The sequence below is a fragment of the Leptodactylus fuscus genome, chromosome 7 (assembly GCF_031893055.1).
Source record: "Leptodactylus fuscus isolate aLepFus1 chromosome 7, aLepFus1.hap2, whole genome shotgun sequence".
Classification (NCBI taxonomy): Eukaryota; Metazoa; Chordata; class Amphibia; order Anura; family Leptodactylidae; genus Leptodactylus; species Leptodactylus fuscus.
Window position 1 is genome coordinate 79522136 of NC_134271.1, and position 120968 is coordinate 79643103.

Below are 120968 nucleotides of genomic sequence, written 5' to 3' on the forward strand. Positions count from 1 at the left end.
GCCAAGTCTTGAACCAGGTTACAGATAACATCACACAGGGAGTAGAGCCAATCACAGTATAGGATGAAGGTACCACACAAGACAAATGTTCGGAGATTATAAAAACACATTAGTGGGGACTTTATCAATCCCCTACACCAGTTTTCTGGTGTGAGCTAGTATAGATTTCTACGTCAGTTTTTAACTGGTGTAGATCTCCATGCAAGCACATGATGTGCAACTGACTTAAGAGGCTGTGGCCTCTTCATAAATCACTTGTTCCCTTGTGCTAGTCAGGGCCTTTATTCAGACTAGTATATGTGTATATATAAATTACATATATGAATCGCAGTCATGGTAATTTTCCAGTCATCATCAATTGGAGTACAATTGAAATGTTTTTGAACAAACTGCCTATGATAACAGTATATTTTAATAAAAAACAAAACAAAACAAAAAAAACCCACAAATTAATTATTATGCACAGCAGAGTTTTCAACCTTTTTATTTTTATAAAAAACAAAAAAAATGGTCATTTGTGAAATTATAAGCATTAGCAGGTTATTACAAACTGAAATCAGTTTTCAAGTCAAAACTTTATTCTAGGTGATGTTACATTTGCACATAAGACCCCTCAAAAGGAGCTTCTGAACTCTCTTGACCATTGAATTTGTCAGGTTTTGGATGGCTTCCGCTTCAATTGTTTTGCATGAGGACTGAACACCCTCCCAGAGCTGTTGCTTAGACCATAAGTTTGAGCCCTTTTATGCCCATAGCACCCAGAGATGCAGATGTGTTATTTGCAGCATGAGACATTGGTGCATTATCATGCATGAAAATGATCTTGCTGCGGAATGCACGGTTCTTCTTCTTGAACCATGGCAGGAAGTGCTGTTTGAGAAACTCCACATACATTATGGAGTTCATCTTTACCCCTTCAGGGATCCTAAAGGGGCCGACAATCTCTCTCCCCATGATTCCAGCTCAAAACATTACTCCACCTCCTCCTTGTTGACGCCGTAGCCGTATTTGCATGGGGTGTCCATCAACCAGCCATCCTCCACTCCATCCATCTGGACCATCGAGCGTTGCACGGCACTCATCTGTGAACAAAACCGTTTCAGTCTTCATGTATTGTTTGGCCCACTGGAGCTGTTTCTGCTTGTGTGCAGTGGATAGAGGAGGTCGACAGGATGGCTTACGAAACAGCTACAAACCTCTGAAGGACCCTGCATCTTGTTGTTTGGGGGACGGAGGCACCAGCAGCTTCAAAAACATGTCTGCTGCTATAACAAGGCATTTTTGCAGTTGCTCTTTTAACCTGACGTAATTGTCTGTTGGAAAGAGTCCTCAATTTTCCCTTATCAGCACGCACAGGTGTGTGCTGTGAATCAGCTACATACTTCTTGATTGTGCGATGATCACGATGAAGTCTCTTGGCAATGTTGATTGTAGTCACTCCTTGACCTAAATACTCCACAATTTGTTGCTTCTCAGCAGCCGACACATCCTTTTTCTTTCCCATTTTGGCAGAAAATGTAGGCTGCTTAATAATGTGGGACAGCCTTCTTAAGTAGTCTTGCCTTTAATTGGACACACCTGCCAAACTAATTAGCACAGGCGTCTGCAATTGCTTTCAGTGATATAGAATATCTGCATAATCTATATTTACTTAAAGAAGAAAATCTATTCCATGCATGGAATGTCAGAAAGCGGGCACATTCCCTTTTCTTTGCAGTGCTGACTGCAATCCCTGCATTAGGAATGACCTCCATGGCTCCTCTCCTAAGCCTAACATGAGGAATGATCAACTGGGTCACTTACTTTATTATCTTTATGGACACAATGATCTAAATAGCTCCACCCACAATCCTAACATGAGGCATGATGTGGATGGCCTGCCCACAATGTTAAAATAAGGAATGACTTGTTTAGGTCCACTGATGTCCTAGTATGAAAAATGATCTCCTTCACCAAAAATTTCAATATGCCAATGATACGAATAAACAGAATAGTCTGCACAAGCTTCTTGCACAGCCTTATGAGGAATGATCTGCAATAGCTTCACTTGCAATTCTAAAATGAGGAATTATGGTCTGGTTCCACCCACAATTCTAACCTTAGGAGTCATCTGATTGGTTCTGCTCACAATTTATATGAGGAATAAGTTTCCTTTATCAGAAAGACAAATACGTAGTTTCAAAAAGGCAGTTTCTGTCCCTCCCCAGTAAAGTAGCTGCTTTTGCTATAACTGTCCTGAACAGCAAGTTTTCTGCAGATATAAGCAGACCCTACTGCCTATGGCTTTTCCTAATGTAACATTCAGGGTCTGATTCCTGGCTGCATAAGAGAATGTGCAAGTCTCTGGGCTTAGAGGCCGCTGTTAACTGCACAAACATCACAAGAGACACAGCTCCAGAAAACTGTTTATTACAATCTCCCAGGACTACCCCATACAGAAACAAACAGGGTTAATGTGTGCCAGACGACAATCACACACACCATCCCTCAGATCTGAAACCATAAAGCTGCAGCTTCATGAAGAGAAAATGGAGGGAGGGTAGGCAACCCCGATGAAGAAAGATGATCAAAATGTCTCCAGAAACAAGTGCACAAAGACCAGGCTCCTCTTTACACCAACTGATATGTTCCTTACCAGACCCACCACCCCCAGCTGTAGATTTGCCTTTTAGAAAAGAAATCCTGTGCTGCTCTTGGGGGTTTGCTTTCCAAAATCCTGAGAATGCTCACTATGTATAGCCAGGATAGTGAAGGGTTAAAGCCGTTAGGTACAATTACCGGTGCAGCATCCTGCAGCTGTAATTAGACCTCATCAGGCAGCGGAAAGCAGAGAGCTCTGGTCCATCCTAATCTGCTTCTTTCTTCCCATCCTGCCCTTATCCCCATGGCAACTGCATCCACTGGCCACAGTCAGTCAGGCAGGAGGCTGCACGCTAACCCCCATCCCCCTACTGCAAGATCTCCATCAAAAGGGTTAATCAGAAAGAGAAGACTGGGGAAACCTCAGTGCGCTGCCCTCAAACACTGGCCTGCTGCCTTGTGGAGCTCATTCCTATAACCAATTACGATCTATAAACCTGTATAACATCTCCTCCCTTATAAAGCTGGGATAATAAGGAGGGCAGAGTGAACATCTTTCCCCATCACAACATCTACTCCAGGGTCCAGAGAGTCTGGTGAGGTTACTATCATCACATAAATGTGAAACTCCTTAAACATTCCATATAATCTCACACTGCTGCAATCGGGTGGAAAGGCACAGATAACATCATGAACTTAATCTACTGTACATGGGTCAAAGTCATCAGCGGCTGTGAGGGGTTAAAACACAGATTCCTAGACCTGACCCTGACTACAGTGGATTAAAATGCAATTCAGGGAAGACGACAACAGCTGGGAACACATGTCAGGAGAGTACGTGTATGCATCCACGAGATGACAAACGTAGAACACTGAGCCATCTGTGAGAAACAGGTTCTCATTAATGGCCCCTTCACGCAAGCTTTACTACATACTGCAATACATCTTCACCTTTATCATCTGCTCTGTGCTTCCAATGTGGCCATCATCACATGACTACTCGGACTACAGTCCTCAGTGTTCACTCAGCTGGAGTCTGCCTTGACACTGACAGCAAGAGGCAATTTTCAGTGGTAGCAGGGTTAAAAGTCCCAGGAGTCCATCCAGCGTAGTCCTGCCATGGGGCTGTCACTTTCATCTGCGAGAGATCCCACCATGCCATAGGCCAGAGGATGGAAGAGGTAAAAGCTGCAACAGGACAACAAGTTTTAACAACAAGTGAAGGTGGCTGCTTATCACTATTAGAAGCCACCCGAGCCACATGCAAGTTGTGAGCCAAACTGAGATTTTTACATTAACCCCTTCCCACCACAGGTAGTTTTCGATTTTTGTTTTTAACTTCCAAATCCCTTAACTCTTATTTTACCGTTCACAGAGCCATATGAGGGCTTAATGTTTGTGAACAAATTGTGCTTTATAATGGTACCATTTAATATTCTCTAGGATGTACTGGGAAACTGTAAAAAAACAATTCTGAATGAAATTGAGAAAAACAGTGTTTGGGCAAACTTTTTTTTTTTTTTTACGGTGTTCACTGTGCAGCCAAAATGACATGTCACCTGTATTCTATTGATTGGTTCAATTCTGGAGATGCCAAATTTATACCAAAAAATCCAAAACTTTGAAAAAGACAAAAATATTATATATCTATTTGTTACAAGGTATAACCATACCTTTTTTTATATTTCCGTGCACAGGGATAAATAGGGTGTTTTTTTTATGGCTAGATGTATTTTTTAGTTTTACTATTTTGGGGAATGTCTATTGCTTTGATTGATTTCCAAAACCATGACGGTTTTGGAAATTGTGTGGCGCTCATTCCTATAACCAAATCCAGTTTATGAACCTGTGTAAACTTGCGTATCCGCTGCACGGATTTTTCTGCATGGTGTGGTTGGGATTTGCTAGAATCTCATCCGCCTTGCAGTTACTGTAAAACACAGTGTTTCCACCACAAAGAGAAGTCTTGTAGTCTTTAATGATACCATTTTGTGGACTATATGATGTTTTGAAAGCAATTCAGTTATTCTGAATTTCGTCCTGCTGGGATGCATTGGATAAATATTTTGAGTTTGTTTATTTTTATATGTAATCCATAGAAAGAGGGGTGGATTTAAAGTATATTTCTGTAAAAAAAAAAATATTTTTATTTTACTTTTATTTTCTGACCCAAACAGGACTTGAACCCTAGATGGTCTGATGAATGATACTGAACTAATACTACATTGATTGCTGGATATTGTAAAATGTATTCGTTCAATAGGCTGACAGTTATGTGTTAACCACATTTCCAAGACTGATCGAGACTCGGATAAGTAAAGCTCTGCTTCATTTTCTGACTGCGGGCTCCCTGCGGTGGAATGCTGTTGTGGAACAATGGAATCCTATCGTGGCTTTCTGCAGCAGGAGTCTTCCGGCATCTGCAGAATGATCGAGCAGGATGCTTATTTTTACAGCGTCCTGCTGCGATCTCTGCTTTCGAATGAAAACACTGAGGCAGGATATGGGAGGAATCTGCTGCTGATTTGGGGGTGTAAGTGTGAACACCCCCTTACACTTATCTGCTCTCTTTATAACAGGCCCATTACACAAATAAGTCCTTATACCCATTTCACTCACAAAAGTAACCAACTTATGCAGAAACTGGTTTTTTTTATTAGCTTTCATTTGTGTATATACCGTATAATTGATCTTTTATCTTATCTATTGATCTAATAAATATATTATTGCATTATTCAGATATGTGTGTTTTGTTACCTATTTTGTGTATATTGATTGTATTGGCACACACTACAACTTTATTTAAGCATTTGGAGCCCCTTGTATATATAGTATTGTGCAGAAACTGAAACATTATATGGAAATAACCTTCTTGTGCCTCAACCCTGCCTAACTTCTTGATTTTCTTGTACCTTCATCTAGCTGGGCCTCCCCTTCCCCTATGTAACTGAATCATCTATAAAAGTGGTATTTCTGTCCCTGGTCCCAGTCAGCAGGACACAGTACCTGTACAGAAGAACCCCTGTCAGCATACTCATCCCAGCAGTGTACACAGCTTGCTGATGTGACAGGCAAAGGACTACAGTGAACAGCTGGAGAAAAGACGATATTGTCACCGCTGTATGGAGGAAAAAAAAAGACAGACAATCATCCCTGCCCCTGCCAACTGCTTGCAGAGAATGTTTGGGCAACATCCACCACATACAGGCAGACACAGCAAAACCGTATAAACACCACAACTGCTCTCAAGTCGCAAAGTCAAGGCATGTTAGGAGTTCACAGCAGCTTGGAGACCCCTTCTCCAACTTTGTCACATTTTGTAAGTCAGCAACATGCTGAGTGTGCCCAGCCCATGTGAGAACCTTCAAGTTTCATGGAAACAAAATTCACTAATTCACAATTTTTCTATCTTTTCTCCCTTTTATTTTACTGTTTTGCTTGTTCTGTCACCTTTGGCTTTTTTTTTTCTTTTAATGCAAGTACTAAACCCTTGGTATTAAATCATTCAACTTAATGGTAATCCGCTCATGCTCTATCAACCAATTCCCTTTTTAGAGTGTGTTTGTGTCTCACGTGTACATTTGGTTTTTTTTTATGTAGATTGTGAGCCCCATATAGGGATCACAATGGACTTTTTTTTATTTTTTTAACTTATGAGTATGTCTTTTGTAGAATGGGAGGAAATCCACGCAAACACAGGGAGAACATACTAACTCCTTGCAAATGTTTTTCCTGGCAGGATTCGAACCCAGGATTCCAGCGCTGCAAGGCTGCAGTGCTAACCACTGAGCCACCGTGTTGCCCCATTCACGTGTACATTTGTGTGTGGGGCTTCCTATAAAACCCATTAAGTTCAGTAGATGTGGCAGCGTGTATCTGGGGTGCATGAACTTTGTTAGGATGTGATTTACCTGTTCCCTGCACAACAACTGAACATCTCCCATTTCTCTCCTCAGTGACTACCCTAAAAATTCAAGGCTTTTAAAAGGTATTGTCAAAAGTATATTACATGGTTGCTTTCTTTCACAAACTGTGCCAGTCTTGTCTACATACTGTGTCTGGTATTGCATACAAGGATACACAGTAAAATTCACAAGTCACTTGAATTTCAATGGAGAGAGGTACCAGCATCTGGACACCAATAAATAATAAAAATATTACTGATTCTATCAAAGTTAATAAACTAATGTTGAGGGAAACACCCCAAGTCAGTCCATGCTTATACTCCCACTAGTCAAGCAGCTCCTTTACCCTCTTGCTCTATGAACACATCAGGTAGGAATTTTTGAAGTGTGCCATTAAAATGTCACATAATGAGCCGCCTTATGGCCAGTACTCACCAGTCAGCATGCTGGAGAAGAGCATGGCTGGGAAGTAGTGATGATAATACAACACTCTACCCATAAAGAAGAAAGGCACATAGTGGAGCAGCCACCCTGACATTAGCAGTCCTCCATTCTGCAGGATAAGGGTGAAGATTTCTGCAAGACAAATTCCACTCAAGTGACAAACATCATTGCAGGCAGAGTCCCTGCAGATCATATGTACGGATCAGGGAAGAGCAAACTGGGAACATTTACTAACTCCAAGCACAAGAATAAGGATTTACCTGTCATCTCAGTGGATAGTGTAAAGCCTCGCTGTAAGGACACAGCTGCACACAGTGCCAATACAACATAAAGGACGAGACCGCCCAGATTCAGCCACCAAATGACCTGGAACAGAGAATAATAAAGTGAGAAGATCCTTTAGAGTCTCTCCTTCAGGACACTAGAATGGAAGACTTACTGGATTTCCTAAGAGATATATCCGGACATCAGTGGCATTAACTCCAGAGAAACGAAGACCCTGTTAAGAGGAAGATAAGTCAACGACAATACACAGCCCAAATATGGGGTGATCACACCTGCAAGTAGTGCGGCATTTTACCTGGTAATTGATTGGCCAATGCCAGGGCTTGGATGTGACCTCATGCTCTTTGGGCTTCAGGCCGCTGTTTGCCTAAATAAGCAAAACAATTAGTTATGACTTTGGAGCTTCTTAACTCCCTGCACTCCTTCCAAAAATAGGGCTTCTTACCCGCAGCATGACAATGTGGGACTCTGCCAAGGCCTCCAGGAAAGATGGTTTAAGGATGGAAACCGAGATTTTTGGGACTACAATAGAAAAAGTACAGTTAAAAAAGAGAGAGTCTGCTAATGACACAGAGATGACTGACAACCTGAGGAGACCTTAAGCAATGACATAAAAAAAAAGGTGCTCATACAAACTTACGCCTACTATTCTCATGGTCCTCCACGTTCCACAGCGTGTTGGGGTTCTCACGTAGATATGGACTGCAGGTCACCTCACCTTGTTCCCAGCCCCTATTGGGAAAAAAAATGAAGGGTAAGTTATTTAACTGGCCCCTACACTTTAGAATCATCTAAACTGTTCATGGGGATCCGTCTAAGGCAGCATTCACACTGAGTAACGCTGGCGTTTTTTGTGCTTATTTGGGCACGTAGCGCCGTGTAAACGCGGCGTTCACGCGGCGCTACGTGCCCAAATAAGCACAAAAAACGCCAGCGTTACTCAGTGTGAATGCTGCCTAAAAGTTTTCGGTTTCAACCAACAACTAGCAAAATAGAGAGTGTAGCTCTGAAGTACAGTACAGGGTGAAACTTGAAACCAGTACAAAACGGTAATGTATGTACACAGTGAATAAATCAGCCTGTAACTCAGGATCAGTACAGGATATATATAAGATGTATGGACAGGGGCGCCGTTTCTCTCACAATCTCCTTCTGAGGATTGATCCCTGTCCTCCATCACCCTGGGATTGGCACTTGTAAGATACGGCTGGACTTCAGGTGATGCACATAGCATTAACATGGTGTCGATTTTCTCCTCCTCATTGCAGGTAAAGGAGCAAAACTCCACCAGCATAGACTCCATAGCTTAGAGGGACTGCTCCATGCTGGCCCATTCTTGAGCCCCACATGTGCACACGGACTCTCTGCATGCCAGCTCCTGTGCTGCAGGGGCCCAGACACCGCTTCTCACGGAGCTCAGTGACATGTTGGGAGCCTTGCCCACCAGACCTGACCAGGTGGCCTTTCTAGAAGAACACCATGCCCAGAACTTGTCTGACATTAAAACCACTGTGGCCTCTATTTCTGCCGCGATCATCCAGCTTCACCACCACACAGGAGATATGGATAGTAGTGTGGTACACATATCTGACACGGTCTCCTCGCTTTCCACCATCTTGCATGACTTGATGCTACACCTGAATCACCTCAAAAATTGAGGTAGGCGGAATAATATCAAGGGGAGGGGCATTCCTGAATCCATTCCCGCTAACCATAGCTATTTTCAATCGTGTATTGGATAGGGTGCATCGGGTGTCTGGGATGAGATCCGCTGATAGAAGCCATTCTATTGAAGTCCTGTGCAGAGTGGACTTTTTCAAGAGAAGGAAGTTATCTTACAAAAGTCTGGGAGACGGGTCCTGTGGACTTTGAAAACGCTCCTTTCCATGGTCCATGGTGAAGATTCTCCTGGACAGAGCAAGAGAGGCCAGGGCCACATACTGGTGGGGTCACCAATTTCACACAGTCCTCCGCAGTTCTGGCTCGGAGTTTGTCATTTGCTCTCCTGATGACGTAGCTGAGGAATTCCGGTTTCTGGGTACCTCTTCAACTGCTATAACCAACTGGCTCTTGCCACTGCTTCTGCCCAGACCATCCCAGTCATCTGACACAGAAGCTCCACCTGCATCGCCTCACCTGTCTTGTACTCCGTTGTCCAAGGGTCCCAGCGTGACGCTCTCTCTCTTCCACTCATCAGGCATTCAGTTGCTGTTCAGGGTGGTCATGAGTACTGGCACTGACCTGTCCCCTACCCATTTGCACTTTGGCCCACACCATCCCATTCATAGTGCTGCCTCTATTGACTCATTCTGTGCCTCTGAATCCTGGTTTGGGCCTGGTTAGTCTTGGGGAATTTATAATCTTTCAAGTTTGCTTCCTGGGTATCCTTCCCCTGAGCTTCTTAACAGTTCTTCAAACCACTATCTTCCCTCCTTCTCTACTTCCCCTACCCTACCATGGCTCTCAGCCAATTAGAATGGAGTCAGAGCAGATGTCAGTCGAGCTGTGGAAAAATACAGGAGTCGGAGTTGGTGGTTTGACCCACCGCCTCCACAATCCAGGTAGCTGGCAGAGATTTAAGGTATTATTTATGTCAAAAAAAGGAAGGCACTGCCCCCAGCCCACTTTTTGGAAAGTGGTGATGGTAGCTCAAAATTGTCTATTGCAACAATTTTAGTTGCAAACCCCTGGTTTGCTGTTTTTTTTAAGCAATAAAGTAATTAGTTAAGTAATAAATCTGACTCAGCGACTGCACCAAAAAATAGTGACCAGCTCTAGCCTATAACAAAGGAAGGATCAGTGATGTAATGTAACTACACATCACTCCACCAGAAGAATAGAGAGTACAGCTCTAGTATATCTATTTGCAAAGAGCTTGTTGGCGCCATATAAATAAAAATGTACTATTATTATGCCACACAATAACCAAGGATCAGTACAGAAAAAGGGCTGTAAAGTGTCTCTGCTGTTCAGAGCTGGGCCACACTTACTTCACAAAATATCACATGCACATGACCGTGTGCAGTCAGTGTACTAGCTGAGTTTTTCATGGCTAGCACACTGACCCATTCACTTCTATGGCCTCATACACACAGCCGTGTATTTCATGGTCCGGTGTATGGTGCAGTGAGCAAAATTTAGGACAGGTCTATTCCTGTCCATTTTGTGGACCGCACTCACTGGTCTCAATGAATAGCGCCACTGAAGCAGGGGTGGCACACAGATGATATCCGTGTGCCGTCTTTGCCATTCAATCACATGTAGCCTTACTCCATAAAATGGGTTTTAGGGCGGACTCCAAATGTTAGATGAACTGAAGAGGTGGCAGACCTTACTCACTTTATGTGGAGCTGCCCGAGAATGCAGGACTTTTGGAGGGCAATAACCTGCTTCAATGAAAATATTTAGCAATATTTATCGCTGTGGAACCAATTTTATTTGTATTGGGTTATGTGACCATACTTTCTGCTCTTAGGAGTCAGCAGATGGTGATTCAGTGACTTTAATATCATGCCGTAAGCTGGTGGCCTCCTACTGAAAAGATCCTAATTCTCCCAGATTGACTGACTTTAAAAGCCAAGTAAATACGATCTTGACACTGGAGAAGAATGTGTATCAAAAAAGAGGGACCATTAAGAAATTTGAAGATCTCTGTGACCCAGGCTTGATACTCCGAGGCTTGCTCTTAGAATGTTACTGGTAGATAGGGCCCTTTTTCTGTTGGCACCATTTCAAAGTGGTGGGCCGGCATAGATGCTGGCTCTCCTTCCCAGGATTATAAACTGATGTGATATCTGTGGGACGCTGCACAGTCAGTTGCTTTTACCTTTATTGTGTATGCTGAGGGGGAGAGCGAGGGCTTCTCTGGGGCCCCAATGTGAATCTAGAATATAGATGTCTGATTTCTTGAAAGTGGTGGCGTTGTAGACCTCTGAAGACAACCTCTGGACTGTCTGTCATATTTTGTTTTGTAAATTTTTCTTTTAATTTTGAAAATCTCAACAAAGACAACTTGATTATATATTTATTATATATAAAACACAAAACAAAAAGGACCAGTCTAAGAGGCAGTTCACACTAACGTTACTAATGTCCGTTGCTATCATCCTATGATGGAAGACAGCAATGGACATTAGTAATGGTAGTGTGAACTCCCTGAAGGGTAAACAAATAAAACAATCTCACGCGGCACCATATCTCACCACTTAGGAAGGGTCTTCCCAGATGAGCCAAGAATGCAGCCTGTTGACAGGTGAAGCAAACGGATCTGACTACGCAGAACTTTCACTTTATTTTTGCTGCCTATGACCTCAATCCTCCATAAGTCATTGTTGTCACCTGTCCCATTCTGTGAACAAGAAAAGTATGATACTAGAGAGCAGAGACAGGGTTGAGCAATAAAAAAAGCATTTCTTTCACCCTTACCGTGCCATATGCAGTCACCTGCAGATGTTTTTTGGTAAGCGGCGCCTCCCGCTGATGGCTATGGAGGTTACGGCCAGTTCTGACAAGATACAGAAATAACATATGAGAATTTGCAGAATTTACAAAGGTCTGTATGAAATTACAATCATACAGAAATAAGGACCGCACCAACTATTACACTTAATCAGCGGTTGCAGAAAGCTGTGGCCAGACCCATCTGTACAACAAAACGTAACTGACACAGCCAATAACAAAGCTCCTTACTCACAGCCAATGGAAGGGGGAGAGGCTATTACTAATAAGAAGGTATATTTAAAGATCCTGCTTGACACCTGTCATATACTTCAATGCCTACCCCGCTTAAAAGCCAAGTGGAATCTGAAAATATGTGCATGCTCCACACTAACAGCCCTGTCAGCAGAAATAGCAGGACCACCACTGTTTACTCTCATTCTAGTGATCAATGCTTTTATAAATAGCGTGGTATACTTCTACCTGCCCTGCAACTTCCTCAACAAACACTTCTATTTTTCTATTTTATGACCAGAAAGACACAAGACTGAATCTATCGCCTGCCTAGAAGTCCATGCCATATTTACACTGTGCCTACCCCTAAATAAGTTTTAGGGCTAGTTCACACGGTGGCAAGTTGGCAGCGGATTTTGATGCGGAATCCGCCTCAAAATCTGCTGCTCCCATTGACTTCAATGGGAGCCGCTCGCTTATTTTTTCCGCTAGCTTTTAGCGGAAAAAAGAAGCAAGCTGCCCTATCTTGCCACGAGTTCAGCAGCTGAATCAGCCATGGCGTGAAGCTGTAGCCCATTCATTTGGGCCTAATCCATCCATGCGTGAACAGGACAAGGCCCGGGTTTCCTCATTATAAAATTAGTAACCTTCATTTACATGCAACCATCATTTATGTGCGCAGTCTTATGCCACTTTGAATTTCCAATGTTTGAGATTAAATGAAATAAACAAGATAAGGGGTACAGAGAGGGCATCTCAGGGAACCAAATATAACAAGAATAAACTTCACAGGAATTTATTTCACTTCAGGGAAGGACCTCGCGGCTTTACAAGCTGCAAAAACACAGTGCGGCTGTTTTTAAAACAGAGTAGCCTGGGTAACAACTTTAATTCAAGTGTCCATGAAGAGAGTAAAATGAGCCAGGAGGCATCACTCTGGGAAAAACCCGCGAGACCCAGTCTCCAGTATGGAGGGGTCCAGCTCTTCAAAGACACTGGAATATTTTGACATAAGCCATAAAACCAAGGAGCCAACTGTAAAGCTCAAGCAGGGAAAGATCAGATGATGGTCTAATTTTTCCATTTCTAGAGGTCAGTGACTGACAGGAAACAAGGCAGAATCCCTGGAGACAGGGCGGTGAAATAGATTTTACAAGACTGTTCCTGGGTGCTGTTTATGTGAAGAGCTAACGGTGGCCTGACCCCCCTTCCTTCCTGTATAAACATGACATGTAAACACAGCAGTTCTCTATAATCCCACAAGGATGGTGTCCCAGGCAGTAAACACGGACACCCCCCCACCCACAGCTGCACGTCAGAGACGTAGCACAGGATCACCAGAATTATTCAGTTACTACACTCTCTTGGGCTATTAACTCTTGAATAAGCTAAGATGGTAATAAAGCAGCCTCTGGAAAAGACATACACAGGAAGTATATGGGGAATTCTCTATATTGTATGCCTCATGTACATTATTGAGTGAAAGAAAAAAAAATAAGTCTTCAAAGTATCTGTAACGTCCCATTCACTATGGTCACTTCTAGACATCAAGGTTCTGACCACAAAGCGGTACAACCCACCAGATACACAAATGAACTAGAGATAAACAGATAAATCATTCTGTATATTATAATCCCTGGTTCTGTGGGTACAAGACTTCATAGTATACACTGCAAAGACTTAACACTCATGTGTCTGGTGTAAGGACAATATGGGAGAAGGTGACAATCCCGCAGTACTGTGTCACTGAGTAGGCAATAGAACTGCCTGATAACCTGCTAAAACTCTCACTAGATCCCTGGTCAGTTGTCCTTTGTACTGCTTAGCGTGTGATTCCTGTTGGGATAGCCATTATACTAAAGACAGGAAATGACCAATTGTCTATGAGCCAGGACAATTTTAGACATTGAGATATTAACCTTTTCACTACTTCAACTGAATTACACTGTAATGTTTGGTTAGACTCACGCTTTATGCTCTAGTCGAATGAGATCTCCGTGATGCACATACTCCAGAGGGGCTTCGGAGTCTGAAAAAAAAAAGAAAAAAGAAAGGACAGACTAGTCAGAATAAAAGAAGTAAGGCTTTATCTACACAAGAGCAACAGGTGAAAACAGAGGACAATCTGAACATGATAAGTGATGCCACCTCTTGTTTCCAAATGCTTATCCCTTCATCACTAAAAGGAAACAAAACATCTGACATCACAAAAAGTCAACAGGTTATGATATTCTGCTCAACTCTGGAGACTGTCATCAGGAAAATACCAATGGAATGGAGCTGTTAATGGATAGGTTTCTTTACACTTAATGTAAAAACAACAACAAAAAAAACACAACCCATCCCTATTACCGTACTCCGTGTCGTGCTTCTTCACAATCCATAGGTTATTGTGATCTTTGTGGGAATATGTGGTCACCTAGTGTAATGAGAAGACATGATCAGCAGAGTGAGGATGGGGGTGGCAGGCTTAGGGCGGGTTCAAACCAGCGCCCGATCTCCATTTTGAGGTTTCAGTCTTCTGCAGACAGGAGACGGAAACCCTGCAGTCAGTGTCTGCCGGTAAGCGTCTTCTGGTCTCCGCGGTGAAACTGTTTTTTCTTTTTTTAATCGGACACAAAGTCCTGCATGCCCGACTTTGTGTCCGGTTAAAAAAAAAACGTTTCGCCATGGAGAGCAGAAGACGCTCACGGGTGGACACTTTGCAAACCCATTCAAATGAATGGGTTTGAAAACTGCCTGTCGTTTTCCGTCTCCTGTCCAGTTTCTCGGCAGGAAACGGAAACCTGCAAAATGGAGATCGGGCGCTGGTGTGAACCCGCCCTTAGTGGACTCCAAAACCCACCTGCTGCTGCCGAGCCCCCACTCCTTCTGGGTACAGGTGCCAGTGTGAGTGCAGGTATCCAGCTGCTGTGCGCACATTCTTCAGAGTAATGACTGAGCCATATGCCAGGTCTAGTGGAGAAAGATCACGCTTTATATCACAGCACACACATTTTCCACCACCACAATCCCAGCAATATCCATCTTGCACTAAATGGATTTGAAGACTTACTTTCTGGCATGGAGGCATTGTGAAGGTTGTTCCCGATCAGACGAGACTGAAACGCTGAACTGAAGAAACCATCACCTGGTCCACTATAGGGAAAGATAGACAAATGACAAGGGGTCTGTCAATACAATGTTACACTTCTGACCACAATGACTTTAGCATGGGCATTTTGCAGTACCTAAGCATGTTTCCTGTGTATGTTACTGGAAACTACACCATGAAAAACCACAATGGAGAAGGATGGAAGAGTCCACTGAAATGTACCCTACCCATGGGTAGAAGCAATTTCAGGTTACTAAATAAATATTTTCTGTCTGGTGTTGGTGCATAAATAAAGAGAAAAGAATTGTAAGAAAAGGGACCAAGAGCAGCTGCAGCACACTGGAAGAAGCGGTGTGGTGGGTTGTTATGGTAACTGCTACAGTTCTCTGTTGAATGTGTAGAATAGAAATCTAGCTATACATTAACTATCCTCTATATTTGTAGTGTGCTGCCCTCTACTGGAACAATGAGCATTTACACCCAAAATACACATCCTCAAACCTTACCTTTTATTAAGAACAGTGAAATGCACAAAAAATATTAGAGCATAGAGCGTGAGGGGCAGCAGGATGAGGCAGAGGATCCGGGCAGCCAAGTGACGAAGAATAGCATTCTGTAACGGAAAAGCTACAGGACATAAATATGAAACTTGCTGCAATGCTACACAACAGGATCAGGCATGAAGTATCATGGATAAAGATAGATCTAACAAAAAACCCAGCCAAACTCTAAGAATATCATTATTACACATGTAATCTGTTACTACCTGGAAGTTACCGACACCACCATCATTCCCAAAAGAAAACATGAGGTCAATCATTAAGCTCACCAATGACAGACTGAGATCTCCCAGCAACTTCCAAAGGTCCCGAGCAGTGTTCACACCAACCAAAATTATCACAAAAAGGCCTACAAACTTCACTCCCATCGCTCCAGCCAAGTTCACTCCAGTCAGAGCCAGCCATAACCACCAGGGGGTGCTGAAAGCCCTGGAGAAAGATATATGGGGCTAAGGGAAAGGAATCGGGTGATGACCAGACTTCTATCTCACCACTAACCTGCTGGAATACGACTGGAACATGACCATGCTCAAAACTGCTCCCAAAATGAAAAACATCAGGATGGGATCTAGCAGGATGTACTGTGACAGGGTGATGCAGCCTGTGTCTGGAGGTAGCATATTAATGTTAGATGTTATCACAGGTCACAAAAACAAAGCACAGGCTAATTAAAGAAAGAAAATGCTTTGGCACAAACCAAATAAAATTCCAGTTCTTTAACGGAAATATCTACAAAACAGGATACAAATTTTGGGGGAAAAGAAGGGTGCGTCTTATAGTCTGAAGGTGGCGCCTGGCATCCGCTGTAATAGAGAGGCGGAAGCCGGCAAGTGATAGACGCCATTACAGGTGCCGGGGCCTGAGACATCGCTACGATCCTCTGCCCTGCATGAAGCCAGCAGCGGGAGGAGTGATGCTATTCCGCTCCTCCGTGCCCCCGCCACTGGCTTCATGCAGGGCAGAGGAGCGCAGCGATGTCTCAGGCCCCGGCGTCTATCCCTCCCCGGCATCCGCCTCTCTAGTACAGCGGATGCCGGGTCAGTATCCGTGGCCCCTTCTCCCCCGGGGCCGGCTATATTAGTATTGCGGCTGGGTCTATGACCAGCCGTAATACTAATAGACAGAATGTCCCATAGACGGCAATACAGTTGTATTGCCGTCTATGGGACTTGCGATCAAGTGACCGCAGGTTCAAGCCCCCGGGGGGGAATAAAATAGTAAAAAAAAAAAAAAAAAGCTTTAAAAATATGAAATAAATAAAAGTTCTAAATCACCTCCTGTTTTTTTTTTTTCAATACAAGGTGATCTAAGCAATAGATATCCCCCAAAATGGTATAACTAAAAATTACAGCTGGCCCCGCAAAAAAAACGCTCTATGCATCCCCGTACAGCTGCAGGGTCACCTGTCAATGTGGCCTTGCAGCTGTTGCAAAACTACAACTCCCATATATTAAATATTTTACCAGTTTTTGCTTCAAAATATTTTTCCCCTATTTTCCTCCTCTAAAACCTAGGTGCGTCTTATAGTCCAGTGCGTTTTATAGTCCGAAAAATACGGTAATTAATTTATTTGGATAGTGCCATAGCATCTTCCTTTTTGCATTACATGTCTGAGCCAATGTTTGCCCCAAGAACTCTAAAATAAAGGATTCCAACCTAATGCACATAGAGTGGCCACTGAATAATAACGGATTATTTAAAAAAAAAAAAAAAAAAAGAGAGAGAGAGAGAGAAAAATAGAATTTTTAAAATTATTACACATACAAAGATGGAGATGCGGAAATCTCTTACCCAGAAGAATCAGCAGAGAAGCTAGTAGAGCCACTGCAACAGACCTCGACAGCTGGAGGACAATGAGGAATATGAACGGGGGGAGCAAGGCACCAAGAAAGGCACAGAACTGCGGAGAAGACATGTGTAAGAGGCCATATGAAATAAAGCGAGCCCTAGTCAGCCCCTTACCTCAATAATTACAGATTGGCTCACCCCTCTCATGCCCACATATGAGTGGCTGCCGTAGCTCTGCCCAGGCTTCAGAAAGGGGAATGACCCATTATAACCAGTTAAATGACCAGCAAAACCAATCAACATCTAAAGAGCCAAAAGAGAGAACAGAGGGCTGAGGTTAGTCAGTGACAGCAGTTATTACAGAGACAGTAATTATTTATATAACATAGAAGGTGGTGGTGTACAGCAATAGTTACAGTAAAACAGGGATGGAAGTTCTATATTAAAGGGGATGGTAAGTGACAGCAATGATATAATAGATGGTGTGGTGCACAATGTTAGCAGCTTCCCTCACTCTCTTCTTGTGTTACATTTAGCCACTGTAACTATGTGACATCTTCTTACCTTCCCTAAAGGGGGATGCACATCAAAGAAAAAAGTTCTGTTTATGTAATAACTCCCCATCTTTCCAAAGTGAGTCTCATCCCAACTGTAAGAGAAGAAAAATAGATTAGTATACAGATCCCCTGACAGAGGAGAGGAAAGGTTATTATTTTCCTTCTTTTTCAGTTCTGGTAGCTTTTGGCCCTCAGCTCACATACCCCTTTAGGCCTAGCTCACACGGGGATTTCCCGTGTCATATTCTGTCATGGCTGCCGCGACAGGATGCCGATGCAGTGCACAGCATCCCGTCGCGGCTCTCTGCTCCGGAATAGGTTCAAATGAATGGGCCTAGTCCGGAGGGTGCTGTCGCGAGGCGGACACCGCGGCTGAAAAAAGGGCATGTCGATTCTTTTTTCTGTGAGCAGCAACATGCCGCTCACAGAAAAAGAGCGCTAGCGGTCTACATAGATCTCCATTGTGAGGGGGCGGATTATGGCACTGAATCCACGTCAGTGCCATAATCCGCCCCCTCTTGCCCCATGTGAACGAGCCATTACCCAGCAGCATAAAACGTACCCTGGTGCCTGCTGCAAGAACAGAGGTGTCATGTGTTAATTTACATTTAAAGGGCCAGTGCCTTGTCTCTTGTAAAATAAAGCATTATTGTGTAATGAAAAGTCAGGCAAGTTTCCAATAAATTTCAGTTTCAATTTAGTCAATAGGAACATTTTGGGTTTTGTGAGGTGACAGGCAGAGTGCTGGAGTCCTGGTATATCTCCCCCAGATTTCTAATTTATGTATGGCCCAGGGCGGGTCTTGAACAGACCTCAGCCCAGGTGTAGGTAATGGACTCGTTACTGGGCCTATAAAAGGCTGTAGAGCCTGAATTTCAGGAAAGATCCTGGGAGCAAGAGGAGGTGTCTGAGTCTGTCCTGAAATACTGAGCGGGGAGGAACTCCTCCCTCCCTCTGCTCACAGTGCTCGTCTATAGACGAGTATTATCAGGAGGGAGGGGGCGTTCCTCCCCGCTCACACTGTACAGCGCAACAGGCACTGCTGTGGAGAAGGACGTTCCTGACTGACTGTCAGAAACACCCTTCTGACTGTAAAGCGCTACGGTACCAGGACCCGGGGCACAAATCGGGAAAGCCAACAAGCCAGGATATAGAACTGCCTGTGCCCAATCTGATGAAAGGTCCTCTTTAAAGGGGTTGTCCAGGCAAAACTTTTAAAGTTAAAATCTGCTGGGGCAGAGAAGAAAAATAAAAACTCTCCTGTCTCCGTTGCTCCGGTGTCGTCCCGCGTCTCTCGGTTTGTCTGCTCTCCTGGATCTCTTCCGGCGTTGTGCTGAAGCCACAGATTGGCCTCAGCCGTCACATAACCAATGAGACGAATCAGTGACCTCAGTAGGCTTCAGGAAATAGACTAGAAATGTCACAGGTAGTAACACTCAGGCCCTTGGCTGATTGCCCCCAGTGGTCACGGGCCTGAACAACCCCTCATTAGATTTTCTCTAATCAGCTTACGCTAGGTTCACACCTGCGTTCAGCACTCCGTTCTGTGCTTTCCGTCTTCTACATGCAAGAAGACGGAAAGCACAGACCGGGTCCGGCCGTGAGCGGCAGTGAGCGTTTTATGCTCTCCGCCGCGAAACCGCTTTTTTTTAATCCGGACACAGAGTACTGCATGTCCAGATTTAAAAACCCGGTTTCACGGCGGAGAGCATAAAATGCTCACCGCCGCTCCCGGTCGGACAGCTTTCTCACCCATTCAAATGAATGGGTGAGAAAGACTCCTGCAGGTTTCCGTCTCCTGCTCTGTTTTATGCAGGAAACGGAAACCTGCATTACGGAGAGCAGAACGCAGATGTGAACGAGCCCTTAGCTGTGACAGTCTTTTGTCTTGATAAGTTGCCAATGAATATAACCATGAATTCAGAAATATTCACGGAAATCATGGTCGGAAAACCTCTTTAGCAGATTTTGGCTCATAGCTGTGCAATTTGTACAATCAAATAATTTCTGTTCTGCATTTTTTCACTTGTTTCCTTCATTGCTTCTTACTGAAGTACCGATGTACAGGCTCTAATAACACAAGGAGGCTGAGGCTGGAGGGGGGTGAATCACTTCAAACAGTTATATCTTGAACATTATAAAATGTATAACAGTAATTTCAACTTTCATAAGATAACAAGATTGCAGTTCTCCCTACATTATTTCCATAGACATCATCGGTTGAAAATGCAGTCAGGCAGAGGTCACATTTTTTTTTCCAGAAGAGTAAATGCGCCTCTTATTTTTGAGAAGTATTTTTAGCCACAGAGGTGTATTACATTTACAGATATGGAAATAAATCATATGTAGGCATAACAATGCCAAGAGATCGCTATTTAAGCAGGGAAATTTTTACTAGAACAGTCTTTCATGTATAAGTAGAGAATTTAGGGTTTTGTTTTTATGGTATCTACTGTGCAGTAAAAATAACATATTCCTTACTTTCTTTGGGTCAAAATAATCATGGTGATACCAAATTCATACATTTTTTGCTATTATTCAATACCTTTACAAAAATTTGCTGTATGGCTTAACTATTGTTATAGTTTGGGCATTTTTGGACACAGAGATGGCTAATTGTTTTGTTGTTTATTTTTATTTACGACAGACTCCAATTTTGCGGTCGATGGCCCGGTTCACATCTGCATTCGCTATTCTGTGTGGGGAGTCCGCTTGGGGGCCCCCTGAACGGAAACCTATATGCAATAAAAAGCGGTTAGCTAAGAAACCACACAGAACCCATAGACTATAATGGGGTCCATGTGGTTTCTGCTCGGTGTCCTCACTTGTCTCTCCGCATATCCGTATGATTTCTTAGCTAACCACTTTTTAATGCATATAGGTTTCTGTTCTAAGGGTCCCTAAGTGGACTCCCCGAACTGAATACCGAATGCAGATGTGAACTGGGCCACAGACTGCAAAATTGGAGTAATGTTGTAAATAAAAATAACAGTATACCAGTATGCGGAATACCAAAAGAAGATGTGAACTGGGCCTATGGGAGAATCACTGAATAAGGCTCCAGGCTCTCATAGATCCTGGACGGCTCCTGTAATCTCACCATGTGGGTGTCAGACCAGTAACAGTGTAGGAGATGGGAAGGGGGGGGGGGGGGTAGGTATTGGGGGGCCTTAAATGTACTGAATGTCTACAATCAGGGAGAACTCTGATCACGGGCATTAATGCTAGGTCTCCACTGTGTAAAATAAAGACTTGGTGTTTGTCACCCGCTCTGTTTCCAATTTGCTAAAAATTCAAATGGCAGGGGAAAGTATGTGTTTAATATACAAGAGACGTTTTTCAAGGCGTAAAAATGCCTTTACAGGCGTTATTGTGACCTCTGCAGTCGCGATAGGGAGCAGATACAGCTGCATATAAATGTAGGCAAATCTGCATTTATATGTCAATCCTGACTGTTTTTTCTGGAAATAACACAGGTCGAACATGCAATGGGAATCCCATCTGTAGACAGATGACATTGGGTATTTAGTGTAGAAGTGTATCAGCTAACTTAGTCAGGTATTCATGAGCCCAACCAGAGATCTTTATGCATCTCTGGCTGGGACTGGAAGGGTTAGTTGGATGAGGAGCTGCCGTGTCTAGAACGACAGATGAGGTCTGAAACTATTAAATATTGCTTGATGTGGATCAACTGATTACCCTGGGACCTGAGAGAAGGCTAGAAAGAGCACAGGAACAGAGCTTTAAAAAGAGAAAATCTACCTAGCGTAGAGCACAGTGACAACAGTAAAATCCTGTGAGTGTCCATGTGTCTGGAAAGTTCTGCAAGTGTATGAGCCTATATGATGGAGTGACAGCAGATCACAAACTGCAAGCGTCCCATACTGTGAATGTACCCTGAGTGAGAAGTAGGTCTACAGTAAAAGTGGCCTGAGAAGCTAAGTTCTGAATTGTCTCTTTGAACGGGGATTCTGTTCCCCTCTCTACATGAAAAATGAGGATAGAAAAGCGCAAGCAGCGTCTCTCTCTCCATATTTTTTTGCCCTTTTTTAGCAGAAACCAGGCAGACCCCATTATAGTCCACGGGGTCCATGGATTTCCTAAGATAACCGCTTTTTTAAACCCGAACGCTGGTGTGAACCTTGATGTGCTGCCTATGCCACGCTTTCATGACATTGCTGGTACGTTTACAGGAAGCTAGGTATGTATGCCTAAACCACATACATTTCTGCCTCTAAGAATGTAATCGGAGGTTATTGATTATTGATCTGAGGTTATTTATGGCGGTACAAGTTAGCTTCTTATCATATGAGATCATCTTACACCTTCTCACTGTACATAGGATGGTAGAGACATAGTGGCAGAAGGAGATTTAGGGTAGGTTCACCGGGCAGATTCTGCAATTGGACCCACCATGGAAATGTTCCTGCCAGCAAGAGAAAGATTTCCTACGCCTATTCACTTTAACAAGAAGCCAGACAACAAGCAGGACACTTCTTTTTTTTCTGCTGAGGGAATGGAAGATGAAGTGTCTGCCTTCCATTGAAATTAATAGGAAGCAGAATGTCTGAGCCACAAATATCTATCATGTGAACTTGCCCTTATTATGAAATCCATAGTGACTAGAAAATAACCTGCAGATAAGTTGAATGACAAACAACCACACTACTGCATACGGGCCTGTATACGGGCAATGTGAAGAGTCACGAGGTTTATCACACCTCCTCCGCTCACATCTTCTATTTCTCTGAGGCGCAGGCTACGATTACAATAGCTCACTCACCAAACATGAGGCGGCTCGGCCAGGCGGTACATACGGCTCATGAAGGAAAACACGGTCATCGCTGCTAGCACGGCCCCGGCCTCCTTCATACTGCAGGAGGTCCCAGCCTGCCTCTCCACCTGCTTCAACACCGGCCTTTCGTGCCTTGGGCCCCTCCGCCGTCTTAGCTGGGAGCCAGGCTGAGAGAGGCCTAAAGCGGATCTAGGCATCTCCGCCGTCACTATGGAAACCAGACACTAGAGGAGAAACTGTTCTAGGAAACTGAGTAATCTTTGCATGAGCTCCACCAACATGGCTGCCGCCAAGCGATATAAGGGCGGAACCTAATTGAACCTCTAGTGAAAGACAAGATGGCTGCTGTGGGGAAGGTAGGGCGAACATGTGATGCTCTCTGTCTGATTGGTTAGTTGAGAGACACACGTGACAAAGCAGAGGAAGGGTTAATGGTTCTAGGGATGTGGCCATAGACGGTCACGGCAGGATGGGGTTTGCAGTTCTCAGGCAGAGGTGCTGTGGTTGCGGGTGTCGTACAGTATGTCTGCAGCAATAGATGTAACAGAGGAGAGTGAACCCATGAGGGGAGTATTAGTACATTCTCATCTTCATGGACATATTAGATTTCCACAAATGTAGGTCATCATAAACACATAGCTAACAGAGTCTCCATCCACCTAAAAGTACTTTCTATCCCCAGTGCCAGCATGGTGCCCCAATACCCACCAGGCTGCCAGCAGTGCTTGGGGTCTATCTAGAAGTGGAGGTCAGGCAGCACTGGGGTAGTGAATCCTAGAAGGGTGCATGTTCTAATGGGGCTGACAACCAACCCACTTAAGTCAGCAAAGACAGAAAGATGACCCGCACTCCAATAAAGGTTATGCAACTAAATAGTTTAATCATGCTCTGAGTACGTTTCGGGTTAGACACCCTTCATCAGGTTCTAGAAATATACAAAGATCAAAAAAAGATCAATAGGTTCAATTGTAAACATATAAACAGCAGTATAAGATTATATTTAGCAATCAAAAATCCATATAGAAATATAAATGCATATTGTAGTATCACATATTGTCACAGTCCCCCAGTAGGAATATGATAATGCACAAATTATTGATAAACGCATACCAAGTGAAAAAAAATGTTGGAAATTAGCGGATGACAATCCGTATTGGTTATACGGATGGATTGTTGGTTCAGGCCCGGTTTCTTTGTAGCTTGTATTGCTGCGGGTCTTAGAAGAGCTGTTGGAATATGGGTATTGTAGGTAGGTATGTACTTCTACAAATACCTGCACAGTGCAGGGCGTAGAGTTCTGCAGCTCATTGCATTGCTGGATAGTGATAGTGGTGCTGCAGATTATTACACAACTGAAAGAGACCTTGTCCTCCAGATAAATGCACAGCTGGGGAAGGGTTTATTATAGTCATACTTGTCAACTTTTGAGCAAGATCATCTAGAGAAATTGCAAAAATGGGATCAAAAGCTTACCATCTACCCTACCAATTTACAGTCCTATGAAAAAGTTTGGGCACCCCTATTAATCTTAATCATTTTTAGTTCTAAATATTTTGGTGTTTGCAACAGCCATTTCAGTTTGATATATCTAATAACTGATGGACACAGTAATATTTCAGGATTGAAATGAGGTTTATTGTACTAACAGAAAATGCGCAATATGCATTAAACCAAAATTTGACCGGTGCAAAAATATGGGCACCTCAACAGAAAAGTGACATTAATATTTAGTAGATCCTCCTTTTGCAAAGATAACAGCCTCTAGTCGCTTCCTGTAGCTTTTAATCAGTTCCTGGATCCTGGATGAAGGTATTTTGGACCATTTCTTTCTACAAAACAATTCAAGTTCAGTTAAGTTTGATGGTCGCCGAACATGGACAGCCCGCTCTCAAATGATCTGAAAACAAAGATTGTTCAACATAGTAGTTCAGGGGAAGGATACAAAACGTTGTCTCAGAGATTTAACCTGTCAGTTTCCACTGTGAGGAACATAGTAAGGAAATGGAAGACCACAGGGACAGTTCTTGTTAAGCCCAGAAGTGGCAGGCCAAGAAAAATATCAGAAAGGCAGAGAAGAAGAATGGTGAGAACAGTCAAGGACAATCCACAGACCACCTCCAAAGAGCTGCAGCATCATCTTGCTGCAGATGGTGTCACTGTGCATCGGTCAACTATACAGCACACTTTGCACAAATAGAAGCTGTATGGGAGAGTGATGAGAAAGAAGCCGTTTCTGCACGTACGCCACAGATAGAGTTGCCTGAGGTATGAAAAAGCACATTTGGACAAGGCAGCTTCATTTTGGAAACAAAAATTGAGTTGTTTGGTTATAAAAAAATGCATGGCGTCCAAAAAGAAACAGCATTCCAAGAAAAACACATGCTACCCACTGTAAAATTTGGTGGAGGTTCCATCATGCTTTGGGGCTGTGTGGCCAATGCCGGCATCGGGAATCTTGTTAAAGTTGAGAGTCGCATGGATTCCACTCAGTATCAGCAGATTCTTGAGAATAATGTTCAAGAATCAGTGACGAAGTTGAAGTTACGCCGGGGATGGATATTTCAGCAAGACAATGATCCAAAACACCGCTCCAAATCCTCAGGCATTCATGCAGAGGAACAATTACAATGTTCTGGAATGGCCATCCCAGTCCCCAGACCTGAATATCATTGAACATCTGTGGGATGATTTGAAGCGGGCTGTCCATGCTCGGCGACCATCTAACTTAACTGAACTTGAATTGTTTGTCCAAAATACCTTTATCCAGGATCCAGGAACTGATTAAAAGCTACAGGAAGCGACTAGAGGCTGTTATCTTTGCAAAAGGAGGATCTACTAAATATTAATGTCACTTTTCTGTTGAGGTGCCCATACTTTTGCACCGGTCAAATTTTGGTTTAATGCATATTGCACATTTTCTGTTAGTACAATAAACCTCATTTCAATCCTGAAATATTACTGTGTCCATCAGTTATTAGATATATCAAACTGAAATGGCTGTTGCAAATACCAAAATATTTAGAACTAAAAATGATTAAGATTAATAGGGGTGCCCAAACTTTTTCATAGGACTGTATATAGGGCATATCACCACCCTGCAGTGTTTGAATCACAAATAATACGTTTGTCACACCCAAAATGAATACAATCCACACATCATACCCTGATTTATTAACCATCCAAAATAATAATAATAATACATTTTATTTATATAGCGCCAACATATTCCGCAGCGCTGTACAATTTATAGGGTTCAGATACAGACATACATAACAAAGAACGTCATTTCACACAATGGGACTGAGGGCCCTGCTCAAAAGAGCTTACAATCTATGAGGTAGAGAGGGTGACACAAGAGGTAGCAGGGGCGGCATTGCTTATACAGTGTTCAGACAATTTTGTGCATTAGGAATTGTGATAGGCTTGTCTGAAAAGATGCGTCTTTAGTTTGCGTTTGAAACTGTAGAAGTTGGGAGTTAATCTGATTGTCCGGGGTAGAGCATTCCAGAGAAGTGGTGCAGCTCGGGAGAAGTCTTGTATACGAGCATGGGAGGTTCTGATAATAGAGGATGTAAGTGTTAGGTCATTGAGTGAGCGGAGAGCACGGGTTGGGCGGTAGACAGAGATGAGGGAAGAAATGTAGGGAGGTGCGGCATTATGGAGAGCCTTGTGGATGAGAGTAATAACTTTATATTTTATTCTATAATGAATAGGCAGCCAATGTAGCGACTGGCACAGACCGGAGGCATCGCTGTAGCGTCTAGCCTGATAGATGAGCCTGGCCGCTGCATTCAGAATAGATTGTAGAGGAGAGAGTTTAGTGAGGGGAAGACCGATTAGTAAGGAATTACAGTAGTCAAGGCGAGAATGAATCAGAGAGACAATAAGTGTCTTTAGTGTATCTCTGGTAAGGAAAGGGCGTATTCTGGAGATGTTTTTGAGGTGGAGGTGACATGAACGTGCGAGTGATTCAATATGAGGGGTGAAGGAAAGGTCTGCGTCAAATATGACCCCAAGGCAGCGGGCATGCTGCCTAGGAGTTATAGTAAGGCCTGAGACTGCAATGGATATATCAGGGACAGATCTGTTAGATGGTGGAAACAGTAGTAGTTCAGTCTTAGAGAGATTTAGTTTCAGATAGAGCGAGGACATGATATTAGAGACAGCAGAGAGACAGTCACTGGTGTTCTGAATGAGTGCAGGGGTGATGTCACGGGAAGATGTGTATAATTGGGTGTCATCAGCATAAAGATGGTACCTGAAGCCAAATCTGGCGATGGTTTGTCCAATGGGGGCTGTGTAGAGAGAAAAGAGCAGGGGGCCGAGGACCGAGCCCTGAGGAACCCCAACAGCAAGGGAAAGAGGGGAGGAAACAGAGCCCGCAAATGATACACTGAAAGTGCGGCCTGAGAGATAAGAGGAGAACCAGGAGAGCGCAGTGTCATTGAGGCCAACTGAGCGGAGCATAGTGAGGAGAAGTTGATGGTCAACAGTGTCAAAAGCTGCAGAGAGGTCCAGAAGAATAAGAAGAGAGAAGTCACCATTGGATTTAGCCTTTAGTAGATCATTAGAGACTTTTGTGAGAGCTGTTTCAGTAGAGTGCAGAGCGCGGAAACCAGATTGTAAGGGGTCAAGCAGAGAGTTAGCAGAGAGATAACGGATTAACCGAGAATAAACCAGGCGTTCCAAAAGTTTAGAGATGAAGGGGAGGTTAGAGACGGGTCGATAGTTAGCAGCACAGGATGGGTCCATAAAAACTGTCTTGCCCATTGCAACCAAACAAAGCACAGCTTACATGTTGTATTCTGCTCCTGAAAAATGAAAGCTGCATTGTGATTGGTTTCTATGGGCTACTAAGACTGTATTATTGTTAGGCAGTTTAATAAATCTGCCACATAGACTCCTGTCCAAGGCTTCATGCACCCGACTGTAATTGTATGTGGCTCTTTGGAAAATGGAAAGGACAGCGCAGTTTTTCATGGACCGTATTATTAGACTAGATGGCTCTGCATCATATTTTGCGGCTTTGTCCTTTGCCCCCACCCCCACATCCAGATGTGTGTGGGCTATAGAAATGAATGGTCATGTATATTTTCCACAATTATGTACAGATTAAAAAATAACTGCAAGTTACAGTTGTGTGTCTGAACCCTAACCCTCTGTTATTACAGGACCCCAAACCAGACCTTCTCTTTTTACAGACCCCAGACCACACCTCAAGCCTCCCCTTCATATGCTCTGCTCTCTCCATTAATGGCCCTACATTGGTTCCATCTACCTCTAATTACTGGTACTTAGGTAATAGGGTGTGTATACAAGTGCAACAGTATTAGGTAAGGGAAAAACTGTTGTTAAGAAAGAGTGCTTTCATATTTTGTCAATAAAAAAATGAAAAAGAAATATAAATCAAATCAATATTTGGTGTAACCACGTTTTGCAATCAAAACAGCATCAATTGTTCTAAGTACAGTTACATACAGTTTTTGAAGGTACTCTGCACCAGCTTGGCATAAGTTGTACCAAACATTTTGGAAATCTAACCACAGATGTTTTGTGCATGTAACCGTGCCCTAAACTTTCAATCTCTTGATGTAATCCCACAGACTCGATGATGATCAGGCGATTGTGGGAGCCGTATCATCACGCCCCCTTTACTGTACCCAACATGGTATACTGCCACTTTCCTGGCCCTGTCAGTGTGGTCTTAGTCCGGTACCTACAGGATTATTCCAGTAAATAACGGTCATTTCTCACTTATTCATCCTGACTCATGCCAACGACAGCTTCGGCTGCAGCCTGTTGCTGCGTATTTTGTCCCAACACTAAACAACGTCAGAATGCAATGCAGCCCCAAACTTGTAAGGAACCTCCACCATGCTTCAGTGTTGCCTGAAGACATTCATTAATGTACTGCTTTTTAGCACTTTGACGAACACAGTGTCATTAGAGCCAAATATTTCACATTTTGACGGCTTTTCTGCACCCCAGTTCCTATATATTTGTACATAGTTGTAATAGGACATGTTTCCACAAAATTAGTGTCTTATTGATATGACGGGGTTAATGTCATGCTGATCAGTCTGTATGTATTTATTGCTGTCCATCTATAGGATCATTTCTTTTACTGATCAATCTGTATTTCTGTATACTCTTCTGTTACTGATCAGTTGCTAAAAATTTCTTCAAATTCCTGTACCATGAATGGTCATGTTATGAATTGACCACTCGTACACATCCAGGAAACTCCTCCCCCCTTTTCAAAAACCCAAAAAACTCAGTGACCCATTGTCTTAGTTAACTTCGGCTGGGACCATGAAATAGGTGCCCTGCACCTGTGAAAGTTATCAAACTATACGTATATATCCGTGCATGATATATAAAGGGGCTCCCCATCCAGTGAACTACTGCATCATTTGTAAGCACAGCTATTATCTCTTTTCATTCATTAAACACTTATTATTTTATTATATTTTGATTATAGTCATTCTTTGACCATCTTGGTGTTAATCTGTTTTAAAAAAATAACAACAAAAAAAAAAAAACCAGTTTACCTACAATAGTTGAGTTACTTGGCCTTGTTTCCACATCAAAGTTATGGCTTTTTGGTCACGATAATTCCATGACGACCAATTCTGGCTAGATGTTTCTGAATAATAGATGGGCGTACCTGGGTCCTACTGGGTTCTGCCAGTACTAAGCTGATGTCATTGCTGGACACCTTCTGATTTTGAAGGAAAATAAGCATGATATGACTTTTGTCTGCTGCACTGATTCCTTGGCTGACCACTGAGTCTACAGTCCTCAGTGTTGTCAGTTTTTTTGGTGCTTTTGGCAGTTTTTACCATCAGGGAGGGGTCTCATTGGTTCCAGGTTTATTTTGGACAACAACCCTACACATACAGCCAACGTCACTAAAAACGATCTTGAGCTCAAAAAGATCAAGTTCTGGAAGTGATGATGCCGTCCTCACATAGACCTTATCTTGAGTTAATGGAGTCAGAAGAAATAGAAGGATTTGAGCATGTCTACATCCACAGAAGATATTAGGTTAGTTCAAGATGTTTGGAACAACATCCTTGCCCAGTTCCTTCAAAACCTGTGTAGAAGTGTTCCTAGAATTGATAATGTATTGTAGAAGGTCACACCAAATGTTGATTTAGATTTCTCTTCTGTTCAGTCACTTTCCAAAAGCATTCTTAATTTGCAGCACTTTTCCCCCATACCTGCTTAAAACATTTGCACATTACTGTAGCTCCTGAAATCCCAGTGATATAAAAGAAGATGTGATTCTAGTTGGTTCTTTAGCCCGTCCAACTGTGTGAGGTGCCTGGGAAATTTGCTAGCTTATACAGGAGTTTGGTAAATTTCTCCCTTTTCAGGAAGTCTTTTTAGCATTTTGAGAGTTAACATGTTAGGCTAGCTCTACGGAGTGGACAACCGAAGATTGCTGAGTGTGATACATTCAGTCATTTTAGCGAATTGATTACCATAGTGTCTGCTATGGGGCTACAAATTCTGGTCGAGCAATGTCAGATCTTTTTGTGACTAGATGTCATGGTCGCTGCACCTTAGGGATTGCAATGCAACTCCATTCATTAACACAAGTGAAGCAGTGGCAAGATGACCAGGCGAACATTTGGAGTCACAGTCAAAATCAAGGTGTAGCCATAGCCAGGGGCATAACTACCGGGGTAGCATTGGTAGCAGCTAACAGGGGGCCCGGCGGTAGCCGCTACTGATGCAGATTTTTTTTCTATAGGCCGTTACCTGCTGGAGTAACTTCAGCAGGTAATGGGCCCTATTTACTGCAGCATTGGATGCCGCGGGGTGCTACCTGAAGATGGATGCGGCAGTACGTGGCATTTTGCAGAGGAGCTGCTTCCTCCACAGTCCATCTTTTAACAGTAGTGAAGCCAGCAATTGCTGGCTTCACTACTGTACCCAAGCAGGGGCCTCCTGCTTTCCGAGCCCTGCCTAGCGGCACTTGCATGATGACAGCAGGCAGGAGAAACTTCTATCTCCTGCCCGCTGTCCCCAAGCCCTGATACCTTCTGCTGGTGTCTATACTTATGGTCTACAGGACCTTTGATGAGTGTCATGATATCATCAAAGGTCCTTTAGCCCACTAAGATGTGATCAGTCTTAAGTGGGCGGAGGTATTCTGGATTGTACAGGTCAGTGTACAATGGGGGGAATGGGTTGCAGGCTGTCTGTGAGCAAGAGGGGGAATGTTGGGTTCAGACTGAGCAAGAGGAGGGAATGAGGGGTGCAGATTATGAGCAAGAGGAGGGAATGGGGGTGCAGATTGAGCAATAGGAGGGAATGGGGGGTGCAAACTAAGCAAGAGAGGTACATGGATGTGCAGGCTGTGTGAGAAAGAGGGCGGAATGGGGGGTGCAGACTATGTGAGCAAGAGGAGGGAATGGGGGTGCAGGCTGTGGGTGAGCAAGTGTGGTGGAATGGGGGTTTCTCCCATCCACATCACCCTCTTGCTCGCACACAGCCTGCATCCCCATTTCCCCCCTTGCTCACACACACTCTGCACCTCCATCCCCCCCTCTCGCTTGCACCCCCCCCCCTCTTGCTCATACACACCCTGAACCCAATGTTACCCTCTTGTTCACATACAGCCTGCATGCCCACATACCCCTCTTGGGAGGGGAAGGGGGGCCATGTTAAATGTTTGCCATGGGACCCGCCATTCCTAGTTACGCCACTGGCCATAGTCTTAGGATACTAGTAGGTAAGGTGAGAGGTTAGAATAGTGCATGTGCAGACCATTCCACAGTTGGGGTTGATAGTGGTTTTGCACAAAGATGAAGGATAGTGTACTGCAGGTCATTGCACAGCTTTGTTCATTTGACTTTGCGCAGCTGCTTCTTGCTTGTACTTTGGAACATGCTGGCTGCCTACTAATGTGTCCCATATGGGATAAAACTACTAGGGGAGGATCCTTCCCTGTGTTCAGATTGGTCGGAGCAAAGTATCTCCCTCTTATGTGCAGTGATGGCAGTTGTAGAGAAGGTGAGGTACTGAGTTTGCACAGTATATTGGGGGGCAGAGAAACAGTAGGAATTTGTGCATTTGTGACCTACTCTTCTTTTCCCGCAGCCTCTCCTATTCAGTTATTTCCGCAGTTCGTGCTCATGGCGGGTCAGAATTGGTGAGTATACTGCACTCTGTTTCTGAATCGAGCCAAAGGAGCCACATTTCGTAGCATGTCTGATGTCTGTGTTTGTGCCTGAACAGCGCTTGCTCTGAAGGGTATACAGTATGACCAACACACAATCAGTCTAATCCAGGATGGCGGGCAGCAGGTGAGCAACACAGATCATATAAACATTGTACTGGGATTTTGGGGATCTGTGAGAGTAAGGTAATCTCAGAGGGAGGGTATTGGGGGGCAATCTTCTGTATGCTGCCACTATGCCCACTGTCCTTTGCTCACAGCTGACAGATGAATACAGGCGTGTGAATCCCATGCAGCAAGTCCCAGCGCTGAGGATTGATGGGGTCACCCTAAGTCAGTCGGTGAGTGTTTCACCTGCATACAATAGTGCCCATAAAGGCAAGTACCATTCATTTACATCTGCTACTACCCTAGGCTCCATTACTGACCATAGGAGTGCAAGTGCAGTTATAGCCAAGATACTGAAGGGGGAAATGATGAGAGGAGTCTTCAGGGGTCCTCATACTAGTCCTACTGTTTCCCTAGCTCATTCCTCCCACTGCACTCCACCAGTCTGATATTCAGTAGAGTTTGTATATATTTTGGTTTTTGTACAACATATGACTGCATCCTTATGCAGAGACTCCTCCAAAATAATTTTAAAAAACCCCAAAACCTCAATTCTATACCGTCACTACAGCTGCATCATGGGTTGTTACCCATCAGAAATTTCTATACATTTTGTACGTGACATTTCTAGGTGTGAATGAGTTAGGGATGTAGTGAAAGTTGCTGGATGATGCAACCATGTAAAGAGTTTAGAGTAGTATGACTCCTAGCATGTAATATCTCATTATAATATGTGTAGAGTAGTCACCACTTCTGTTTTCTGCAGCTTGCCATTATTGAATACTTAGAGGAGACACGACCTGACCCCCCATTGCTGCCACGAGACCCCATCAAAAGAGCACAGTGCCGGATGATCAGCGACCACATTGCCTCTGGCATTCAGCCTGTGCAGGTAAGTATCAATCCTGGATACAGTGCAGCGTGTGCACAGTTCCCCTACATTACATATGACATTCATGTCCTTCCAGAATCTGGCAGTGCTGCAGCGAGTGGGAGATGAAAAGCTAGAGTGGGCACAGCACTTCATCACAAAAGGATTCCAAGGTGAGACATGGGACTGTAAGGTGGAGACTGTAACAGCAAATACTGGTGTGTAGTATGATTGGTGGGGGAGCAGAAGATCCAAATCTGTTCATGACATCAGAGGATAGGATTCGTACTCCACCATATATGTTCCAGGTCCCTTATAATGTCATTACTGGAAGAATGCTCCTCAACCAATAGCATGTGGAGCTGCAGAACACTAAGGGCACATTCACACAACCAAGATTCAGCCAATTACAGTACGGGACTGTTGGGAGGCAGAGACTCCTAGCAGTGTAGTTATCTATGCTGCTATGATTCCTATCCCAGCATATGGTGAAAGCGATTAAATCCAGCCAACACATGGACTGAGTTTCACAGTCTGTGAAATGTGCATAATGTTCACATGATGGAATTTTTCCTAGCTGAATTTTTCTGCTTAACCAAATTCCGTATCTGCCAGGCAAAATTTTCCGCCTTCCATTCACTTCAATGGGAATTATCAGGTAGACTCAATCATGGCGCAGTTTTTTGTTATTTTAAAGCTATTAGAAAAAAATAAGCTAGCGGTTCAGTGAGTATCACTACAGCCTTGCAGCACTGGAGTCCTAGATTCAAATCCTGCCAAGGACAATATCTGTAAGGAGTTTGTATGTTCTTCCAGTATTTGCGTGAGTTTCCTCTGAGTACTCCAGTTTTCACCCACATTCCAAAGATATACTGATAGGTAATGCAGATTGTGAGCCCTATATGGGACAGTGACTGACACTGTAAAGCGCTGTGGAATATGCTGGCGCTATTCAAGTAAGCAAAATAAATAAGCTAGAGGAAAAAAAAAAAAATCATCCTTTGCCTTCCATTGTAATCAATGGAGACTGGTTTTAGGCAGAATTCAATTTAAGCTCAAATTCAGTGCCAAATTCCACTGCATGAACTTAGCCTAACGTTCTTCACCCCGAGACTAGTATCAGAATGTATTACTGCATGCATAAAACCTGGACCTCCCTAACCCTTCTACTGGGCAGATGGGGACCTTAAGGTGGCCCTGGAAAACATTTTTTAAAAGTAGCCACATTTTATAGGTGGGCTTAGTGCAAAGTAGGTAGGGCCAGCACAAGTAGCTCTTCATATATGGCAGTCCTCTGTAAAGTAACTCTGCACAGGACTGCTTTACATGGAGGGAGAGGCAGCAGACACTAGTTACTAGTGATGAGCGAGTAGTATTCGATCGAATACCTCGCCGGCATAGGAATACGTGTAGTCGGCCGAACACCAAGGGGTTAAACGCATTGAATATTCGAAGCGTTTAACCCTTGGTGTTCTGCCGATTACACGCATTCCTATGCCGGCGAGGTATTCGATCGAATACTACTCGCTCAACACTATTAGTTATCATGCCAGGCTGATACTGTAGCTTACACAGAACTGCTGCCTCTCCCTCCCTGTAAGGGTGAATTCACACTACGTAAACACGAGCTTATTCTGAACGTAAAACACGTTCAGAATCAGCGGCGTATAAAGCAGTTCCCATTCATTTCTATGGGAGCCGGCGTACGAGCGCTCCCCCTAGAAATGAATGGGCTGCTTTTTTCACTACGAGCACTCTCATTGAAGTGAATGGGATGTGCTCGCGTGTACGGCTAGCTCTGGCGTTTACGTAGTGTGAATTCACCCAAAAGCAAACATTTCTGCTACATAGGGCTATTACACACATTTCAGAAATCCTGTGTAATTTATTTACAGGCAGTGTGGACAGCTGGCAAATAGGTGTCGGTGCAGCAGCAACTACCATCACAGTCCACTTCTCAACGGCTGTCAGGATTTAGACAAAAGAAAAATAAGTTCTCTGGTGTCTGCTTCCACAGACCATTCGGTCGCACTCCATAATTCGACCCTTAAAATCTATACACCCCATATGACCACTAAGGTCAATCAGCAATCTCAATGGTCGCTGGAGAGTGACTGGTGACAAGTGGGTGACATCACTGGACTCTCTCCAACAACTCACCAATTGGCTGACCGAATGGGCTGTGGTTTCAGCCACTAGAAAGCTTGGGTCTGGCAAGTATTTTATTTTGTTCCCCTTAATGTTACTTCTCTTTAAGAATAATGTCCCAGATTGGCCCTCATACAGTATAATGTCCCTTCACATGGCATAATTTCCCATAGTGGCTTCCACACAATATGTCTCACAGTAGCCCCTGCACACAGTATAAAGTCTTATAGCAGACCCTCCACACAATAGAATATCTCATAGTAGCCCCACCACACACTATAATGCCCTGTGGTGTCTCCTACTCACAGTAAAATGTTACATTGTGGCCCCTCTGATCCTGACATTTTTGGGGATATACTACCAACAAATCATTATTATACTCTGGGGTCACTTCAGACCCTAGAGTATAATGATCGGTTATTAAACATAATAAAAAGTGTTACTGACCTTTCCTGGCTCAGACCAGAGTCTTCTGGCATGTTCCCGACTTGGAGACGTCATCAATGACGTTAGAGCTAACATCATGATGTGGCCTGTGATTGGGTCTCAGACATCATTCATAACACCTCTAAGATCAGAAGACCTGCATCAGAGCCCAGAAAAGGTGAGGAACACTGTTTATTAGGTTTGTCACCTACCCTGAGCCTCAGCATAAAACTATATACTCTGGGGTTAGAAGAAACCCTTGAGTATAATGGCAGTTTCAGTTACGACCTGTGCAGTCCAAACTAAACCGCTGGGCGAACCTCACACGATGAATCTTGCAAGATTCATTCAAAACACTCTCAGTGCCTCTGCTCTGAAGGTATAGAGCGAGAGAGTTCTCTGCAGCAATAGTCAGGGCAAGGGCTGGGCCTTGGGGCAAGGTAGCTTGCCAGCCCAGCGGCTCATATCCCAGTCGGCCCACTGGGAATTTTCCCGGTGATCTACATGGCCAATCTGCTCTTGGACGGATATCAACGTAGGACTGCAGGGTATTTAGATGATCAGCTTCTTTTTTTTTTTTTTTCTTTTTTCCTCCACTTTCTATATGTATTTTGATGTCTCTGGGTTTGTGAAAAACAGATGACAGCTGGATTTTTTAAAATTTTTGTTCAACTAACCTATAGACTTTCATTTATGTAATGCATAAGAGAAAAAATAAGGTCCACAAAAAGAAAAAAAAACGCACGCAAGTCAGAATAAACACACTGATATTAATTGGTACATATGCTATTCGGAAACTGCAGACACCACATGTACGTGATTTTGATTGAATAAGGCCTTATACGGTGCTTGTTTACTTGAATTCTGTTCACTAAATTGTTTAAGTGCAAGGTAAAGACACATTATGGGAGACACTAAACATTATCTGCCAGAATTCTGTCAAAAACTGCGCCAGAACTAAAGCAGATATAAACGAAAGGATTACATGCCTATATTAATATAGAAGTTTGACCAGCAGAGGCAGCAACACTCTAGATCAAAAGGTGTGTAGCCACGCAATGTACCGTAAATGGAATACTGATGGCACTGCAGGAGATAAGGCAGCCATTTGTAAGCCAAGCCCAATAGTGAGTAGTAGTAGAGCAAGTAGAACAAACAACAATTTGCAACCTTTCTGTGTTTTGAGCTTACTCTGGGTTTGGCTTACAAATACGGATGCAAAATAAACACGGATGTGTGAATGAGGCATTAACAAATATGCAAATTTGTATCATTATTCCTAGCCATACTCCCTTTCTAGAAAGAAAAGACTTAACTGGTTCTTATTTAAAGGCTTTTAAGACACTTTTTGATCCAGAAGATGAACAGCTGCAAGTAACTGTTTTTCTTTTTCTTATAGCCCTGGAGCTGTTACTAAAGGATGGGGCCGGACGATACTGCGTGGGTGATGAGGTACAATAAAGTTTAGTGGGAGAGGGGTGAAACTGTGTGAGGTATAGAGGATTCGCCTACTACTTCAAGTCAGAGCTCCCTTAAGACCCCACTTATTGGCTTCTATCCTTGTTCACAGGTAACAATGGCTGATCTCTGTCTAGTTCCTCAAGTAGCCAACGCTGACAGGTGAGACTATGGATGTTCTTTCCAGAACTCTGTTTTATCAGAAATTCTGGAGGTACGACAACCATGACAGAAGGAAGTTTCCTCAGGCTTTTTACATTACAGCGCTTGAAGACGTTTCAGTCATTCTATTAGTGTTTAAGTCCTATGACGCATGAAAGCAACAGACTACAATAACAATAGTATGAAAATAAGTGAGCAGAGTAGCAGCTCAGGCAGGACGGCTACCCTCAAAACAATGCACAGAAAATAATACAAACACATTAGAAAAATCTGGTTTTAATTTGTAGAAAACAATATAGGTAATAAATTGTCTTTGTGCAGGAATATAAGCGCCTATTCCTTAAATTATAGATGTCAGGAACCCTCTTGTGCACCCTACATTATATGTAAACATGCCCCTTTCCCCACAAACCGCATTGCATTTTTTTTTTCTTTTTTAGGTTTAAGGTGGATATGACCCCATACCCCACAATCTGCAGGATTAACAAGGCATTGCTGCAGCTGGAGGCGTTTCAGGTCAGTCACCCCTCACGTCAGCCAGATACCCCACCAGAGCTTCGAGCATAATCTGCTGAAGCAGTTGAAGACAACAGTAGGAACCTCGTATGATGACAGAGGGGGACATCAGCTTTCATGAAGAAAACCATTATAAAATACTTATATTGTGAGTGTCCAGCATTTGATCACACAATAAATCACAATTCCTCACTTGGACGCATGGTGTGTAATCAATAATTCTACAGTACCTCTGGCAAAGTATGTCACACATTTAAGTCCAGTTGAAATGTGGGGTTGTCACTATAGAAAGTACCTAATCCATCAGATCCCCCAATAATCAGGACCCTGCACGTGCTCCGTCCTTTGCGCTTCTCCTTGTCAGAATCTGTCAAGGAGGAGGAAGTTAAGTTGAGCAACGTGTGGCCAGCACGGGGCCGCTGTATGTCTCCCCCAAACTTGATGGGGTTCCAGGATAAAGTTTCTGTCAAAGAGAAAAGTCAAACATAAAAAATCAGTAACTCTTGACACTGAATGCGTAAATAAGATCAGAAGCATTGCTGACTTAGCTTGGCTACAGTATGATGTTGGACTGCGAGAACTGTACTGATGATAAGGAATGCTTCCTCTGTCCAACTACACTCATAACAAGACTATGTTTAGATAGCAGGGAATCGCCTGTCATTAGACTACCAGCAGTGATCACAATTCACAGCAATTATCACTCTCTTAACTTTTATTTGTAGCAGCATTTAGAAGTTTCTAACAACTCTTTCACATACCACCCCAAATCTATGATGATCAGTCATGCATACCATATTATGGCAGTGTGACAGTGGATACAATGAAGGTAGATAGTCAATTCAGTAGTACAGTCAACAACATGGATTAGTGTAAAATGGTAGAATATATGTAATTAATTAAAGCATTACAAACACGCTCACTTAATGAATTATGTATAGCTCAGGCCTGACATCTTCCTCCCAAAGTGGGAGTTCCTCAGAGGTTAAGTGAATTATATCAACAAGCACTGCAAGTGATTATGAGACAAGAGCCAAAATATCACATGTCATACAGCTACACTATCCAAGTTGTTGACTGTACTACTGAATTAATTATCTACCTTCAATTGCATCCACTGTCAGGTTGCCATCATTTGTTTTTTTTGCTGTACTATATATTATAAAATTTTATATAGTTGGTAACAATAAATGTTATAATTTAGAGCAATCATTTCTGTGAATACATTTAAACATCAGACACATGGGTGTAACTTAAGACGTCTGTATAATGGCTTCAGCACCTTGGGCTCTCACAGTTACAGCAAGCCTTAAGGCTCATAATCATGAGGTCCTAGGGTGATCTAAGGGTCAAAGAAACTACCGGTCTCGGTAATACCTATCAAGGAAATTTGCTGCGGAGTATCCTCCATGTATAAGAAAATACCTTAAGGATGGAGTATGGTATGAAGTCCTGGCTCTTACCAAGATTAAAGATGAAAGCATCTGTCAAGGAGCCATTTGCAGAATAACCTCCGTGGATGAAAAGTTTGTGCTCAGACACCTGCATGGCTGCATGAAAGCTAACAGAGCACAGAGACACAAAATCATTATATGAAGGTGTGTGTAAGAGAATGTGATGGGGCAGGAGGGCAAGTGATGAAGTGCTCAGTATGAGGCCCAGACTCACCAGCGTGGGGAGGGTCTCTCAGACAAGGACGGAAAGGACACTGCTGTATATTCCATGTAACCTGCAGAGCAGTGCATTGTGGGTACTCTGATATCATGTTACACACATAAATGTGTCAGACTACAGATAGAACCTCACCCAAGTCTAGGATGTGAACATCATTCAGATAAACTAGAGATGGAGAACGGCGCCCTCCAAACAGGACAAGCCGGTTACCGTGGAGAGTGGCAGTGTGACTGCAAGAGAGAAGAGACAATATGAGGAGGCATGCCAGTCAGTTGCCCTAAAACTAATCACACCCCAAACACCAAGAGACTCTTTATCATCCCCAAAATCCATCACACCCTAAAGAAGACCCCTCTGCCCATTAATCAACCCAAAACATTAGGAGACCCCCTCTTTCACTTTATAACCCATAAATACGGTGCCCATTTTCTAATATTGATGGCCTATCCTTAGGATAGGTTTCCAATATCAGATCTGTGAGAAGACAGCCCAAATCACCCCCTTCCCCCCAGAGTATCTGTTGGGGGACAATGTGGCTCCTTGTATTGTTTACATGGTGCATGTAACTCTGTTGATGATTTGTAGCAGCAGATTATTGTACTGCAGCGCTGTCCCATTGAATTCTATGGGGCAGTGTTACAACACCAAAATCTGCCGCTACAAATTGTACAGGGAGTGAACAGTGCAGCTCACAACATGCAAACAATTACAGGAGCCAAAATGTCCCAAAGGCAACAGATTTGCAATAATCATGACTGTCAGACCCTCATTTATTGAATATTGAAGATCTCAATCCCAGTGTTTCCTCCACCTGCTGGAGATGCCTTTCTGATACAGGATCATTGTTTCACATATTTTTTAGTTGCCCTCTATTCTGTCCCTTTTGGATGGAAGTTAAGTCCATGACTGATATGCTCTTCCTCCAGGGTGTTGCCCTGGACCCTTTATCTCCTTAACCTTCCCCCAAGAACCCCGGAATAAAAAGTCCTCTACATAGGAGGGGTACTCAGCTTTCTGCGGGCCCACTCTGGTGGCTTGTTAGGATGTAAGGAGTCTGGAGTTTCTCATGGCTACACTGAACAATATGGTCGGAAACTTCCGGTCCCTCTGGACCCCATGGCACGCATACTGTGGTCTCCAAGGTCTCTGATCTCTTTCTACCCCACTTTCTCCCTTCCCCCCTCATTTGTCTTTAGATTATATACCTATTGCCAACTTTGCTGTATTGTATTGTGACTTCTATTCTTATTACTCCTTTATTTTTATTGTTGTAAACTTTAATTTGTAGTGCTTCATATAGGAGACCTCTCAGCAGAAGATGTGAAATGTTAAGCAATGGGTCAGGGGAGGGCTGTAGAGTCATTATTATTATGACACTTAGCATCTAACTTCCTCAGGTTGTTTCTTTTCCTACTGTCTGGAGTCTTGATATTGCTATGACTCAAGGTCACAGGAACAAGACTGTGGACCTACTTAGTGATCGCAGTATATCTTGGTTTCATCACCACATATAGATGTATGCAGAGTTGAGCAGGAGTGCAGGGTTGGAAGCTAAGCTACCCCTATACTTGCTGCATGGTGACACCCTAGGTCCGTGATGGTGAACCTATGGCACGGGTGCCAGAGGTGGCACTCTGAGCCTGCCTTGTGGGCACCCATCCGTGAAACAGATTATACTGTGTGTGGGCCACTGTGGAGCAAATTGTACTATGTGGGGGCCACTTTTAGGTAGATTATACTGTGTGTGTGTGTGTGTGTGTGTGTGTGTGTGTGGGCCACTGTGGAACAGATTGTACAGTGTAAGAGCCATTGTGAAGCACATTGTACTGTATGGGGGCCACTGTGAAGCAGATTGTATTGTGTGGGGTTCACTGTGGAGCAGATTGGACTGTGTGGTAGCCCTTCACCATTTATATCACACAATATCTGTTTTTGTAGCAGACAAGTGATATTATTACAGGTCATGACAACATTACGTGGTCACTATAAAACAAGTCTGTGCAATGTAAATAATGAACATTAATTGTTCAAAAGTACCAAATGCGGGGGACACACGGTGGCTCAGTGGTTAGCACTGTAGCCTTGCAGCGCTGGAGTCCTGGTGTTCAAATCCCACCAAGGGCAAAAAAACATCTGCAAGGAGTTTGTATGTTCTCCCTGTGTTTGCATGGATTTCTACCCCATATTCCAAAGACATGCTGATAGGGAGAAAAAAAACAAAAAAAAAAACATTGTGAGCTGTATGTGGGGCTCACAATCTATAACAAAAAAAAAAAAAGAATTTTTAAAAAAGTACCAAATGCAGTACATAGTTGTTTGCAATATTGAAAGCTCGGTAAGGCCCTATTCACACAACCGTATTTTGTGGGTCCTTAATTGTCCACAATTGTGGATCTGCACAGTATTAATTTAATGTTAAATTGCCGTGTTGGCACTTTGTGATAAATTAGTGGGTTTTGGGTTGCAGTTTGGGCATTCGGTCTCTAAAAGGTTCGCCATCACTGCCCTAGGTGGTTGCCAACCTCTGCTTACCTGCAACCTAGGCCTGTATTCTTACCCATATCTAGGTAGTGGCCTTTCCCCCTCCACGATGGGCTGATACCAGATCTTGTACTCTGGATTGAAGATATAAAGGGCATTGGTGCAGACTCCAACATCAGCTCCCCCTTGTGGACACAAACCTCCGAAGACATAGAGCTCCCGTTGGTACATGGTAGCAGTGTGATAGGATAATGTTGGCACTTTTCCCACTGCCTGCAGCAAAAGGTACCAGTCACAATGAGTTGTTACCATGTGACCTCTCATATACCACAATACTTACAGTGACCAGTGTCCACTTCCACTCCAGCGTATCCAACACATAGATATTGCTGAACCAGTGCTTCCCCTGCATCCCTCCATACACAAACACTTTCTTGGTCTCAGGGTCAAAGGTTGCAGTGTGCCCCCGGGAACACTGGGGGGCAGAGCCAGAGCACAAACTATCCACCTGGAACCAGAAGTCACTGTCTGAGAGGGACCAAAAAGAAAGCAGTCAGGGTGCTAAGGGTAAAAGAGGACCCAAGGTATAACCCTGCTTATGTCATCCAACAAAGGGATAACCAGCCCTTCGTCACTCCATCACAAAGCATTTCACCTCTCTCTCTGTCACACATTCACTCTGTCACATGTCACTAACCCCTATCATACAGTAATACCCTCTTACAGCATGTCACCCATCACACACGTCACCAGAGTCACAACCTCTTTATCGCTACCATCGCACATTTGCTGTTCCCCCATTTCAGATAAATGGATAAAACAGGCACCATGTGATCTACCAGGTCTGTCGGGAGTAGTGACAACACAGAGACCTTGTACCTAGTTCCAACTTCCACAGCGAATCGGGACTTGACTTCTCATTGGGGCCTTCTCCACCAATCAAAATGGCAGTTTCTGGATCGCAGAGACAGGTGCTGTGGCCCCAGCGAGCTGACGGACACACTAAAGGTAGGGAGAAATTGTACGGGCAAAATATATAAGAAAAACAAATAAAAATTGTAGAATGGCAGTAAATTCTAATGAGCAGTCAGTAAGCTGTCACCAGCATCAACATCTACAAGACCCAGGCAGCAACTACATAGTTACAAGAACTGGTGATGCAAAGCACTCTCCACCTTAGAGTGGTCATGGTTACTGTTGCAGGAGTGGGGCCCATTGATGCCTTTACTTACTCCTAATAGCCTTTACTTACCTGCTGTCCCCAGAGTCCCATCTTCAGTGCCTTTGCTGCCAAAACGGAGTCTTTTGGGGATCCTGGGCACAATATTTGACCTCCTGTAGAAATCTTGCTCACCCGACCCTCCATCCTTGTTGATGAGAGGCAGACTAATGGCCACTTTCTTTAGTGGTGGGGAATCTTTCAGTAAGGCACAAGTCGCCAGCTGCGTGACTTCAGCACTATAACCCTTGTCCTACAGGAGAAAGCATTAACGCTAACAAGTTTGTATTTCACCTACAGTATGTACTACTGCAATACAGTCTCTACATGTCCCACATGACATACAATCTACTGGTCCGAGATACCCACCTCCACTGAGACTTCTAGCAGTCTCACCTGGGCAATCGTGCTTTCCGATAACAGTGGGCTACTGGGTGGTCCTATGCTGAGCCTCTTCCTAGCAGGGGTACTGCTGCTGAAGCCAGAACCTTTATTGACCTGCAAAAATTAAACAAAGCAGAGGTGACAGACAAGGAGGATGACTAGCAGGCACTAGTCAATTTTATTGCTTGTTGTTTTACCTTTCCAGATACAGTCAGGCAAAGTTTGGCTGGCATTCCTTGTGCTGTTAATCTGACACACTCCATTACGATGTCCAAATGCCACTCACCATCCCAGACCAGGGACCTGCATGGACAGAGTGCAGGTCATGAACCCAAAAGGAGTTGTGAACCCTACACCATCCTCTACTCATCACAACCTCTTATTTTAGATGAAGTCCACCATTACCTGAACTCAGCAGACAGGGTACCTATATGTTGTGGCTGTGCTGAGCCTGTAACCAGCTGAGCCATGACACATGACTCCCGGGAATACGAATTCCAGTCCCCCAGACTGAACAGTAAGAGATGCTTAGGAAGTGGAAGTGGCAACGGTAGCTGAAAACTCATCCGACCACCTTTACTGTAAAGACAGGACAGGAGAAGTTGTACTGGGCACAGTTTATACATACAGGACAAAAAGTTACTTGTGGTGCCCTACTTACAGAATAGAAGCAGAGACCAAGCCTACAGAAAGAGAGGTCAAACTGTGTAATGTCCACACATACAAAATAACAGCAGTTTTGAAATGCACCCAGCTTAAAGGGTGACAAGAGAAATGCTACAGTGCTGTATCCATATACAGTTTTAGCAGAGTTAACCCGAATGTCTGCTGTCAAAGATTATATCATCTTATACAAACATGATGTACTGTTAAAAAAAAAAAAAGAAGTCCAATTTAGAACCGAAATGTCCGTTTGGACACATTTGTCTACCACTACTGCTATACTAACTATTTTTGTGAGAAACTATTGGATATATGTTGAATAAACTTTACTCTTTTTTTCCCAAATTCCAGCTGAATCCATCCTCCATTCATTTCAATGGGAGTCAGATGCAGATTTTTCCTCTAGCAGATTTTTTTCAGCTAGCTGAAAAATAAGCATAGTACTCAATCTTCAAGCAGATTGCACCTGATAACATCTACTGAAGTGAATGGGAGGCAGAAAATACAGCCTGATAGGTGCAGCATTAGATGTGGATTTTGGCGCAGAATTTGGACAAGCGAGAAAATCAGCTTCAAATTCCTGAATCCACCTCAGAATCCACACCCTCACAATAGAAGTCTATGTAGACCACTAGCTTTCTTTTTTCTGTAAGCGGTATGTTACGGCTCACAGAAATAAAGAAACAAGCTGCCCTTACTTCAGGCAGATTCCACGGCTGAGTCAGCCCCGGCGTCCGCCTCACGACAGCACCCTCCAGACTAGGCCCATTCATTGAAGCCTACTCAGGAGCGGGAAGCCGCGACAGTCGTATTTTGGTCCAATTCTGATATGGCTCCCGGCATTAGAATCAGGACCAAAATACACCATTCCATGCCCCCGTGTGAACTAGCCCTTAATCTCGCTAACCAGTATCAATACAAAATGACAATGGACAAATCAATACAAAATGACAATGGACATGTGAGGTTGGTGCTATTCACTGACAGCACCCCACCTTGCTCATTTGGGGGTAGTGTGATGTTGTTGGAAAAAGCAGTTTTTCTCTAATTTCAATAATTTCTCTAATAGTGGGCATTAGCACCGGGTCCCTGATGTATAGAACAGCGGAGACCTGGCATCTGCCGTAATTTTATGGTGAATGGCAGGAAGTCATAAATGCTGTTTGAAAATCATTTCCACTTCGGCCATGCTCTTTCCCGGACACAAATTAGAAGTGGCAAAAGCTGCATAACATCTGAAGGTAAAAAAAAAGACTCAAGTGCATAACAGCACAAAACAGAAAAAAAGTGCAACAGAAGCCAAATAAAGGAGTGAATGAGTACGTATGGCATCCATGAAAAATGCAGATGCCATACATACCGTATGTTATATGGGGACATGTGAATAAGGCCTTACTGGCACAGTAAAAATTTAGCTGAAATGCATAGTAGCAAGTGCTATTTTTTACTGCAATTGACAACCTCAAGCAGTTTTTAGGCTGCGTTAGGGGGCGTTCACAATACCATTGGTGACAGTCAGTAGTGTCTGCTGCTAGTATCAGTTACAAGATTTTAGCAATGGGCACTATCAGAACCGTCAAAACCCCATCGATTCCAATGGTATTTTATCTGTTATCTGTTAGTGACCATTTACAAAAATCCGTCTCATGTCCGTTATCTTTCGTGGGCACAAAAATCTGGTATTCAGTACCTTTGTGTGTGCGAAAAATAATGGTTTTATGACGGATGTTCATTATTTATTTTTTTTACAATGTTTATGGGTAACAGACAATACCGGACAGGCATCTGTTATAGTGTCCGTTCTTACTGTCCATTTTAATTATTTTTTTTCTGCGCATGCTCAGAAAGCAGAAATAAAAAAAAAGCAAAAAATGGACAGTATAAAAACGGACACTAACTGATGCTAATGGGTCCATTAAATGGATCAGGTAAAACAACTGACACATTTTAACTTCAGAAAGTGTCCGTTAATGTCTGTTATGATAGGTGTCAGTTTTGTTAGTTTTTTTTTTTTTTCTTAAACAGACACTATCAGGACAGACATCCAATGGAAGTGCGAACCCGACCTTACATGGTGCTTTTCACTGAAGAACTGCATGCAGTTAGAGATGAGCGAACAGTGTTCTATCGAACACATGTTCGATCGGATATCAGGGTGTTCGCCATGTTCGAATCGAATCGAACACCACGTGGTAAAGTGCGCCAAAATTCGATTCCCCTCCCACCTTCCCTGGCGCCTTTTTTGCACCAATAACAGCGCAGGGGAGGTGGGACAGGAACTACGACACTGGGGGCATTGAAAAAAATTGGAAAAAGTCATTGGCTGCCGAAATCAGGTGACCTCCATTTTAGACGAATAGTGGATTTCAAATCCGGGTCATATGAGAATGTGAACTTTGTGACTATGAGACAGGGATAGCTGTACAGGCAGGGATAGCTAGGGATAACCTTTATTTAGGGGGGAATGTTATTAAAAATAACTTTTTGGGGCTCTATCGGGTGTGTAATTGTGATTTTTGTGAGATAAACTTTTTCCCATAGGGATGCATTGGCCAGCGCTGATTGGCCGAATTCCGTACTCTGGCCAATCAGTGCTGGCCAATGCATTCTATTAGCTTGATGAAGCAGAGTGTGCACAAGGGTTCAAGCGCACCCTCGGCTCTGATGTAGCAGAGCCGAGGCTGCACAAGGGTTCAAGCGCACCCTCGGCTCTGATGTAGGAGAGCCGAGGGTGCACTTGAACCCTTGTGCACCCTCAGCTCTGCTACATCAGAGCCGAGGGTGCGCTTGAACCCTTGTGCACACTCTGCTTCATCAAGCTAATAGAATGCATTGGCCAGCGCTGATTGGCCAATGTATTCTATTAGCCTGATGAAGTAGAGCTGAATGTGTGTGCTAAGCACACACATTCAGCTCTACTTCATCGGGCTAATAGAATGCATTGGCCAGCGCTGATTGGCCAGAGTACGGAACTCGACCAATCAGCGCTGGCTCTGCTGGAGGAGGCGGAGTCTAAGATCGCTCCACACCAGTCTCCATTCAGGTCCGACCTTAGACTCCGCCTCCTCCGGCAGAGCCAGCGCTGATTGGCCGAAGGCTGGCCAATGCATTCCTATGCGAATGCAGAGACTTAGCAGTGCTGAGTCAGTTTTGCTCAACTACACATCTGATGCACACTCGGCACTGCTACATCAGATGTAGCAATCTGATGTAGCAGAGCCGAGGGTGCACTAGAACCCCTGTGCAAACTCAGTTCACGCTAATAGAATGCATTGGCCAGCGCTGATTGGCCAATGCATTCTATTAGCCCGATGAAGTAGAGCTGAATGTGTGTGCTAAGCACACACATTCAGCACTGCTTCATCAAGCCAATACAATGCATTAGCCAGTGCTGATTGGCCAGAGTACGGAATTCGGCCAATCAGCGCTGGCTCTGCTGGAGGAGGCGGAGTCTAAGGTCGCTCCACACCAGTCTCCATTCAGGTCCGACCTTAGACTCCGCCTCCTCCGGCAGAGCCAGCGCTGATTGGCCGAAGGCTGGCCAATGCATTCCTATGCGAATGCATACTTAGCAGTGCTGAGTCAGTTTTGCTCAACTACACATCTGATGCACACTCGGCACTGCTACATCAGATGTAGCAATCTGATGTAGCAGAGCCGAGGGTGCACTAGAACCCCTGTGCAAACTCAGTTCACGCTAATAGAATGCATTGGCCAGCGCTGATTGGCCAATGCATTCTATTAGCCCGATGAAGTAGAGCTGAATGTGTGTGCTAAGCACACACATTCAGCACTGCTTCATCAAGCCAATACAATGCATTAGCCAGTGCTGATTGGCCAGAGTACGGAATTCGGCCAATCAGCGCTGGCTCTGCTGGAGGAGGCGGAGTCTAAGGTCGGACCTGAATGGAGACTGGTGTGGAGCGATCTTAGACTCCGCCTCCTCCAGCAGAGCCAGCGCTGATTGGTCGAGTTCCGTACTCTGGCCAATCAGCGCTGGCCAATGCATTCTATTAGCCCGATGAAGTAGAGCTGAATGTGTGTGCTTAGCACACACATTCAGCTCTACTTCATCAGGCTAATAGAATACATTGGCCAATCAGCGCTGGCCAATGCATTCTATTAGCTTGATGAAGCAGAGTGTGCACAAGGGTTCAAGCGCACCCTCGGCTCTGATGTAGCAGAGCTGAGGGTGCACAAGGGTTCAAGTGCACCCTCGGCTCTCCTACATCAGAGCCGAGGGTGCGCTTGAACCCTTGTGCACACTCTGCTTCATCAAGCTAATAGAATGCATTGGCCAGCACTGATTGGCCAGAGTACGGAATTCGGCCAATCAGCGCTGGCCAATGCATTCTATTAGCCCGATGAAGTAGAGCTGAATGTGTGTGCTAAGCACACACATTCAGCACTGCTTCATCACGCCAATACAATGCATTAGCCAGTGCTGATTGGCCAGAGTACGGAATTCGGCCAATCAGCGCTGGCTCTGCTGGAGGAGGCGGAGTCTAAGATCGCTCCACACCAGTCTCCATTCAGGTCCGACCTTAGACTCCGCCTCCTCCAGCAGAGCCAGCGCTGATTGGTCGAGTTCCGTACTCTGGCCAATCAGCGCTGGCCAATGCATTCTATTAGCCCGATGAAGTAGAGCTGAATGTGTGTGCTTAGCACACACATTCAGCTCTACTTCATCGGGCTAATAGAATGCATTGGCCAGCGCTGATTGGCCGAATTCCGTACTCTGGCCAATCAGCACTGGCTAATGCATTGTATTGGCTTGATGAAGCAGTGCTGAATGTGTGTGCTTAGCACACACATTCAGCTCTACTTCATCGGGCTAATAGAATGCATTGGCCAATCAGCACTGGCCAATGCATTCTATTAGCGTGAACTGAGTTTGCACAGGGGTTCTAGTGCACCCTCGGCTCTGCTACATCAGATTGCTACATCTGATGTAGCAGTGCCGAGTGTGCATCAGATGTGTAGTTGAGCAAAACTGACTCAGCACTGCTAAGTCTGCATTCGCATAGGAATGCATTGGCCAGCCTTCGGCCAATCAGCGCTGGCTCTGCCGGAGGAGGCGGAGTCTAAGGTCGGACCTGAATGGAGACTGGTGTGGAGCGACCTTAGACTCCGCCTCCTCCAGCAGAGCCAGCGCTGATTGGCCGAATTCCGTACTCTGGCCAATCAGCACTGGCTAATGCATTGTATTGGCTTGATGAAGCAGTGCTGAATGTGTGTGCTTAGCACACACATTCAGCTCTACTTCATCGGGCTAATAGAATGCATTGGCCAGCGCTGATTGGCCGAATTCCGTACTCTGGCCAATCAGCACTGGCTAATGCATTGTATTGGCTTGATGAAGCAGTGCTGAATGTGTGTGCTTAGCACACACATTCAGCTCTACTTCATCGGGCTAATAGAATGCATTGGCCAATCAGCGCTGGCCAATGCATTCTATTAGCGTGAACTGAGTTTGCACAGGGGTTCTAGTGCACCCTCGGCTCTGCTACATCAGATTGCTACATCTGATGTAGCAGTGCCGAGTGTGCATCAGATGTGTAGTTGAGCAAAACTGACTCAGCACTGCTAAGTCTGCATTCGCATAGGAATGCATTGGCCAGCCTTCGGCCAATCAGCGCTGGCTCTGCCGGAGGAGGCGGAGTCTAAGGTCGGACCTGAATGGAGACGGGTGTGGAGCGACCTTAGACTCCGCCTCCTCCAGCAGAGCCAGCGCTGATTGGCCGAATTCCGTACTCTGGCCAATCAGCACTGGCTAATGCATTGTATTGGCTTGATGAAGCAGTGCTGAATGTGTGTGCTTAGCACACACATTCAGCTCTACTTCATCGGGCTAATAGAATGCATTGGCCAGCGCTGATTGGCCGAATTCCGTACTCTGGCCAATCAGCACTGGCTAATGCATTGTATTGGCTTGATGAAGCAGTGCTGAATGTGTGTGCTTAGCACACACATTCAGCTCTACTTCATCGGGCTAATAGAATGCATTGGCCAATCAGCGCTGGCCAATGCATTCTATTAGCGTGAACTGAGTTTGCACAGGGGTTCTAGTGCACCCTCGGCTCTGCTACATCAGATTGCTACATCTGATGTAGCAGTGCCGAGTGTGCATCAGATGTGTAGTTGAGCAAAACTGACTCAGCACTGCTAAGTCTGCATTCGCATAGGAATGCATTGGCCAGCCTTCGGCCAATCAGCGCTGGCTCTGCCGGAGGAGGCGGAGTCTAAGGTCGGACCTGAATGGAGACTGGTGTGGAGCGACCTTAGACTCCGCCTCCTCCAGCAGAGCCAGCGCTGATTGGCCGAATTCCGTACTCTGGCCAATCAGCACTGGCTAATGCATTGTATTGGCTTGATGAAGCAGTGCTGAATGTGTGTGCTTAGCACACACATTCAGCTCTACTTCATCGGGCTAATAGAATGCATTGGCCAGCGCTGATTGGCCGAATTCCGTACTCTGGCCAATCAGCACTGGCTAATGCATTGTATTGGCTTGATGAAGCAGTGCTGAATGTGTGTGCTTAGCACACACATTCAGCTCTACTTCATCGGGCTAATAGAATGCATTGGCCAATCAGCGCTGGCCAATGCATTCTATTAGCGTGAACTGAGTTTGCACAGGGGTTCTAGTGCACCCTCGGCTCTGCTACATCAGATTGCTACATCTGATGTAGCAGTGCCGAGTGTGCATCAGATGTGTAGTTGAGCAAAACTGACTCAGCACTGCTAAGTCTGCATTCGCATAGGAATGCATTGGCCAGCCTTCGGCCAATCAGCGCTGGCTCTGCCGGAGGAGGCGGAGTCTAAGGTCGGACCTGAATGGAGACTGGTGTGGAGCGACCTTAGACTCCGCCTCCTCCAGCAGAGCCAGCGCTGATTGGCCGAATTCCGTACTCTGGCCAATCAGCACTGGCTAATGCATTGTATTGGCTTGATGAAGCAGTGCTGAATGTGTGTGCTTAGCACACACATTCAGCTCTACTTCATCGGGCTAATAGAATGCATTGGCCAGCGCTGATTGGCCGAATTCCGTACTCTGGCCAATCAGCACTGGCTAATGCATTGTATTGGCTTGATGAAGCAGTGCTGAATGTGTGTGCTTAGCACACACATTCAGCTCTACTTCATCGGGCTAATAGAATGCATTGGCCAATCAGCGCTGGCCAATGCATTCTATTAGCGTGAACTGAGTTTGCACAGGGGTTCTAGTGCACCCTCGGCTCTGCTACATCAGATTGCTACATCTGATGTAGCAGTGCCGAGTGTGCATCAGATGTGTAGTTGAGCAAAACTGACTCAGCACTGCTAAGTCTGCATTCGCATAGGAATGCATTGGCCAGCCTTCGGCCAATCAGCGCTGGCTCTGCCGGAGGAGGCGGAGTCTAAGGTCGGACCTGAATGGAGACTGGTGTGGAGCTATCTTAGACTCCGCCTCCTCCAGCAGAGCCAGCGCTGATTGGTCGAGTTCCGTACTCTGGCCAATCAGCACTGGCCAATGCATTTCTATGGGGAAAAGTTAGCTTGCGAAAATCGCAAACTGACAGGGATTTCCATGAAATAAAGTGACTTTTATGCCCCCAGACATGCTTCCCCTGCTGTCCCAGTGTCATTCCAGGGTGTTGGTATCATTTCCTGGGGTGTCATAGTGGACTTGGTGACCCTCCAGACACGAATTTGGGTTTCCCCCTTAACGAGTTTATGTTCCCCATAGACTATAATGGGGTTCGAAACCCATTCGAACACTCGAACAGTGAGCGGCTGTTCGAATCGAATTTCGAACCTCGAACATTTTAGTGTTCGCTCATCTCTACATGCAGTTTTTAATTGCAATAATGAGTAGCTCTTGTTACTATGTATCTCACCTGTAAACTAATGACCAGTAATTACTATGTATCTCACCTGTAAGCTAATGGCCAGTACATCAGAGGTTGTCAGTTATCATGCCAGTGAAAGGCAGAATAATCCCTCGTTCACATCTGCGCTTGGTAATCCAGGGAAGTCCGTATGGGGATCCCCCGAACGGACTACCAAACACACTGGCAAGTGGTGTACAGTGAAAGCACATGGACCCCATAGACTATAATGGGGTCCGTGTGCTCTCCGCATGGAACATGTGGACAGAAAAGTAGATTTCTGCTTGAAGAAGGACCACGGGATTCCGCAGGTACCCATTTTTTAAGCAAGTTAGCTTTCCGTTTTTCAGGCCTCTAAGCGGACCCAAAGAACAGAAAGCAAACGCTAGTATAAACCTAATGTAATTACCATATACAAGCTGAAAAAAAGAAAAAAAAAAACAGCACAGAAACCGGCCTGTAATGTGGATAATAAATCAGCAACATGTCACTTTATGCCGCTGATCCCATACATGTCAATGGGGCCCCACAACTCCACTTACATGCATAGGAAGATTTGCACAGGGATTTCCAGCAATACAGAAGAAATACCTCTCCCCAGCAATACATGGCCTGTCAGGTCTAACACCACTGTCTGCCACACTACGGCCCTTCCTCCTGAGGGAATCCCTCTCACACCTGATAAACTGTCTTGGCGCCTCCAGCACAGACCACAGCGCATAGAACTCCACCCGACCCATGGCGACCCTACAGTCAATCCTGTCACCCGCTCCAGAGACCTCCGACATCTGCGAGGACGGTCTGGGCGGTAACAAACAAATGAATAAGATTGAGTAAGCGGGGGCGGAGTAAGGGAAGGATCGCCATGAGTGACGGCTAGGTAAGATGGCGGCTCCCGGCACCCCCTTGTGTCTCAAGACTATCTCTGCCAGAGGTGGACGTTTCACCTCCGCACTCTTTGCAGAACTTAAATATGGTCGCACACTGTAGTTGTCCTAGGAATGGAGAAACTTTATTCTCAGTGAATGACCGCGGAGCTCAATGAACAGGCCGCAGTCTCGGAGATGTCACCTCAGCTTTAGTGGATGGCAGGCTGCGGTCTAGTGAGTAGTGAATAGATAGGCCGCGTATGTACATTAAAGGGATTCTACCATTAAAACCTTTTTTTTGAGGATAAGACGTCGGAATAGCCTTTAGAAAGGTTATTTGTGTTTTACTTTTAGACGTGGTTTCCGCTGCGCCGTTCCTTAGAAATACCGGTTTTTACCAGTATGCAAATGAGTTCTCTCGCCGCGATGGGGGCGGGCCCACCGCTGCCAGAGAAGTGTCTCCAAGCACTGCCTCCTTCTTCGTCCGCAGCGTCATCTTCAGTGTCTTCTTCCGTCGCAGGCTCGTAATGTCTAGGCCTTGGGCAGAGTAGGCTGCGCAGGCGCACAGGTCACGGGATAATGGCCGCTTGCACAGTATTGTTAGCGGCCATTTTCCTGTGCGCCTGCGCGCTCTGCTCTGCTAGAAGTTACGAGCCTGCGACGGAAGAAGACACTGAAGATGACGCTGCGGACGAAGAAGGAGGCGGTGCTTGGAGACACTTCTCTGGCAGCGGTGGGTGGGAACGCCCCCATCGCTGTTTGAGTGCTGGGGCCCGCCCCCATTGCTGCGGTAGAACTCATTTGCATACCAGTAAAAACCGGTATTTCTAAGGAACGGCGCAGCGGAGACCACGTCTAACGGTAAGAGACGAATAGCCTTTCTAATGGCTATTCCGACGTCTTATCCACAAAAAAAAGGTTTTAATGGTAGAATCCCTTTAAGGACCCCCTTTACAGGTTCCCATACAGTAAGGACCACCATAAGAGCCCCTTTTATAGGTCCCCACATTACCCCCAAAGATTGCCTTTAGGCTGTTAGCTATTGGATTACTCCAGCACTGATGGCCAATATTCACTTAGGGTATGTTCACACAGAGGTTTTTTTTTTCAGGAGAATTTTGAAGCAGAATCCACCTCAAAAATACCTCCTATTCAAGGAGCCACACGGTGGCTCAGTGGTTAGCACTGCAGCGCTGGAGTCTTGGTGTTCAAAGCCCACCAAGGACAAAAAAAAAATGCAAGGAGTTTGTATGTTCTCCCCGTGTTTGCATGGATTTCCATCCCATATTCCAAAGACATACTGATAGGAAAAAATGTACTACATTTAAAAAAAAAAAATACCTCCCATTCATTTCACTGGGGATCAGTAGCAGATTTTTTTTTTTTTCCTCTAGATGTTTTATTCAGCTAGAGATAAAAAAGAAGCATCATGACCTACCTTCAGGTAAAAATACAACACTTTTTTAACATTATTATTGAGCCAGATTTTGTAAAACACAAATTTTCTTAAGCTGATTTCCCATGTCTGTCCCCAAATCAGTGTACTGGAGAAAAAAAGTGTCAAAAAACTGCTTCCAAATTCCTAAGGCTGAAGCCCCACATTGCGGAAACGCAGCATTTAAGTTCTCATTCCTTTTGTAGCCGTTCTTGGCTTTGGCTCAAAAAAACGCAACAAAATGCTGCGTTTCCGCAATGTGGGGCCTCAGCGTAAGGGTGAGTTCACACTACGTAAACGGCAGCTTATTCTGAACGTAAAACACGTTCAGAATCAACGGCGTATCAAGCAGTTCTATTCATTTCTATGGGAGCCGGCATACGAGCGCTCCCCATAGAAATGAATGGGCTGCTTTTTTCACTACGAGCAGTCCCATTGAAGTGAATGGAAAGTGCCGGCGTGTACGGCTAGCTCTGCTCATGCCGAGCCGTACACGCGGGCACTTTCCATTCACTTCAATGGGACTGCTCGTAGTGAAAAAAGCAGCCCATTCATTTTTATGGGGAGCGCTCGTATGCCGGCTCCCATAGAAATGAATGGAACTGCTTTATATGCCGCTGATTCTGAACGTGTTATACGTTCAGAATAAGCTGACGTTTACGTAGTGTGAATGAGCCCTAAAGCAGATTTTTTTTCTGCTTGCCAAAAACCTCAGTGTGAACATACAGCGTCACAACATCAAAAACAGACGCTGTGTATTATGCGGTATATGTCTAGTGAGTGGTTAGGCTGCATTCTCCTGTCTAGTGAAGGGCTCGTCCTCAGTGATGGCATCTCTGTTGTCTAGTAAATGGATAGATGGCATTCTCAATAGTGCCACCAGTGCTCTCTACTGAATGGAGAGGCTTCATTTTGAGTAGAGTCTTCATTGTTGTACATGGATAGGTGGAGTTGTCACCGCTAATGTCTAGTGAACAAATAAGGCTAGGTTCGTACTTGTGCTGGTCTCTTTGTTATTCGGGTCCTCCAGGGGACCTGAACAATGGAGAGCCAGACTGCTACAACAGCAGTTACCTGCAGACTCCATAGACTATAATGGAGTCTGCTGGGTGTCCATCAGATTTCCACTGTTTTATACTGAAACCAGTGGAGAACAAAGTCCTCCGTGCAGGATTTTTCACTCCACTGATTTACTGCAGCAGAGTCTCCAATGGAGACTCCGACGTAGATGTGAACATAGCCTAAGTTGCATTTTCTGTTATGTTGCTCCTCACCTCTAGTGTGAATAGGATCCATTATTAGTGATGCCAGCGCTGCAGTGTAGTAAGTGCCTAGGATGTATTCTCAGTGATCGCATGGTTGCATATTAGTGAATGGATAGGCTTCATTCTTATGCTGTGTTCACACATCAGTATGCCATCCGTCCCTTTGAATTCAGTTTGACACTTCAAAACGGATGGATACACGTACTGATTGTATACTGACACCTTTTTATGATGATAGCAAAAGTTCTCCTCCTAGAGGACAGATAAGAGGATTAAAAGTAGCAATTGTAAACAGAGTAGAGATAAGGAGGACACAGGGACATTTATTATATCTCCTTATCTCTACTCTGTTTATAATTGCTACTTTTAATCCCCTTATCTGTCCTCTAGGGGACGAGAGCGTTTGCTATCAGTATAAAAAGGTGTCAGTATACAATCAGTATGTGCATCAGTCCGTTTTGAACTGTCAAACTGAATTCAAACGGACGGATGGCATACTGATGTGTGAACATACCCTTAGTTACATCACTGCTAAACTCTTATGAATGGATAGATTGCGTTTTCTATGATGTCTCTAGTAAAAGGATTGATGGTGATGTCATTGCTAATCTGTAATTAATAAATAGTTTATATCCTCTCTAATGTCAACCCTAATCTATGGTGAACAAATGGGGTGTATTCTCTGCAAAGACAGCTCTGTTGTCTAGTGAACGCAGCATACGCCATGGTGTCACCGCTGCTGTCTAGTGATAGAAATAACTACCTTCTCAGTGATCTTAGTGCTGCTATCTACTGAATGGATAGGCTGCATGCTCAGTAATGGCCATTCACGGGTCTAATAAGTAAACTCTCTGATGATATTAAATTTATTTTTAGGATTTTATTTTTAAGTTGACGCATTTACACCAATAATGGAATGAACAGAATATAAAGAACATTGAGCATTAACTAAAAAGAAAATACAAGATGATCTGAAAACGTACAATAGAACAATCAAAACATATCTATCTTATTGATTAGATTATTGTTCTCTGTTATCCGCCATAAATTGTTCCTCTCTCCTTCACCTGACAAGTTTATCTCCTGTTAGGCTGGGTTTACACCAGTGTTGGCTTTCTGTTTAGGAATTCCGTTCCTCTCGCCGTATGAAATATGCAAGCAGCACTTTCCTCTCTGCATTTTTGTCCTCTTCAGGCAGAAACCATACAGACCCCATTATAATCTATGAGGCCAGTGAATATCCTAAGGCAACCACTTTTTTATGCGGATTAGATTTCGGTTCGGGGGGTCCTCAAGCGGGCTCCTGAACGGAAACCCGGACGCTGATGTAAACCTAGCCTTAGGGTTTGTCACATAACTGGGGGTCATTATATGACAGCATTGCTTATATGTATATCAGTCATGAGCTGATAGCTAGAACTCCTCCCACAATATGCACTCATTGACAAAAAAATAACGAGGATTCGATTGAAACTTTATAAGTGTGAATGCAATGATGATACATGTAAGTGATTACAATATTAGAGCAAAAGGTTAAGTTTATTGGGGAAAACTGTACAACTCAAAGGAGACTTTAGTATTCTGTTGGGCCACCTCTAGTCTGGATAAAAGATAAGACACCATGGGACATGGATGCATACATTTCCATACAGTATCTTTTGGCACATATGACCACAGATGTTACAGCTGGGCCTGTAGATCCTGTGCTCTGGTAGACTGCTGGAGCTGGCATCCCAGCTGGTCCCATAAGTGCTCAAATGGTGATAAAACTGGCAACCAGGAAGGCCAAGGAAATGTTACAATCTGGCGGAGACATTCCTGGGAGACCCCCATCACAACAGCACTTGCTCCACAGCAAATGCAGGGTTGAAGTGCTGATCATGAGGCCCCCGCACTCAAACCTCAACATTGTTGGACCCCAAAAAGAACCTGTATTTATTGCTAAGTCCAATACAATTCCAGTCTGTAACAGTCCAGGTTTCTCGTTCAAGACACCTCTGCAAACAAAAGGCAACAGTGGCTGACTGTCAATGACAGGACACCTCTTTTGTGCTGTGACACCAAATTTGATTATGCTAAATAGCTGGAAATGGTCAGAGACAGGGGTATGTAATCAGATCGAAACTTAAAGGAGTATTCCCATCTACATAATTATTTTTAAATTTGTAGATAATTAAGTTAAACATTTTTGCAAATATAAGTAATTAAAAATTCTGCAGAGTTTTAAAGATTTTCTCTAACTTTCTCAGCGGTGACAGTCTGTTATCTTGATCGGTTGCAATGGATACGACCAGCAATGCAGAAACTTTCTAAGGTCAGAAAATCAGCCATGATTTCCTTATTGTGGCCGGGATATCTTCTGATACATGTAGTGTCTCTGTCTGATAATACAGCTACAATAAGAAAGTCATAGCTGGGTTCCTGACAAGTCCCAGACCATAGAAAGTTTCTGCATTAGTGGTCGAATCCATGGCAACCGATCAAGATAAAAGACTGTCACCACTAAGAAAGTTAGAGAAAATCTTTAAAACTCTGCAGAATTTTTAATTACTTATATTTGCAAAAATGTTTAACTTTTAATTATCTACAAATATAGATATGATCATGTACATGGGAATACCCCTTTAACTAGATAGTGCTTAAAACAGTGACAGCTGCTCGTGCTTGCCAATGAATTAAACAATCCTTCTTACTGATGGGTTGTCTGGGTCTCCTGGAGCCTGTGTACCATCATGTAACCATTACTCTCAGCAGCTCCTAACAGCTAAGTCAGAACAGCTTAGATGACAGGCAGTTCATTGGAGAAAAAAATAACATAAATCAAGGGATGCATTCCCTCAGAAAATCTGTCAAATGGGGCAGAATGTCTTTGAGTGCATCATAGAGTCATGTCGAACAGCCAGCGACCTCTCAACAAGAGATACACTACCCAAAAGCAGCCTACAAAAACCTTTTATATGGCAGCAGGCACAGGACTTTTTACACTTTACTATGGCAAGACCCAGTGTCTAATCGGACCACACCTGTAATTAATTCCTTATCTGCATGCAGAGTTTTGTATCAATCAAATATTTCTATCTGTGTGCATTATATTATATATATATTTTTATGTCAGTGAGTGTATATTATGAGCTATGTCCTTCCGGACAACAGAGAGCAATAAAAGGCGCTTAACATATCAGACACCACGTTTTCTGACACATGGCACCTAACTGGCTCCAGTGTTTATTACACACCTGACTGATATTCTTACCATATAGAAATATAAAACTATTGTAGAATCTGTACAGAAAATTCATAGTTAATCTTGAAATAGTTGAAATCTGCCTGCCTCATTCGTCCTGCTGTGCTGTGAGCATCACAATCACCAGATGCATGCCTCCTCATTGGCAAGGACACGGTGTTTGCTGTTCTAGATGGGTTGTGGATAGAAGCAAGGTCATAGAAGCTGTACCATCGAACAGAGCTGCCATTTTGAGTGCATGTGGAGGATATGCTGTCCCCTATTCCCTGCTGCAAGAGCCTCAGCTGCTGTAATATACATGAAAGTACAGAGTTTTATTCCGCAAGAGTGAGTAGGAATTGTCCAGTTTTAGCAGATAAACCCCTTCCCCTGGATATTCATGGCTTCCTGCCTGGACCTCCCGGTGGCTGTCTCTGCGGTAAACCTGCATGATTTCACCATATCGACTGCGGAGACGGTAAACCGAGCCCCGTTCTACATCTCCCTCACGGCTGTGCCCTGAAAAATACAATTTTAAAGCCAATCAGGAGAATAAAATACCAGCAGAAGGAAGAAAGTGTGGTGGTCATATATGTGAAAATGTCAAATACACCCCCCCCCCCCCCCTGCACGTAAAGAAGCCACAGCAAAACGCACTGATGCCAGACTCACATAGTTTAAGATGACCACGGCTGAAATTCTCTAACATGTATATCATGTTTTTAGTAGACAATGGTTTGCCATTGAGAAGAATTCTTTGTGCAAAATTTTGAAACAAATGCCATTTTGGTCAACTTTTATCTTATTTGTATGAGCTGGTTATGTTAACAACCACTGACCACGACAAATGAATAAATGGAGGCACAGAGGTGCTTTGTCTGTTTCCACTGCTGATACAATGTGAACAATCTGCCACTACTAGAGTAGCATCTCCAAATACACCTGGTATTGGGCACAGCAACACTTCCAGATACAATTGGTGTTGGAAAGAGTAGCACCTCCAGATATGACTAAGGGGTAAAGCATATCCAGAAACGCGTCAGCCAGATCTTTATTATGGGTTTTTAATACACCTTTGTGTGTCTTCACTGTCACGTTTGTTTGATTTCTATTGTACTTACCCATTTTACATGGAAGATTAAAAGTTAAATTTTAAAGGACATCTCAGGAGTACGGACTGGAATATATTTTTGTTCAATTCGTGCTATCGTCTACCCTAAGAGTCCGGGATTTTCTAGCCGTGCACCCTGAAGATTGGACCATACAACATTTATATGGTGAGCTACTCCTTTACTTCTATTTTTGACTTTAGCACCTCCAGATATACCTGGTAGAAGGCAGAGGAGCAAATCCAGATACACCTGTTTTCTTTAGAGCAGAACCTCTAGATACTTCTGGTATCAAGTAGAGCAGAACTCCCAGATACACCTGGTATCTGGCAAAGAGAAACCAGAAGATACACTTGAGAAAGGGTAGCATCTCTTGACATGCCTGGTATTGGGAAGAGTCAGGGGCGTAACTACCGGGGCAGCAGCGGTAGTGACTGCCACATGGCCCAGGACATCAGGAAGGGCCCTGCAACAGCCGCTACTGCTGCGTCTTTTTTTTTTTTTTTTTTTTTTTAAATAGGCTGTTACTGGACGGTAACAGGCCCTATTTACTTACCAATCCTGGCAGGGACCGGGATCGGTGAGTGATGCCGCGGGCCCCATAAGCACTAATATTATACTCGGGGGGTCTTTTCAGACCCCCGAGTATAATGATCGGAGGCTCAGGAGAGGTAAGGGAGCATAAAAAACAGTGTTACTTACCTCTCCTGGCTCCGGAACGCTTCAGGCCTACTTCAGTGACGTCCCTGACTTCATATGACCGGGGCCTGTATCCTTGTGCATCACGACGCAGGCCCCTGGGTCACATGACATCCACAATGGAGGTTAATACTGGGTGAAGGGGCTACTATGGGGCATAATACTGTGTGCAGGGGCCACTAGGGGATATAATAGTGCATGTAGGAATGTGGGGGTCGGGGTCTTTAGTGTCAGTCGGGAGGGGGGACCCCATGTAAAAAGTTCACCACGGGGCCCCACCATTCCAAATTACGCCACTGGGTAGAGTAGCTAAATTAGGAGAGCCCCCAGACAACTTTGCCCCATGCCAGTACAGTAGTTACTGTGAAGATTGGGTGACAGATACATCAAAACAGAGAGGAGAAGGAGATGTGAAGAAAATGAACAGGGATAGGACATGTGGCAGAGAAGTTTCAGAACACTCACAGGGGCTCTCTGTGTCTTCCTCCTCCTCGTCATCGCTAGACTCGCTTACTTGAAGAGTCACAGCTGTGCTGGTGACTGGGGTCCAGTCAAAATATATCCCAAAGCCAATGTCATAGTCATCTGTGGCAAACTCCCAACAAAGTCGCTTTCCATCTGGATGTGTTGGTACACGGACAGTTACTACCTCGCCTCTTCGTATAGTCAAAAGACCATGTTTCTCATTCGCCATTCGATGCTTGAACTCACGCAAGTTGGCACTGGTCCATGTGGTGGCTGGTCTCAGTTGAGGTGGAGGCCCTGGAGAAGACAGAAGAGAAGCTGTTTTATCAGCACCGCCTTCTGGCAACAGTTATATTCCTCCCCCGTCAGCCCATTCACCTTTCCCTTCTCTTTCATTTGGGTCTTCCAAACTGGTTTCCGCTTTCACAATATCTACGGTGCCATTGTGCTCTGACTGGATCATGAGGATATCATGAGGTGGAGGATCTGTTGTCCCAAGGGAAAGTAGAGCTTCGAGTTCCTGCAACACAATAAACACCATAGAAAATTGGTAAACTAAGTATAAGGGTATGTTCACATGGCAGAACTTGTAGAAGCTAAAAATTCTGTTTCAGGATTCAGAAGCAGGATTTTCCCGCTTGACCAAATCTGTTGTAAAATATACAAATTCCACACTGGCAAGGCGGTATGTTTCTGATTCACATTCGTTCAAAGGGAATTTTCAGGCAGAATCCACTTGTAGATGGAGCATGGCACTTATTTTTTCTGCTAGATAAAAAAAAAACCTGCTAGAGCCACACACCCAACAAGCATAGCTCTGCCCTCCACTATGCTAGAGATTAAACATAGTGGAGATTAAACATGTACATAATGTTCTCTTCATCTCAGACTAAGTTCACATCTGCATTGGAATCTCCATATAGACCAGGGGTAGGGAACGTACGGCTCTCCAGCTGTTGCGAAACTACAACTCCCAGCATGCATACTGGCTCTGCTGTTCTGGGAACTCCCATGGAAGTGAATGGAGCATGCTGGGAGTTGTAGTTTCACAGCAGCTGGAGAGCCAAAGGTTCCCTACCCCTGATATAGAGACTCTTGCAGAGTACGCCCAAAATTTCCAGAATGCTGCAAGTCAGACTTTGTCATCTGGTGGTTTCAGTTTAAAAGAATGGACATCGGAGGCATCCCATTATAGTAAAAGGGATCCATCGGGCTCCATATGTGACTGCTGTTGTAGCCGTCCACCTATCCGATGTTCTGTCCTCCTATCCTCCGAAAGGATAGGCCGAAGCTAGAGTTATGTGTTATCCCTATGTCCATTTTTGGACATTATTCCACGGCAGATATAAAAGCCCAACTTAGGGCCCCTTCACACGGTGTAAGCACGCCGCTCATTTAGACCTGTACACGCAAGCACTTCAAAACACATCCCATTCACTTCAATGGAAGCGCGCGTAAAGCCGGCTTTACGCATGCTCCCATTGAAGTGAATGGGATGTGTTTTGAAGCGCTCGCGTGTATGGGTCTAAATGAGCGGTGCGCTTACGCCATGTGAAGGGGCCCTTATAGTATACATCTGCAATATGAAGATTCTGCATCTTACTATTTCACCATTAGCAACAGCAGAGTGAGTGACTTCAATATCAGTTTATTATGCTTCTTCTATAGACTCCTATACTGCGTCCCAGAGATGCCACAAGCAGTAAAGATGGAAACATAGATGTGTTTATGTCATACCACCTAACTAACGCACAATTACTCACCTTGTCCAGGGCACTTTTTGTGGGTTCAGCAGGTGGCTTGCTCAGGGTAGTTGATGTATCCACTGTGTTGCTTGCATTGGTTTTGGTGGCATTAGTGGAAGCCTTGCCTGCACTGTTTTCGGCTGCATCATTGTCTTCAATAGTTCTGGTGGCATCAGTGACCACACTGCTTGCATTGGTTTTGGTAGCATCATTGCCTGTGGTGGTTTTGGTGGCAGACGTGCTTGCAGTGTATTTTATGGCAACATCACAGTCTGGTTCTGCTTGGTTACTTTTGGTTGGCTTTGCATTTAAAGATTCATCCCCCATCCCCAGGCATTGTGGTGGATTTGTGTTATTAATATTTAGGTCACATGATGACCTGAAAGAAACAGAGAGATTAACCTCTTCACTTCAGTCCTGCAGTGTGTATTAGGGGAAGGGTACTTACCTGTCTCCAGTGGTAGATTCAAGGTGATCAGATTGCTGCTGAGTAACTGCTAAGGCCCTGGGTTCAGTCTGACACTCATTCTTAGTTGTGGTGGTATCACCTACAATAAGAAAACATAACAATGGTGGTTGAATATTTTGTCCTCTGTCTGTTGAAGACCCCCCAGGCTGTGATCCCTTTTATCTCACCTATTAACCACTAATACAGCAGCTAGATGTAAAATACACACTGCAGCCCCACCCCTTGCCAATCCCTACACCAGGATGTAATCTCAGACATCGCACAACCTTCCTCATTTCCAGCTTCTTTCTTTGCTAATGTGGCTCCAGCTCTGCTTGCGTGCTGCCGCTATTTCCTGTCACTACCTTCCTCTTCATATATTACCAATCTGCAACCCACATGTATAAAATAGGACACTTAGTGAGTTTGTAGCACAATGTGAGCGCAGTCATGCAATGCACAATATTCAACTACAGCTGTGGAAAATGTCTGAGAGTGTCAGCCTGCTGGGGCTATGCTGCACATGATGCAAGCCTTGCACACAGCACTTGGGTCCTATAAATAAGGAGCTTTGTTGTGTGGGAGGGGACAATACTCAGCTGCCACCTGCACATGGTGTGCCCAGGGGAGGATGAGAGTTATACTCCCCCCTCCCCAGGGGATGATTACCTGCGCTCAGGTAGAGCGGAGTGTTATTTCTAACACACTGGCAAATGACTGGTTAGGTGGTACATGTTACCTTACATCATGGGTAGGGCTACATAGAAGGCCCAAGTTGGAGGGACCACGATTTCGGTCTATACAGTAACATGAACCCTCATAGCAATGGGCAAGGACTGAGCTGGGCTAGAGTCTGCACCAAGGAGACAACCGGGATTTGAATAACTTTGAATAACAGGTGGAAAACAGAGCAACAAAAGCACAGAAGTGGGGGAGGGCAGTAACCTGATAGCACCCCATTACCACAAGTGTCCCCACATAGTCTAGACCTGCCCTAACCATTACACACTGCTAAATATAACCCCAGCTACTATAGGTGCACCCTCTAGACTCTATGGGGTACTTCCTTTACCCCCCACTCACAGCTACTATGGGGAGTAGGCTCTCCCAGAGAGGGGCGGGATGTTGGGGGATACAGGGGTGTAATAGGGAGAAGCTCACCTAGCAGGGTCTCTGCTCCCTCTTCCTGGGTGCCCTCGGTCTCCGTGCATGTCTCTCTTCCTGTGGTTCCGCTGTCAGCACCGCCGGACCCGGAGAGCTCCCCGGACACATCTGCAGCATCCTGCGCCAGAGCCATCAGCCGCTTCCTCTAATTCGGATGCGATCGGGGATCTCCGGAGAGGGGCGTGTCAGCCAACTACAGGGAAACCCAGGCAGCCAATCACAAGCCTGATCGTGTGTAGGCGGTACCTAAACGGAAATAGCCGGAGATACCCGATCTGAATCTAGTCCTAGAGTTCCTGCCTACGGGTCTCCCCGGATGCTCTAGGTTGTCACGGAGATGAAACGACGCGGAAGTTGTGGTTGCTAGGTGCGTTTCAAGTTCACGGGGAGATGGACCCGCAGGTCCCAACATGTTTACGGTGGAGCTGCCGGGATGTCGGAGGCTGGATCCGGAGAAAGGGATTCCCCCAATATGAGGTAACCAGAGCTGTGCTAATGGGGACTGTGTCACGACAGAACGGGGAACACGGGGTGCTGAGTGTAGCCTAAGCCCAGTAGCCTACCTCCGGCTTCGGGGGCTCCTGCATTATGAGGCCTATGCTTGCTTCATGTTTCCTCCACTAAGCCTCATAATGTCAGTTACCAGGGGCATAACTACCGAGATAGCAGCGGTAGCGGCTGCCACTGGGCCCAGGACATTAGGGGGCCCGGCAGAAGCCGCTACCGCTGCAGTTTTGTGGGTTTTTTTTAATAGTCTATTACCTGCCGGAGTAACTCCAGCAGGTAACAGGCCCTATTTACTTACCAATTCTAGCTCCTGCTGTGCACGGCCGCTGGCGCTTCTTCTGCAGAGGTTGTGAGCAGGAGCCGAGATCGAACCACACAAACATTATCATTATACTGTTACTTACCTCTCCTACGCTCCGGAAGGCTTCAGGCCCACTTGGTAACATCACAGACTTGGAGACGTCGGAGGTCGTGACGTGAGCTCAAGTGACGCCACTGCCCACATCACTGAGCATAATAATCCCATAACACGTTTTATTAACCTGGCCTAAAACTGACACTCCTGACAAACAGTTCACACTACCGGGCGGTAATTATTGCTGTATGTCGTGTTACAGGCATGCTTCACCGAAAACGGCATCAACGGACGGAAACTGATCCATGTGACGTGCTCCACCCTCCCTCAGATCGGAGTCACCGACTTTGAGCATATGAAAGTGAGTCCCGTACCTCAGAAGGGGGCAATTGAGCTTTCAGTGTATACACAGTTCAGTAAGGGCAGATGGTATTACAGGGCATGCACAAGTCAGTTGCGGGGGGCACAGCTGTCATTTCTTATAACTCTTTGCTTTGCAGGCCATTACCCAGCTGGTGAGGGATGTGCTGGAAGTGACTGAGCCATCCTGGAACCGCAGTATCTCTCTGCCTCACAGAGACAACATGGGACTATTCCTGGAGCAGAAATCTCAGACTGGACACAACTACGACCTGCTCACCTACAACCAGTTCATCAAGGAGCAAGGACTATAACCAAGAAGCGCCTACCCCAGGTCACCAACTGCAGCTCTTAGGGGTCCTCCTGTTGTTTCATATCTTATAATAAATGGATGCCCTTTCCCAGAGCATTCATCTTCAGAATGTGTGGTCACATGAGATATTCACCTCTCAGTTATGTTGTAGAATTCCTCTTCTCCATCGTGTAACTTGAAGCTCATGCACCCAAATCTAAAATCTTAGTGAGCTTGCAAATGAAACATCACAGCAGCATAGGACCTCATTGCAGGGGAGAGTGGAGAAGGAAGGGGTGCATAGAGAGTGAGAGTAGGCAGATGCATCATGGGAAACGTTGTTTGTCCACAGATTCACTGTATGTAAACAACAAGTATACAAGGAACAGCAAGTAAAATAAAGCTAAGACTGGACAAAGAGTCAGTGAGCATTTACCACTACTGTGGATGCATTTGCAGATTTTTGGAAGTTGTCTAACCCCTTTAAGGGAGCCTTCACGCAGAGTTTATGTCTGAACGTAAACTCGTTCAGAGTGAGAGGTGTAAAAAGCAGATCCCATTGACTTGAATGGGTGCCAGCATACGCGCACTCCCCATTGAAATCAATGGGAGGCTTTTTTTACCTATTGCTTTCAATGTGATACGCGTGTCAGTTTTTTGTTTTTTTTTAAAAAAGACACCTATCATAACGGACACAAATGGACAGTAATTGATGGCTATCAGTTATTGTCTGTTATATGTCTGATGCAAATAGACTTCAATGTTAAAAAAAAAACAGAAGCCATTGAAGAACAAGGAACCCGTTGAAGTCAAAGGGAGGCTTTTTTTTTCAGCGCTGAAATTCCACACCAAATTCCTCACCATTTTCCTCCGTGTGAATGGACCCTTAGAGAACCATCAGACTCCATGTTCATGATCTGCAGGTTTTTGAATTTGTTTATTTGAATAATTAATTGAAAGGGGCGTGTTCAGAATAACAGCAGTGCGGAGGTCAATGAGTGAGGTCAATCATTCTGTGAAGAAACAGATGCGAATCAGGTGGCCCTTATTTAAGGGTGAAACCAGCACATGTTGTACATGCATTTCTCCTTGAAAGCCTGAGTAATATGGGTGTTGGAGACAATGTTCAGAAGAACAGCGTACTTTGATTAAAAAGTGGGTAAAACATACAAAGAAGTGCAGGCAATGATCTTGATTCCTGTCTGTGGCCATTTTGGTTCCTGCCTGTTACTTATTTGAACTCCTGCACCTGATCCTCAGTGCCTTAGTATTGTGTTGAAGCCAACTTCTACCAGTCCTTGAGCCGGAATTAATTGTTCTTAATCGGTTCCAAACTACCACTGCATTGCAAGTCCCAGCTACTACCTGTTGCACTACAGACCCCAGCCATTGGTCTCCAGAACCCGGGAAGAAAGGCTTGGCAGATAGGTTCTTTAGCTAAAATGATCGCTAATACTTTAACCCCTTCCCGACATGCGCCGTAATAGTACGGCGCATGTCGGGTCTGTAACTATGGCGACCGCCCGGGAAGGGGTTAAAATGGAAAGCAAAACCAGACAAACGTGTAAGAAAAAGGAAGACTGCCATTTGAATGGATCGTAGACTAGCCAGAATGGCGAAGACTCAGCTAATGATCAGCTCCAGGATGATCAAAGACAATCTCAAGTTACGTGTGAGTACTGTGACAGAAGGCGTCTGTGTGATGCTAGTCTATTAGCAAGAAGTTCCTGCAAAGTCTGTGTTTAAAAAAAAATATATATATATATATATAGATATATATATATTATATATGTATTATACTGCGTAGCAGGCACTGTGTAGCATATTACACTGCGTGGGGGCTCCTTCACTCTTTACACACCATTTGTTTTAGAACAGCCATGCACTATTATTATAGGCTGTAATAACATCACATGGTCATTATAAAACAGTCGTGATTGAATTGGATGGTGAGTGCACGGACGTCATCGCACAAAGTTTCTGGGAGCAGAATAGAAGATACACACATCCTGTATGCAAGAAAATGTCTCTGGAGCTACAACCAGGTAAGTGATCTGCTGCTGCTGTAGGATACAAAGGTCCTCAATGACTGGGCCTGCTCATTAACCAAGTGATCCACAGCACAGTCAATGGGAAGCCCTGGTCTAGAGGATATTTTAATTGGAAAGAGTCCAGAAAAGGAAGTATAGTATTCCATTTAGTGACCTGTATGTCTATTTTAGGATTCTCTAGATTTCTCTTCCTCTAATGAGAATCTCTCCTTCAGTAGCAGGTGTTCTTTGGGAAACATCACTTGGGGAATATATTTATTTCTTTTCAGCTGTAAAACCTGCAAATATGTAAGACTTTGATCTTCTATGTCCTCCATCTTCCAGTAAGTCTAAAGAGAAAACGGGATTTTTAGACTCACTGTAAAATGTTTTTCTCTTTGTATTCATTGGCGAACACAGCACCATATGTATAGACCTGGCCACATGGACAGGTGCCAGCCAGTCCTTCAGCTGATATCAAACCAAATCAACCTAGAGATGGAAGCCTTGGAAACTGCCAGGCCCTTATGAGGGCCCTCAGTGAGAATGAACAAGGAGTCTGAACGACAGAAAGGGGTCAGTGAAAGACAGATAGACCTGAATCGCCCAGACAACATACAGGCAGTGAAGCGAACGCTCGTGTGTGCTTGGAATCCAGGCAGAAAGATGGCAAGACAATGTCTTCGTTAATTTGAAAAGAAGAAACCACCTTAAGTTTAAAAAAAAACAACAAACAGTAGAGAACAAGAAACAGAGGCTTTTGGAAAACGGCAGCTAGGTTGGAGACCGTGCAGATGACAGTAATGGCCACCAGCAGACAACCATTCAGGACAGAGTGAGAAGAGAGAACACATGCAAAGGCTATAAAAGGGGAGCCTGAAGCACCTCAAGGATGGTAGTGAGGATCACAGTTTCACTCCCTGTAGGAAGATCTTTACCTGAGGTCAAAAGGCCAGGGTCTTCTGGAAAAGAATGGAAAGAGCAGAAACCTGTCCCTTAATAAAAGAAAGACCAAATGCTTGGTCCAGACCAGACTGGAGAAAAGCCAGAATCCTGGGAAGAGAAAAGGAGAGTGAATGAAAATCATTAATACCACTTGATGTAGGACTTCCTTGTGTGATGATAGATCTTAGCTGACTGGGATTTCTGGGCCTTGAACATGGTCTGGATAACAGGTTCCGAAAACCTGTAATGCCTCAGAACCTCGTCTTCAACAGCCACATCGTTAAACACAGCTGAAGGCAAGGTGTCATTGAACAGCAGACCTTGAAACAGAAGGTTGAATTGCTGAGGAAGAGCCCAAGGAGCGTTCACCAGCAGGAACATGAGATCAGTGTACCATGCCCAGCAGGGCCAATCCAGAGCCACCAGGATGGTTGGAACCCTTGCTGTCATGAGTTTCTTGAGAACGAGGATAAAGAGGAAGAAACAGGTATAGAAGGTGTAAGTCCGACCAGGGAATTTTGACGCCGTCAGCAGTGATGGTAAGAGGGTCCTGGGGCGGGGGAAGCTTGTCATTCGCCTCTGGGAGGCGAAGAGTTCAATGTTGGGCATGCCCCATCGGGAGCATAACTGTAGAAAGATCTTCAGATGAAGTGGCCACTCGCTTGAGTTGAGCTTTTCTCGGCTTAGGTAGTCTGCCACCCAATTGTCCACATCTGGAATGCCAACAGAGCAGGAATATGATGAATGGAACAGGAGGCTTCTTCCAGGGCCGCACAACTCCTGGTGCAACCCTCATGGTTCATGTAGGTGACTGCAGTAGAGTTGTCAGCCTGGACTCTGAACACCCTTGGAGGAGAGAGATCCAATGAAACAGGGCTAAAAATATGGCCATCAGATAGAGTAGGTTGATCTGGAGGTAAGTCTCTGCTTTGGACCAAAGGCCCTGGACAGTCAAATCACCTAAAACCGCTATCCAGCTGGAAAGGCTGCTGCTGGTGGAGATCATCTGCCAACAGAGGGGATGGAAGGACTTTCCTGTGAGATTCCCAGAAAGGAGAGCAACCAAACAAGATCTTGGGGGACCTGGGAATGCAGGACAATATTGAGGGTGAGACTGGACGGAGATTTGTCCAGCAAGTCAGATTTGACAATTTGTCAGATTTGACAATTGCAGAAAGCGCAATTGGAACTGAGCAAAAGAGACAGCGTCGAAGGTCAAGACCATTGTGCCCAGGACTCGCATGCAGAACACACCAGATCAGAGATCCAGGATCTTACCTGGTGAGAATATTACCCTGATAAGTGTCAAGAATCATGCCCATTAAATCCATGCACTGAGAAGGCATGAGGCAGGATTATTCCTTGTTGATAAGCCAGCCGAACTGGCAAAGAACATCCAAGTTAATCTGCAGGCTGGTCAGATTGTCCATCTTGGAGGAGGTTTTCTTCAGGTTATCCAATAAAGCAATCACGGCAACTCCTCTGGAATGGAGGATGGTCTTGAGGAACGCTGTCACCGTGGCAAATACTCAGGGGGGCAGGGGCCAGCCCAAAGGGAAGAGTGGTAAACTGAAAATGACACAAACCCACAGCAAAACGAAGAAGTGATGGCATAGCGCAATGGGACTCCATGTGGAACCTGCAGACATGGACGAACCTGTTGAGTCCCTCCAGGTCCAGAATTAGGTGAAGCGAGTCGTTCTTCTTGGGAACAGTGAACAGATTAGAATAAAAATCCTGGAAACACTCTGAAACTTGAAGCGGTACAAGGATAATGACACCCTGCTGCTGAAGCACGGAGAATTGAGTTCGAAGGCAAACTGGTCAGAAAAAAATCTTCTGTTTAGAAGAGAGGAAAATTCAACAGAGTAGCCTTTTAACATGACCATTCAACTTTCAATGTTGATGCTGGCAAGCCAGTTCTTCTGGAAGGAGAGTAGCTGTCCCCCTACCCGAAGAGCCCCAGGTGGGGGAGGACCTTTATGCAGAGGAGGGCTTTGAAGAGGAAGGCCTGGAGAACTTGGTACAGGACTGCCAGGCAGCTCTGCGCTTGAAAGAGGGCTTTTTGGACCGAGACTCCAGGAAGTCTGCCACCTGGAGTGAGAAGCAAAGGCACGAAAAAAGTGAAAATGTTGAGAACAGCTGGAGGAGGGAGGCTAACGCTTAGGAGAGCTCTTTCACCCTGTAGCTTCAAAGATGAGCTTTTCTAGGCCTTTGCCAAAAAGCCAGGCCTGTTCATCCTGAGAGAAGGGAAGAACCACAACCGACTTCTTAGAAGCATTGTACAGGTAGTTGGAAGAGTTCATAATTTGAGAGATGAGCAGCTGGTTTGCCTGGATGGGAGCTTCTTTGAAGAGATTCCTCTGCACCTGTTTGGCCTAGGAAATGCAGGCCTTGCTGACCAAAGAAGCTGCAAAGGAAGGCCACTGAGAGGAACAACTGCTACAAATGCCACCTTGGCAAGAGAATCTATCCTCTTGTCTAAGGGGGTCGCTGAGTGAGGCGGTATCTGCTAAATAGTAACCTTTAGGGTTCACCGCAGTAGGCTCTGACCATATGGAGACACACTGGTCTGGAAAAGACGCCCCGTGGTTGGGCAAGACCAAAGGTGGGCGGTGACTGTGGTGGAAGGAGAAGAGTATCTTTGATCACATGGATGAGCTCCTGTGACAGGATAAACTCTCTTTAGCTGTGATCATGTGACCTGGGTTCTCAACAGTCCATCCAAGGCAAGGAGTCAATGGCTTGGTTTACTGTCTTTCAATTGTCCTGCTTGCAAAATACCAGCAGCTCTTCACGATATAATTAGCATCTGGGCTGGTGATTTACCAGCCAGATACCAGCCCTCTCCAGTTTTCCCTTAATCATTCTACACAGTTCACTCATGATTTTCAGTCTTATTTTATTACAGATACAACAGACAGAGCTGCACATGTTTACAGTGGTTCTTCTTGATTTGCCTTTCAGTTCTTCCAACGAATTTGCTAGAATTAAAAATAAGCCATGCATAAGAATACAAACTTCTCTGTTTTTAATATTTTACTACTTTTGCAGAAGAAACCTATGTAAAAAAACAAACAAACAAAAATGCAGGCTATGCAGTAGTTTTCATAACAATGACAATCCATTACAATGATTTGTAACTGCCTGTGCCCCAAACCATGAAAAGTCCTCTTTAATAAGCTAGATTGAACTCTTACATTGCCATCACAACTGGGTTTTGTGCCCATATACATGGACCAGGACCTGCAATAGCTACAGGTGCTTATGTTTCATATTTTAATAGCTATTTAGTTTTGTGTATTTAATAAATCTTAAGCTTTTCATTTTCAAACCTTATGGAGGAATGCTGACCCAAGTGCTTAAGATGTCAGGTCACAAGTTTTGGGTTCATTATGGTTTGTGTGTGTGTGTGTGTGTGTGTGTGTGATTAAAGTTTTTGATAAACTACAAAGAAAGTTTAATATACCTAGTCAGGAGATATTTTGACATATACAGATTATTCACACGTTTGGCAGTACACTGGATATTTTTAAACTTCTGCAATAAAAGAAAATGGAAATCTGTTTTGTATGTGACATATTTTTGAAGAAAAGAGTAGCAGGGGCAACATTTAATAAACAATTAAAATGGCCTCTGTAGATGTAAATTTTACAGTGGGATGTTCTATATAGAAACATGAAATATTATAGATATGATCTCTCACATTTACACAGTTGATGATTATCTATAGACTGCGCTACACCCCCAATAAACGTAAAGGACCTTTCACCACCTCCAACAGGTCCAGTTATATGCAGGGATTAAAAGTTGCTGCTCCACTGATTCTGGAACAGTTGGTTTATTTTTTGTTCTAGCCCCCAACCGTTCCTGAGTAATCAATGCTGTTAGTTTTGGTGTCTGATATTCTGTTTAACTCTGTATTGTCAGGAGGGCAGTGTCAGGCAGGAGTAGGCAAGTGGGCATGATTCTAAGCCTTGACACTGGCTGCTTCTGATAGGATCCAGAAATATACGCTGTTCTAATTAAAATAGCCTTGGGCAGATGGGAGGAGTGCCAGCCCAACATAAAGGAAGACACATCCTCAACATGCAAAATGCAGAAGACAAAGAGTCAGAAAACACAAACCCTTCTATTACATGCAAGTCTTCTATATTGCCTTAAAAAAGTCAGTATAGTGCTGACAAGAAACATATTAGGCCCGGTGTCTAGTCCTAACAATATACTAATGTACCAAGGACAAGAAGAGGATTCGCCAGGAATCGTCAAGGACTGCGCTTCCACAAGGTAGTATGGTCAGTGGAAATTCTTTATATGAGTCACAACACATCGCACGTTTCGGGGTTTAGACTCCTTTGTCAAGCGTTAATGGACTAGCGCTTACATGGGCATGAGAGCTATTGTTAGGCCTCCTCCAAGTGCCAGGGCAACCATCAGCACCCCACAATAATATCATGGCATAGAACTGAGGTTAGCACTGACCATGGATTCTAAGGGGCTGCACTACAATCTCTTTTATTGCAATAGGGTGTCAGCTATAATATAGAGCTGGTGCCAATGGGGGCTTTCAACTCCTGAACCTGCACCATCTGTGCGCCGTATGGTAATGAGTTAAAAAAGATGTGGAGACAGAGCAACGACATAGAGAATATTATGGGTTGTAGATCAAGGAACCATACAATAGATATGTGCAAGAAATTGAAGCATTTGAAATTGCAAATTATTAAGTCAAACCTCTACTTCTTGTTATAGCATTGGGAGCCATAACTCCACATATTACATTGAATGACCACTCCCTACACTGCCCATTTTATCTGAAGTACTCTGTCACAAACATCTGCTGTTATTGTACCTTGAATTCCCATAAACCTCATGTCTCCTTATAGCGTTGGGGTTACCACTGGAGATGCACTTTAAAAGTATTGAATCATTGAGCTCTACGCTCTGCTACCTTTATGGTAGAGGGGGAGCTTTTTACCTTAAACCTTCAATTCTAGCATGTAGATGCTCTATCTTTGCTTACCATGTTACTGAGAATGCTGTCTATTTTCTCTTCCTCTGTGGACCCCCGATCTACTTTACATCGATAAACCATCAGTTGTTGCCGGTCCTTCAGGTCTTTGTATGTCTGTTAGGTAAACACAGGAGATGGGGGTGGGGTCACATAACTAATGTATAGTCTTCTCAACTGCTTCTGAATAACAACCACTAACCAGTGACTCACTTTACTGTGCACATATGGGTTGAACCCCAGTATTGCAAACAACCTGAGTGGTAAATTAAAAAAGCGTTCCAGGTTTATGATATTGATGACCTCTCCTTAAGTCAGATTGTGGGTGACCCAAGTATCAACCTTTGACAAACTACAATTTTAGGCATTCCTGGTATCAGCAGGATTATCCTTCACTCACATCTATCACAACATCATGACACTTGTATTTAGTAGCCAGGGATATTCTTGTCTCAGCATCCTCCACCAGCCGTATATAATCCTGTAGGATCTGGACAGAAAGAAAGGTTATAAATATAGAGAACTATAGCAATAACACATTTCTTTCCTGCCGCAGGTAGGACCGCACTCACCTGTGCAGGGGCCCCATTCTTATGCAGAATCTCTACCACACGGTGAAAGCCAACAGGAGCTTTTTTCTTGGTATAACCCAGCCAGTTCTAAGGAGATACAGAAGGGCATGTCACAATCTCTGTATTGGTGCCAGTGACTCCCTGACTAATGATTTCTTTCCCTTCCCCAAAGGATGGAAAGACTAAGTCTTAGTTTAGCTTTATACAGGTTGAGGTTATCAGGTCATATTAAACAGAAAACATCTGTACAGTCTGCAGCTTTAGTGTCTTTAGACCTTTTAGTCAGATAGTATACTGAAGTACATTTACAAACATTTCATAAGGTTTTAAACTTTTACAGACAAATCCATCAAGTTTACGCAAAGACTCAATATTTACACTGTTGATCCTAATTTTTAAAGGTCTCGACAATAAGCCCTGGCATACTGAATATCAGATTCTGGGTCAAAGCCTGACTGACAGCAAACCATACTAGCCTCACCATAGCTCAGAGTTTTAACCTAACTTTTGTTATTTCTTTTGTCTATCCATTTACGTCTTAGGATTAATCACAGTTTCCCAATGGGATACAGATCGGGAGAGTTTCCTGGCCATGGACCCTAAATTTCAATGTTTTGTTCACCAAGTCACTTTCATCACAGTTTATCATTTCTTATCAACAATCCCGAAGCCAGTTCTCCCCATGAAAAAGATCAAGGACAAATTGACATAATACAAGAGATGGCAAAGATCTGCCTGTAAAAAAACACTGTGTGAACCCTTAGAATTGTACTTCAGTATATCATAGAAAGCTCTGAATTAAAGATCTAAGAACACTGAAGCACCAAACTTTGTGAAAACCAACATTTGTGTCAGTCCCAAAACTTTTGGCCATAAATGTATACAAACTTCCCCTTTCCCATGCTGCTATATTCTCAGTGTATAGGTATATTATACAGGCGCATATACCAGTTATATCATACATGCAGGAAATAGACACTGAACCAAACCTTGGTGGTAAACAGAGCATCCACATCCATCCACAACCGTAGCTTTGCTCGTGCTGCCAGCGCTGTCAGGATGTACAGTTTATCTGGGATCTGTTAGGGACACATCAGCACATTATCTACATGTGACACTGGAAGCGTACAGTATGAGCACACAAAATGATTCAGGCTGTTCACTCACCTTAAATGTTTTACGCAGGTTGGCTGGACTACTGAACATACCCTGGAGAGACCGAGAACAAGAGACAATAAACAAAAAACAATGAGAAACATACTCCTAGGCACTGCTAAAAAGCACTGCATGGGTATTACTTACCTCCGCTTCAGGATAGTGGTAGATACAGCAGTAGTACAGGGTGGTGACCAGTGGCATAAAGAGCAAAGAGGCTTTCCGAGGGTGTTTACGGAAAATTTCTTGACCAGAGGCCTCCAGGTGCTTGTCATTCGCCTGTAGATACAGAGGACCAACCAGGATAAAGCTGAGGCCACCCCAATATAAGGACAAGGGAGCCACAATGCAACAGGGATTGCTCCAGCTGTCATACCCAGGAACCATATCACTATATGACAGCAACCCTTCATATAACTTGCAAACTCAGTAAAACTGAAAAAGAGTGTTCATGGGGGAAGTTGAGGGAGTGGAAGAAGTTCTTAGCCACTGATGGTTCAAAAACTATCTTAGATTTCTCTTATATACATAAGGGACCAATACACACCTCAATAATGATCTGTCTCTCCAGCAGCGTATAGTGGTCTTGTACATGGGTAGCATCTTCTGACGAGAAAGGGAGGCTGGCAGGAGAAGAGGGCACAAGTCAAAGTAGGGAAGATCTAACATTATTCATTGAACTACTTGTCTGAGAAATATGAGGGATCTGAACCTATAATAGTGGGGTGTAGCTTTGCTCACTGACCTGAGGCATTTACTCTTCAGAAAGTCTCTGCGCTCCTCGGCCCCTGGGATGTCCAGATGCTCCCTGTATTTACATAGCTGTAGGAACAGACTGTATTATTAGGGTTCATGCAGCCTAAAGGATGATGGCCCAGGCCAATATGAATACTTACAGCTAGCTCCTCTGTCCACTCCAGGTACCTGCAAGATTACAACAAGAGTCAAATATAAAAAAAAAATTTTTGAGGAGTCTTCAGTAGTTGATACCTTTTTTAATGACTAACTAAAAATGATGACATATTGCGAGCTTTCGGGACTACTAAAAAGGTCCTAGCCTGATGAAGGAACCTTTTTAGTAGTTCCGAAAGCTCGCAATATGTCATCATTTTCAGTTGTCCGTTAAAAAAGGTATCAACTACTGAAGATTCCTCAAAAAGAAAATTATATTTCATATCCACTGGCTAACATGGTACAAAGATATTTTTCCTTAAACAAGAGTCAAGTGATGAATAGATGAGCTAATGATGAGAGCTCGCTTTAAAATTCCCATTCACCTCAAACTCTCATCCATCAGAACCCATCTTTACTGTGCCCCATTCTCTCTGCTGTATCACCTGAAAAGCTCCAGCAGTAGCTGCTGCTCTGAAGTCTCCTTCAGGTAATGAATAAAATGTCTCAAGGCAACTTGTCTTATCTTCAGCTCTCGAAACAGAATGTCTGTGAGAAAGACCGAGAAGAAACCAATAAATAAAGCTGCACGGTTAGGGTCACTATGTTTTCTTTCATCTGAGACAAATGCAAAGCAGCTCTATGTTCAATTCACACAAAAGAAAACAGTAGACTGGCACTACATTACTACATTTCTGTCTCATAGGGAAGATAGACTGGCACTATTCCTGTTTTAGGGAAGGACAATAGAATACCATTACGCTCACAATGCAACAGAGTAGTCAGTCTTGCACTATGTTTCACAGACAGGACAGTAGAATGGCACTATATTTGATTTTAATAGAAATGACCAGAAGCTGCCACTATGTTCATAACTTGCAGGGAGGACAGTAGACTGGCACTGTGCTTATGTCTCACAAGGAGAACTACAAATTTACACCATGCTCATGTTTTACAGGAAGGATCAAAGACTGGAACTTATGCTTATGTCTCAGAGGATGGACCATAGAATAGCACTATTCTCATAACTAACAGATAGGACAGTAGACTGGCAGGATGCTTGTGTATCACAGGGAAGATTGCAGATGGGCAAGAATTAGGGCATCAGTGGCAGATGCTAGCCTAGGCAGTGGTCATGGGAACACTAACCAGATCGTAACGTCCTCTTCAGGAAGATCAAAACCTGAAATCAGACGAAAAAGATTTAGTGACGGCCTCAATCTAGGGAAAAGAACAACAAGGTATACAGTAGAAATTAGATGAATAATTATAAGACTGGGTAGGAGTCTTCTTATTGGAGACTTATACTCCGGGTTAGAAGGTTCTACTCTAAACTGGGACAATTCTTTGCTCCACATTCCTGTAATACGACTACAAACATTCCTATATACACTTGCAAGAAATAGTAAATGATCGCTTTGGAATTACCTGGATTTCTGCATTGCCTATTAATAAAGTGCAGTCTGATTGTTATCTACAAATCGAAAATGATAGCAAAGAAAATCTAATAATACACCAACAGTAGTACCGTTAATGTGTTTCACTGAGAATACTGAGAATACTCAGAATACTGTAATAACTTGAAGACCCCAGTTAACGCTGTCACCTACCCCAAACAGCTGACAATAATATTTGCAAAACATTGTTAAGGAATTTTGGACTTGTGCTGTTGCTTCACCCATCGTATTCTCTTTTTCAATATAAAACAGCGTTACTTCATACAGTTGTAAGAGTTTTGACAAGTGGTTGCAGGTACAAGAAATAAGGGTTTTCTTTGCTCAGGGTACAGTAGTTTAGAAAAGCTTAACTTCTTTTTATAAATAGCATCAGCACAGTATACAAAGTGACAAATTTACCCAGTGTTCCAATACTGCGGATATTCTCTGGATGAGAGGTGGAGAATTTATAGGTTATATGGATTCAGGGATTTGCCTTGTACGTATCGCTAGATATTTGATGCGGGATATATCAGTCTGTACTGGTAATGGGAGGTCATGAATATTTTGTAATTGGGCTCTGCTATCCCTTTGTATACTTCATCATTGTATAAAATTCAAGTCAGCTATTCCAGTGGTAGACTGACAATAGGGGCAACAGTGGGTATCCCTGTCTGCTCCCTTGGCGAACCTTAGCGGGATATAACCTGGCCTTATGTTCCGTATAACGGCCATCCACAATGGTTCTGAAAGCTCTGAAGAAATACCCACGCCTAGTCAGCTCCACCAGAAATTGTCAAATGCTTTTTCAGTGTCTATAGTAACTACAGATGGTCAGGCATGGTTTCCTGGTTGCAGCTTTATCTCATCCAGCACAGCTAGGACTTTGCATATGTTATTTGTGGTGCCAACAGACATGAGATGATGCTATTAAATTTGGCAGGATTCCTGCCTGTTTTTCCACCTTCAATTTGAACAAGATTTTAATGTCCACTATAAAGGGTGGAGAGACAGGTACTGACTGACTTGTTTCCATAACGTCTTGCAAAATTTAGATTTCATTCCATCAGGGCATTCCAGATTTTACCGTTTTGATTACATCAGAGATGTCTTCCAAAGTGACCAACATGTATGGAGAATTCAATTGATTCTGGCACAAAGTGGGTAAAATTACTTTGTCTAAATAATCTTAAGCTTTTTATGGACAACTGAAGATTCCACATAAAGCCCATAGTAGAAAGCGTAAAAGATTATTTATTTTACTTGGGAGTGATGTGACTAAGCCTTCTGATGTTTGCAGTTTGAGAATAGAGGACACCCTGCACATACCATTCTCTAACCTTGCCATAAAACACCCTGCTTTGTTCCAATATCAAAAGTACATGTCAGGTTTTGCTGTCCGCTTGAAAAATCGGACATCTTTGTGTACGGACAGTTAAAGAAACCCACGGACAGTAAAAGAACGCACCCGATGTCCATTTAAAATCAATGCAAAATGTAACGGACACAGCTAGTGTCCGATGCTAATGTCCACGCAAGATTTTGCACGGACATTAGCATTGGACACTAGCTGTCAGACACCGATGGTAGTGTGAACGCTCCCTGACAGAATGAATGACAACAAACCGAAATCTAGAAAACCGTGAGGAATTGATACAGAAAGTATATTGGAAAATTGTATATCTTTTTATTGTACATTTGTTTGTCAATATTGGTCTGAAAGTGGCCAACCCCTTTAATATCATAAGGTAATACTGATTTTCTTTAAAAAAACAAACAAAAACTGTGTGCATATATCTGAAAAAGTCCTGCGATAATTCATCACCATCCACAAAGTAAATGCCAATGATTATGAGCCAAGTGTTATAAAGTTCCATTGGTTGGGTCCTGGCTTTAAAAGCCTGGAGTATAGTTGTTTTATCGGTGAAGTCCAGGTATCTATTACTTGATTTGGTCGAGGGCACTCTCACTTTGAGGATATCACAGGCCATTGCTTCCTCTCTATGGTTGTGGGGGAAACCCACTCTTTGAGATCTCTCCGCCTTACAAGGCCCCGTTCCTACGGAGTAACGCGCCGCTCATTTAGACACGTAAACACGTGTCAGAGCGAGGCGATTCAAAATAGATCCCATTGATTTCAATGGGTGCCGGCTTACGCGCACTACCCATTGAACTCAATGGGAGGCTTTATAACCCATTGATTTCAATGAGTAGCGGGCGTAAGCCGGCACCCATTGTAGTCAATGGGATCTGTTTTGAAGCGTCGCGCTCTGACACGTCTTTACGTGTCTAAATGAGCGGTGCGTTACTCTGTGAGAACGGGGCCTAAGAGTTCTGGAGTCCCAATGCCACACAAGGTGCCTAGATCAGAAGTGGTGACTGACTCAGGTACATTTGAGATCTGCAAATTGTTTCTATGAGACCAATTTTCAAGGTCTTCAAGAAGGTCTCAAAAGATCTTATTGTCTTGGGCTAAGTCACTTGCCTGAGCATGAGTTATCTCGACTTCCATTTCTAAAAGTTAATATTCTTGCTTCCATCTCTGAAATATTCTTAATGGCATGATACCGCATGCTGCAGGTTTTGCAAGATTTTAGCCACAGTACCTGTCAGTGCTTCTCTTCTACCAGGGGCTATGTGCTTCACCAGTCACAGCAAGCTTTACATAGTTGAGTTTGGATGCTGGAAACTCATAATACATCTCTGAGGCCTCGGATTCTAAGGGAAATTGAGATGCTGGAGTTGTGAGATAGATGCGAACTCACTTTCTGTTTGGCTGTGACTATGGCTATTACCATCCTTTAGAAAGGTAGAGATGTCTGATTTTGTTGCCGTAAGTGTTTTTTTAAAAACAGTTGGAGCAAAGCCCTGAAGCTGCATGAATAAACCTCTTTCCTGCATTGATAGTTCTAGTACCTGAAGTCATCACCCAACAGTTCAGCTACCCTTACACTGTCCAATAAAATCATACCTTAGCATTCGTTGCTCCATCAATGATTTCAATGTGTCCAGGCTGGGACAAACCAAAACAATCCTAAACATAGCATTATGCATTTATGCTAAAAAGGTCCAAGTCTGTCTCATCAGTCCATAGACCATTTTCCCAGAAGCACCGTGGAACAGCTGGTTTTGGTCTAACTTGAGACAAGCCACATCATTTATTTTTCAGGACAGCAGAAGTTTCATTTGTGCATAATGAAATGTTCGGAACAAAAATAAAACCACTGCACACATGTACACATATGAATAGATGTCAAAGATGGGAAGATGTCATCAATCCTAGATATGTATAGGTAAAGTCAACAAGAGTGAGGAGAAGGGTCACCTCACTTACCGCTGTGATGACATTGCCATCATGAAGTCGTACTGCTTCATCCAGCAACAGCAGCTTGTCCTTTAGAGAACGAAACCTCTCCATAGAGCACATCTGTGGGAACACAGACTGGTGTTAGACATTACACTGCAGGAGAGAGAGTGAGAGAAATGGCTTAGTCTGTCCATTGCTGGGTGCTCAGCCCCTACCTTGCCTCTCTGCATCCTCCGCACAGACTCCTCAATGCTCCAGTCTCCACTGTAATCCTGAAATATAACCGCAGACACAGAGTGTGATCACATAATGCAGGTGACAACAATCACTCACCATCATCAGTCATGAGGAGGGAGGGGGGTCAGCTAAACCCTATAGATTTTACATTGTGAGTGGCACCTACATGGTATGGTGTAACATCTATGTACGATGTACAACATCTTGCTACTGCACCCCATGACAAGGACCAAGGTAACCCCTTCTTTCGTCAATACCTGGTACTCAGACTTGGGTTTACGTAGCTCTGGAGCAATGTATTTAACATCTGTATGTAAAAAAGCTGAAAAGATAAAAAAAAAGGTCAGAAGAGCGCAAAAGAGCCATACACTCAGTGGCAACACATCTAAGGCTGAACATACCATCAGAGAGTGATTGGAAACTGTCAGGCCTGGACCTTCCTGTAGAGAGAAGAGTGCAATTAGATATGCCACTGAATACGGCTCGAATACACAGCAGGACTGCCACAGACCACTAACCTCTGAATAGGCTACTGAAGGATGCGGGTCTAGGGAAGGAGTAAGAGGAGCTTGACGTTTCAGGCCGTGACTTATCTGTAACAAAATTTCTGGACTCAGAGCCCCGGGAACTGGACGTCTCCTGGATTGACCAGGATATACCTTAAAGGAGAAACACAGTAGGTCACATAGCAGACACTATGCATTACCATTGGCATGACTTATCAGAGTATGCTACATTGTCCAAGTGGACTGGGCTTGATCATGCAATATCATGTGATCAGCCAAGTGTGAATGTTACAGCGTCAGTATTAGGGCCCTTTCACACTTAATACTTTTCTGTCCATGTGCTTTCAGTGGAAAAAAAAACATAAGGAAGTACATTGATCCAATATGGTGAATGAGACATTTACACACCCACTGTTGACTGAGAGACACTAAAAAAAAAATCATGGCATGCACTGTCTCTTTTCTATACTTGCCTCGGCCATTCAAGTCTATGGGGCCTCCGAAAGAAAAATAAAACAGACAACACATATATATCATCTGTGTGCTGTCTGTTTTCATAGGAAACATTGCTAGGTGATGCTGAGAAATAAGACAGCATACTTTTTGGGGGCATGTTTTTGCAGATCGATGACACATGGGAATACACTAGGTTGTACAAGGTTCATTGATTTCTATTCTGCAAACTGCATAGTTAATATGAAACCAGCCTAACTTATAACTCACTTCCCACAGGTTCTCCGCTCCAGGTAAACTTTTCCCACTCCTCATCATCTTCCTCCACAAAGGCCTTTAGGCTGTTCACCGCTCGCTTAGATTCCTTCAGCTACAATTGAGAAGATGATAAATAGAGAGAATGATCCGTAAATCGCTTAAGAAAAATCAAAAACATACCCCAGAATGTGAACTTGCACAGTATTTAGTATTTATTAGTAGGTAGTACAAACAATCATGCAGCAGTAAGGGAGCGTTCACACTACCGACGGTGTCCGACATGTAGTGTCCGCTCCTAGTGTCCGCTCAAAATCTGTCACAGACACTAGGAGCGGACACTAGATGTGTCCGTGACACCTGTCATTCACTTTAATGGGCATCGGGTGCGTTCTTTTGCACTCCGTGCCCGTCCTTCACTGTCCGCTTGTAAAGATGTCCGACTTCTCAAGCGGACAGAAGAACCCTGTTTTTCTGTCCGCTTGAGAAGTCGGACATCTTCTCTTGCGGACAGGAAAGGACGGGCACGGAGTGCAAAAGAACGCACCCGATGCCCATTAAAGTGAATGACAGGTGTCACGGACACATCTAGTGTCCGCTCCTAATGTCCGTGACAGATTTTGAGTGGACACTAGGAGCGGACACTACATGTCGGACACCGACGTTAGTGTGAACGCCCCCTAAGGCACAAATATGATCTTTTTCAGACACTACTCACTCTTGAATGTTTCAATCAAAACCTTTATAAGTTGGCGTACATATTGGCATATTTTACTGAGGATGTGCCAATGCCGGCATGACTGTTTGTGAATTTGCACTTAGTATTTATTAGAAAGTAGTACGAGGAAAGATACTGTGGAGGGTACTATGGATTTTTCTTGAGTATGAGGAGGAGAGAATAAGATGTGTTGACTTAAAACGTAACTCCAGTTATGAACAACTTTTTATAACTAAATAATGCAAGAGACTATAGGAAACTTTGTAATATATCTTATTAAAGAGACAAGTTTTCTTTCTCACTTTTTAGGCAGGTACTTTCTTCATATTAGCCTATGTGAAATAGAAAAGACACATAAATAATTGCTGCGGTTACACTTTTTTTTAACATTGCTAGGTTGTAGATGAGAGGCTATTAGTACACAGAATAAGGCAATAAATCAATTAACCAGCCGGTAGGGGAATCCTACTCAACACTTTCCAGTTCCATAGAATTATATGTATGATGCTGAATACAGAGATGAATCTAATGTAAACAAGCAGTCAGATTGACGATGACGGGCAGGAGAACAGCTTAATAAGTGAAATAGAACACAGATCTCTTGAATAGGATATATTACAAAGTTTCTCATATGTTCATAATTATATATTCATAGATGAAAAGTGGTTTGTAACAGAAGGGACGCTTTAAGAGAGAAGAAGACTGAGGTGGACATTAGGGATTACTGGAAGGGATACTGACCCACAATAAGTATAGGAGGCAGTGACTGACTGGTGTATGGGGCGAAGTCAATACAGGAACAGAGTGACTGAACAATGGAGGGTATGCTGGCACAGTGGCACTGACCATTTACCTGAGACAGACCATCTTCATCCTCATCTTCAAACGTGAAAGCCTTGCACTTGGAGGCGTGCCAGTAGTCCTCCTCATCTGCTTTCAGCCTGGACATCAGGGCTGTGGTGTGAACTTACTGACAGAAAAGGGCTTCTAACCCCCGAGGACCAACAGCGCCACCCAACAAGCGGAGTTAGACAAGGTTACATCAAGGCGCCACTATACAGGCAGCTCCTGCTGAGATAGGACACATTCATACATTACATGATATATTGGAGCAGAAGAGTATGAGGTAAAGAAGAACTCATACCTGTCACCAGGATGCGCACAACACTGACAACGCAGAGCAGGCTGGGATCTGTAGTTCACACAGTGTCACAGATTGCAAGCAATAAACTACAGCTCCCGGCATCCCCAGCGATCACTTCCCTCTTTGCTGACAGTCCAGAAAGTAAGACTGCTGTCAAGGACATGGATGGCAGAAATTGTCATAGTAACACTCCTACCCGATTGTCTCCAATAAAATGGCGGTGACAGCATAGAGAGCGCGCTGACGTAGGGGGCGGGGCCAGGCCGTGCCGGCTTCCAGGCTGTTCTAGTAACTTCCACACGAGATATAAGTGACGGGAGCTGGCGGTTATACAGTATATACTGGGGATACAGTGAGCAGAGAGGCAGCATGGCCAAATGGGGAGAAGGAGATCCGCGTTGGATTGTGGAGCAGAGGGCCGATGCCACTAATGTGAACAACTGGCACTGGTGAGAGGCGCATTGTATTACATGCGGGCCATAGGGAGAATATTTTATTACACTATAATATATTATATATATATTAGAATACAGGGAATATAGTAAGGGTATTATGTGAGACTACAGGTCATCTTACTATTGTGTGTCTGGCCATGTTCACATTATTATATCAAATTGTACTGTACTGTAATACCTTTTAGCACACTGCACCAGGCCCCGGTGAGACTACATTGTGTCATATTACAGTACAATGTACCTGGCACTGGTGAGACTACATTGTATTATATTACAGTACAATATACCTGGCACTGGTGAGACTACATTGTGTTATATTACAGTACAATATACCTGGCACTGGTGAGACTACATTGTGTTATATTACAGTACAATGTACCTGGCACTGGTGAGACTACATTGTGTTATATTACAGTACAATGTACCTGGCCCTGGTGAGACTACATTGTGTTATATTACAGTACAATGTACCTGGCCCTGGTGAGACTACATTGTGTTATATTACAGTACAATGTACCTGGCACTGGTGAGACTACATTGTGTTATATTACAGTACAATATACCTGGCACTGGTGAGACTACATTGTTATATTACAGTACAATGTACCTGGCACTGGTGAGACTACATTGTGTTATATTACAGTACAATATACCTGGCACTGGTGAGACTACATTGTGTTATATTACAGTACAATGTACCTGGCCCTGGTGAGACTACATTGTGTTATATTACAGTACAATATACCTGGCACTGGTGAGACTACATTGTGTTATATTACAGTACAATATACCTGGCACTGGTGAGACTACATTGTGTTATATTACAGTACAATGTACCTGGCCCTGGTGAGACTACATTGTGTTATATTACAGTACAATATACCTGGCACTGGTGAGACTACATTGTGTTATATTACAGTACAATATACCTGGCACTGGTGAGACTACATTGTATTATATTACAGTACAATATACCTGGCACTGGTGAGACTACATTGTATTATATTACAGTACAATATACCTGGCACTGGTGAGACTACATTGTATTATATTACAGTACAATATACCTGGCACTGGTGAGACTACATTGTGTTATATTACAGTACAATGTACCTGGCCCTGGTGAGACTACATTGTGTTATATTACAGTACAATATACCTGGCACTGGTGAGACTACATTGTGTTATATTACAGTACAATATACCTGGCACTGGTGAGACTACATTGTATTATATTACAGTACAATATACCTGGCACTGGTGAGACTACATTGTGTTATATTACAGTACAATGTACCTGGCACTGGTGAGCCATTCATGTAATTACATGACTTATGTGATACAATGTATTGTAAATATGTAGACTAATATTATATTAGAGAACCTATACATAATGCTAAATGTACCTCATTACATAGTCACCATATCCCTGATAAAGATTTTCTTTTTCTTTAAATCTCTCCAACTGTTATGTAAATTAGCTCTTGTATTGTCAAGTGGGTGGTAACCTTTGGTTTCTCTCACAGAAAATAAAAGATTGCTACCCACTTGGCGAAAAAGAGCTAATATACATATAGCCTATGGGGGGGTGGAGTCTTATCTTTTGGCTATATGGATTAAATAACATTCAGGGGCACATCTGCTATGAAATGTGTATCAATTAGTATTTTGCACTTTGTGACATGGTTGTCTGACACCTTGACACTTTTGACAAGATACTTAGAATAGTATAGAAATAACCTAAGTATTTGCCTTACCTATCCCTCACCAATCTCTGTAGTCTGACTGTCGGTGGATGAAGTTTTGATCCAGTAATGTAAGGGGGTGTTCAAACTACCGTCGGTGTCCGCTGCTAATGTCCGTTCAAAATCTTGCACGGACATTAACAGCAGACACTAGCTGTGTCCGTGACATTTTGCATTCATTTAAATGGAGATCGGGTGCGTTCTTTTACAGTCCGTGTCTGTCCTTAACTGTCCGTTCCCAAAGATGTCCGACTTTTCAAGCGAACAGAAAAAAACCTACATGTCGGGTTTTGCCGTCCGCTTGAAAAGTCGGACATCTTTGGTAACGGACAGTTAAGGACAGACACGGACTGTAAAAGAACGCACCCGATCTCCATTTAAATGAATGCAAAATGTCACGGACACAGCTAGTGTCTGTTGCTAATGTCCGTGCAAGATTTTGAACGGACATTAGCAGCGGACACTAGCTGTCGGACACTGACGGTAGTGTGAACGCCCCTAAGCTCTGCATCAAATGTTGCTGTTGGAGGCTAAGATACAGCGATCATTGAGGTGACTATTAGTCTAGGCTCAAATCTGAGCTTGAGAGTGCAGTGGAGATTCCACCACAGAAACGATTAAAAGTTGGTGCATAGAAATGTCCTGCACTGAGGGCCCTTCTCTCCATCAGTTCTGGTATAAAAATTATGGCCTCCTTCCAGACCCCATTATAGTCTATGGTGTTCGCAGGTAACACCTTCTCTCCGTCGTTCAAGTGTGCTAGGCGCAGATATACCTGACACTGGTGAGAGGCTTATTACAGTACATTTTAAAGGGGTTGTCTCTTGGATAAAATGGAATTCATATACTAATCTATCCCCCCCCCTGCTTTCTTTCTAAATTACATAATTTAATAAAATGGATAGGATAAGATAATCCTTTAATAGTCCCACAATGGGGAAATTTCAGTGATACAGTTTCATAGATGGTACAGTAGTATATAACAAGAGAGAAAAACACATACAAGCTCATGGCAGATAGAGAAATCCTAGGAATCAGAGCAACTAAAAAGAAAGAAACACAGACACACTGCAGGATCATTTAGTTCTCTGTGTGAAGTGATGTTAATAATACAGCCTGACCGTGGTTGGAGGACATGAGGAGGGGGGTCACAGCATGTAGATATAACAGGCAAAAAAACATTTGTTTTTTTGCAGAGGTGGGGGACATATGCAGCTATCATGATAACATGTGGCAGTTTCTTTGGTAGGTAGTGAGATCTCATGCTCACAGCTGATAGTTCGGTATCTTGTATCAGCGCTATTGTCCATTAACCACAAAAAAATACCCCAAATATCCTTCATCACAAGCCCTCCTCTTCCTTTCTTCTTACCACTGTGTTATATTTACCCATTTTCTGGTTATTCGGTGACATCACCAATATTGCCTCAAAAATGCATGAAATCTGCCTTGTTTCATTGTAGTGAGGCCGTAACAGATTTCTTTCTGGCAGGAAAAAAAATAAAAAAGCAACCTAGAAATTTTAGGAGTAATAAATGTTTATTAAATTTTTCAAAAAGAACAAGCAAAACAAAGTAGAAAGGGCTTTATGCCCACACAACAAATGCTGAAGGCTTCACAGGGCCGATAAGCAAAACAGTCTCCAGGGGAACACCGGACGAAAAGGGCAAATATAAAGATCCACAAGACACGGAAGGGAGGACAGGCAAGGGGGAAAAAAGAGGGACAGAACCCATAGTTGCCAGGAATGGAAAAACCAGAAGAACAGGGACTTAACTAAAAAGAGAGGAGAAGTCCACAGATTCCTGAAACGCGACCCACGGCCGCCAGAGGGCTACAAACTTAGCATGGTCGGGAGAGTCCTCCTCAGCCAGGGCCTCCATTCTCTTAATAAGGAGGAACTCTTGGAGCCATTCTGACAGGGAAGGCGACTCGGAGCTACGCCAATGACAGGGATAACCATCCTGACAGCCGTGAGGAAGTGGCGCAGGAGATCACACTTAACCTTGGAAAGCTTGCCGGGATGAGTGACAGGAGGGCCACCTGAGGAGAGAGGGCTAGGGAGCGACCACAGACCCTCTCATAAAGGGCAAACACAGCAGCTCAGAAGGACCAAACCCTTCCCCAATCCCACCAAATGTGGAAGAAGGAACCCTCTGCAGAACCACAGCACCAACAGAGATCCGGCTAAAACTTATGTAAGAGGGTCAGGCAATGGTAGCAATGGGTCAGGATTTAAAATTTTTCTTCTGAGCACTGCAGGGTAAAGGTAGCTTATGCGACTGGAGGAAGCAGCGGCAGAGAGACGGACACCCAGGTCAGTTTCCCAAGACCTGCTATAAGGGGGGAGACCTGGAGTGGCAGCCATCAGAAGGATATCATACAAAAGGGAAAGGGTATGAGTCGGAGCCTTAGACAACAAGAGAATGGACTCAAGGGCAGATAAGGGGGGAGGAAAGGAGGGGCTGCAGGGAAAACTTACTCCAGAAGGCGGCTAGTTGGTGGTATTCCAGCCAAGAGAGATGGGCACCAGGGTCGGCTGCACCCTGCTGACTAAAGAAGGGGGAGGAGGACCCTGGCAGGGAGCCCAGCCGAAGGGAGCTCAGAGACAGACCATACCAAAAACGCTGTGCGGACAAACCCAGGGGGAACATGGAGTTCCCAAAAAGGGGGGTCAAGGGGCCAGGGACCCTGGCCAAAGAGGCTGACTGACAGACGCTGTCCCACAATGACAGGAAATGAGAGGCAAGCGGGGAGAGACATATCGAGGAAGGATGGGAATGGGAGGGTATCCAAGGAAGATACCTTGAAATTTTAGGAAGTGGAAGCTTTGCTAATAATACTGCTCTAAAAACTGCTTCAGGCTAAAGCCCCATTTTGCAGAAAAGCTGCTTGTTGTTGTAGTTTTGTAACAGTTATACTATTTTCTTTCTGCTCAGTCCACTATTGGCTTTGGCAAGATCGAGCCTTAGCTTCAAAAACCGCTTCAGAAAGCTCTGACCCCTCTCCCTTTAGTCTGTGCCTGCTGGCTCAGGGTTATGTTGGAGTTTCTTCCATTCTGCAGTTCACTGATGTATAAATAGCATGGTGGGGGAAGGTACCATGTCCTGTAAATAGCTCATTCCCCCCTCTATGTACAGGGATTGTCGCCTGGCTGCCTTGTCACCTGAGATCTCGGCGGTACTGCATTTGTGACAGGTAACTATATGTTCCCCTGATATGGCAGGTACATTGGATATAATCCCCTCATTCCAGAAATCTGGCATCCCAAAAGAAGTTGTGCAGAGTGGTACAAAATTTGTGACTTTCATGTCACTCCCTCCACTTCTTACATGTGTGTTAGCCTCTCTAGCATAGTTTACACCAGATTTATTAAATGTCACTTTTTAGTAAGGTGCAAAAACCTTCACAATGTCAGTCCAGTAAGAAGAGAAGTTACAGAAATGGTGTATCTCACTATTCTACGCTGTTTCGTAACTCTCATTCAGTAGCTATGGAAAAATCCTACCTATGCTGTTTCCATAAAGCCCTGCCATAGCTGATAGCCTTCACAGTGAGGTTGTGGTTAGGTAAGTAGCAGGGACAAGCAGGCTGGTGGGTGGGCTTATTTTAGAGATAGTTGGACACCTATTGCACATTTATGGCATATCCTATGAATACCCCTACCCTTTTAATGCTTCCCAGACTCCTCTTCTCAGGACAGGCATCCTGGTAGCTCCCTATTGCTTTTCAGATTCCTTCCCTAATTGTAGCGCCTCATCTTATTCCTTACGTTCTGGTCTCCGCTAATGATCAACCATTTTCTAGAGTCCTTTCTTTATAGAGACGACTTCTTTTAGTACCTGATATTCGTCTTTGTGGTGGTGAAGTTGCTTGCAGGATTTATTCCTACTGTTCTCATTGTAATGCCCCCCCACCCAGGTAAAGTCTGACCAACAGCTCACCATGCGCTGCTTTTCTGCTGAGTTTCTATACAGTGGACAATCAGAACAAGTAGAGCTGCAGTGTAAAGGATAGGACAAGAGAATAGCAATCTGAGCCATTGGGAAAATAGAGGTTGATTACATACTACCTTCAGTAATAGAATCTCCTCTGATATCTGATGTGCTAGTCATTCCTTGCGGGTTGTAGGTACTGTCATAACTTACATGGCAGATTCCAACCTCCCCTACTAAAAAGTTCAGGTTTGTATTGATAGTATTATGTATTGCATAAATGACTTCTCCCTAAAGCTGAATGCATTATTCTTTACTCCCCACAGGACAGAACGTGATGCCTCAGCCTGGTCCACTGAAAAACTAAAGGAGCTATTCCTGGCAGTCAGTGTGAGTGGTGAGGAGGGTAGCTGTGAGGTGACAGAAGTCAGCAAGCTTGATGGAGAGGCCTCTATCAACAACCGAAAAGGGAAACTCATCTTCTTCTACGAGTGGGATGTCAAGCTGAACTGGACAGGTAAGAATCTGTACGGCACCTCTGATCTCTTCAGTGCCTCCGCACTGGGGATATCCCATATCCAGAGGATATTACTAGGGCACAAACTGCAATCACTTACAGAACTACCACAAGTGCTGAAACACTTATTACCAAATTGATTGTTTACAGAAGCCTCTAGCAACATGACTATTGACACTCATTATATTACAGTGACCAATCTGCAGAGGGCGTGCTGTCTAATGCCATGTTATACCAGTTATTTCTCTCTTAACAGTTCCTGACCAAAATATTACCTGCAGTAGGTGTCGTTTCAATTGTCAATTGAAATATTTATGTGCATATGTGATTAAATGGTGTCTTTAAGATGCTTTATGGCTACAAAGCTAATAAATGTGCTGGGAAAGGACCTTTCACCACCTGTTAAGTCCAGCTCTTTGCATTTAATAGGTGCTGATGTACTGATTCTGCAATGTCTTCTTTAGCCCCCACCGTTCCCGAGCAATCAGTAATGTTAGTTTTGGTTCCTGAAATGCTATTTAGGCTCTGTACTGTCAGGTGAGCAGTGTCAGACAGGGACAGGCAAGGGGTGTGATTCTGAGCCCTGACACAGTCTTCCTATGACTGGAGCTCTAAATCATAACCTCTGCCTTCTCCTACTTACTGTTACCCACCTGACAGTACAGAAGCGAAGTAGCTTATCAGGTACTAAAGCATTGATTGATCTAGAATGGTGGAAGCTAGAGAGAAATTCTGCACAGGAATCAGTGTAGCCTACAAATAGATTTTAAGAATTGGAGTTGGTGAGGGTGACAGACATGTAAATTTCTTTTGAGGCCACATATAGACTTAGTATTGCATTGACAAAGAACTTTCTATCTTGTACGCAAACGATAACACAATTGGGCTGTTCCGAACATGCTGACGTTGCAGAATGGTGAAGCCATTAGTCAGTAACAGCTTATAACCTAATTTATGTAAAAGACAGCAATGCGGATAAAAAGAACTCTTAAATCAGTTGCCACATGTCTTTAAGCCCCCTTCTTGGTACTATTGGCTTGGTAGTCATTGAAGTCTGGCCTTGTGGCAGGCTCAGTTCCTGTATAGCCAAGGCCTGTGGTTCTGCTTTATTACTTTCCTTTTTGAAGAGTCTTGCAAAACCTATGTTATGGTCCAGATATGCCTGTAGCACATCCCAGTACTTTCACAAATGATCAGTAGCAAAAATCTGAGGCTGACCCCCTGACTTCTGCTTTGGATCAGCCCTATTTTATGTAAAGGAGCTAATGAGGTTCATGGAAATAATGTGCTGAGAAACTTAAAATCCACATAGCTTTATTTATTTAAAATCAAATTGTGTTTTATTGAAGTCCCCCAACAACATTTTTTGTAACAAAACCAAATAAATAAAAATATTACGCACAGTTCAGTACAGTAGGGAATTGTTTTTATGATTCCTATGCCAACGTGACTGAAACAACTAAACCAAAACCCACCCACTGGCAGTGACAGCCCGTCTGGAAATTATAATGATGGAAAATACTTTAACTATAAATGGGGTTAGGCACTTTATACATTACAGAAAAGTGGCAAAGTTTACTATGGCATTCCATGTAGTAAGCAATCATGTCAGGAGAGAATATGTCAAGGGCCTGGAGACACCCCATATGGACTCATTTGTGTAGGGCAGGGGTGCTCACACTTCTTCAGCATGTGAGCTACTTTATAAACTGGCAAGGCAAAAGATCTACTACCCGCTACTTGTGGGCGGGGCCGGGGCGGGCCTGTGGCCAGGGTGGCAGCCCCGCCTGCCAGTGTCCGGAGATGACTCTCAGCCTGCGCTTTGAACAAGCAGCACCCCGGCTCCTTCCATCCCTAAGAGTGGGCAGCGCGTCATCCCCTGGAGCTGCTGCTGCCCGGCCTGCTTGTTCACAGCACAGGCTGAGAGTGAACTCTCAGCCTGCACTGTGAACAAGCAGACACTGGGGATCCCTGACTGCATCCCGCGATCGACCCATACATCCTTTGCGATCGACCGGTAGATCGTGATCGACGTATTGGGCACCCCTGGTGTAGAGCCTCACGTTATATAGAAATGCCCCTTTAGCTGGATAATGATTCAACTTGTCTTTCAGTTCAGTAATGAATGGGAATGATGAAACCAATCAGTGGAACGCAAAAGTTTTTCCAGTTTGGGATAATCTCAGGATAGAGGAAGGCGTGGACATGGAATCCACCCTGGCCTTAGCTAACAGACCCAGTAGACAGACAAACCCTATGGGTCTCCTGTAGTTTCAAGTCATAGAGGGAGCCACATGGCACTTACACTTTTCTCATATATATATATATATATATATATATATATATATATATATATATATATATATATATATATATATATATATATACGGTATGCACCAGAAGAGGAGTAGGTAGAATGGACAGCTTTATGAAGTGGAGGTCCTATTTGTAGGTACAGCTAGTACCATTCACTCTATTGCACCTGCTATCGGAAGTCTTTAAAAAAAAAAATCAAATTCCCAGTGGAGATCCAAGGGACATACATTGAGATAGTCAAGACCTATAAGTACCTGTGTGTGCTGCTCAATAATAAACTGGACTGGGCTGATCACCTGGAGGCGCTGCACAGAAAGGGTCAAAGCAGACTTTACCTGCTCAGGAGGCTGAGGGCCTTTGGAGTCCAGGGGCCACTTCTTAGGGCCTTTTTTAGCTCTGCGGTTGCTTCAGCCATCTTTTTCCGTGTGGCCTGCTGGGGGAGCCGTACATCAACCAAGGACAGAAATAGACTTGACAGGCTGATCAGAAGGGCCAGCTCTGTCCTGGGGAGCCCCCTGAACCCAGTACAGGTGGTGGGTGACAGAAAGATACTGTCCGTGGTGAGCTCCATGTGGGAGAATAAATCTCACCCCATGTATGAGACCTTGATGGCACTTGGCAGCACTGTCAGTGACTGACTGCTTCACCCCAAGTGTGAGAAGGAGCGCTATCGCAAGTCCTTCCTTCCATCCGCGATCAAGCTACATAATCTACATCAGACCAAGCGAAGATCACTCCATACAGAAAACTAAATGATCCTGAAGTCTTTCTTCTTCTGTTCCTTAGCTGCTATGGACTCCTAGTATATCTTCTCTTCTCAGCATATGTGTGTCTACGTCTGTAATATAATACTGTGTATTATCCTGTATCTGTATTACTATGCTGCTGTAACATACTGAAATTTCCCCACTGTGGGACTATTAAAGGATTATCTATCTACCTACCTACCTACAGTGAACATGGAGATTGTGGTTCCTTGCCTTGGGTGTGCATTTACAAATTGCTTTGTATAACTTTTTATTTTTTTTTCTCCTTCAGGGCATTCTAATTCAGGAGTGAAATACAAGGGCCACGTGGAGATTCCAAACCTTTCAGATGAGAATGACCCCAGCGAAGTGGAGGTAAGTGGCTGCATATTATTTTTCTGACTGTACAAAACCCCATGCAGACCTGAAGAGAAGAGTTTTCAAGTCTGCCCCTTCAGTGTATTGTGTGTCCTTCATGTGATTCAATTGTAGGCAACTTTCTGTTTGTTTTTCTCTAGATCAGAGTTTCTTTGGCAAAGGATGAGCCAGACACAAGTCTGAAAGAGCTGATGAAGAAAAAAGGCGTGCAGCAGATACGTGAAGCTGTTGGACAGTACATCGCAACCCTGAAGACAGGTAGGTGTATTCTGTATCAGACTGCTGGGCAGGAAGAACAATACCCAAGATCATTCTTTATACAGGAGGGCTGCAGTAAAATCTGACCTCACCAGAGAGGGTTATCATTTCTGCCATGGGATAGCCTAGGGAAAGTATAGGAATTTGCCTCTTTTCAGGGCATGGAAATGACTGTTTGTCTCTTTGCAGAATTCACACAAGGAATGATTCTACCTACTAAGAACGGAGTGTCCCACACAGGCGTGACAGATGCAAAGCAGAAAGTGGCTCCTCCACCGGCAAGTTTTCCCTCTTTATTAAGCTATGTTCATATATTGGTAATTTCCAGTGTGGCTGCTGCTGGTACACTGGATCTTAGGTTGCCACAGTAATGGCATAAGACATTGGATAATGTAGTAATGTAATGTTTGATGCTTGTATTTATTTGCCATGTTAGTCTGTAGGTTCCTGCTATGGATATGTAATCGTCATATATTCTTGTCCCTGCAGAGTCAGGACAAGACTGTGACGTGTCAGAACACAGGAGTGAAGATTCCCACCTGTAAGGTCAGCATGAAGGAGACATTCCTTACCTCCCCCGAGGAGCTGTACAGAGTGCTGACGACGCAGGAGGTAATGTATGAATGCCTTAGATATAGAATAGATGGAGCACATTAACATTTAAGGCACCAAGAGTTTGCAGATCCTGGGACGTGTGTTTGAACATTCCTGTCTTTTGTCTTCTCTACAGCTGGTTCAAGGATTCACGCATGCACCAGCCACAGTAACGGCAGAAAAAGGTGGAAAATTTCAGCTACTGGGAGGCAATGTCAGCGGAGAGTTTATAGAATTGGTGAGCAATGAACGTGTGTGTGTGTGTGTGTGTGTGTGTGTGTGTGTGTGTGTGTGTGTGTGTGTGATCAGGGAATGGGATACAGTCCTATACTGACCTGATTCTTTTCATTTTAGGAGTCTGAGAAGCGCATAGTCATGTCCTGGAGGTTCAAGACATGGCCTGGAGGTAAGAGACCCTGGAAAGATATGTGTAAAGAACATTGGGGCTAATTGATTGGAAGTACATATGCCAGTTTTCTGGCATAAAAGGGGCACATCTTGTCTTAAGTCTATTTTGTGCCCAAAAAATTAACATTTTTGCCACATGAAACCCCCCCCTTCCCCTTCCTTAGTTTCACTATTTCACATATAAAAATAAATTCCTCACATAACACCACTGAAAATGTCTTAATCATTAAAATATAAGATTTCTCCTAAATGGTGAAACTAATGAATGAAACTAATAAAACATGATTAAAACATCAGATGTTAAAGGGAGTCCATCATTGGCAAAACACATTTGTAACTAAAGATATGTTGGAATAGCCTTTAAAAAGGCTATTCTATGCCTACTTTTCTTCCTTGGATTCTTCCCACCGTTTCTTCTATAAAAAAGAGCTTCTTTTATGCCAACGGGCCTCACCGAGCACCAGGGGCGTTCACCCAGCACTCCGAGCACCCCCCCCTGCATCATCCCTCTACACTGTCCCTTTGATGTTTGCGCTCCATTAAAAGTAAAGCATTAAAAGTAACTAACCAGAAGAAAATGAAGGCTGATACTAGTGTGAAAACGGACTTGTTTTTGGAGCTTTGATACGTTCAGTGTTATACAAACCAGGTATAGCGCCACATCAATAACTACCTCGTGCAGGCTGAACAGTGGGAGATATGCCTGTAGATATTGATGTTACTGCTGGCTTTGCCATTCCTAAACTGAAAGCAGCAGCGACCATTTTGAAGTTTTTTTGCTTACTGGGAAGTAGAGTCTGCACTTCGCAAAGTGTGAATTTGCTCTCATGAGCTGCACGGAGGAGAGAGATGTTTGGGAAGATGGTAAAGCTCATGTGACTATTATGTCCACAGGTCACCATGCCACCATCACGCTGACCTTCACAGACAAAGGGGGTGAGACGGAGTTGCAAATGGAAGCACGAGGCGTTCCCCAGAGTGAGGATCAGCATATGAAAGATGGCTGGAAGCGATATTACTTTGATGGTATCAAGCAGACCTTTGGATATGGGGCAATGCTCTTATAATGGGGAAGGTGGGGGGGAGGGGTTTTATGGGGGTTTTTTTTTGTTTTTTTAAGTTTCTTTTTTTGTTTTGTTTTTTACCACTGTATAAATAAGAATATAATGTCTTGTGGACAGAGCACTGTATTTAACATTGGGAGGGAGGGGGCAGGGACAAGCGGCTCAGGATTGATGTGTGCACTGATTATTGGTTCATGGTTGTATATTGTCAGCCCAGCCACTTGCAGATGTATGTTGTCCTATCAATAAATGCCCATAAATTATTAGACTGATTGGAGTTGTGACTTTGGATGCAATGACTACCAGGAATGACTGTGACTGTTCCCCTTTTGATTATTTGTTGCAGTAGAGCCTGCAAATTCTGGGTACAGGACCTGTTTTGGAGGTCATGTGCTATTTAAAGAATATTCGGTTTACTACAAGCTATTCCTTACCCAAAGGATTGGAAATAACTGGTGGGATTCTGTCTGACAGATCATAAGAACAAAGGTCCCAAATGTCCTGTATGATTGAAGTGACACCTACATGCTGCTGTCTGTTCATCCCTATGGGCAGTGCCGGATTTAGATGAAAAGAAGCTCTAGGCTATTCCACTTATGAGGCCTTTTCACCTCCCATTTTTAAGTTTGTAAATTACATGAGATAATAAAATACATCATTACTGTGTTATATATCAATATGTTAAATGAAACATGTTGTTATTGGTACTAACCGTTATAAAAAAATGTAGCTTTTGCGTGTGCCTCCCACCTAGTGTCGGATAAATATTTAGGCACTTTAGAATGAGCTTTCAAATGTGATTTCAGAACTGCCCATCTTTTTGTGGAAGACGAAAAAAGATATAAACTTCGTTCACAACACCAAGAAAATTAACACCATCGAGGCAACAAACAGCTGAAAGACCTACTAAATTTAAACAGTGACCAGCGCATGGAATAAATCTTGCAAGCTTAGTTTTTTTCGATAATTTTTTGCTGCATACCATTGTATCTACCAGCCATATTGGCTGCATTATCATAAGACTGTCCTCGGCATTTTCTGAAATCAAGTTCAGTAGTGATATAGTTAAGTATTAAATCAGCCATGCTTTCCCCTGAGTGATCTTTTAGCTCAAGGAAAGTTAAAAATCTCTCAGTTGGCAAACAGTCTTCAGGTGACACATATCTAATAATTAAAGGGGTATTCTCACGTCGCATACTCGCCAGTCTTCGCTGCTGTAAAATCTTCTTTCTTCCTACTTTGTTGTGTCATTGGTGGGCGGGGTTACATATGCAAAGCCAGCGGCGAGAAGACGTCGCTTCTATGCCGCTGGCCCTGCGTGTGTGCTGCCGATGCAGCTAGGCGTACAGCCTTCACAATGCAATACAAACCCGGCATCCACTGTAATAGAGAGGTGGATGCCGGGGAGTGTAGACGCCGGCACAGGTGCCTGCGACATCGCTACGCTCCTGCCCTGCAGGAAGCCAGCAGCGGCAGGAGTGATGCTGCTATTCCGCTCCTCCGCTCTTAAAAATGAATTGAATTTTGCTACTAGTTCTAGAAGACCAAAGTAATTGCCGTTATTTGGACTTCCAAACTTTTCATTGTCTCCTCTAAATGGTAAGCCTCTCTCTGCAAGACTGCAAATTACAGTGAAAACTCTCTCTATAACGTAACGCCAGTATTGCTGCTCTTTTCTTATTTCTTTCTCTAGCTTTGAAGTTAAAGTTTTCCCTTTTGCTCTTGTTAAGTACGTTGACATAGCATTCCCATGATTTTCCGAATTTTCATGAGTATGAATGATAGCAGGGTTTTTCCAATCATTAAACCCTTCAGAAGTTAATGCTGTTGCAGAAGATGGAATATTTGGAAAGAGTTTACAAACAAAGCAAAAAACGCGGCCTTTTGAGGGACAGTACACAAGCCATTGTAGGGTATATTTTTCTCCATTGGCTTTTGTTGAATAAAAAATTGCTTTTGTACAAAATCTGGACTGATTCTTATATTCTCGCTTAGAATTTGGTCCACAGTGGTGCTGAACTTGAGAAGGGCCCTTCTCTACCCAATATGATACATCATTTTGCGATAAATTTGTCCACAAGCAAACATCTGTTACAGTAGATATATATTTGATATCGCTCTCTAAATTTGCAACATCTTGAACATGGTGTTTCTCATCAGTTGTCTGAAAAAAAAATTCTGAATATTCGTATTTTCTTGTGGCTCATTTGTATATTCGTGTTCAGTAAATTGCTCTTGAATTAGTTCCATATTTTCACTTTGAGTTGATGCAACAGCCGTGTCCTCACATACAACGTGCTGCATTGCTTCCAATTGAGTAGTACTAATTGGCACATTCATGTAAGCAATAATCGGCGTTAGCTTCTTTGCCTCATACTCTTGTAGCTTTTTCTTGCATTTGCAAGCGCCACTTTCAAATCTTTTACTCATTCTTAGATTAGCTGAACAAATGCTTTGTCGAGAGCGCGATCCTTCGTTGCTGTTCGCCGTGTCGAATACAAAGTAGAAGAGAGAGTGACTTATGTCCGCTTCCGGTTTTTGTATGTTGCGGGCAAGTTGTTGCTACCCTCTGGTGGTAGCTCCGCCACAATCTTAACCAATACAGTTTTATGTTTGTTTATTAGTCATCTGCGTAGAATTTCTCCTTATTTTCGGCTGTGTTTTAGTGTTCACTGTTTTTAGAATAGTGTAATTTTAATTTTGCTAACAATTTGAATGTAGGACCCTCTTGATCTTGAGGCCCTAGGCTGAAGCCTAGTTAGCCTATTGGTAAATCCGGCACTGCCTATGGTACTGTTAGAGACAGAAGAGTACTATACCTGGTTTATATACATTCAAAATAATCTGATGCCACAGATGAGTTACAGATTAATCTTATCTTTCTGTGGATTAATATATTAAATGGAAACTTCAATCACTGTGTAGTAGCAATTCATTTTTCATTAATTAAAATAACCAATAAACCCACTGATTTATAGCTTGTAAGGCATTCTCTATAGTTAAACAGTTGGAACCTAAGGTATCTTCCTCTGCTCAATGCATCTTTGCCAGCAACATAGTGGGCGATGTACTGGGCAGAAAATATTAACCAGCGGTACTGAATACTATAGGGTTCAACACTGACTGTAAAATAAACTTGTATATTATCACTGCTGAGTAGCCTTTAAAATCTGTATACACATTGTGTATTCAACAAAGTCCTCTAGGCAATACTTGGTTATCGTATTGCCAAGGAGAGACTTTAGTCATTTATCCTATGACAAAATTAAATACTTTTTGTCCCTTTAGCAGGATGAGTATCGTTTGACTTTCTGCTGACAGTCTCCAGGAAGTACTCTTATTGAACATGCTCAACTATGTCCATAGACTTGGGTGGACTCCATTGACCCTAGCAGAGCCAAAAAAAAGTCATTTAAATTTTTTTATTTTTTATTTTGAAACTGGGGAACTTGTAGGACTTGGATGCTGCCCAACACTAGTTCCAAGTCCAGAGCCCTGCTTGCTGTAAGTAGTAAATATCATGTTTCTCCAGAACTACAGCGCACCCACATCAAGTTTATAAAAACCAGCACTAACTTCTGTAAATTAAAAGGTGTCCATGTGGTTTTGCAATAGCGGTCAATTACAGCACATTACTTCAAAAGGAACAAGAGGTATACATTGAGGAGCTATTCTTAGAGTCGATTATTATCCTGATATGTGGGAGCCTGCCACCCAGGACTCCCCAGAAAACCCGGATTATAGTGACAATCGCATATGGGTGAGTACTGTACCCTCTTCACTAAATACAAAGCACTGTGCTATACATTGCCTATATGCTGTGCTTGGTATTCCAGCTCAGCCTCATTTACTAGACATGGACATAAATTATATGCACACACCCAGATAAAAATGTTGGCTTCATCCAGAACTTTGCCTGCAGTTATGTCTCATGCAGGTGTGGTCTGACTACATACAGAGTCTTGCCACAAGAGGGCGAAAAAGTGCTTCCGCCTGCCCTATAAAAAGACTCCCAAACTACTTGAGTAGTTTTGGTGAAAGATCATAGACTCCTAGACATGCCTTTATGATGCACTTAATGATATATTTTAAGAAGGGGCTCGTTGTTGAAATGAGAAGCAGGATGGTTGTTTTGACTGACTGCCATCTAGTCTGCTTTATCCTACATGTTATAAGCAGCAGTTACATGAGGGCGCGCAAGTCTGCATTGGTCAGCCCCGTCACAACTCTAACATCAGACGTTCATAGTTCCACCAGTTTTGTCCAACATCCATACACAGATGGCACTTTCATTGGTGTGTAATCTATGCCTGGACCATCTCCAGTAGCTTAGCTGAAGGAGATTTTGGTATCTGAGCATTCATTATGTGTTCTACCATTGACATCCAGTCACAATAGCCTTTCTTTGCAGTGGTATCATGAACAAGAAACCTGGAGTGCTATGGACTGGAACCATATTGTCTAGTGATTTATTTGGAATCTGACATGAGTCTGATTTGAGTATAAGGCCTCATAATTGTTCAAGCCCACCCTTGTTAAATGCACTAGCTCTCCAGATCATACTAGGTGGGGGATTCAACAGTCGGTCATCCCTAGTCAGAAGTGTAACGACTTATGTTATCTGGAAGCCTTTTGCGCCCTATCAGGCTTCCGGGCCTAGTAGTGATTTGCAACCACACTGGCAAACTGCCACACTTCTGTGGTCACCAGGCTTGTTATTAGAGATGAGAGAGTTGTATTCAATCGAATACCTCCCTTTGCATAGTTATTGGTGTACTTGGTCGAATACCACACAGTAAACATTCGATTACCCTTCCCACCTTTCCTGGCGCTTTTTTTGTTTTAACACCAAAAACTATGCAGGAGAGGTATTCGATCGAATATACTCGCTCATCTCTATTTGTTATCAATCGAGCATTTATGGGAGCAGCTGAGACACCAGCCTCCACATCCTACGTGTGTCAGTGTGGCATCTACTGGCCTCTCCACAACGTGGACAAATGTTTCTCAAGATACTGTAGAATATGATACATCATAGAACAGAAAGACGGGCAGAAAAAAGGCACTCCTAGGGCAGTATATCAAGACAATAACATGGTGTCAAATTAATATCTTGAAAGGGATGCTGGCCTCATGAGGTAGTATAGTAAGGCACAATGCTATTCTAAACTTATAGAGTAAGACTAGTTGCTGCCATTGTCAAACAGAAAGTAGCGCCAGGCCATACTTGAGGTATAGAAGTGAGGATGTCTTCTCAGGCACTGAACAGTGGGGACACCACACTTCCAGAGTAGATGAATTAAACTGATCTTCAATACACCTACTGTAGAAGTGTGGTTTCTTCACTGGTCAGCGCCTAAGACGTCCTAACGTTGTCTTTTGGTACCACATTTGCTTCAAATACAATGCATTGATAGGCATATATGGCAAATAATACAAACATATATAATATAAAAATATCCAATTTATTTGTTACATTTTTATTCTTTAGTATTTATGCATTGCATTATTATTATTTGTATATACATCAGGTTTTCCCACATATGGTTGCTAATTCATTCAATTATCAGCCCATACTTTGGCTCTATCCATTTCCTTTAGTATTTTTATTATAGCTCATTTACTGAGTCACTTCTGCCTTAGCCAAAAACCTAAGTGTTTGGCTTTTTATTTCCTGGGTGCATGTGTACCAAACCACGGTTATTCTTATAGCCCCTGTGCCATATATACTCGAGTATAAGCAGACCTGAATATACGCCAAAGCTCTTAAAGGGGTTGTCCCATGAAAAGCATCCTATCTATACTGCTAGTTTATGTTGATTTAAGACTTTTCCTAAATACATTGCTTTATCAAAACTACTTTGTTTGGCCACTATCTTAATTTATTCACTTCATTGTTGACACCTCGTTTCTATGGCCACTGGGCTTATCTGCTCATTTCCCAAGTGACATAGCTGCCTGCTCTCAGGGGGGATGGAGGGGCTGACAAGCAATGGAGCTCCTCAGATAGGGGAGGGGGGAGGTGAGAGCTCCGAGATTACTGTGCTGTCTATCTTCAGCTTTTCTACTTATCAGCCGGTTTAATTGAATTTGGCTGATAAGGAGTCCTTTACCTCTGTATGTAATGCAAGCTGACTCAAATCCAACTCTGCTACATCAGTTTCCACATCAGTTTTATACTGTGGTAATGCATTTACAACCAATCCCTCATTACTGACTGCAAACATAGCAAAGCAAGTGAAACCCTGCCCACCAATGTGCCAAGAAATCCAGGAAGTGAAGAGAGCACAGAGCCTGCAGGCTGCAGAACAAGAGTTATGGGAATACCCCTTTAAATTTACCACAAAAAAAAAAAAAAAACTGGATAAACTTTGACTCCATGGTAACTCCATGTGCCTCATAGTAATAGGAGTTAACCCCATCACAACCCTCACATTAACCCCCTATGTGCCCCACATATGAGTTACTGATATGTGAGAAACATGGGGGTAATAATTAGGTATCTTAATAATTAAGATCCTTTATTAGTACCCCCATGTGTCTCACATATTAGTAATCCTTATATGGGGCACATAGGGGTTAATATGAGGGACATGATGGAGTAAACGGCTATTAATGTGAGGCACATGGAGTTACTGAAACTAAATTAATAACCCCAAATGCCTGACATTAATAGGAATTGTAATCCTAGTATGTACTTGTGTGTTTTACTTTCACATTGCTGTAGCTTCCTCTCCATGATGCAGGGCAGCAGCAGGGGCCTCCCGTGCTTTCATCTCTCTCCACGGAGCACAGAGACCTGCATAAATTAAAAGAAGGGGAAGGTCCTTTAATGCTACAGTGCTAGAAAAGGGGGAGTGTCCTATATCATTACTGTAGCACTAAAGGTTCATTTAATGTATGCAGGTCCCTGCAAGTCTCTGTGTTCCATGGACCCTGACTTGAGTATAAGCCAAGGGGTTTTTTTTCAGCATAAAAACTGTGCTGAAAAAGTCTGCTTATACTTGAGTATACACGGTAGCTATTTCATTCCCATATACACCTGCCCCTGGATGAAGTGGCCTCTCTTCCCAAGGTGTCAGCATAGTTGCCCTTCTATTGATCAGACCGCATCTTCCTGTTAGCATCTCAGTTTGCCTTTACAATCTGATTCCATAGTGTTATCATTTCTTATTCTAAGCTTAGAATCTTTTGGTTTGTCATTGGCTTTTTATCGGATTTGGAATTTTAAGCTATGCCCAATAAGTTGTAGCATGTGGGCCCTCCCACAAAGAGAGACAGCCTTACTGGCATTGCTGATATGTTGTCAGGATCATAAGTTAATTATTAGAGATGAGCGAGTACTGTTTGGATCAGCCAATCTGAACAGCACGCTTGCATAGAAATTAATGGACGTAGCCAGCACGCGGGGGGTTAAGCGGCCGGCCGATGTCAAAGCGGAAGTACCAGGTGCATCCATTCATTTCTATGGAGCATGCTGTTCGGATCAGCTGATCCGAACAGTACTCACTCATCTCTATTAATTATCCTTGTATACACTTGATAAAGGGGTCTCATTCCCATAACGCATTCTATATTTGGATCTCAAACATTTGGCCAAGTTTAGTAGTTTGTTTTTTTTATCTTCCTCTGATCTAATGCTAGTTGTCCATCTCCAGGCATAGTGTTTTGGCTGGTACATTAAGTCCACACAGACTGAGTTTCACAAATGACACTCTCTTGTCCAATAAGGCTGAAGACACTGAAGGGAATACATTAACCCATTGACTGAATTCACTCCTGGCTTTGACTAAAGAAACTATAGCAATATCTGCACCAAACTCTCAGAATGGTGGGCCTTGTCAAGATTGGAATTTTACGTACTAGTGTTGATAAATTAGGCCCTCTTCCCCTCTGGCCTAAATAACATGAATCCTCCAGTATCGCATGTGTTCATACCTGACACAGATCTCAGTCGTCATTTACGCCAAAAAGCTCCCCCTTGTGTGGACAGTTGGGCATGGCATAAAAATTCCACTTATGACCATTTTTGTTGTAAGCGGCGTTTAAAAGTTGGAGACCAGAGATTTACAATTTTTTATGCCACAAGTGCCCTAGTGTAATCATCTTTCAGGCTGGAGCCACACAAGTCTCACCAGCAGCATGAGATTTGGACACAAGCAGCTGAAATTTCTGGGTTTCATAGAGCAGATTCCTGCAAAAATCCAGAAGATTTATGTAGTTGCAGATATTTATGGTTTACTAGTGAACTTCTGCATGCAGTGGGGGGCATTCAAGAGGTTCCTCTGCTTCTGTTTGGTCATAGTGTGTGTAATAGTGTTACATGTCCACTAGGTGTCACCAAACTAAAGAAACTACATCTACGGTATAACCATGACATCTACGGTAGGTCAGAAGAGCAAAGCATAAAGTCTCCTCATGTTACATTGCAAATGTGCTGAGCACTTCTGTAATAATGACCACAGGAAATACAAGGGGAGCCGCTCGCTTCTCTTCAATAAGGAATACTTACATTAGCACTTTAATGTATGACCATTGGTCTGTTTTATATAAAATATGCACTAATAAATATATGTACCTTACTGTAGCAGAAGGTCATACTTATAATTACACATGTCCAATATATTACAGCTCTTTGGTAAAGATGCTTTTCTCACTGTGCCATCCTGCATCTCATTCCTGGGAAAAAGGGATCAATCCATAACATATCCTAGAATTCCTGAGCTTCCTGCTTCTGGGCAAGGTACTCCTCTTCAGAAGGGTTCTCAGGACACTTGTATCCATTGTTTGGGGGACGAATGGGGTGGATGCGACTCCAGTCACCTTTGCACAGAATCCATGGCAGAACATCTGCCTTGTAATGAAGTTCAGGAGAGAACTCAGCACTGATGAGGTTTGGGATCCCAGCCGCTCGGCCACGAGTCACTAATCTCAGGGAATGGTCATAGCAGCAATGTTGAGCACCCAGGCTGCTACTGTCTCTTGAAAGCAAAGAACGCAAACAAAAGCGAGCACCAGGGTTGTAGATATCCAGTCTCTCCCGCGTTCCGCTAGCATCACGCCACCGGAAACTACGGGCCAACTTCTCATCCCGCAGCACCAAGGAATTGTACACTGCCTCCGAGGGGTAAAAACACGGGCAGCTGGGCAATTCTGTCAGCACTCGCTGCAAATAGTTACTGAGAAACTCACTCTTACAGGTTAGCCACCGGTCACAGCTATCCTGGAGGGCTGAGAAAAAGAGAAGAAGAATGAGCTGCAGAGGAGATATGGAAGGAGTGTGAGACAGCTGAGCATAAGAGAGACTGAAGTGGGGTAGAAGATGAACTAGAGATGAGCAGAAAAGGAGAACCTCTAAGAGGGGGGAGCAGGTTAATGTCACCTGTCTCTGGGGTCACAGAGATGCTCTTGGCGTCAGTTGTCCACAGAAGTGTTGAATTCTCTACATCATCCTCTTGTCCTTTAAAGTCAAAAACAATTAGTATTTACCCCATAATCTATTAATAACCCCCCAACTCTCATAAATTTGAGCATCTCACCAGGACAAGGAGGAAGGTCACAAACACGAGATTCTGTGGCTGTACAGGAATATCCACAGGAGCGGGTGCGTTTTTGATTTGGGTGACCACAAGTTGCGCTGCAAGGAGACCAAGAACTCCAATCCTCATCCTCATAATCTGCAGAACCCAAATATCCCAGAATTAATGGTCCGCCTTCTCCCTGCAGGTCTCTAAACTTACCTGCTACCCCTCTAGTCTCCACTACATTTACAAAATTTTCACATGAAATCAGTCACTGTACTTGTGAACAAGAATATCAGCCAAACCACCCTAAAATTGTAGTGGCATATACATGTATCACAAGAGGAGGGTCTTCAACCTCACCATAAAGATACTTATCGTTGGTCATCCAGTTGTCACCGGGTGGACTGGGTCCATCATGGTCTCCTCCACTGAGGACGTTGTCTTCCCAGTCATACTGTGATGAGTAGTCCTCTGGGTTTTCTAACCGCATGTCATCTGTTGTGGAAATTTCTGCATCAGAGAAGTCATTGTATTCCCAGAAAAGTGGCCAAAAGAGCTCATGCTGAGATCTCCACTCCGGGTCACCCCAAGCCGTGCGAGTGTCTGACAGATCCAGCTCAACTTCTGTCTGAGAACTGGGGTCCACCTCAATGGTCACCTGCAGGATGACACCACCAGATGTGAGACCATGCCCATTAAGCCCTAAACTTAGCCCCGCACTAACAAATATTACCTGAATATTGGGGTTCTCAGAGCTTAGGTTGGCCTGGGACAAACCCTTCAAGTTCAAGAACAATTTGGGATCTTGTGTGGTTACAATATCTGCAGGAGAAGACACCAAACCCTCAGGGGCCACTTCTGAAGTTCCCTTCCACTGGGCAGTTACCAAGTCATCCTGACACAGAAACAAAGAAGAATTTGCTGACCCAAATAGATGGCAATGTAATAAAAGGAACATATACAGCAATCTCTCATAAACAGAGATATAAAAAAACAAAAAACTTGAGTCTTCAGTAGTTGGTACCTTTTTTTTAATGGCTAACTAATAATGATGACAGTTTACAAGCTTTCGCGGCACTCGGCCTCTTCTACCTGAGAAAGAAGCTAAGAGGAAAGCTTGTAATCTGTCATCATTATTAGTTAGCCATTAAAAAAAGGTATCAACTACTGAAGACCCAAGTTTTTAGTTTTTTTATATTTCATACCCACTGGCTAACACGGTACAAAAACATACTTTTTCCTTATATACAGAGATGGCAATGTAACACAAGGATCACACATGTAGCAACTCCTCAAACACAGAGATGACAGGATAATACAAGTATCACACATACCGCAACGCCTCATACACAGGGATGACAGTATAATACAAGGGTCACACATACCGCAACGCCTCATACACAGGGATGACAGTATAATACAAGGGTCACACATACAGCAACTCATACACAGAGATGACAGTATAATACAAGGGTCACACATACCGCAACGCCTCATACACAGGGATGACAGTATAATACAAGGGTCACACATACCGCAACGCCTCATACACAGGGATGACAGTATAATACAAGGGTCACACATACAGCAATGCCTCATACACAGGGATGACAGTATAATACAAGGGTCACACATACAGCAACTCATACACAGAGATGACAGTATAATACAAGGGTCACACATACCGCAACGCCTCATACACAGGGATGACAGTATAATACAAGGGTCACACATACCGCAACGCCTCATACACAGGGATGACAGGCTAATACAAGGGTCGCACATACAGCAATGCCTCATACGCAGGGATGACAGTATAATACAAGGGTCACACATACAGCAACTCATACACAGAGATGACAGTATAATACAAGGGTCACACATACCGCAACGCCTCATACACAGGGATGACAGTATAATACAAGGGTCACACATACCGCAACGCCTCATACACAGGGATGACAGTATAATACAAGGGTCACACATACAGCAATGCCTCATACACAGGGATGACAGTATAATACAAGGGTCACACATACAGCAACTCATACACAGAGATGACAGTATAATACAAGGGTCACACATACCGCAACGCCTCATACACAGGGATGACAGTATAATACAAGGGTCAGACATACAGCAATGCCTCATACACAGGGATGACAGTATAATACAAGGGTCACACATACAGCAATGCCTCATACACAGGGATGACAGTATAATACAAGGGTCACACATACCGCAACGCCTCATACACAGGGATGACAGTATAATACAAGGGTCACACATACCGCAACGCCTCATACACAGGGATGACAGTATAATACAAGGGTCACACATACAGCAATGCCTCATACACAGGGATGACAGTATAATACAAGGATCACACATACAGCAATGTCTCATACACAGAGATGACAGTATAATACAAGGTGTGAATACTTGTTTTATCTATTTTCTAATTAGTTACGCACTTGAGAAAGGGCAGGTGTGCCCGAAACGCGGCGATTTTTTAGCATTGTGCATCATTGTCTTTTTGAATAAAATCCTGTTGTGACCTGAGAGCGCCGTCTTTCCATTTCATTGAAAACTCTATCTTCCCTGGCCTTGGCCGGTGTCCATCAGACGTGCTGCCTCCTCCACCTGACGGTAAACCCCAAACGTAGTTGTGAGCGATTGTCACAACCTCATCAGGTGAGAGGCCATTTGGTCCTTTTAAATCTTCTGGTTATTTCCACCAAAATTTATCAGACATTCTACACTATATAGTGTGCTCGGTGTCTCTTTTGTTTTTTAGTATAATACAAGGGTCACACATACAGCAACTCATACACAGAGATGACAGTATAATACAAGGGTCGCACATACCGCAACGCCTCATACACAGGGATGACAGGCTAATACAAGGGTCGCACATATAGCAGCTCTTCGTACAAGGCTGACTGTAATACAAGGAACATACACAGCAACCTCTCATACAGAGAGATGGCAATGTAACACAAGGATCACACATGTAGCAACTCCTCATACACAGGGATGACAGTATAATACAAGGGTCACACATACAGCAATGCCTCATACACAGGGATGACAGTATAATACAAGGATCACACATACAGCAATGTCTCATACACAGAGATGACAGTATAATACAAGGGTCACACATACAACAATGCCTCATACACAGAGATGACAGTATAATACAAGGGTCACACATACAGCAATGTCTCATACACAGAGATGACAGTATAATACAAGGGTCACACATACAACAATGCCTCATACACAGGGATGACAGTATAATACAAGGGTCACACATACAACAATGCCTCATACACAGAGATGACAGTATAATACAAGGGTCACACATACAGCAATGTCTCATACACAGGGATGACAGGATAATACAAGGGTCACACATACAGCAATGCCTCATACACAGGGATGACAGTATAATACAAGGGTCACACATACAACAATGCCTCATACACAGAGATGACAGTATAATACAAGGGTCGCACATACAGCAATGCCTCATACACAGGGATGACTGGATAATACAAGGGTCGCACATACAGCAATGCCTCATACACAGGGATGACAGTATAATACAGGAGTCACACATACAGCAATGCCTCATACACAGGGATGACAGTATAATACAAGGGTCTCACATACAGCAATGCCTCATAGCTACTGCAGATCTGGCAGTGCATCCACCAACGGATGAGAGCAACGGACAATAAAACACAGATGCAGACGGAATCTCCTTCATCAGGTATCTGTTTGCATTCACCCCACATTAAAAAAAAAACAAAAAAAAAAAAACACATGGCAGAAGCCTTCTGCCATCATCTTTCCTACTTTTCTTCAGTTACAAAAGTAAAACATGACAGGAGTGTCCATCGGTCATTCAATGGAAATGGACACAGACATATGACAGCAATGGACTGTAATAACGGTAGTGTGAACATAGCCTAACAGAACACACACAATTGGAGATGTGAATGTAGCCATAGTCAGATCACACAAGCAGAGACCCCTTCCTTATAATACACAGATCACACACAGCAACCACTACGCAGAGCTGATGAGCAGACCATAGATCACACAGGTATCAATCTCTAGTACACAGAGCTGACAATCTAATATATGACTCGTGCACAGCAACCTCTCATACATACAGTTCACTATCTATCACCCCGAATATGCAGCGCTGACAATGTTATATCACACCCGCAGTAACACAATGTAACACAAGGACCGCACAAACTCTGTCCAGAATCCATTAATGGCACTTTGGGTCCGTTGGTGCTACGATCATTTGCTACTATCGTTCTGCTCCTATAGGGCTGTATTTACACAATGTTTTTTGTTTCCTGTAGTTATGAGTTCACATTTCTACTATGCCAGTGTGCGTTTTTCAACGGCATTTACATAACGTCAGAGAAACGTAAACAAAACGCCCTGTGCCAACCCATCCAAAAAGTAGATGAATGACAAACCGCATCCTCTAGAACAAACAACTGGCGAGCTAGACCGACCGAGCGTCTTGGCCGCGGATCGCACGCGTTACTCAGGAGCAGGAGATGTATAGTATTTACTCTGAAACTAAGAATCGCCCCCCGGGCTTCTCACCTGGGCTGGCTGAAGGGTCACAGTTGGGGCCCCTGATAGACACTGCAGGCGGAAGGTCAGAAGCAGGAGGAGCAGCGGGAGCCCGTGCATGGTCCGCACACCCTGCCGGGTCACTGGCGCCTCATGTGCTCCCTGTGGGGATCCGGCCCCCCATCTCTGCCGCTCTCCGGTCTACTCCGCTCCAAGGGGCGGGGCCGGAACGTCATGAGGCGGTGAGGGGCGGGGCATGGTGGCCTATATGAATGAAGTAGCAGAGAGTGGGAGGAGTCGCTGTAACGTGTAGTTTATAGCGGCGTCTGTGAGGAGATAGCGGAGACTTATGTGGCCAGTGCGCATCTTAGTATCGGCGTCGTATAGCCGGTGTATGAGGGGCACAGTCTTTATACGGCCGGTACATGTGTAATACAGAGGGCACAGTCACTATACGGAGAGGGGCATGGTACATATTGCATATAGTGCCAAATCTAGTCCATAGACTAGACCGCTACTAGGATCCCATTGGTGCAGGTGTAGGGTTCCCCTAACACAGCATTGGTGAATAGGAGTCTGCGCCTCATCTACCAAAGTGTGTGCGCCCCTCTTTCTGCCAGGCCAACAGAGCCCTTAAGAGACACAGCTCAAAAGTGACTTGAGGACCAGGCCTCTTTTTTCAAAACTGACATGTGTCACTTTAAATGGCAATAACTTTGAGACGCTTTAACTTACACAAGTGATTCTGAGATTGTTTTTTCGTAACACATTGTACTTCATGTCAGTAGTAAATTTTAGTCGATATGTTTTGTCTTTAATTATGAAAAAATAGGAAATTTGGTGAAAATTTTGAAAAAAATGCAGTTTTCAAACTTTGAAATTGCAAGCCTTTCAAATAGAAATCCATACTACCCAAATTTTTTCATAAATATAATTAACCATATCTCTGATTTATGTAGCAATCAAATTTTAATCACCCTTTCATTTTTTTTCAGATATTATAAGGGCTAGTTCACACGTGGGCAAAGGGGAGGTTTTTGACAGCGGAATTCGCTTCAAAAACCTCTCCTTTAACATGGTGGTCTATGTAGACCACTAGCTTTTTTTTTCCTCCTAGCGTTTTCCGCCTGAAGAAGCGACATGACCTTTCTTCAGGCGGAAAACGCCTGAAGAATTGCATAGAAGTGAATGGGAGGCGAAAACCGCGCGGTAAAAAACCGCGCGGTTTTTTGCACACAAAACCGCGCGGTTTTTTGCAAAAAAACGCGCGGTTTTCGCCTGCAGTTTCTATAGCACATATAGGAAAAAAAAACCCTAGCGAAAACCGCGTCAAAAACCTCGTCAAAAACCGCGCGGAATGCAAAAAACAGCGTCAAAAAAACTCCTCGAGGTTTTTTACCTCGCACAAATAAGCTAGGCGGTTTTCACGTGTGAACTGACCCTAAGGCTTACAAGTCAAGCAGTAATTTTCCAAATTTTCAAGAAAATTTCCAAAACACATTTTTCAAGGGACCAGTTCAGTTCTGAAGGGTACTTGAAAAGCCTCTCTAATAAAACCCCCCATAAGTCACCCCATTCTAAAAACTGCATTCCTGAAAGAATCCAAAACAGCAGTTAGAAAGTTTCTTAACCCTTTCAGCATTTCACAGCAATTACAACAAAATGGAGGTCAAATTTACATTTTTCAATTTCTGTCACTAATCTATTTATTTAGCCCTAGAATTTACACATTTACTAAGGGTTAAAGGAGAAACTGCACCGCACATTTTGTTACACAATTTCTCCCGAACATGATAATACCCCATATGTGCTGGTACCCTAATGTACGGGCACACGGTTGCTCTCAGAGCGGATGGAGCGCTAATTGGATTTTGTAGGCCAGATTTTGCTACAATACTTTTCAGGCACCATGTCCCATTTGCAGAGCCCTCAATGTGCCAAAACAGTGGAAACCCCCAAAATGTCACCCCATTTTGGAAACTAGACCCCTCAAGGAATTTATCAAGGGGTATAGTGAGCCCTTGGACCCTACAGGTGTTTCACAGATTTTTTTACCGTTGAGATGTGAAAATGAAAAATTACTTTTTTTTATAATAAAATGTCACTGTAGCCCCAAATTTTTCATCTTCACAAGGGGTTAAGGGAAAAATTGCACCCCACATTTTGTTACACAATTTCTCCCGAACACGACAGTACCCCATATGTGCTGGTACCCTAATGTACGGGCACACGGTCGCTCTCAGAGCGGATGGAGCGCTAATTGGATTTTGTAGGCCAGATTTTGCTAGAATACTTTTCAGGCACCATGTCCCGTTTGCAGAGCCCCCAAGGTGCCAAAACAGTGGAAACCCCCAAAATGTCACCCCATTTTGGAAACTATACCCCTCAACGAATTTACCAAGGGGTATAGTGAGCCCTTTGACCCTACAGGAGTGTAACAGAATTGGCCCAATACAAGGAAAAGTGACATTTTTTGTTATAAAATGTTGCTTTAACCCCAAATTTGCATTTCCACAAGGGGATAAAAGAGAAAATGCACCCCAAAAATTGTTACGCATTTTGTCTCAACTACAGAAATGCCCCATATGTGAATGTAAAGTGATGTATGGGCACGCTGTGAGGTCCAGAGCTGAAGGATCGCTATTGGGATTTTGGTGGGCAAATTTAGCTGAAATCTGTTTCAGGCACCATGTTGCATTTGGAGAGCCCCTGAAGCGCTAGAACAGTGGAAACCCCCCCAAAAATGACCCCATTTTGAAAACTAGACCTCTCAAGGAATTTATCAAGGGGTTTAGTGAGCACTTGGACCCTACAGGTGTTTCACAGATTTTTTTACCATTGAGATGTGAAAATTAAAAATTACTTTTTTTCCAATAAATTGTCCATTTAGCGCCATATTTTTAATTTTTGCAAGTAGTTAGAGAATTAAAAGCCCCCCAGAGTTTGTTACACAATTTCTCCTGAACATGGCAATACCCCATATGTGGCCATAATCTGCTGTATGGGAACATGGCGGGGGTCAGAATGGAAAGATGGCTATTTGGCTTTTGAAGGCAGTTTTCTGGTGCCATGTCGCATTTGCTGAGCCCCTAAAGTACCAATACAATGGAAACCCCTCAAAAGTGACCCCATTTTAGAAACTACACCCATCAAGGAATGAATCAAGGGGTATTATCATTTTGAGCCTAAAAATGCTTCCCAAAAATTAATGTACAAAATGAAAATTTTAATTTTTCAAGAAATATGCCATTTTGGTGTCCACTACATTGCACCCACTTTGTGTTGTCAGATACCTGCACTCCGAAAACTATTAAGTGGGCGATCCCGAGGGTCTAAAAATTATAATTGTGGGTGTAAACTGCTGCTTGGGCACACAGCAGGGCTCAGAAGGGAAGGAGCACTACGCTTTTTGGGGTACAGATTTAGAGGGATTTTCTGGGCGCCATGTTTTTGCAGAGCCCTGGAGGTGCCAGTGAACTAGAATTCCCCAAGAAGTGACCCCATTTTGTAAGGGCAATTTTAGGGTCTCTGCAAAAGTGTCATGGCATCCAAAAAAACGAAACCGTCTAAGTATGTGCTCCAAAAACCAAATAACCCTTCTTTCCTTCTGTATCCGGCTGTGCCCCAATATCAGTTTATACCCACATATCACATTACATATGTTATCCTGGGTACACCAGTGTCATATATGTGCCCTAATATCAGTTTATACCACATATGACATTACATACATTATCCCGGTTACACCAGTGTCATACATGTGGCATAAACTGCAGTTTGGGCACACAGCAGGGCGCAGAAGGGAAGGAGCGCGATGCGGCTTTTGGAGCGCAGATTCAGATGTTTGGTATCTGGACGCCATGTCATATTTGTAGAGCCTGTAGGGTACCGGAAAAGTGGATTCCCCAAAGGAGTGACCCCAGTTTGAAAACTGCACCCCTCAAAAAATTTATCAGGGGGTGTAGTGAGTATTAGTATCCCGGACGTGACTGCACTGTGGATGGCGAAGAGGGAATATATAAGCGGTGCGGAGGACATTGGGAACACCACATTCCCTACTATGTCCCAGTAGCTCCTATAATTGGGGGAGTCACTCTGGGGGTCACTTCTGGTGTCTTTTCGCTCATAAGCTGTAAACATGGGGTGTCCCCTGATATTCGCTCGCACCGCTTATATATTCCCTTCCTGACGCAGCCAGTTGTGTTCTAATAATTTGGTGATTTTTGCGGGCTTTTGTTCTTGCATTACTAGATGCTATATTTTCTTTATTTTTCTGGTGACATGGCCATATAAGGGCTTGTTGTTTGCGGGATGCGATGTATTTTGTAATGACACCATTTTTTGGTGCCTACAACTTACTGACTACATTTTATTAACTCTTTTTTTGCTAGATAAAAAAAAATAATAAAATTCCGGTATTGCGTTTTACCTTTTAAATTTTTCGCCATGCAGCGTACAGTATAAGTAACATATTATCTTTATTCTGCGGGTTGGTACGGTTACGGCGATACCTCATTTATATTATTTTTTTATGCAATACTAATTCTGCAGAACAAAAACACATTTGGGGACATAAATCAATGTTTTTTGCATCGCCATCTTCTGAGAGGCGTAACATTTTTATTTTTTGATTGACAGTGTTGGTTGTGGGCTTATTTTTTGCGGGACAATGTGTGCTTTTTATTGGTACTGTTGTGAGGTGCATTTGACTTTTTGATCACTTTTTATAGCACATTCTGTAAGGTGAGATAGCAAAAAAATCACTACTTCCAGCGGGTTTTTTCCGGGTTTTTTTTCCGTCATTTACCGTGTACATTAAATATTGTTTCAGTTTTATTGTACAGATTGTTACGGACGCGGTGATACCAAATATGTATTGTTTTTATTAATTTTTAGGGGTTTTTTTTAATATAATTCATTTTCTATAGAAAAAAAAGGGTTTTTGGGGCTTTATAACTTTATTAATTGTTTGCAAACATTTTTTTTTTTTTTTCCACTTTTTTTTTTTTAACTTTTTCATGTGTCCCTATGGGACACTTGAATGAGTGATGATTGCATCACTGATTCTCTATCATAGAGTGAGACACAGGCTGCAGTGACAGCCTGCGTGTTATCACTGTTATCACTCTGCAAACAGGAAGTGAGTCGTACGGACGGGACACTCAGCTTCAGGAGATCATCGGCCAGGATACAAAGGTAAGTGGGACTCAGTGCTGCCAGGGGTGACTAATCAGACCCCTGGCTACATAGTAGGGATACCAGCACCCCCCGATCTCGCAGCGGGGGGTGCTGGGGACCCCCACAAGATCGGGCAACCTGTTGTTTGCCGTGATCATGTTTGATCACGGCAATCAACGGGTTAAAACCCAAAATCGGCACTCATGTCTGATGGAGGGTGATGGAGCAGGCTGTTAGTTGTCAGATACAACTAACACCCGCTCCAAGAACGCCCGCACTGCGCTGTGGGGTTTGTTTACATCCATGAGGTACTATTACCTCATTGGTCCTTAAGCACCAGACATCCATGAGGTAATAGTACCTCATAGGTCGCCAAGGGGTTATAGCGGCGTCTGTGAGGAGATAGCGGAGACTTATGTGGCCAGTGCGCATCTTAGTATCGGCGTCATATAGCCGGTGTATGAGGGGCACAGTCTTTATACGGCCGGTACATGTGTAATACAGAGGGCACAGTCACTATACGGAGAGGGGCATGGTACATATTGCATATAGTGCCAAATCTAGTCCATAGACTAGACCGCTACTAGGATCCCATTGGTGCAGGTGTAGGGTTCCCCTAACACAGCATTGGTGAATAGGAGTCTGCGCCTCATCTGCCAAAGTGTGTGCGCCCCTCTTTCTGCCAGGCCAACAGAGCCCTTACATTACACCGGTACCCCTCTGTACCCTCCACCGCCCAGCCAATAAGGCGCTTTTACTCTATGCCGTTATTTTGTGGCTAATACTGGCGCATGCCAGTAATAACATTGGCACAAGTTAGATCTTCACCCATCCCTGCCACCTCCAAGCAAAGAAATCCATCTGCCAGAATGTTAGAATAAGCAGAAGATTTATCTAAGGAAGTCTATGACCAAAACCCAGCCCCTGCGTTCACACTGAGTTTTTTTGGTCAGGAAAAACCCACTCAGGAAAATTCCTGAACTGTTTTTTGAGTCGTTTCCGGAAGTGTTTTGAGCAGTTTTTAAAGTGTTTTCCACCTGAAAAAAAAATCAATGCAAGTAAATGGAAGGTGGAAAATCTGCCTGGCGTTTTTTGAGGTTGTTTTTGTTAGGAAACGCCTCAGAAAAACCACTATTGGTTTTTCCGCTTCCCATTGACTTGCATTGAATCAGGTGGAAAACGCTTGAAGAATGGACATATCGCTTCTTTTTTTCTGCTAGTGGAAAATCTGCTAGTGCAAAGAAAAAAAAAAAAAAAAGCAGGTTACCATAGGACTGCATGGTGAAGCGTTTTTTGGAGGATTTTGAGGCAGATTCCTGACCAAATAACTCTGTGTAAACGCAGCCTTACTGTCACCTGACTCAAATAGTGTCTTCCCCTTGTACCTCTGTTTCCGATATATCACAGTGTTTGGAGCAAGGGTGTTGCAAAGTTACATACAGTATATAGGAGCAACTGAACACCTTTCTGGGGCTGGGCTCATATGCTGACAGACTCCCTAAGGGCCCCTTCACACGGAGTTTACGCTCCATGTATTCTGTCTACGCGCTGTGTATTCTGTCCACGCAAAAAGACGCGCGTTATACGAAAACTTTTAACTCAATGGTTAACTACATTTTAGCCATGTATTTTTACATGTGTAAAATGGACAGAATACACGGAGCATAAACTCTGTGTGAAGAGGCCCTAAGGCAGCATTCACACTGAGTAACGCTGGCGTTTTTTGTGCTTATTTTGGCACGTAGTGCCGCGTAAACGCCGCGTTTGCACCACGCTATTTTGCGGTCGCGTTTTACGGCGCAAACACGGTGTTTACGCGGCGCTACGTGCCAAAATAAGCACAAAAAACGCCAGCGTTACTCAGTGTGAATGCTGCCAAAGGCTGAGTTCACAGAGTTTTTTGGTCAGGAATCTGCCTCATAATCAGCCTCCAAAAAAAGGCTCCCAATTGGGAGGCTTTTTTTGGAGGCTGATTTGGAGGCAGATTCCTGACCAAAAAACTCTGTGTGAACTCAGCCTTAAGACTGGCCTGTTAAAAGAATTCTGGAACATCTATGGAGGTCCAAGGCACTGGAAATAAAATCCACTCTAGTTGTCACTTTTGCTAGTTTTCTGTTAAGCCAAGGCATCTCCTCCCCATGGCAGTCACAATATTGTGCAGAAAGGGCATGCTCCAAAACCAGTGACTTTTGTCATCCCTTGTACACCACAAGACTGGTATACAAGGCGTAATAAATTGGCTTCAAAGCATGCCAATAAAATCAGTGCAATGACCTTAGTAAATGTGGGTCAACATATGATAGGTTGCTGGCTCAACTATGAGGTATACAATTTGGGCTGTATTAGACAAAGCTTAGAGGCATAACTGGTAGCTTCTGGACCACAAAAAAAAAAAAAAAATCTGTAATGTGGCCCCTACCAACCTTGTGCCTTTTAGAATAGAAGTATAATTTATATGGCAGGGGTACCTTTGGTGTTCTCTCAGGGTCCAGAGACTGGTAGCAACTGCTATCACTGCATCCCCTATAGCTACACCCCTGACATGCTCTGCTCAGCAAGAAAATATGTGGTGCGTTGTTCATTCTGCTGTGACCTACAACATAGGCCAATGCAGAGAACATGCAGGAGAAACTATCACTAAATTGATCGTCGCCACAGCATGTACTGTCATTGTTTGCTAGTAGCACAGCCTTAGTTAGAGCTACTATATGATGATGGCAAATGATTTTTCTCTTTTTTTTTCTACCTCTTTTTGTCCTGATTATAGCAAACAAACACTGGTTCTTCGGCTGTCAGGGGGCACATAAGGTACCTGATGCAGCTACAGCCATTTATTTCACGTCCACCATTATGTAAGGGAACCTATCGACATATTTCAGCGGGATAACACTACTAGCTGTCCATCTATTCTAAGGTGTTTTTGTGATACATTGCTATGGGAAAAAGAGTTCTTAGTTGTCACAAATTAACTAAAACAGGTAATTTACCAATCTTGTCACGCCAATTTTCATGTGGAAAAGTGACACATTTTGTTACACAGCCATTTGAACTAAAAACGCACCACTTTGTCCATTTGAGGATCTGCTTGCCATTTTAAAAGAAAAGTGGAAGAAGCAGGATGAGCAGAACCTGGAAAACCTTAGGCCAACAGATTTATTATAATGCATGCCAGAAAACTGGTGCAAGTTATACCTGAATTTTTTGTCAATAGATCTTCATGTTGTGGCGGAATGGATAAAAGGCTGGAGCTTCTAAATAATTGTCACATCTGGGCATACAATACGCAAACCTAAGTCTTTATTTCCCATAGAAGCCACTCACAGTACAGCTTTCATTACAAACTGCTCTGGTAAAAACTTGGGAAGCAATTGGTGGTTACAGATAACACAAACCATTTCTTTCAATTTTTTTTCAATTTTTTTTTTTTTTTAACACTTGTGGATAATAAAGCACTGGTTAAAAAAAAATAAATGTTTATCACATGGCCAGTTACAACATTTGTGTGAATGAGGGTCACTTCAAACAGGAATATCTTAAGAGGAGATTCTTATCTTCTGCTAGGTTCCCACTAGCGTTCAGGTTTATATTCTTTGGGTCCACTTGGGGGCCGGAAAAATGGAAACCCTATCCACTTTTCCCCCCGAAATCTTTGCATATTTTGAGCAGAATCGGTGGCAGATGCCCCGAACGGTCACAGAATGCTAGTCCAACCTTAGGGTGCGTTCACACGGAGTAACGTGCCGCGTGATGTGGCACGTATACGGCGTGTGAGAGTTTGCGCGCTGTATACGCTCCCATTGATTTCAATGGGAGGATCATATACGCCTCGTTATTTTGCGGCAGTGATTTTGCAGCCGCAAAATAACGTGGCGTATACGATCCTAACTCCCATTGAAATCAATGGGAGCGTTTGCGGCGCGCAAAGTCTCACACGCCATATACGTGCCAGATCATGTGGCACGTTACTCCCTGTGAACGCGCCCAGCCTGACCTAGATTATTTCAGGAGATATTCCTGGTTGAAAACACAATTGGAATATCTACTGTATATGCAGTTAATGGTCTCCTCTTTCATAAAACACCAGAAGTAAGATTCTACATTTTATATTCCAGAGGTATAACTATTTGAAGTGACCCTCTCTAAAGTACAAATCTCAATAGCGAAGAAAGGGGAAAAAAATAAGAAATACAGTATTTCACAGAAAGGAGTCAAAATCTGTTAATAAAAGTATATTACAAAATGTATTAATGACACAAATACTGCCAGGAAATCTAAAGTAGTTGGAAAGTTTATATATCATACTGGGAAAAGGGAAAAAGGAAAATATACTCAGCCCACTTGTCTTCCAAGTATATACTTGCTTCCTCTTGTACCTCCTTAGAGGGTTCTGCCCGGATGAAACTCCCTCGGTATGGAGCAAAATAGAAGAATCCACGAAAATGAACATCCAGCAGGAAAACGAAGTTGTTGAATTAAAACTTCTTTTTTATTGTAGAAAAAACTTGTTGCATAAAAGTCAGTAATAAACACATGTCACAGGGAAAAAGGGGTGTGTCAGACTGACACGTTTCGGATGTCTATCCTTCCTCAAAGTCTGTATGCAACTGAGGGAAAACCAACTCTTTATAGTTCCCGCAATCGAACACCTGATGTAAGTTCATTAGTATCATATGTATTATGTGTTCTAAGCAGGGCGCCTATACGCGCACTTCCCATTGAAATCAATAAGCTCTGTTTTGAAGCGCCGCGCTTGGACACGTGTATAAGTGTCTAAATGAGCGACACGCTTACGCCGT

The 120968-nt window shown here is 43.7% G+C and overlaps 8 protein-coding genes across 14 annotated transcripts; 3 read left to right on the forward strand and 5 right to left on the reverse strand.

Annotated features, from left to right (window-relative positions):
- Window positions 1–2308: 2308 nt before the first annotated feature.
- On the reverse strand, window positions 2309–22895 carry POMT2 (protein O-mannosyltransferase 2). Of its 2 annotated transcripts, XM_075282320.1 has the most exons (21): window positions 22668–22895; window positions 17892–17976; window positions 17526–17630; window positions 17331–17439; window positions 16038–16146; window positions 15809–15968; window positions 15486–15592; window positions 14941–15023; window positions 14731–14840; window positions 14238–14304; window positions 13854–13914; window positions 11640–11718; window positions 11417–11562; window positions 7855–7946; window positions 7660–7736; window positions 7510–7581; window positions 7369–7428; window positions 7190–7295; window positions 6921–7061; window positions 5587–5698; window positions 2309–3768 (listed from the first exon to the last, which is right to left on the reverse strand). In XM_075282320.1, exons 1-21 carry the CDS (start codon window positions 22874–22876, stop codon window positions 3663–3665), a joined length of 2196 nt encoding a protein of 731 aa, XP_075138421.1. In that variant the 5' UTR covers window positions 22877–22895; the 3' UTR covers window positions 2309–3662. The 2 variants fall into 2 exon arrangements, with proteins under 2 accessions (XP_075138421.1, XP_075138422.1); XM_075282321.1 differs by lacking the exons at window positions 2309–3768; window positions 5587–5698 and having other exon boundaries at window positions 6941–7061; window positions 7365–7428.
- Window positions 22896–22951: 56 nt separating this feature from the next.
- On the forward strand, window positions 22952–37756 carry GSTZ1 (glutathione S-transferase zeta 1). Of its 2 annotated transcripts, none has more exons than XM_075282331.1 (9): window positions 22952–23035; window positions 31791–31842; window positions 31929–31996; window positions 32130–32210; window positions 32744–32869; window positions 32946–33021; window positions 36822–36874; window positions 36993–37042; window positions 37483–37756. In XM_075282331.1, the coding sequence occupies exons 1-9, from the start codon at window positions 23018–23020 to the stop codon at window positions 37607–37609; spliced, it is 651 nt and encodes a 216-aa protein (XP_075138432.1). In that variant the 5' UTR covers window positions 22952–23017; the 3' UTR covers window positions 37610–37756. The 2 variants fall into 2 exon arrangements, with proteins under 2 accessions (XP_075138432.1, XP_075138433.1); XM_075282332.1 differs by lacking the exon at window positions 22952–23035 and adding an exon at window positions 31624–31703.
- Window positions 37757–37943: 187 nt separating this feature from the next.
- LOC142214467 (uncharacterized) lies at window positions 37944–52590 on the reverse strand. The gene is made up of 12 exons (XM_075283415.1): window positions 52529–52590; window positions 43722–43895; window positions 43514–43619; window positions 43302–43430; window positions 42966–43185; window positions 42593–42715; window positions 42054–42241; window positions 41790–41986; window positions 39365–39462; window positions 39227–39287; window positions 38984–39119; window positions 37944–38021 (listed from the first exon to the last, which is right to left on the reverse strand). The coding sequence occupies exons 1-12, from the start codon at window positions 52588–52590 to the stop codon at window positions 37944–37946; spliced, it is 1572 nt and encodes a 523-aa protein (XP_075139516.1).
- Window positions 52591–58206: 5616 nt separating this feature from the next.
- TMED8 (transmembrane p24 trafficking protein family member 8) lies at window positions 58207–64431 on the reverse strand. The gene is made up of 6 exons (XM_075282328.1): window positions 64270–64431; window positions 63109–63208; window positions 62679–63039; window positions 61294–61435; window positions 60916–61212; window positions 58207–59161 (listed from the first exon to the last, which is right to left on the reverse strand). Exons 1-6 carry the CDS (start codon window positions 64403–64405, stop codon window positions 58944–58946), a joined length of 1254 nt encoding a protein of 417 aa, XP_075138429.1. The 5' UTR covers window positions 64406–64431; the 3' UTR covers window positions 58207–58943.
- A 133-nt stretch (window positions 64432–64564) lies between these two features.
- Window positions 64565–66113, forward strand: SAMD15 (sterile alpha motif domain containing 15). The gene is made up of 3 exons (XM_075280666.1): window positions 64565–64749; window positions 65397–65495; window positions 65635–66113. The coding sequence occupies exons 1-3, from the start codon at window positions 64663–64665 to the stop codon at window positions 65806–65808; spliced, it is 360 nt and encodes a 119-aa protein (XP_075136767.1). The 5' UTR covers window positions 64565–64662; the 3' UTR covers window positions 65809–66113.
- A 5548-nt stretch (window positions 66114–71661) lies between these two features.
- Window positions 71662–84491, reverse strand: VIPAS39 (VPS33B interacting protein, apical-basolateral polarity regulator, spe-39 homolog). 3 transcript variants are annotated; one of them, XM_075282327.1, is made up of 20 exons: window positions 84447–84491; window positions 84156–84370; window positions 82600–82699; window positions 81889–82029; window positions 81772–81810; window positions 81628–81692; window positions 81349–81405; window positions 81161–81253; window positions 77540–77573; window positions 76837–76939; window positions 76396–76423; window positions 76245–76321; window positions 76047–76122; window positions 75647–75778; window positions 75512–75553; window positions 75334–75423; window positions 74345–74431; window positions 74173–74262; window positions 73785–73889; window positions 71662–71745 (listed from the first exon to the last, which is right to left on the reverse strand). In XM_075282327.1, exons 2-20 carry the CDS (start codon window positions 84249–84251, stop codon window positions 71725–71727), a joined length of 1476 nt encoding a protein of 491 aa, XP_075138428.1. In that variant the 5' UTR covers window positions 84252–84370; window positions 84447–84491; the 3' UTR covers window positions 71662–71724. The 3 variants fall into 3 exon arrangements, with proteins under 3 accessions (XP_075138428.1, XP_075138427.1, XP_075138426.1); XM_075282326.1 differs by having other exon boundaries at window positions 84156–84373; window positions 84447–84481; XM_075282325.1 differs by having other exon boundaries at window positions 84156–84483.
- A 196-nt stretch (window positions 84492–84687) lies between these two features.
- On the forward strand, window positions 84688–97128 carry AHSA1 (activator of HSP90 ATPase activity 1). Of its 2 annotated transcripts, none has more exons than XM_075282314.1 (9): window positions 84688–84895; window positions 90908–91098; window positions 94453–94535; window positions 94679–94796; window positions 94986–95074; window positions 95286–95408; window positions 95527–95628; window positions 95745–95796; window positions 96693–97128. In XM_075282314.1, the coding sequence occupies exons 1-9, from the start codon at window positions 84816–84818 to the stop codon at window positions 96863–96865; spliced, it is 1011 nt and encodes a 336-aa protein (XP_075138415.1). In that variant the 5' UTR covers window positions 84688–84815; the 3' UTR covers window positions 96866–97128. The 2 variants fall into 2 exon arrangements, with proteins under 2 accessions (XP_075138415.1, XP_075138416.1); XM_075282315.1 differs by lacking the exon at window positions 84688–84895 and adding an exon at window positions 89306–89391.
- An 8188-nt stretch (window positions 97129–105316) lies between these two features.
- Window positions 105317–111179, reverse strand: ISM2 (isthmin 2). Of its 2 annotated transcripts, none has more exons than XM_075280667.1 (6): window positions 111025–111179; window positions 107120–107281; window positions 106747–107044; window positions 106402–106539; window positions 106245–106322; window positions 105317–106093 (listed from the first exon to the last, which is right to left on the reverse strand). In XM_075280667.1, the coding sequence occupies exons 1-6, from the start codon at window positions 111112–111114 to the stop codon at window positions 105573–105575; spliced, it is 1287 nt and encodes a 428-aa protein (XP_075136768.1). In that variant the 5' UTR covers window positions 111115–111179; the 3' UTR covers window positions 105317–105572. The 2 variants fall into 2 exon arrangements, with proteins under 2 accessions (XP_075136768.1, XP_075136769.1); XM_075280668.1 differs by having other exon boundaries at window positions 106402–106531; window positions 106742–107044.
- Between the last annotated feature and the right edge of the window lie 9789 nt (window positions 111180–120968).

What these genes read in the sequence shown, in the direction of transcription:
- TMED8 (XM_075282328.1), bottom strand. Translation starts at nt 64,405, where the DNA reads ATGGCTCTGGCGCAGGATGCTGCAGATGTGTCCGGGGAGCTCTCCGGG. An exon ending in GAATCTACCACTGGAGACAG is followed by an intron (nt 63,040 to 63,108) that starts GTAAGTACCCTT and finishes TGTTTCTTTCAG; the next exon opens with GTCATCATGTGACCTAAATA. An exon ending in AAATGAAAGAGAAGGGAAAG is followed by an intron (nt 61,213 to 61,293) that starts GTGAATGGGCTG and finishes TGTCTTCTCCAG; the next exon opens with GGCCTCCACCTCAACTGAGA.
- GSTZ1 (XM_075282331.1), top strand. An exon ending in CATCACAAAAGGATTCCAAG is followed by an intron (nt 33,022 to 36,821) that starts GTGAGACATGGG and finishes TTTTTCTTATAG; the next exon opens with CCCTGGAGCTGTTACTAAAG. An exon ending in GATACTGCGTGGGTGATGAG is followed by an intron (nt 36,875 to 36,992) that starts GTACAATAAAGT and finishes CCTTGTTCACAG; the next exon opens with GTAACAATGGCTGATCTCTG.
- ISM2 (XM_075280667.1), bottom strand. Translation starts at nt 111,114, where the DNA reads ATGCACGGGCTCCCGCTGCTCCTCCTGCTTCTGACCTTCCGCCTGCAG. An exon ending in CTGAGAACCCCAATATTCAG is followed by an intron (nt 107,045 to 107,119) that starts GTAATATTTGTT and finishes GTCATCCTGCAG; the next exon opens with GTGACCATTGAGGTGGACCC. An exon ending in TGACCTTCCTCCTTGTCCTG is followed by an intron (nt 106,323 to 106,401) that starts GTGAGATGCTCA and finishes TTGACTTTAAAG; the next exon opens with GACAAGAGGATGATGTAGAG.
- VIPAS39 (XM_075282327.1), bottom strand. Translation starts at nt 84,251, where the DNA reads ATGTCCAGGCTGAAAGCAGATGAGGAGGACTACTGGCACGCCTCCAAG. An exon ending in ATGGCAATGTCATCACAGCG is followed by an intron (nt 77,574 to 81,160) that starts GTAAGTGAGGTG and finishes GTCTGATTTCAG; the next exon opens with GTTTTGATCTTCCTGAAGAG. An exon ending in AGTGGACAGAGGAGCTAGCT is followed by an intron (nt 76,322 to 76,395) that starts GTAAGTATTCAT and finishes CTGTTCCTACAG; the next exon opens with CTATGTAAATACAGGGAGCA.
- POMT2 (XM_075282320.1), bottom strand. Translation starts at nt 22,876, where the DNA reads ATGCCTAGATCCGCTTTAGGCCTCTCTCAGCCTGGCTCCCAGCTAAGA. An exon ending in GAGATCTCAGTCTGTCATTG is followed by an intron (nt 15,593 to 15,808) that starts GTGAGCTTAATG and finishes TTTCCGTTACAG; the next exon opens with AATGCTATTCTTCGTCACTT. An exon ending in ATTGGCCAATCAATTACCAG is followed by an intron (nt 7,429 to 7,509) that starts GTAAAATGCCGC and finishes TCCTCTTAACAG; the next exon opens with GGTCTTCGTTTCTCTGGAGT.
- AHSA1 (XM_075282314.1), top strand. Translation starts at nt 84,816, where the DNA reads ATGGCCAAATGGGGAGAAGGAGATCCGCGTTGGATTGTGGAGCAGAGG. An exon ending in GAGTGCTGACGACGCAGGAG is followed by an intron (nt 95,409 to 95,526) that starts GTAATGTATGAA and finishes TCTTCTCTACAG; the next exon opens with CTGGTTCAAGGATTCACGCA. An exon ending in GCGGAGAGTTTATAGAATTG is followed by an intron (nt 95,629 to 95,744) that starts GTGAGCAATGAA and finishes TTTTCATTTTAG; the next exon opens with GAGTCTGAGAAGCGCATAGT.
- SAMD15 (XM_075280666.1), top strand. Translation starts at nt 64,663, where the DNA reads ATGGACCCGCAGGTCCCAACATGTTTACGGTGGAGCTGCCGGGATGTC. An exon ending in AGGGATTCCCCCAATATGAG is followed by an intron (nt 64,750 to 65,396) that starts GTAACCAGAGCT and finishes GTCGTGTTACAG; the next exon opens with GCATGCTTCACCGAAAACGG. An exon ending in CCGACTTTGAGCATATGAAA is followed by an intron (nt 65,496 to 65,634) that starts GTGAGTCCCGTA and finishes TTTGCTTTGCAG; the next exon opens with GCCATTACCCAGCTGGTGAG.
- LOC142214467 (XM_075283415.1), bottom strand. Translation starts at nt 52,590, where the DNA reads ATGGGTCGGGTGGAGTTCTATGCGCTGTGGTCTGTGCTGGAGGCGCCA. An exon ending in TGTTCACATCCTAGACTTGG is followed by an intron (nt 39,288 to 39,364) that starts GTGAGGTTCTAT and finishes ACTGCTCTGCAG; the next exon opens with GTTACATGGAATATACAGCA. An exon ending in TACCATACTCCATCCTTAAG is followed by an intron (nt 38,022 to 38,983) that starts GTATTTTCTTAT and finishes TCTCTTTGACAG; the next exon opens with AAACTTTATCCTGGAACCCC.